Below are 144179 nucleotides of genomic sequence, written 5' to 3' on the forward strand. Positions count from 1 at the left end.
CCCTCGCCAAATAAGTTTGTACAATGTATTCTGTTCCATGCCTTGCATGTTTCTTTTCTTTCCCTTTTTTTCTGAGAAGGTTATTACACCATGTTTCTTTTTTCTTTTCTTTTCTTTTTTGTTTTTTTGAGATGGAGTCTTGCTGTGTTGCCCGGGCTGGAGTGCAGTGGCGCGATCTCAGCTCACTGCAAACTCCGCCTCCCGGGTTCACGCCATTCTCCTGCCTCAGCCTCCCGAGTAGCTGGGACTACAGGCGCCCACGACCACGCCCGGCTAATTTTTTGTATTTTTAGTAGAGGCGGGGTTTCACCATGTTAGCCAGGATGGTCTCAATCTCCTGACCTCATGATCTACCTGCCTCGGTCTCCCAAAGTGCTAGGATTATAGGCATGAGCCACCGCGCCCGGCCAACATGTTTCTTTTATTATGTGTACAAATTTATGGGGTACATAAGACATTTTGTTACATGTATATAATGAGTAGTGATCAAGTCAGGGTATTGAGGGTGTTCGCCTGAGTACCATAGATTTCTGTTGAGTACAGGCACCATACTCTACTATCCAACATTGAATTTATTCCTTCCATCTTAGTGTGTGTTTGTACCCTTTAACCCACTTCTCCTCTTTCTCCACACCCCCACAACTCACCCTTCCCAGTCTCTGTTCTCCATCTATCCACTCTGTACCTTCATGCGATCAAATTTTTTAGCTCCCACATACAAGGGAGAACATGTGATATTGATCTCTCTATGCCTGGCTTATTTCACTTAATAGAGTGGTCTCATGGGTTGTATATTTCATATACTAAAGAGATACATGACATTGGCACATTTCTTTTTAAGTGGCTATATAGTAACCTGTTATGGATATGAACCAAACCTTATTTCATCAGTCCACCATTGAAGGTCATTTAGATTGTTTTTGGTCTTTTGCATGAATATTTCATACACATCTTTGCTATGCTTTCTTATCTGTAGAATAAAATCTTAGAATAGAATTGCTGGCTAAAGATTATGCGCACTGAAGAGTCCAATAGCTGTTGCCAAGTGGTCCTCCACACTGACATAAAATGCTGGACCACTCTCAAAGACCAGCTGATCCATGAGGCTTACTTTCAAAAATAAAATTTTCACTCCAACTATATGAATATACCAGTGTGATTTTTCCGACATATTGGCTAACGCTAAATATTGTCAAACTGTTTCATTTCTGCCAACTTCAAAGATAAAAATATGGTGTTTTATTACATTTACATTTCTTTCATTTGATATCCTTGCAATTGTATATCCCATTTATTTAAAGCCATTTGCATAATTTTTTTCTGTGGTTTGCTTGTTTGTGGTCTCTATTTTTATTTTGAATTATTAGTATCTTCATTATTTCTTTGTAAAACACTTTATTTATAATAAAATCTAGGCCTCTGTGAAGTGCAACAATTATTTTTCCCCAGTGTGTTATCTTTTGTCTTTGTTTGTTTTGAGGGTATATATGTGAAGAAAGTATTAGCTCTGATGTATTCAAATATATCAATCTTTTATTTTTTGACTTGCTTAGAAAAACCATTTCTGCATAAGTTGCTTAAATCTTCTTGTATACGTGTTCCTCCAAGTTCTTTTAATGGCTTTTTTAATGCTTATATCTTTGATTCATTTGGAATTGATTTTGATATAGATTAAGGAAGGAAGCGTGTGTTAGGCTGTTCTTTCATGGCTATAAAGAAAGAACCTGAGGCTGGGTAATTTATAAGGAAAAGGGATTTTATTTTGTCATATGGTTCTGCAGGCTGTACAGGAAGCATGGTGCTGGCATCTCCTTCTGGAGGGCCTCAGGGAGCTTACAATTATGGTGGAAAGTAATGGAGAACCAGTATGTCACATGGCAAGAGCAGGAGCAAGAGAGGAAGTGCGGAGGTGCCACACATTTCTCAACAACCAGATAATGTGGGAAGGCAGAGCAAAAGCTCTCTTATCACCAAAGGGATGGCACCAAGCCATTTATGAGGGATCCACCCCCATGATTCAACACCTCCTGCCAGGCCCAACATCCAGTATTGAGAATTACATTTCAACAGGAAATAGGGAGGGGCAAACATCCAAACTATATCAAAGGGAGTCAGCTTAGTTTTTGTTATTCAGTCAATCCTAGACAGTTATTGGATAATGCACTTTTCCACTGTTGGTCTAAGATGCTACTTTTATTTAAAGCTAAATTCCCATGTAACATAGAATTAAAATTTTGGGCCGGGCGCGGTGGCTCAAGCCTGTAATCCCAGCACTTTGGGAGGCCGAGACAGGCGGATCACGAGGTCAGGAGATGGAGACCGTCCTGGCTAACACGGTGAAACCCCGTCTCTACTAAAAAATACAGAAAACTAGCCGGGCGAGGTGGCGGGCGCCTGTAGTCCCAGCTACTCGGGAGGCTGAGGCAGGAGAATGGCATAAACCCGGGAGGCGGAGCTTGCAGTGAGCTGAGATCCGGCCACTGCAGTCCAGCCTGGGCGACAGAGCGAAACTCCGTCTCAAAAAAAAAAAAAAAAAAAAAGAAATTAAAATTTTGTATAGGTTTATTAAATTCTGATTTTATATATTTATTATTTTGTTCTTTTAACTATTATCTGTTGAGTGCCGTGGAAGCACTAATTGTTGGAAAGAAAGACAGGATGGATATGGTTTTTCCCTTTCTAGAACTTGCAGTCAAGTTTCTGTACAAAAAACAAACAAATAAATAATTATAAATTGTCATATGGGCTATGGAGAAGATAAGCAGGATGCTAGAATAAAGACTAACCCATGTGTGTGTGCACACGTGTGTGTGTATGTGTGTACTTTGCTTTAAATGGAGATAGGGCTCTTCAAGGAGCTCACATTGAAGCTGTGAATTAAAAGAAGGAGTTCATCATTTAAAAAGAGAAAGTGCTCCAAATGGGATGTTCTTAACTTGTGCTAAGGCTCAAAATAGGAAAGAGCTTTGTGAATTGGAGAAAATAAAAGATGTCAATGAGACTGGAGACTACTGGGTACCACACAGGGTGACAGGTATGGAAATACAGTGGTGGGCAAAACAAACTCTCCTCCAGGAATTGACAGCAGAATGAGGGAGAAGACAAGAAGACATAGGTTAATGACCACTGCTTCGAACACTCACTATTTTTTCTTTAGTGTTGGGTTTTTGTTTTATTGTCCACTGTCTCCTTTTGCCAGCCCAGACTTCTCAGGGCTACTTCCTCTCTGCCCCACCTCTGTGTCTCTAACCACGTCCGACCTCTGATTAGTGATGTCTCAGAGGACACGAGGGGCAGGGAAATTTGATGTGCAATGCTCGTTTGTAGAGATAAGTGCTGTTCAAGGGTGCTGAGTTACTGAGCACAGGAAATGCCTAGTTAAGGAAGCGATGCAGTTTATGGCTCCAGGTGAAAGATAGACAGCTGAGAGGCAGAAGTGTCTTTTTACTTTTCGACATCACTACCAGCGTAGACACCTATTGATTATTTAGATTTGGCCATAGTCAGGTTTTGATTTGACATAGATGGCGCTATCCCTAGTGTCCCTCCTTTTCTCCTTCCTCAGGCGGATGGGTACTATCCGGCCTGAGGAATGGGATAATTACCAGCTGGGATAATTACTGGCTGGGATAATTACCAGCAACAGCAGCAGTGGGAAAGGAAGGAACATTCCTATGACCTCAGGCCATTTCTGGAAGGATGCGATGCTTGGAGGCCCAGAGGGGAGAAGGAAGGAAGCTATCTGGGAAGGAAGAGTGAGAAGACACGATCTGGGTGAAGAGAAGGCACAAGACAGGTGGCAGGGCTTTTTGTATTGTTGTAAATATTCAGTGATTATAAATTATAACAGGTGCTGTGTAATAGGTTCCTCTAGTCAGCTGGGCTACATCTACTTTTTACATCTCTTGGATTTTGGTTCTCAAAGTCACGATGTTGCCCACTGACAGGGCAGTTGGCAATGTGTGTGGGAGTATTTGGGTGGCCATAATGAGTGGTGGAGTGGGGATTGGAGCCCAGTCCAGGGATAATAAAAATCCTTCACTGCATGAGACAGTCCCACACAACAAAGAATTGTCCAGTCCTCAAGCCAATGGTGCCCCACTCCCCTTGAAAGGCGGGAGACCTTCTGCCTCTCCCTCCTTCCTTCTTTGATGGGCTCTATCGGCAGACCAAGAGTTTACGAACTTTTGTGGTGCTCCCAGCTCTTAAAGTCTGTAAAATCTGAAGTTACAATGCTACGAGCTTAATTGCAGCAACAGGAAAAGTATGAAAGATGGAGAATGTGTAAATGGACAAGTGGGACCGAAGAGACAAATCACTTGGACTAACTCCTTCATTCTATAGATTAGAAAATTCTGGTCCTGAAAAGTGACCATACCTCAACCAACATCAGCCTGCTAGTTAGTAGAAAGAATGGTGGGATAAGATTCTATACTGCAGGATGTTCCTCAACTTACAATATGATGGGGTTACATCTGATAAACTCATCACAAATTGAAAATATCATTAACTTGGAAATGCATTGAACACACCTAATTTACTGAACATCATCACTTAGCCTAGCCTACCTTAAACGTGCTCAGAACACTTATATTAGTGTATAGATGGGCAAAATCATCTAACACAAAGCTTATTTTATAATGAAGTGTTGAATATCTCATGCAATTTATTGAATACTGTACTGAAAGTGAAAAACAGAATGGTTGCATGGATGTTCTTAGAAGAAGGGGGAAATGTGTTATGAAGACACAGACACACAGGGAGAAGGCCATGTGGCAATGGAGGCAGAGATGGGCATGCTACAGCTGCAAGCCAGGGAATGCCAAGGACTGCCAGCAACCACAAGAAGCCAGGAAGAGGAGAGAAAGAATTTTCCCCTGCAGGTTTCAGAGGGAGCACAGTCCTGCCAACACTTTGATTTTGGACTCTTTTTTTTTTTTTGAGGCAGAGTCTCACGGTCATCCAGGCTGGAGTGCAGTGGTATAGTCATAGCTCACTGCAGCCTTGAACTCCTGGGCTCAGGTGATCCTCCACCCTCCGCCACACAAGTAGCTGGGACTATAGGCATGCATTACCATACCTGGCGAATTTTCCAAACCATTTTTTTGTAGAGACTGAACTCTTGGCTGGGCATGGTGGCTCACACCTGTAATCCCAGCACTTTGGGAGGCTGAGGCGGGCAGATCGTTGGAAGTCAGGAGTTCAAGACTGGGGTCTTGCTATGTTGCTCAGACTGGTCCTTGATTTTCAACTTCTCTCCTCCAGAAATGTAAGACAATAAATTTCTGTTGTCTTAAGCAACCAGTTTGTGACACTTTGTTATGACAGCCCTAGGAAACCAAAACACTTTAAACAGAAAGCAAAAAGCTCATTGATTGCTGTGAGAATCACAGCAACTGCATTATGCTGCATAACTTGCATTTAATAAAATTTCCATTTAGAAATACTTTGGGGAAAATAGTATATGATATTAAGACTACAAGTATTTCAGATTCCCTTATAGTCACACAATATTAATTAAAATAACAAAAGCACACAAATGTTTATTTTCTAAATGCTGAACACTTGCCTGATCTTTCTTTTTGCAGGCAGAATTCATAGTATTTTATTTATGTAGTGTAATTTAGCTACAACCCCAAAATTACAGTTGATTTTTGGACAGATACTTTCTTCCACATAGAAAAAGCAAAAATGTTAGGATTTCTGTCATGTTTGTGCATAGTCTCCCCCCACCCCATTAGTTAATACATTTCTAAGAGCAGAAACACGACTATTGCTTAACAAATTCCCACAGTGTCTTCATATAATGCCTGCTTTATAAAAGTTGTTGCTTGACTAAGATGAAAAGATTGAAATCTGCAGGAAATGATTAGAGTTGCTGAAAGTATGCTCCTATATTTTTCCAGTAGTAAAAACGCTGAAAGTCACACATTTCATCTTGCATGTATAAAAATAAAAATAACATAGAACAAAATGCCACCTGAAACTCATGGATGTGTTAGCAAATACTGATTGTATATTTCCCATGTACAAGATACTATGCGGAGTTACAGCGAATAGGAAAAAATACAGGACACAGCTCCCACCCCACCCTCTTAGATGCTACACTCTAGTTGGGGAAATGAAACATTCATATAAGCAAAACCACATCTTAATTTAATGTTGGTTTTGTGGCAGAAAAACCACAGCCCTGGGAGAGCAAAGCCCCCTGGGTTTAGGGTGGTCTCTGCTACAACTTACGTGTGTGATCACATCAGAGTCACTCGCTCTGTCCAGTTCTTGGCTTTCTACTATGTAAACAGAGCAGCTGGGCTTCATCTCTACATTTACTATGAACACTTTGGGTTTAGGAAGGTAGGTTGCAAGTGACTGAAATCTTGACTCACAACAACTTAAGCAAACAATTGAATTTCTGGCTAACATAACTGGAAAATGTGCTAGCTTCAGGCATAACTGGATCCAGCTACTCAAAATATATCCTAGAGACCCACTATCTCTCTCCATCTCTCAGTGCTGTTTCTCCCCTCTCAAAGAGATTCCACATTTCAAAGGCAAGATGTTGGCCAGCAGATCAATGTATTCATCCTTAAAAATTCCAAAACTAGTGAAAAGGAATGAGAGCTTCTTTTCCCCATAAGTTTGAATACATAACCTGGTGTGATTCTCTGGCTCACGTTGGGATTCATTCCCATCTCTGAACTTGTCACCACAGCTGGGGTGGGGGCAGGTTGTGAGGACCAGATTTCATGTCCTCCTCTAGAACTGTGTGAGAAGTCAATCATACCCAAATTATGTGGACTGAGAGTAGGGGAAGGATTGTCACCAGAGAAAATTGGGGTGCTTTTAATAAAAGAAGGGTGAATGTAATTATAGGCTGGCCAAAAAAGAGATGTCTACTACAGAAGGGCAAAAGAGAAAGAAAAGAGAGAGAGAAAGAGAGTTCATGAGGATGGGAGAAGGTGGAAATGGTACCCCAGAGGCTAGGACCTGACATTAGAGACACTAAAAGGTGAGTAAAGTGTCCTTCCCTTCGGAGCTTCCACGTCCAGGGCAGCCTTCTGTGAATCTTCTTGGGCTGACCTGCCAGTACCCAACATTCAACATCTGCTCACACACTCATGCAATGTCCACTTCTGACTTGCTCCACCTGTGGACTTTGTCATTGTGAGCTTTGCTGGTTTGTGGAGCGGGTGGGCTCCATTGTCAATGCCTCTGGGGAGATGAACCACTGCTTAGGGCCCACACTGCAGAATTTAAGAACCCAGCACTCATTCATTAATGCACAGGTATTGGTCGCTAAGTGTGGGATTATCTGGAGAACCCGCTCCCGATGGTTACGTGAGTTCTTTTCTATTTCCTAGGTGTCTCGGCTTGTTTGAGAAATAAAGGGAAAGAGTACAAGAGAGAGAAATTTAAAGCTGGGTGTCCAGGGGAGACATCACAGGTCGGCAGGATCCGTGATGTTCCCCAAGCCATAAAACCAGCAAGTTTTTATTAGCAATTTTCAAAAGGGGAGGAAGTGCACAAATAGGGTGTGGGTCACAGAGATCACATACTTCACAAGGTAATAAAATATCATAAAGCAAATGGAGGCAGGGCGAGATCACAGGATGGGGTGAAATTAAAATTACTAATGAAGTTTCGGCAGGCATTGTCATTGATAACATCTTATCGGGAAACAGGGTTTGAGAGCAGACAACCTGTCTCACCAAAATTTATTAGGCGGGAATTTCCTCGTCCTAATAAGCCTGGGAAGCGCTACAGGAGACCGGGGCTTATTTCATCCCTTCGGCTTCGACCATAAAAGACGGCAGGCCATGAGGGGGCGGTTCATAGGACTACCCTCAGGGCGCATTCTCTTTCTCAGGGATGTTCCTTGCTGAGAAAAAGAATTCAGCGATATTTCTCCTATTTGCTTTTGAAAGAGGAGAAATATAGCTCACCGGCAGCCAGTTCAAAGTTACCTCTCTTGTTCCCTGAACATTGCTGTTATCCTGTTCTTTTTTTAAGATGCCCAGATTTCATATTGTTCAAACACACACGCTCCACAAACAATTTGTGCAGTTGACACATTCATCACAGGGTCCTGAGGCAACATTCATCCTCCTCAGCTGAAGATGATGGGATTAAGAGATTAAGAGATTAAAGACAGGCATAGGAAATCACAAGGATATTGATTGGGGAAGTGATAAGTGTCCATGAAATCTTCACAATTTATGTTCAGAGATTGCAGTAAATACAGGTGTAAGAAATTATAAAAGTATTCATTTGGGGGACTAATAAATGTCCATGAAATCTTTACAATTTATGTTCTTCTGCCGCAGCTTCAGCCAGTCCCTCGTTCAGGATCCCTGACGTCCTGCCACATGGGGTGTTATAGCACTGTGCTAGACACCATGAGGCAGAAGACAGACAGGTAAAAAACAGAAAGCTTGCCCTCCAAGAACTTCAAGTTTATGTGTGAGGAGTAAGATATTAAAAAGTGCAATTGGAAGCCAAGATATAGTTGAGTACCAAATGACTGTTATAAACAAGGTAATTCATAGAAGTTGAAAAAGAAGAAATGGTGGCCAAAAGGAATAAGGAAGGCTTCATAGGGGCGTGGACTTTACCCTAGGATGTATGGAGTGGCAAGAATTGGAAAGGGAGGCAGGGAAGGCATCACGGAGACAGCACAGGAAGTGGTGAATGCCCTAGGGGAATGATGAGGAGGTGATCAGGAGTGTGGAGTGTTTAGGGGACAAGGGGAGTCGAAGAGACTTGGAAATGAGGTTGAGAGGTTAATATTGATGAGAACGCCTGGAATAGGATGGTGGCCAAGGGGGAGCTGTCAAAGAGTGACTGGGATTTTTGTGTAGGCATCTTCAGGGACAGGAAAATCAGAGAAGGAGCTGCTCTAGGTGGGATACATGGAAGCTGAGGTGCCCAGAGAGCCCCAAAGGAAGAGTTGAGAGGCAGGTGGAGGAAGAGGGATGAGCCTTGGCTGAGAAGTTTGGGACAAGAGCCTGATCGGGGTCATCACATGGTGGGTGTCAGAGTCTTAAAGGAGTGGATGTGGTGGCATGGAACATGTTGAAAAAGAACAGAAGGCTGGGAGTGGGGCGTAGGAACGCACATTTGGAGGTGATAAGGAGAAGGAGGCCTTCAAAGAAGTCAGAAAGTTCATCAGAGAAAGTGATGAAATAAACACAAGACGAAACAAAATCACCACCAAATACTAGCCTCGTGGGATACAAGCCGGCTCCCTCGCATCAGCCCTGACCTCTCTGTATTGTCTTTCTTGTTCGCCAGTTTACACATGTCCACACGGAGTGGATTCCCCAAGGGCAGTGACTATATCCTCCTCACCTTTCTCTCTCTGGAGACTTGTATAGCACTTGTCACATGGAAATAATGGCCCCAGATGTGCAATATGTCTTTGTTGAATGAGGGACTGGCAGGAACAAATTCTTTAAAAATCTGTCTGTTGTAGGCCAGATTTTGTTATGACAAACTCCAAGGGATATACAAGTTTCTCGGGCAGGAATTTGATTCATGCAAATATTCCATAAATGAATGGATAGTATGGCTGGAAGGCACATGCGTTTTTCTCATCAATGCAGAGCAGGAAGACTGAAATTGTCACACACACCCTCAAAGATGAATGAGTATGTATGAGAGTGATTCCGTTATTCTTCAATTGTTTCCCATTAGCATTCTTTTAAAGGAGATTCATAAACACATTCAAATCCACTACTTCATTAATAAAACAGTAATATCTTGAGGGCTACTATGTGTCAGGAGCTCTGCTAGGCATTGGGGATTTGGTGGTGTCAACGTCTAGGCCCTGGTGGAGCTTATATTCTGTAAGGGGAAATATAAAGGAGTACACGAAGGTACAAACAGCACAATTATAGGTTGTGGGACATGCAATGCTGTGACAGATATAAACAGGGTGACATGGCAGCAAGCAATTGGGGAGGCCAATAGCCAAGGCAGAAAAGAAAGGCCTGTGTGTGTGTGTGTGTGTGTGTGTGTGTGTGGAGCCAGACCTGAAGAACAAGAATGGCACAGTTATTTGAAGAACTAGGGGAATGATTTCAGGCAGGGAGAAATAGGTCCTGAGGCTGAAAGCCTTTGGAACATGTGATGAACAGAAAAGATGTCAATGTGGTCAGAAGGTGAAGGAGAGTGACAGGAAAAAGACCAAACCAGGCCTCATGTGTAGGTTATGGCGAGAGGGCTGGAGTTTATTTGTATAGAAAGAAGAACTCATCCAGGTGTTTTAGATAAGAGAGTGACATGATCTGAGTTAGTGTTTGAAAGGTTGCCCCAGCTATAAATAGGTGAGGATGTCAGTGGGGCATAGCAGAAGAGACAGGTCAAGAGGCGTTCACTGCAGACGAGGTGAGAGGTGCAGGGGGCTTGGACTGCTGAGGTGAGGTTTAGAGATGGGGACAGGTTTGGAAGTCGGACCAAGAAGACTTGCTGATGGGTTGGACATAGGGATGGAGTGGAAAGGGAAGTCAAGAACATTTCTTCCAGATTTTGGGCCCAAGCACTTGGGTGGGTGGGGCTACTAATGGAGGCAAGGAAGACTTGGTGGAGGGAAAAAATGGTGGAGCAGAGCTTTGATCATGTTAAGTTTGAGACTTATTAGACACCCAGGTGGAGATGTCAAGCTGACAGTTTGGGATGAATGATGTGTGCGTTAGAGACATATTTGGGAGTTATTAGAGTGTGTGCAAGTCATAAGCCAGGTGGACATTCCTGCTGGAAGGTGGGAGGAGACAGGAGGGGAGGGAAGGAGAGGGGAGGGAAGGGGGGGAAGGAGAGGGGAGGGAATAGGAGGGGAAGAGAGGGGAGAGGAGTGGAGGGGAGAGAAAGGGGTCCTGGAGTGAGCCTCAGGTGTGTCACACTTACTTGTTGCATAGAGGATGTGAAGAAGGCAGCAAAGGAGGCAGAGAAGGAGTGGTGAGTAACAGCAGAGGAAAATAAGAAGAATGTGGTTTCTAGAAAGGCAAGATGAGAGTTTTTCGAGAAGGAAAGTCGTTAGCTCTCTTGAATAGTCCCAACAGTAATAGGAAGACAGCAAAGTGTCCAAAATATATTTTATTTTAAAAAATTAACCTCACAGGTTTTCAGGAACATATGTATTACATGAACAGTACAATCTTTTCTCAGATAATTTTATTTATAATTAATATAAATACCAATTTAATTAACTTAAACTTTAATTAAATATGTGCAAAGGGCTGGGCGCCATGGCTCACGCCTGTAATCCCAGCACTTTGGGAGGTGGAGGTGGGTGGATCACCTGAGGTCAGGAATTCAAGACCAGCCTGGCCAACATGGCGAAACCCCGTCTCTACTAAAAATACAAAAAATTAGCCGGGCATGGTGACTGGCACGCGCCTGTAATCCCAGTTACTCGGGAGGCTCAGGCATGAGAATCACTTGAACCCGGGAGGCAGAGGTTGCAGTGAGTCGAGATCGTGCCACTGCACTCCAGACTGGGTGACAGAGTGAGACTCTGTCTCAAAAGAAAAAAAAATGTGTGCAAAGACATTCTATTAGAATAACAGTCGGCCTAATTGGGATGAGGAAGAGCAGATGGCTATCACTCAGGGACCTCTAGGCCTCCGTGGCCACCTCACCACATGACTCTGCTTCTCTGTAATTAGCTGGATGACTGTGGGCAAGCCCCTTCCTTTATACAGGCTTCCATTTTTATGACTCTAAAGCGGAGGGGTAGACCAGACAGCTTGTAAATTCCCTTCCATCTTAAGGCTACTCTGATTCTATGATCCCAGCTAGAAGCGTTTATCCAGTCTTTTCTTATTAAAATTTATTAACATTAATTTTAAAAAACTTGGTTTTGGTTCCAATACTTTGCTTAAGATCAGTGTTCCCTGCCTTAATGTGCAAAAAAAGAAAACAATTTCATTTCTGACTTTTCATGATTCCAGGCAAAGCAGTGTCAGTAGCAAGATGCAAGATCCCTATTTTCAGACTGCTATTTTTCCATGGCATCTTAAAGCCTGTTCTATGTTATAAATTAAGTTTTACTTTATGAGGGTACATTGTGACCAAGACGCCTAAGATAAGACTTCCTTGTCTTTTGAACTTCCCCATATTTTGGCTCTACGGTACTGGTGAACTCCAAGATCTGAACTTTCTATCAAGAAGTGATTTGTCACCAGGCCATGTGGGCCACACTCAGAAGTCTGACCAAACTTTGATGATCTACACATGGCAAAGGTAAAGACAGCGAAATGCAGTTCTAGAAAAATCTTTTTTTCAGTCTGCTTCAGCCCTCATGAATACTTCCACACTATCTTTTAAATAGATAGTAAAAATTGTAGAAAACTGTATTAATAGCTTAAGTCGTGTGTAGTCAGAAGAGAGAAACGATTAATAGTACAGGAAGCTAATGAACGACCAGCTGACTATGCCCTGGGGAAATGTAGTTGCTGAAGGCTGAAGCGATAAAGGTCACCATCACTATTTAACAGATAACTAAGACTTCCTAACCTTTCCTGGTAGTCAAGACTATTTTAGGGATGGAATTCTTAAAGTAACAAATGGAATCAAGCATTACTATAAAATGGAATTATTAGGTCGGTGGAAAAGTAATTGTGATTTTTGTCTTTGAAAATAATGGCAAAGACTGCAATTACTTTCGCACAAACCAAGTAATTTAGATCCAGTGACTTATTTTCTTTCCCTGAATTTATTTTTTGAAATTCTCCTTTTTTTCATTCCAGTCATAGGCTTGTCAGCCCCCTGAGAAAAGAAAGTTAAAGATTTTCCAGCTTACCTTTGAGGCGTGTGTTAAGTAGTTAGAAAACACGAAGCCTCTTAAACCATCAGTGAGTGAAGATACCTAACTGGTTGCCGTGTCCCAGTAAGTGTTGAGTAGGAAACAAATGCACACACAAAGAGGAATCATGTGCTCAGTGGATGTAAAAAATGAACAGGGATAAAAATTGAAAAGGCATGGTGTCTACAACTGGGTTAATAAAAAAAAAATTGAAAAGGTACCGTTTTCCTCATAGCAAATATAAAAATCCCCATATAAATGAGGACTCCTTTTCTTTTTCTTTTATTTGTGGGGGGCGGAAGGGCATGAAGTCTTCTCTGTTGCCTAGGTGGAGTACAGTCGCATGATCTTGGCTCACGGCAACCTCTGCCTCCCAAGTTCAAGTGATTCTCCTGCCTCAGCCTCCCAAGTAGCTGGGATTACAGGCATGCACCCCCACATCTGGCTAATTTTTGTATTTTTGTAGAGACAGAGTTTCACCATGTTAGCCAAGCTGGTTCCGAACTCCTGACCTCAAGTGATCCACCCACCTCTGCCTACCAAAATGCTGGGATTACAGTCGTGAGCCACCATGCCTGGCCTCCTTTTCTTTTTTTTAAAGTTTTTAAAAATTGTATATATGTAAGGTACACAACATTATGTTTTGAATTGCATATACCGGCAAAATGATTACTACAGTGATAATCATCTCATCTCACACAGTTACCTGTGTGTGTGTGTGCGTGTGTGTGTGTGTGTGTGTGTGTGTGGTAAGAACACCTAAAATCTACTTTCTTAGCAAATTTCCAGTACATAAAATAATATTATTAATTGTGGCCTTTCTGTTGTACATTAGATCTCCAGACTTATTCATCCTACATAGCTGCAACTTTGTACAATTTGACCTCTGTGGTGACCACGCTCTAATCTCTGTTTCTATGTATTTGACTTTTAAAAAGATTCTACACATAAGTGAGATCATACAGTATTTTTCTCTGTCTGGCTTATTTCCCTTTGTGATATCCGCACTCCCATGTTCACTGCAGCATTATGCCCAATAGCCAGGGTATGGAAACAACTGAAGCGCCCATTGATGGATGTGTGGATAAAGAAATCCTGGCATACATATACATATATAAAAAATAGGACATTATTTAGTCTTAAAAAAGAAGGAGATCCTGCTATTTGTGACAATGTAGATAAACCTCGGGGACTCCTTTTCTACATAAATACATTCATGATATTAATTTATTGTTGGTACAAAAACTCAAACAAATTTACAAGAAAAACCCCATCAAAAAGTGGGCAAAGGATATGAACAGACACTTCTCAAAAGAAGACATTTATGCAGCCAACAGACACATGGAAAAATGCTCATCATCACTGGCCATCAGAGAAATGCAAATCAAAACCACAATGAGATACCATCTTACACCAGTTAGAATGGCAATCATTAAAAAGTCAGGAAACAACAGGTGCTGGAGAGGATGTGGAGAAACAGGAACACTTTTACACTGTTGGTGGGACTGTAAACTAGTTCAACCATTGTGGATGACAGTGTGGTGATTCCTCAAGGATCTAGAACTACAAATACCATTTGACCCAGCCATCCCATTACTGGGGATATACTCAAAGGATTACAAATCATGCTGCTATAAAGACACATGCACACGTATGTTTGTTGTGGCACTATTCACAATAGCAAAGACTTGGAACCAACCCAAATGTCCATCAATGATAGACTGGATTAAGAAAATGTGGCACATACACACCATGGAATACTATGCAGCCATAAAAAAGGATGAGTTCATGTCCTTTGTAGGGACGTGGATGAAGCTGGAAACCATCATTCTCAGCAAACTATCGCAAGAACAGAAAACCAAACACCGCATGTTCTCACTCATAGGTGGGAACTGAACAATGAGAACACTTGGACACAGTAAGGGGAACATCACATACCGGGGCCTGTTGTGGGGTGGAGGGAGGGGAGAGGGATAGCATTAGGAGATATACCTAATGTAAATGACGAGTTAATAGGTGCAGCACACCAACATGGCACATGTATACATATGTAACAAACCTGCACCTTGTGCACATGTACCCTAGAACTTAAAGTATAATAAAAAAGAAAAAAAATCTATTGTTGATTCAATGTCATTAGGGGAATCCTGGGGCTGGAGGGAGTTCTATTAAGGCAAGGTTTGTTTAAAACTAATTAATATAATAAAGACCATTAAGTTAAAAGGAACATTTTTATTTGGTTGAAAAGATATGCAAAAGCCTTCTTGTACAAAATTCAACTGCATTGTATAGGCATGTGAACACTGCTCAACACTAACAATATTAAAACCCCAGGGGCCTAGTTATAGATAGCATATATACTGCTGGATTTTTAATTTGGTGAAATTGTGTCTAGGGCAATCACCCAAGGTGAGGGTGTCCTGTGGTCCATAATTAAGGTGCCTGAGGGTGGTTGGAGTAGAGGTGAAGGCCAGAAGTTGGTACACCTTGGGTTGGCAAGGTTCCCTATAGCTGCACTATTGAGTTGAAAGAAGGGTTTGGTATTTCAAGGTAATTATAACCCTCCTCTGCCTTTCATTCCAGTTGATAACCTCTAGGTGTTCTATAAATGTCTGTTTAAACCAAAGTCACCTGCCTACCTGCCTACTATGTTCTGGGCACTATGCAGATTCTAACAACGTATGTGATAAAGTCATTATTGGTATCACTGATTGTGTCATTGGTGAAAAAGACATACAAGCATCATTTCCTACAATGTGGAAGGTGTTGTGGTGTAGGCGAACCTGCTCTTAGGCCTGTGTGCACCAGGACACTTGTTCTGGTATGGGGGAGTTACCATACCATAGTTCAAATTTTGGCCAATGGGAGGTTGAAAACAAGAAGGATGCAATAAATCAATGCCTCACTCCTCCTTCTTTTAAGTAGCTCTTCTGAGGTGCAGGGATTTCATATTACCTCTTGAGATGAATCACACAGGACTGAGCAGCTGACTTTTCTGGAGAGGCTGTGGCCTACTCGGTAACATAATATTTGCTTGAGCTGTATTTGCTGTTTGTCCTTTCCTGCCTCATATTGTTTACTCTCTGTTTTGCTGTCCTGGGATTGTACCCCCTGTTAATGTGTTTGCATATACTTTATCTTTTTTTCTAGAGAACTGGGGCTAAGACACTGTTTTTTAAATGTTGGGAACATTATCACTGGGTGCTATGGGGTACATAACCTAACGTGAATGAGTTGAGGAGGGTTGGGGAGGGAGATGAAATTAGGAAAGGATTCCAGAAGGAGATGACCCTGGAATAGGGTTTATAAGGAAAAGTAAGACACAGTTGTGCAAAGTGGGGTTGATAAGAGAAGATGAAACATGAGCAAAAATACAGGGACATGGAGCTATGGGAATAAGATTTCTACTTGGAAAGCTAGTAGAAGAGGTGATGTCTTGAAGTCTTACTTACATTATTGCTGGGGCAGAGAAAAGGCTGCTTTAACCTCTCTCTCCATTAAGCCTTCCACTAAGGAGGAGATGAGAAGTGAGAAGATTTAGGAATACTCTGGAGTTTGTACCCCAGTGGACTGAGCATGGAAACTGGCTCACAGGCATAAACCCCTTAATGTTGGCTCATACAATGGGGGCTTTTTGTTTGCTTTAATTTATTGCCCATCACTTATGTAAAAATGAGAAACTTTGTTTGTCTTGAAAAATCTGACCTTCTATACAAAAACAAACAATAAGGGCTGAGCAGCACATGCCCACTTGGATGAAGCATGAGTACTCAATTCCATGCAGTCCCCACCACTCCCTGATCTGGCTCCTGTTACTCATTCACATTACATGACCTGCCTGGCCTCTCAAGCATCAGAGTTTGCAATTCTGGGAATTCACTCAATATTGGGTACTTTTGAAGAGCTACAGAAAACATGTCTACATATCCCAAAGACATACAATACAAAGATGAGGGTGGATACAATGACATCCCAAAGATAAACAATACAATACTGCATTCAGTTTACTTGGCCAATAAGACAATTTGTTCTCTACAATGAAAACTTATAAAACATTGATGAAAGAAATTGAAGAGGACACTAATAAATGGAAAGATATCCTGTGTTCATGAATTAATATGTAAATTAATTATGTTAATATGTTAAAATGTCTATACTACCCAAAGTGACCTACAGATTCAATGCAAATCCTATCAAACTACCAAGTGACATTTTTCACAGAAATAGAAAAAACAATCCTGAAATTCATAAGGAACCACAAAATATCCTGAATAGCCAAAGCAATCTTAAACAAAAAGAATAAAGTTGGGAGGCCTCAAACTATCTGGCTTTAAAATATACTACAAAGCAATAGTAACCAAAATAGCATGGCAGTGGTATTACAGGATCCGTAGGGTGCCACTTTTCCACCTGGAAACCTCTGTGACTGGTGGAACCTTTGCCTGAGTTTTGCTTGGGCCCACTGGGCTCATTTCACCCACTAGGCCAGGCAGGCTACACTCAGGAGTGCTACTGGGCCAGATCCCATGCTTGGAAAGAGTGGGCCAGGTATGGAGTGGTAAGGGGTGTCTGAGTGAGTGCAGGGTCTGGCCACTGCGTACAGCCAGGTGTGTTGTCTGCGGCAGAGCAGGCAGCTCCAGGTTCTGGCACAAGCACTGGCTTTGTGCTAGGCTGTGGCTGGACCAGGTGTACAGCAAAAGAGTTCCACTGTGGGCACCAGGAAATGTGGTGGTGCCCAGAAGGGAAGTTTGGAAATGCCAGGAACTGTAGAGCCCCAAGAGGGTTTCACAGCCCTGGCTTGGAAGCCTCTAGGCCTGGGCTCCCCAAAGGGCTGCAGCTCTTCTCTCCTTCTTGTTGCCCACAACGTGGCAAACCAGGGATCTGTTTCAGCCCTATTTGTGTTATAGCTCTTTCAGTCCCACCATTCAGGGCATCCCGAATTATTGTCCCATGTCCAGGAAGAATGAGGTATGCAAACAACTAGAGGGTGAGCAAGGCAGAGAGGAGCTTCATTGAGTGACAGAACAGCTCTCAGGAGACCCAACGTTGGTAGCTCCTTTCTGCAGGCAGGTTGTCCCCACGAGTGTCCAGCTATCAGTGGAGAGGAGACCTGCAGTGGGTAGCTCCTTTCTGCAGGCAGGTTATTCCAATGTCGGTGTGAGTCTGACTGGTTCTGGGGTTTTTATGGGCTCAGAAGGGAGGAAGTGCATGCTTATTGGGCCTTGGGTGGACATGGGCAGGCCTGGAAAAAGCACCATAAGTTCTCACTCCAGGCCATGGACTCCACCTGGAACTGACAGCCTGGCACCCAGGCTGCATGCTGGCCCTGGCTTGAAAGTGGAGCTTCACCAGGGACCCACTCCTTTCCACCTAGGAGCCTGTCTCCCTCCTGCTGCCATTGACAGGTTGTCCATGGTACCCAGCCTGTTCGTGCATAGGGGCGCCTGTAGCCCCATGCCAAGCTGCCCTCAGCCCCCCTCAGTCTCTGTCCTGTGCTGGTCAGTGCCCAAAGTCCAGAGGGGGCTGAGGCGGCAAGAGGCTGGCGTGTCAGCACCACCCTGAGTGCATGCACACTTGGCCAGGTTGTGACAGTGCCCAGGCTGGGCCACAACTTTGCTCTGAAATCAGAGTAGGTGCAGGAAGCCACGAGAGGCCAGGGAAAGGAAGCCGGCACTTCTAAGCCTGTGGGGGAAGTGGGGCTTACCAGGCCCCTGAGAGAGCAGGGATGCCAAGGTCCGAAGCTGCAGCTGGATGGCTTCAGTTGTAACAGGGAACATGGGATTTCCATCCCTTTAACCATTAGGGGGTGGGCTCCCACCTGTTTTGCCCTTACTGGCTCCACAGAGCTCTGTGTACAGCCCCTGCCATGCTTCCCCTGCTGCAGCTAGCATCCTCACAGCTGCTGCTCCACACAGGCCACTGCCACCATCACTGGCATAAAATCAGTCACATGGACCAATAGGACAGAATAGATAACCCAGAAGTAAATTCACACAAGAGAGGTTGGCTAATGGGTACAAAAATACAGTCAGATAATGGGAATAAGTTCACGTTAGGGTGACAATAGTTAACAATAATTCATTGTATACTTCAAATAGCTGGAAGAGAAGATTTGAAATGTTTCCAACACAAAGAAGCAATAAATGTTTGAGGCAATGGATATCCCTTATTACTCTGATTTAATCATGACACAATAAATGTACATATCAAAATATCACATGTACCTTATAAAGAGGTTCAGTTATTATCAATAAAAATTTAAAATTAAAATTAAACAGAAATAAATCCACATTTTTATAGCCAACACACACACTGCCAAGTGCACACATGGGGAAATAAACAGTGCTGGGAAAACTGAATTAGCCATATGCAGGAGAATGAAACTAGATTGCTATCTCTCACTGCTGAAAAATCAACTTCAAATGGATTAAAGACCTAAATGTAAGACCAGAAACTAATAAACTATTAGAAGAAAACAGGGGAAATGCTTTATGACATTGGTCTGGGGAAGAATTTTTTTGGGTAAGACCTCAAAAGCACAGGGAACAAAAGCGAAAATAGATGTATTAGATTACATCAAGCTAAGAAGCTTCTGCACAGCAAGGAAATAATCAACATAGTAAAGAGACAACTTACAGAATGGTTAATATCTAGAATACATAACAAGCTTAACTCAATAGCAAAACAAAAAACAAAAACAATCAGATTAAAAAATGGACTAAAGATCTGACTAGACATATCTCAAAGGAAGATACACAAATGGCCAACAGGTATATGAAAAATTGCTCAACATAATTTGCCATCGGGGAAATGCAAGTCAAAATCACAATGAGATATAACCTCACCCCAGTCAGAATACCTATTACCAAAAGACAAAAAATAAATGCTGGCAAGGATGTGGAGAAAGGAGAAGTCTTATACACTGTTGGTGGGAATGTCAATTAGTACAGCTACTATGGAAAACAGCATGGAGGTTCATCAAAAAGTTAAAAACAGAAGTACCATATAATCCAACAATCCCACTAGTGGATACATATCGAAAGGAAATAAAATCAGTTTGACAAAGAGATAACTGCACTCCCATGCTTATTACAGCACTATTCATAATAGCCAAGATGTAAAATCAACCTAAGTGTCCATCAATGGATGTATTAGTCTGTTCTCACACTGCTAATAAAGACATACCCAGGACTGGGTAATTTATAAAGAAAAAGAGGTTTAATGGACTCATAGTTCCACGTGGCTGGGGAGGACTCACAATCATGGCAGAAGGTGAAAGGCACATCTTACACGGTGGCAGGCAAGAGAGAGCCTGTGCAGGGGAGCTCCTCTCTATAAAACCATCTGATCTTGTGAGACTTATTCACTATCACAAGAACAGCATGGGAAAGACCTGCCCTCAGGATTCAATGACTTCCTACCAGGTCTCTCCCATAACACATGGGAATTATGGGAGCTACAATTTGAGATTTGGGTGGGGACATGGCCAAACCATATCAATGGAAAAATAAATTTTAAAAATATATACAATGGAACCCTATTCAGCCATAAAAAAAGAATGAGATCCTGTCATTTGCAATAACATGAATGGACCTAGAGGACATTATGTTAAGTGAAATAAGCTATGAACAGAAGGACAAATACTGGATGACCTCAGACATATCCACATATGAATCTAAAGAAGTTCATCCTGCAGAGGTAAAGAGTAGAACAGTGGTTATCTGAGGCTGCAGAGAGGAGAGGGAGATGGGAGAGGTTGGTCCAGGTAGATAGAAGGAATAAGTTCTGCTGTTCTATTGCACACTATGGTGATTATAGCAAACAATGATGCATATTTCAAAATAGCTAGAAGAGGATTTTGAATATTAACACAAAGAAATGACAAATGTTTGAGGTGATGGATATGCTAATTACCCTGATTTGATCATTACACAATATATACATGTATTGAAACATCACATTGTACCCTATAAATATGTACAATTATTATGTGTTAATTGAAAAAAATTTTTTGAAGAGCCAACTTTTTTTTTTCAGACTCAATTTTGTCAAGATTTGACCCAGCATAAACGAGCTAGAAATACAGTATGCTAAAGTCAAAAAGGCACTGGCCTGGGTTCTAATCCTGACCTAGCCATGGCTGTGTTGTGCAGAACACAACTTTTGTGGATCTCAGTTTCCTCATCTATAAAGTAAGAGTGTATCTGCCAGGGTTTTATTTGCAAACAATAGGAACTGGTGCTGGCTGAATTAAGGATTTTTGAAAAAAGATTTATTAAGGATCTCTCAACAAACATCTGAGATCTCTCAACAAACTTCTGAGAAGGCTATAGAACTAGGTCTGGAACTTCAGAGTCAGGAACACCACCAAAAACCATTGAATAAGTGAGAAAATCACTGCCACCTCAGCTGCTCAGGGCTGGATGTCCCTGCAGCCCCAGAAGCACATCTTATTGGGACTGAGAAGATTCACACAGTCCCTGCTTCTTTTCAGCACCAGCTTCAGATTCAGACTCCAGCACGAGCATGTCTGATCAATGCAGCTGAGGTCACATGCTTAGGTGTTAGGTGCAAAGGTAGCTGGGAGTGAGAATATTTGACATTTATAGGGCAGTGGGCTCAGCCAAATGAATGGCAAAAATCCAATAGAAAGGGGTTGGATATCTAGGTTCCTTTCTAAATCTGAGGCTGTGCATGCCACTGACTTTCAATAATTGCTGCATGTCTGCCAATGGATCACATGTGAGATGATTTTAGTTGGAACATACAAAAAACTTTACTTTGATAGCACTGCATTATTTCATGTATTTTAGGAAAATACAATTAAGATATCAAACTTGTGAATGACACAAAAGATTTGTACAAAGTGTGACAATTTAAAGAGTCTTAGGTAAATGACAGTTCAGATGATACTAAAAAAATCGTATTATTCTTCAAATGACTGAGGTTTTGGAAACTGGTCTAGGTAAACGTGAATCTCTAAATTCCTTTTTGTGCCAAGTAATAGTAATACTGATGATGATAACAGTGATAACAAAACTTTATACTTTTTAGTGTTGTGGGCCAGATTTTCTTCTAAGCAGTTTACATGACTTTTTTTTTTTTTTTTAACATCACACCAACCTTATGAGATAGTTACTATTATTATCCCCATTTTACAAATAAGGAACCTGAGGCACAAAACAATTAACCAGAAGTTGCTCAGTACACAGTCAAATGGGGAGGTGAATTCAGGCCACTACTTTCTACCTGACGACGACATGAATAGATTGGACATGGGTTCCTGCACAATTATTGCACCTAATATCTTCAGCACCAATTGGGATTAGGGGGCAGAAGCATAAAGTGAATGCTTTTACGGTACATTTTCATGCCAAGTGGTTTGTCATCTAGAGTAGGGCTCTCATCCTTAGCTCTATTGACATTTTGGGCCAGATGCTCTTGATTGTGGGGGACTGTCCTATGCACTGTAGCAGAGCATCCCTGACCCCTATCCATCAGATGCCAGTAGCACCTTCTCCAGTTGTAACAACCAAAAATGTCTCTGGACAGAGCCAAATGTCCCCTGGGGACAAAACTGCCCCAAGTTGAGAACTACTGGTTTAGGGAGTTCGGAAGTGTCTTAGTGAAGAGTCCACTAACAATCGTCAGTATGATGCAATGGTGTGACTAAGTTGCTCTGGTGTGTGTCCTTGTGTATTCTCTCACAGTATCATGTCATTATCTGTTAACAGCAGGTGTGCTTAGCTTCTCATATCAGAAATAAATATATGGTACTAGCTTGTACCAGCTATTGGTTTTCCATGCAATGTGTGGTGAATCTTTAACTTTATGGCTTGCTTATCAATGGAACAATAAGCTTCTTACTTCCCTTGAATACAGTGGCCACACACAGAGCAGGAAACTCTGAAAGTCCTCAATCTCTTTAAATATTTAAGCCAGTCCACATTTCTTTCCCTGACTTGGTGTTTTGTCATATTTGGAATTTTTTTTTTGGTTCTATGTAAACATAGGACAGATTATAAACTTGGTACACTCTCCATATTTAAATATGTTCATCAGGATTTTAAAGACAAAAATTAAAACAATGGTCATGTTATAATAATATATCATAAAACACTGAAGAGCTAAAAAATAAAAGGATAAATTATCACATAGGTGGAGCTTTCTGGTCATTAACACCAGAGTCTAGCAAGAACGTCACTTTATTCTTTTTATTTTAGTGTACATTTTTGTTCCCTTACACTGCCCATATAGTCTCTGGCACCCAAAACACCTTTTCCTCGAGTCCCTTCAGATCTATCCCGTGTTAAAAACCCAGCATAAAAGTCACCTCTTTCATAGTTGCTTCCAAAATCCTTAATGAGAAGCTCCCTTTCCTTCTACTAGCATCTTGTACCAATCATTACTTTCTACTTTATATTCCATTGGGTTATATACCTGGATTTTCAACCCTACTATACTGTACATTATTTAAGGGTAAAGATCATGCCTTGTTCATCTCTGTGTTCCCAAATGCTTAATGTAGCACCTTGAACATAGAAACCATTCAGTCCTGAAATAAGGTATCATTTTGTTAAATTAATCCTTCTCAGATTGATTTCAGATTTCTAGAATCAGAAATCAATATTTGGCAGCAAGGCATAATCAGCTGCAAACACTATTTCTGTTGTTGGACTCTGAGAATCAGGGTTATGGGGGAATTTCAGTGTCAACCTCTCCATCCTCTTCCCTTATTTATAGAGTAAGAGATTTTCCTCTGGGATTTTTCTTTAGCCCTAAATATTTATTTAACTGCTTTCTGTCTCCTTCACACTTGAGAATTAATCACAATCTTTGGTATTCATTTCAGTGCTGGAGTCCAGGAAGCAATCTTTATCCCTATACTCTTTTTAGCCTGGGTCAGAATTATCTGCCTCAAATAATCCCACCAAAACTTTGATCCTTTAAAAGATTCACAGTTCCCATCAGAGACAGGCTCTTCAGTAAGTCACAGTTTTGGTCCTCTTGGTTATTTATCTTTCTGAGTGATCCGTGAAATCCTGCTTTCCTTCACCTCATGACAGGCTCTGCTGTGTGACAGCCAGGGATGCTAATGTGTGGATACTGATGCTATCTTAGCAGGCAGAGAGCGAGGGATTATCACTCCAGTTCAGTCTTGCTCCTTATCTCCCATGTGCAGAAAATAGGTCTTGCTTCAGACTAAAGCTGGTAGTTGTTTTGGGTTGAAAATCTTTGTATGTGACTAATCGTATACACAAAGAACATGCACCTGCTTTATTTCCTGAGGTGGACCTAATCATTCTTATACTCTCACTACACTGGCTAGTGGTGGGAGTCGGGGGAAGCTTAAATCTATCAATTGAAAGACTCTTATTTGGCCTCTTTCTGTTTAAATATAGTCATCTCACTGGGACTATGGTTTCTACTGGGAGATGCTGTCTCGAAGATTTCAACTTCCTACCCTGTTTCTCCCCAAGATATGCCAATGGGAGCTAAAAGAATTCAGAAAACCCTTTCTCAACAAAGCCTGGTTTTTAAGACTACTGTCTTGCTCAGACTCAAAAATCCTAGGTTGTATTTCAAAAGCTGAACTTTGACTTTCTCTTGGGCTTTCTTTGTAATAACCCTTATTTTCTCAAAGGCAGATAGATGTCTCTGGCTTCTTGATTAATCTTTTTCTGACTTTTGTTTTCCTAGGCCTACTTTTACCAGGTACACAATTCAGCTAGCTTTCTATATCCCTAAAAAAAAAAGAAAAGAGAAAATATTGTCCATTAAGGCTATATCATTTCTAAAAACACGTGGTAATTAATAACTTTGTTAAATCTAAAAGAAAGAGAAGTCAACATTTCTGTTCTTCAGAGAGAACAAATGCTTACGTAGACCTGGCCAAGAAATAGCCAATTTATATTTTTCCAGGATTAGTTGTAGTTGTAGCCAAGAAAGTGTCCTATCTCTCACTCACATCTTGTTTATAGAGGCCATGAAACAATCCTACTCTACTTGAACTTAATCCCTAATCACAGTTTAAGCTAGTAGAGAAATTTGTATTTCTTGTTAGACAGTTAAGAGATTACGTGTTGCTAAAGGTATAAAGTTTGAATGGTGTAACGTAGAAGGAAACAAAAACAATTTCATTTTAGCCAAGTTCCAAGGCATTGTAACAATATACCCAAACAAGCTAAAAAGATCCAAGGTGGCCCAGTGCCATCTGTGTAACACATACTCAGATGATTTCCATATTGGTCCAATAGTGTGTAATTCTTTCTTTATCTCCCACTTTTCCTGATTGTTATCAAGGGGCAGAGAAATTATGTCCTTGGTCTACATAAATATTGAATAGATGGCTGCTTATTTCTTACACTAAAAGCTTAGACTGGGTAATTGTTTTGCATATGCAAAACTTATTATATGCGATCATGGAATTACTGAGTTGTAGAGTTAGCACTGGACATTAGAAGTTATCCTTGTTCAGTCTCCTCACTTTACAAATTCATTTTAGCAAATGCTTACTGAGTACCTGAGACCCAAAGAGGCCTGATAAATGGTGGTCAACTTTTGTTGTACATTGGAATTACCTGGGGATTTTTAAAAAAATGCAGCACCCAGCTCATCCCTTGGAAAGGTTTCGCTCTGTCACCCGAGCTGGAGTGCAGTGGCCCTTTGAGGCTCATTACAGTCTCAAACTCCTGAGCGCAAGTGAACCTCAGCCTCCCAGTGGTCTTTGTAGACAGCCTGATGGAGTTTCATGGCAGAGAAGATTAATTAAACAACGTCTTCCAATTTTAATAAATTTCTGCAATCCACCCCCCAAAAAAATGCAGCACCTAGACTTTAACCCCAGAAACTCTGACACAGTTGATCTTCTCTGAGACTTAGACATTTGTAGTTTAAACAACTTTTCAGGCAATTCTTATGCTCCTAGTACTACCTCCACTCTTTAAAAAAACTGGTATTCAAGTTATTCATTCTGCATCTTATCCCTTCAAGATTACCCATATACTTACGTTAACTAATTTGAGGAAGAAATGTAAAAAAATATGAGAACTCTCCAGAAGGTATTCACTTCCACTGGGCTTCATCATGCCTTTTGCCTCTGTTTTTCCAGCTAGTCCAACCTTTTCTAAAAAATAAAATTGACGGCCAGGTGTGGGGGCTCATGCCTGTAATTCCAGCACTTTGGGAGGCTGACATGGGCAGATCACCAGGTCAGCAGTTTGAAACCAGCCTGGCCAACATGGTGAAACCCTGTCTCTACTAAAAATACAAAATATTAGGTGCATGGTGGCAGGCGCCTGTGGCAGGCTGAGGCAGGAGACTCGCTTGAACCTGGGAGGCTGAGGTTGCAGTGAGCCAAGATCACGCCATTGCACTCCAGCGTGGGCTACAGGGTGAGACTCCGTTTCAAAAATAAATAACTGGATAATAAAAATAAAATAAAACTGAGTACCGATGTGGAATACCTCCCTATTCACTAAAAATGTGATTTTACTCCTTGTCATGGATACCGTGACAATATTTTCAATTAAGGATAAATCATGCTTTGTAGTTGACCAACTTATCCTGTCTACCTGAGCTATGAAGGGGCACAAATGGTGACCTTGGGATTGTACAAACCTCAATTGGATCACTTCACAGTGGGTGGGCCTATGTACAACAAGGATTATTAGATACTGTAGACAAATTAGAAAATGAATTTCACGGACTTTAAAGCCTGAGGCAATGGCTTGGGTTAAAGTCAACAGTTAGATACGGGAAAGTGGAATTTGCAGGTTTTAAATATAGAATTGTTGTGTGAGATCAGCCCCTGGTGGTCACCTTAACTATTACAATTGTTCGGCATTTGTGTAGAGGTGGTGGGGCTTGATATTGGAATGTTCATTTCCACCAACTCAGAGCACAAATGTCCTAAACACAAACTGATTTCAAATGGCAGAAATATAATGTTCTCTGTAGTATACATGGATACAGAATGTTAATCTTTCAAAAGGCTCTGTGGCAGGGCATCTCTCTGACTCTCTAAAACAAGCTTGTAGTTTTTCAGTTGTTTTCCATCAATTGCGAAATAAAGTCCTAGAAACTCTTTAGTGTAAAGAAAAATGTCCCTGCATTTTCTTGCCCCTTCCAATCTCTGCGTCCTCACATCTCCATTCTTCAGAATTCCACTCAGTGTCCAGATGAAAAGTTTTCCAGGTAAAGAAGGAGGCATAAGCATTCCAGAAACTGGTATTCTATATGCAGAGATTCAAAGGGATTAAACCGTAGGGCATGTTTAGGGGGACTGCAAATGTCTTAGTCTTTCTTAAGTGTGTGAGTCAAGAGACAATGGACACCTGAACTTTCCAGCCTAGCTAAAAAGCTTTCTTTACTTTCCACGAAGACAAGGCTACAAAATTATTTTTCACTCCAAAATAAAGCAAGCATAACTGACAGCTTCCATGAAAAGGAGGCAGTAGGGAGTAGTGGGGAATACGGCCCCTGGGAAAGCCTGGGTCCTAAGCGAGGCAGCCTCTTCTCAGCTTCACTGTCTGGTATGAAGGAGGGCGATGTTGCAGGACTTTCTAAAGTTTCAAGAGAATTCCCAAATTTGGACTTTTATGAAAATTCTGCTCCTATGCAACATTTATTGTTCATTCGATATTACTGAGTGCCTACTATATGCTGACCTAAGCCTGAGGAGACAGCAGAGAACAAAACAGGCAAAAGCCCCTATTGTTTGGAAGCTTCCTGTCTGATGGGAGAGACAATTTTAAAGATTAAGTCATTTACTGACTTTATTAGATGGTAATAAGTGCCATCTCCATTTTATGGAGAAAAATAATGCAGGGGAGGAGGATGCAGAGGGTTGGAGATATGTTACGATTTTGAATAAGGTGGTCAGGAAAGGCTTAACTGAGAAGTAGCACTTCAGAGCTCAGATATCACATAACTAGTTCATTCATTCAATACAATCAATGGTATTTATTGAGCACTTATTATATACGATGCATGATTCTAGGTCCTAGAGATATACTGATGAACAAGAAAGACAAAGTCCTTCCTTTCATGCAGAGACAGACAACAGGCAAGGAACCAAACAGGATAATGTTGTACAGTAATTCCTTGCAATGAAGGACATTAACAAGGTAATGACAGCGGTAAAGAGGTTGGAGGGAGGTTGGGGGGAGAAGTGGCTAGGGTGGACAAGGTAGTTGGAGAAGGCCACTCTAAGTGACAGCGGGTGGACTGAAAGGAACCTGCTGTGCAAAGGTCTGGGGAAAGGCATTCAAGGTGGAGGGGATTAGAAGGGTAAAAACTGGGAGGTGGGAACAAGTGAGGCTAAGGCGTCTGGCATGGAGATAAAATGGTTCATGGAACAGAGCAAAGCATATATGGTATGGAAACCCACGACTAAGGTCGGACTCAGGCAAAATTGTGAAACAGAAAAATGTTACAGTGACTCCCTTTCCTCTCTTTTTTCTGGACACCATTTCCTCCCCTACAGGTGCTTCCCCAGCCTCATTTCATCCCTGAGCTCTATCTTTCTTTTTTTTTTTTAATTATACTTTAAGTTCTTCTATCTCTTTCAAACTTGCTTTCAGAAAAGGATGTGACAGCTCTTGTATACTTAAAAAATAGTAAGGCTTAAAAGGAATTATTCCTCCTAAGGGCATTTACATTTGAATCACAATGACTTTAATTATAACATTTGATGCACCAGCTATTTGGGTGTTGGAATATTTTACTGTTGGGGAGTATATGAATTTCCTATTGCTGATGTAACAAATTACTACAAATTTAGTGCCTTAAAATCATACACAGTTATAATCTTACATTTCAGGAGATCAGAAGCTCAAAATGGCTCAGCAGGGCTGTGTTCCTTTTGGAGAACCCAATTCTTCTTCCAGCTCCTAGAAGCTGTTCACATTCCTTGGCCTGTGGCCCTGCATCACTCTGATTTCTGCTTCTGCTGTCACATCACCTTCTCTAACTCTGACCCCCTACCTCCCCCTAATAAGGACCTTGTGATTACTTTGAACCCATTTGGATAATTCAGGATTATCTTCCCATGTCACGATCCTTAATTGCATCTGCAAAGTCCTTTTTACCATATAAGGGGCAAATTCACAAGTTCTAGGAATTAGGATGTGAACATCTTTGGGGGCTATTATTATTCCTACCACAGGGCATGGCACTCTTGAGTCTACGAGTGGGGTCACTAGATGGCTCTCTATTTTCAGGTAGTTTCTGCTCATTATTTCTGTTGGAATTTTGGGAATGAAATAGTTTCGTAGTCTTTCTAAAGGGCCAATTGCCTAAGTTAGTTGGACAGTTTTCCTCAATCTGATCTGGTAAAGTCAGATAACACTGAATTTCATTGTACTTGTTTGTGCTTTTGAACACTTTTTTTTTCCTTTAACCCACAGTGTTAATTCGAATGGCAGCTTCCGGGATGGAGCTTCTAACACTCTGCAGTTTCTGAACTCTGTGGAATTTGAAAAGCCAAAGGTCTAGTAAAGTAAACATTAGTAGGAGCCTCAGCCAGGGACGTAAGGGAAGGACATTATTGCTAAATGAAAAGATGAGGTGCTGTAATGAGTGTTACACGTGGAGTCAGTCCAGTGAGCTCCTGTTTTCAGCTTTCTGGTGCTTGGGGAAGCAGTCTTGTTTTTGAACTTCCCAGCAGAGGGGGTCATGGAGCCCTGTGGATTAACTTACTGTCTTCGAACTGCTATCCTCTCAAAGACTGTTCCTTGGTGGGAAATGAGGCAGATCAGTATTTTAACAAGACTGTGTAGTAAGCCAAAGTCCATTACTGGTTCCTACTCATAAAGGCTTGTTATTTGAATTCTTCCCATCCACATAGTTTTGACTCATTCCCATTTCCTCCTTCATGTGTCTGCTTTTCTCAGCTACTTGCTAAGTGAGAAACTTTTTCTAGTTACAGGGTGGCATTTTCAAAGGCATGTTTGCCTTATTAATTTAATGGGTGTAGGTTCACCTCTACTTATCCCATGTCCACTTTTATAGTTTTTAATGCATCCATTAAACTCAATATAGTGAGTTTATCAGGCATTCATCTGCTGAACTGCTATCATTAGCTAAAATAATAGTTTACAGGGATTTTTAAAATTAAGTTGACTTTAATTTTCATTGTTACTTATATTGCATTAGATCTAAGTTAGACTTCGGAAGAATATGGGTTCTTCCACACTTAGAACTGTAAAGCATTATTTTAGAGGACGTTTATGTTGTTGACTTTGAATGAACATTGTCTAAATTGGAATAGGAGGTAGAAGAGTTCAGGGAGTGAGAGCCTGAGTTGGGGAACTGAAAGGATGGCTCTGGAGTAAGGATAGCCTTGGGCTCCAGTTTGGCTCCAGTTTGGCTCTGTCAGTACTACCTGTGTGATCTTGCAAGCAAGTCACAAAGCCCTGCCAAGCCTCAGTCTCCTCCTCTATCAAACTGGGATAGTAACAGTGGTTACTGTTGTAGGAATATCAGGGTTGTGAGGAATAACAATCCATTGCCAAGTCAAGGGCTTAATACATGGCGGGCAGCTAATCAGTATTTGTTGAATAAATGTCTCGCGGTTAGAGTTCAGTTAACTTTAGCTATGCTGATGAGGGTCTGTAAACATAAGATTCAAAGCACTTATCTTCGGGCTATTATAGTTGGATAACAGGAGACCAAAACATCTAAACAAGGGCAGTGTGTACTTGTTACCTTTGTTTCATCAGACATAATGGGGTTTCTGCTAAGCATCAGACTTGGTAGCTGTTGAGGTGTTGAGCTAAGTATCTTACAAAAAGTTCTAAGTATACATCTCCTAGTGCATAACAAAACATTATTTAAAACCATTGTTAAAAACTGAAAAACAGTTGCAGAAACACTGAACTTGTCTCTGGTTGCTACCAGGAATAATGTTCATGGGTTTGCTAAGGCAGTGTAACAACTTCTGGAAGAAATTACTCCCAAAGACCTTATCACTACATCTGAAATGAAGACATGCTGGATTTCTGCTTTTAAAAAGTGACTCTGGAGGCATTTGTGTGGAGCAGAAGAAAGCAGACACCGACAGGCTGCATGACAAAGGTTGGCAAGGGTCTCTGTCTCCTTGGTTGCCTGTGGGCTGCCTCCACCTGTCAGCACCACTGTTTAAAGTTTCAGCTCCCTGAATCTCTGCATTGTAAGAATTTGTATCTTCTTGGGAAGTGAAGCCCAGTGACGTGCAGCACACCCTGGAAGGGAAGAGGGCTTACCAGACCTTTGCTCTCCCACTGCCCATGCTTCTAGCTCAACCCGGTGCAAGATCTGACTTAGAGATTCTTTCTTTCCCCCAGGGCCCTGGACCGGTCCCCCGCACCTCCACGCCCCGTCTCACTGGCTCGGGTTCGGGGCTGGCCTGTGGAGAACCCCCGCGAGTTCACCGCACTCCAATGTAAAGCCAGCCATTGCCGGCCCGCTTCCCAGGTCGCTTTTCTCTGAAAACCGACCCCAGTGCCTCCGGCTTCACAATTTGAGGAAACTGGGTCATCAGCAACGGCAACGCAAACCCAAGCGACTATCGCCGTTCACTCTGAGACTGAAACCGGGAGACGAAGCGCGCCGGCGCGAGGCGAGGCGCTCACCCGCGCACCTCCGGATACCTCATCGTCGCCCCGCCCCGCCCCGCAGCCAGTAGAGGGCGTGGCTAGAGGGCGTGACTAGAGGCCAGTCCGCGACCCGCCCCTCCGGCCGCGCGCCAGCGGGCGGAAGTGACGTATGTCCAGAGCCATTTCCGGCGGACCGAAACTAGGAAGAAACTTGGAGCTGTTCAGGCGACCCAGCCTCCCCATCGCTGCTGCTGTTGTGTTCTGTTGGCCCGGGCCGCACAGAACGGTGGGGAGCCTAGGCCATGGGGCAGCCTGGGCCTTCTGCAGTGTGAGGCACGGGGCCTCCCGCGGCGCTCCGCTGACAGGCTGCGGGCGGGCAGGCGGGAGGCGTAGTGTGGGTCGCGGTCGCGGCCCCCGCCGCGGCCACGGCATCATGAACATAGACGTGGAGTTCCACATCCGGCACAACTACCCCTGGAACAAGTTGCCGGCCAACGTGAGACAGGTACGGCCGGAGCCTGGGACTGGGACCCTGACGGGTTCGGCCCGCCCAGCGGTCACCTGCTTGCCTTGCTCGTGGGGCCCGAGCGGGCTGCTCCCGGCTGACTCCCTTCCTTTACCCCTCCGTAGTCTTGGGGAGACAGACCCTCAGCTCAGGGCGTGGAGGGGACGGCTGTGGGACCACAGGGCCAGGACGGGGCCGTTGCTAAATGGGATAGCATGGTGTCCACAGGACTCGACTGGCGCCTTTGCCAGCAGCCTCCATTCAGCCGGGCACCTGCGATAGAGATTTTAAACACGGTCCTTGACCTCCAAAATTTCAGGATGGTGGAAAAGTGATGGGAAACAAACGAATACGATACAGGGTGATAGCAGCTCATACACACCTCCGTTGTAGTGTATGTGAGAGCAAAGGGAGGGAGAAATTATCCTGGGAGAGTTGGAAGAATTTGTAAGGCAGGCACTTAAATTGGGCCTTGGAGGACGAATACGAGTTAAATAAGAGGGAATAAAGATTTTTCCAGTGGGGAGGGAAAGTCATTTTACAAAGTTTGTATGAGTGAAAGAACATGTCTCATGAGTAGCAAGTGACTGTATCACCAGAGTTTGGATTGTTATGTTTGGAGTTGAAGTTTTTTGAGTGCGCGGGGCTGGTAGCAGATGAGCTTGGGAAAGTGGTCAGGGCCAGATTTTGAAGGGGCTCGTGTGCTTTGTTTTGTTGGACTTTATCCTCCAGACAAGATAGGTTTATCAGAGGTGTTTCAACAAGAATGACATGAGGTTTTTGAAAGTTAATGCTCGATTTTTTTAGTCTGTTTTACTCAGTTGTTTAATAGATATTTATTGAGCACCTACTAGGTGCTGTGTGTTGCTCTAGGTGCAGGCAATTTGCAACAGTCAACAAGACAAAGACTGCCTTCATGGAGCTTACATTTTACTAAAGAAAGATAGACGTAAACAAATAAATGAATAAATACGTAACACAGCAAGTGGTTTTAAGTCTTACAAAAGTAGTGATATGGGCTACAGATAAGGCACTGCTGCTCTGGTCGTAGATTGACCTTCACATTATACGTGGTCGAGAGTGAAATTCAGTTTTCTGTTGGCGCTCGGCAGTGGCATTTTTGGGAAGTTTGGAATGGTGGTGGTGATAGTATATAAGGATTATTTATTTATTTATATTTATTATTATTATTATTATTTTGAGACAGAGTCTCCTTCTGTTGCCCAGGCTGGAGTGCAGTGGTGTGATCTCCGCTCACTGCAAACCCTGCATCTCCGGTTCAAGCGATTCTCCTGCCTCAGCCTCCTGAGTAGCTGGTACTACAGGTGCGCGCCACCACGCCCAGCTAATTTTTGTATTTTTAGTGGAGACGGGGTTTCACCATGTTGGCCAGGCTGGTCTCAATATCTTGACCTCGTGATCCACGCGCCTCGGCCTTCGAAAGTGATGGGATTACAGGCGTGAGCCACAGTGCCAAGCTGGTGTAAGGATTATTATAGTTTAGTTTAGTTTGCTCGCTTCCTCTCTTGGGGGTTTAGTGCCAGGAAGTGAATATTAAGGTTCTGGTCATGCATCATGTGGCCAAGAAAATGCTTTCACTTTAATATAGCAAAAAGCAAGAAAGATAAATTTAAAGAACTGGAATTCTTGGGTGTCAGTGGCTGCCCGTGTGGCTTTTATCTTTAACTGAGAGAACAAAGCTCTAAACCTGAAGGAATAAATATCTTTTGTTAATCTTGAATAAAGGCTTTAAAGGACACTTTTGTACTTTAGGGTTTTGTGGCAAATCCAAAGACACAAGAAGAACAAACAATTCTTCTTTTCTTTGTTTCTGTTTTTTTCTGTACTGTTCATCAGAATAAATGTAGCATACTGGAAGAAAGGTGAGTGATGAGGTTGTATCCAACATGAATATTTGACTTTAATTAGTATTGGCAAAAGAGTTTCTAAAACGTAGTCATGACTATTTAAAAATAATCACAGGACAGTTAAATTAGGTCTAAATGTGAAATTAAGTATGTTTTTGTTTTTAAGGTCACTTGAAACAGTGGCTATTTTAGCTTAGGATAAGGTTGGCCATTTTGTAGATGTTGCAAAACCCGTCTGTACAAGTTTACTTCCAAGGACCTTTTGTAGTCTAATCACTGTTTCCCTAGGCTGAGCTCCATCTGAGATTACTATATCAGCCTTCTCTCTGGTCTCTTGCTCTTAGAATAGGACTTTCGCCTGCATTCTTCATGCTATTCTATGGTTGAGGCTTCTGAAATGCAAACCCAACCTTATTACTGCCTGTCTCCTTTATATTGCTTATATTAATAGCTTATTTTGATTCTCACTCAGATACTGCTCCTGGGAGGTTTCCCTGACCTAAATCTGTGGTGGTTGCCCCTAGGCTATCTTACCATTGCATTGTAGTCCTCACCCATTAGAGCTTACCCCACTGTGGTGCATTTTCTGGTTACAATGCTGGCTTTGCTTTTGTACCTTGAGCACCTCTCACATACTTGGCTTTTAGTATTTGTGGCTGAGCACCTAAAGCTCAGTCAGTTTAAACTTGGGCAATATTCCTTGTATGGAAAGAATTTGTCTTTTGGCATTATAGATTTTTAGATACTTTGATGTCATTTCCAGTAAGTTTTGATGGGTTTACTTTGGAAATGACTCATTTTCCAGTTCTGTAACCTGGGGACAGGTGATTTAGATTTTTAAAAAATGTATTTTAAGCTAATTCATTTTTATGTGGATGAGAGGACATTTTAAAAAACGTGGTATGGGTCATGATAGACTTTTAAAAAATATATTAAAAATTGTGGATGGGGCCATTATATCAGGATTTTTCTGTAGTTTACCAATGTCATGTATTCTTTATTCAAAATAATTAATAGTCCTTTTATTTTAAGGGAAATCTTGTAATAAGATTCTGTATCATCCAAGAAGGGTCAGTTTTAAAAATTTTTTGATGGGGCTCGGGGGTGTACTTGGGGCTGTATATGCTGGGATTGGAGTCTGTAGGAGCAAAGTTTTCAGAAAATCTTTGTGCTTTTAGCATAATCTGTGATGGGTGCTTTAGAGCTAGTGTCTTATTCTTACATCGCAGTTTCATCTGATGTAGTTCCTTTTATATGCAGCCCAGCTTCGTTTGTCAGACCTGGTCAGTATTTCTGCAGGGCTAGAGTTGTCTCAGGGTAAAATGCCTTTTTTTTTCTTCCTTTTAAAAAGTTACCTTCTCTAGTGGCAACAGTGTTTTAAAATTTGAATGGTGGGAGATGTGGGGTAGGAGTAGGAGGGGAGCCCAAGAATCTCAGAATAAAGCAATTTATATTACATACTTGGCTAGTGAAGAATAAAGCCACCTTTAATGTGGGTTTTAGAAATTTGTGTTCACTCGTGTATTAATTGATATGTTCAGGATCAGTCATTGCTTAATGCTGAAAGCCAAAGCTTACAAATTTGATAGGTAGTGTATTAAGAGACTTATTTTGAAACAGAAGAGCAAAACCTCAGGTTAGATTTTAGCAAAATTGTGTGCTTGTGTGAGTATGCATGTGTATTTGTGTTCCCTGAGAAAGAGACTTTCATTTAGTAGTAGAGACAGAGAAAACCTTTAAAAGTGTGCTATTTTGAATCCTCTAAATATTGTCAGTGCAACTATCCTGGCATTGATGCTACAAAGAGGATGGTAGAGTGGTTTCTCTACAATGAGATCTACTCTTAACCCCTTATAATGTTAAGACAGATGAAAATAAGATAAGCACATACATTCTGGTTCTACTGTGAGTTCTGGCTTAGCCTGTGATAAACTAAGCTAGATGCAGGAAGAAAGCTCACCCTTGAACAACATGGGGTTAGGGGTGCTGCACCCCTGTGCAGTTGAAAATCCATGTATAACTTTTGACTTTCCCAAAACTTAACTACTAATAGCCTATACTGTTGACTGGAAGCCTCAGCCATAACACAGTTGATGAACACATATTTTGTATGTTGTATATATTGTTAATATATGCTCTAATGTAATAAAATAAGCTAGAGAAAAGAAAAGGCTGTTATGAAAATCATAATATTTTCTAGTCATTAAGAGGAGATGGCTAATCATGGAGGTCTTCATCCTTGTCTTCACATCAAGTAGGCTGAGGAGGAGGAAATACAGGAAGTATTGGTCTTGCTGTTCAGGGTGGCAGAGGAGGAAGAAAATCCCAGTGTAAGTGGACCTATGCAGTTCAAACCCATGTTGTCCAAGGGCCACCCGCACATAATTGTACAGTTAAAATGTGACACATCATGTTCCATTTTCCTTAAAATTTACCTACAAATGGGTCCAGTTATGGGTCAGTTTACTTAGATGTGAGTTTCATCTGTCTTATTGTGAAGATTGCCTTAAGTGAAAGATGTAGGGACCTTCTTTGGTTTTGGCTTGCCTATGAGTAAGAAATATGATGAACTAAATCCTCTGATCTTTCTGTCATTGCTTTCCTAAGATGTCTAATTTCATTTTATAGCATGTTGGAAAGACCATACCTAGAAATTAGAAGGGGGATAGCAGTCATATATTAAATTAAGTTTATGGTCTCACAATGAATAGTACGTATACACGGTGAATAATACACAGTGAATAATAATGTTAACTATAATCAGGCAAACTTGTTTGCTTTCATGAACACTGCAAGAAAACACTAAGTGCATAACTAGAAAGACTTTAGCTTATTAAAAATAGATCAGAATTCTAAAATTGTCTGAATGCTTTCTAATGAGGCCAGAGGACATTGCATTTTTAAGAAACAATCTTATGTACATTTAAATGTAAATTCTCCAGAAATCCTAATCTTTAATAATTATAACCCTCAGTTACAAACAATTAGTAAAGAGGGATGTATCTGTCCTTAGTTGCCATTCTTAAATTTAAATAAATGTAGGGGCAGGAAACCATCTATCTGTCCACTTAACATAGCAGTCAGGAAGGAAATCTTTATAAGCAGAACTTAGCTCTGTATTAACTAAAGTGAAGTTATACTCACCTACTGGTTTTATTTGATATTAAATACTTAGGATAATTTTAGTAAACTCTTGAAGGCAGACTGAAAATACATTACATTTTTGCTCTGAATACTGTAGCAGGAAAGGTAGTATAATAATATTTAAGAAAATATTTTTTATTTAATTCTGGAAATTAGAGATGCCAGGATAAAACTGGGGGTCGTGGTTTTAAAATGCTATGGGAAAAATAGTACTATTGTTCAGTTTGGAAGTTGTTTAAAATCTTTCTGAAATTTCTTCTAGAGTCTTGGAAATTCACAGAGAGAATATGAAAAGCAGGTTGTCCTGTACAGTATCCGCAATCAGTTACGATATAGAAATAACTTAGGTAAGTAGAGGCATGTTTATATTGGGGTGGAACTGACCATTGCTTTATCACATTCGTGAATCTTTCTTTTCAATACATATTTTGTAATACTGAAATTATTCCATGTACGGACTTTAAGAAACTCTACACTGATCCATTCCACCTAACAACAATTTATATTAGCAAGTAGATTTTTCATTCTACTTCTGATAAAAATTATTTTTAGAGTACTGTTTAAAGACTCATTTTATCTATAAAGTAATCCTAATTCAAATGTCCTCTTTTTGCCTGAGGCAAGAAAATATGCCATAAAAGAAAAAGTATACTAGTTCTTAGTAATTTTTGACTTTGAGTTGTCTTCAGAAATTTTCCAAATAATGTGAAAAACTCTTTCCATAATAATTGGGACACATTTTAAACATAGTTCGTTCCATGGTTTTTTTTTTCTTCTTTCTAAAAAAAAATTGTTTATCAGATTATTTGGGTTAGTCTGTTCTGTTGCCCTGGTAGTCTTTCACTCCTGTTTGTTACTCTTATTTTAAGCATAATATTTCTGATATTGTTTTTTTTCCTGAACATTTTCCATGAAAGTCAGAGGGCTTTTTACATTTAAAAATGAAAAAAACAGCACATAATTTTAAAAAATAGATTTGACTTCATTGAAAACTAGCATTCAGTTTGGCTCTCTTGTAAAGTAATAGAATACAATTCAGTAAACCTCTGTTTTGTACCTTTTGGGGGAGCATGCTGGTAGTTCCCTGCTTGTTTTCTCATTTGGCAAGAATTATTCTCTACTAATCTGTCCTATTATACATTTTACTTCTATACTCTAAAATCTATTTCATGTGATATAATTGTTTCTTTGTTCCAACTTAGAATATTTTGTTTGTTCTCTTGTAACTTACATACTTTTCTTTTAAATTACTGTTGGTTTGTAAAGTATTTATAGTTAATATATAACTGTAAGAAACCTGAAAAAAAAACTGGACAATTTCCCTCTTTTCTGCAGTTAAACATGTCAAGAAAGATGAACGCAGATACTATGAGGAACTGCTAAAGTACAGCCGAGATCATCTCATGCTGTACCCTTACCATCTATCGGATATTATGGTGAAGGGCTTGAGGATAACACCATTTTCATATTATACTGGGATTATGGAGGTGAGTTTATAGTGTGGGTGAACCATTGGGAACGGGATGGGACTACATGTCTGAGACTTTTTCAGCTGTGCACCAACTCTTCAGCTGTCATCTACGGTGGACACTGTTTCTGAACTGTAAGTGTAAAAAGTACTATTGGTGGCAAGTTAACTGTGTGAGCCACACTGTACAAGTACTTATTCTTATTGATATTTTTACATTGGGAAGCTGTCTGTGTCTCTTCTGGTTCTTGAAGGTGCTGTTGACCCTTTGTGCTGTTGTAGCACTGATCAGTCATTTATATTAGCAGAATCTGTGTAAAATGTATTGCTTTTTAAAACATGATTAAGGCTGAAAATGTGGGTGACAGAATTGAACATTAGGCTCTGAGAAAATTAATGTACTTAGGCCAGGCGCAGTGGCTCAAGCCTGTAATCCGAGCACTTTGGGAGGCCAAGGTGGGTGGATCACAAGGTCAGAAGATCAAGACTACCTGGCCAACATAGTGAAACCTCATCTCTACTAAAAGTACAAAAATTAGCCAGCCGTGGTGGTGTGCACCTGTAATCCCAGCTACTTGGGAGGCTGAGGTGGGAGAATCGCTTGAACCTGGGAGATAGAGGTTGCAGTGAGCCGAGATAGTGCCACTGCACTCCATCCCAGGCGACAGTGCGAGACTCTGTCTCAAAAAAAAAAAAAAAGAAAATTAATATATTTACATATTCACTAACTGTCTAACAAATGAATGATGACATAGACCCAATATTATATAATACAGGTACCAGAAAAGAGAAATATGTTAGTAGTCTTGGTTGTTAATCTCTTTCTATAATTACTAACTTTTAGTTTTTAGCCTTTTTCCAAAGACAGCTTTTAGGCTTGTATTGGCTAACTTGAATACGAGTTGTATACTGTTTTCAAGTGAGCTTTATGAAAGATTGGCAGTATTTATTTAGTATTCATTTGCTCTTTATTTATGTTTGAGTGCTCCTGTTTGGGGCTCACTAGCCACTTGAAGAGCAGAGAGGAGCCTAGAACTAAAGGAGTTGGGAGCCTGTGGTAACAGGAGGTTAGCCCCGCTTAGGATGCGTCCTTTGCCGTCCGCTCCATTCGCTCATCTACACAAGCCCCTCCTTTGCGGGCTGCTTCTGCAGTTCCATGCATCCCTTGTTCCTCTTTGGGAGGAAATACTAGAGGAAAGCGAGAGGCCCGATAGCCCAGGTACCTTAGTGAAGAACCAGGGTAGCACAATGAAGGTGGCAGCTAATCAGGAATTAGAATAGTTACTGCTGTCTCTGTATTTTTCTAGTGTAGTCCACACATTTGGGAGCTAAAATAGGTGGAGTTTTTGTTTCATTTACCAGCTTTCATTTCAGTTACATCCACATGGTTGCTGCATTCTGGTTTCTGTTCTTATATCATTGGGTCTAGTTCCTGGGTTGAAAATGGGCCTTGTCCCCACAGGAAGCAGGGATTTGTTATTGGAGAAACAGATTGGAGTAGAAAAAGCTGGATACAAAGTTTAAGTCTTCTACGAATTGGGACTTACAGGATCAAAGGCCACTAAGTGGTTACGGTCTTTATTGGTAGTGCATGTTGATGGAGCTGTGGCACATTATTTGGCTCTCTCTCATGGTGTGGATCTAGGATCAGGTATGAAATGTGGAGAGGCTGGAACCCTGAGCTCTAATAGAGGCATTACTTACATAGCTTCCACAGGGCAGAGATTATGGGGCAGCTGTCTGGGATTCGTAGAGAGCCTCGTAAGAAACCCAGACCTGAAAATCTGCCCTTTAATTACCAGGTTGGGAACGTGTGGAAAGTGCCACAGGGTGGCATGTATGCTCTAGGTAGCCAAACTATGATCTCACTGCTTCCTGTAATAATCATTGTTATTGGCTATAATAATATTGTAGTTATACACATTTTTATTTAAGGACATTTTAGATTTCAAATTTAAATTTTTTTTCTTTTTAAAAGGATATTATGAACAGTGAGAAAAGTTATGATTCATTGCCCAATTTTACTGCTGCTGACTGTAAGTATTTAATTGTGCTGAAGAAGGTAATGTTTAGGTTGTGTCTTTGTGCATCCTGTCATCTGTTAATATTGTAATGTGTGTTTGTAACCTGAAATATGTGAAAAATGAAAACAGTAAGCAACATAATTAGTGGGAATTTTATCAGATGATACCAGACGCATGTGTAAGATTTACTCTAAATGTCTAAGAGAGGAATATTTGAGAGTGGTAGAATCAGAAAAATAGGACTAATCTATATATTTCCAGAGAATGAAGTTCTTTCTGATACTTGGGCTGTGTGTGTATTAAATGTGGGAGGAAAACTTGTACACAGTATTTTTGCAAGTCAGTTTTTAGTAACTTGCTGCTGTTTTATTATGCTTACATTGGCAAAGTGTGTATTTTGAATGTGTCATAATTCTGTTGTTTAAGAAGCTTTCGCTGAGAATTACATTTTGACTTCCTAAAATTGGCAGGACTTCTGCTTTTTAAAAATGTTTTTATTTGTTAGAAGTGTCAGCTTGATTTCATCTCTCCCAAAGTTTAGCTTTTATGTTTTGTTTGAAGTCTTCCTTTTAATTTGATATTGATATTTGATTAGTAATTGAAAGATGAACATAAGCTCAGGTTTTTCCTACAGTCACTTGTGAGCGTGTTGAGATTTCAAGATATATTAAATGTTTTTAAAGGAAAGACTTTTTTTCAGGTCTAAGGCTTCTTGGCATAGGAAGAAACCAGTATATTGATCTTATGAATCAATGTAGATCATCAAAAGTAAGTTAGTACTTTCCCTTTCTTTTTCATTGTTTTGGCCTCATCACACAGTTTGATTAGTTTTTGTAAGCGGTAGAAATAATGAATTGTTTGTCTTTGACCAAATAAAATGTACTTAACACAGAAACAATACAAAAAGAACTCCTCAGTATTCTCCAGGTTATAGCTTAAATGATTATTTAAAATTTTTAATGCATAAAACATTTATTTTTAAAAATTATTTTTATTCTCTTAGTCTTTTTATTTGCTCATTCTACTTGTAGAGTTCACTTAATGGGTGAAATAAGTGTTCGCATTTTCAAATGCAGTTTTCACTGCTTGAGTTTCGCTTGAGTTTCTGGAAGTAAATCGATTTAACAATTAGTGTTTTGAAATTATTTTGAAACAATTTAAGAATGACTTTCTTCATACAATATGTTAATATCTAGAATTATTAAGATTTTAAAACATGAAGGTTTAAGAAGGTATTTATTTAGTCCATTACAAACAATCTTATGATATGATTGATGAAAGAAGAAAGTGATACTTTCAGATTGCAAATTCTCAAGTGTTTGTACCATTGCAGAAATTCTTCAGAAGGAAAACAGCCCGTGATCTTCTACCAATAAAGCCGGTGGAAATTGCCATAGAGGCGTGGTGGGTGGTGCAGGCTGGATATATCACAGAAGATGACATCAAGGTAGAAATCTTTAAAAGTTAAAGAATTTTTAATTTTTAGTTTATTTCACAATTTTTAATTATAGCGTATACTTTTTAAAAAAGTAACATTATTTTGTTGTCCTGAAGAAAGTGAAACTTACATTTAAAATTTAAAATGATCTTAGTAGACTAGAATATTGGTGAGTTTCAGAGATACTCTTTAATGGTGAGGGAGACCTGATTTGGTTCAAGTACAGTTATCTGGGGATGTTAATTAGGTAGAAGCTTCATGTAAAGTAACATATGATGCCACTGCTACCACTATTGGCTAACACTTTTGAACACCTGCTGTGTGCTAGATGTGCCAGGCTCTATTGCAAGTGCTTTTTATATTGTCTTACTTAATATGTATTATTTGCGCCCCCATTTCACAGATGAGGAAAGTGAGCCCAGAACAATTAAGTAACACCTCAAATCTTAGCAGTAGTAAAGGTCCAGGATTTTTTGGCAGTTTGCCATGAAACTTGTACTCTTAATCACTGTGAACAACTGTTGTACTGAGGCAATAGGTGCTTTTATGGGGCGATAGTGTCAAGATCAAGAGAGTTGATATTCCTAGTGGTCAGACCACATCTTGGAAGGGATATTGATTTAGAGGAAAGGGGTGGAGTAATGAGGGCATCTAGAGACTAGGTTGTATTTATGTGTAGCTGAAGCAATGTAAATGAGTATGTAGGCTTCTTTTTAGTCTGCATTTAATTTTCTCCAGAGTACGTACTAAATCCAATGAGCGAAAGGCTTAGAAATTTTACTTCAGTCTAAAGTACCTCCTAATGGAGCTCTCAAATAAGCTAGTGAACTTTCCTTTTACTGACAATATTCATGTGCAGTTTAAACTTCTGATTAGAGAGATTCTGAATTGGCAGATGGATCTAATTCCAGTTCAATGACAAGGAACAAATATTACTCACCCGCAAATGTTGGTACTTACAGTAAGTTTGTCCTCTACATTCTGTTGGTATGTTGCATATTTTGGCACCTTAATTGATGGCTATGTGCATAGTTTTTTGTTTGAATTATAGAGTGATAAATATGTAGTTCATTGAGCTAATGACATGTAATCACTGGTTTCAACATAAATACATTTCAGGAGACTTGTAAATTAGTTAATTTGGACAGAACTTAATTAAAAATATTTTGCTTTTCTTAGATATGCACTTTGCCTGAGAAATGCGCTATTGATAAGATCATCGATTCAGGCCCTCAACTCTCTGGATCACTAGATTACAATGTAGTACATAGTAAGTGGTTAGTAGAAATGGTCTTTTGTCAACATAGAAACTTGTTTTAAACCATCAATAATTACTAGCAATTACTTATCAAGTAGGTACAAATAGTGCTATTTTCTAAGGCATGTTACTGTTTGAAATGTGACCTTAGTCTTTTGTTTTCCAGTGTGGCTATAATTAGTCACATACACTAGAAATTTATGCAACTGAATGTTAAGAAAAATTTTGTACTTCTGAGCATATGCAGGAAACCGAGATTTAAAAACTTTAATTCTTTTTCTCTTCTATTTTACTTCTTTCTTCGTCACATAGCATTCATTTGTTAGAATCTTTACAGAAAGCCAGGAATTAGTTTTAAAAAAAAAAAAATCACTGTTGTGTAGTGTTCCATCTAAAACAAGGTGCTTTTGTTTCTTTAGGTTTGTATAACAAAGGATTTATTTATCTGGATGTACCAATATCTGATGACAGTTGTATAGCAGGTAAGTCTGTGCTAACATTTTTCACTGTGTTTTGAATGGATATCAGGTACTAAGCACTGCATATCATCCATTCTAGGATCTTAGATGTTAGGATATTTCAAGAAAAATATGTCTTCTTTATTGCATTTTAACACAGTACGATGGTTTTACTTAAATTCCTTATTCTCATTTTTGTATTTGGTGTACACACTGTACTAACATAATAGAAACCCAAGGTAAATTTCTAACAATCCCCAATCAAATCAATATTTTTATAAATTTGTGTTGCCTTTTAATCCTTGTTCATTGTGTAGCTGTTTTTACATGTGTTCGGTAATCTCATAGAATTGTATGTTCTCATTTTCCCTTAATGTACTAGTGCATTATTTTTTCATGTTACTGTAGTCTTTTTGTCTATTTCCTTTTCCCTTCTTCCTTTACTTGCTTCTCCGAGTTAAACCAATATTAAGAGCCTTGTATATTTGTCATACACTTTATGGATGTATCCGTTTATTAAACCATTTTGTATTTCTGGTAATTTAGATTATTTCCAGTTTTTTGCCACTACAATACTGATATGTTCAATATCCTTGAACACAGAGTGGTGCTTTTTTTTCTATAGGTTAGATTTCTTACCAATTTATAGAAGCACTTACTGTGTTCAAGTTATATGTTACAAGTATGTCTTGTGGCATATCTTTTAACTATTTTTCTTGTGTTTTATCATACTTAGATATTGAATATTTGTGTAATCAAATATAGTGTCAAAAAATTTCAGAGAATGACCCTAATATTAACAAAGTAGTGGTGATAGGGTTTATTGCAGAAATACTTCTTTATATCAGTGTTGAATCTTGACAAGATATCATGCTCTAGCATGTCCAGACCTTTGGGTTGGCATATGTTTGTGATTCTTTAATAACACATTTTAAACCTTGTGCATATGTGAATTCTTTTTTCTTTTTCTTTTTTTTTTTTTTTTTGAGATGGAGTATAGCTCTATCACCCAGGCTGGAGTGCAGTGGTATGATTTTGGCTCACTGCAACCTCTGCCTCCTGGGTTCAAGCGATTCTCCTGCCTCAGTCTCCTGAGTCGCTGGGATTATAGGCACCTACCACCGCACCTGGCTAATTTACTCTACAGGTAAAACCCATAGAGACAGGGTTTCACCATTTTGGCCAGGCCAGTCTTGAACTCCTGACCTCCAGCGATCTGCCCACCTCGGCCTCCCAAAGTGCTGGGATTACAGGTGTGACCCACCATGCCCGGCCTGCGTCCTATTTTAAGCTTGGAAAGACTCCTTAAAAAGTAAAGGAAATACTAATTTGGGTTTGTATAGTTGATGCTATAACAAAATACTAGTTTTAAAATGAGAAAGATTTTGACAAGGAAATGATTTCTGAAGACAGAGGTGGTCGTGGTTTCCTGTCACAGTTGGACAATATGAAAGTATTACTCTATTGCCTACTCTGATCAGATAAGCTGACGTTGATTCATTTGAGATCCACCTTTTAATAAAAAGATTAGTCTTTGACTAGTTCGTTTCAGTCCAGTTTGACTGTCAGTTTGAACTGACTCACATTAGAGTAACTTTTAATATTACTTACAGATAAACTAAATTCATTTGAAGAAAGCAGTCAGAGAAGGGCCAGATGGATGGTGCCCCATTACGTTGATGTGTTCTGCCGTACTTCACTTAGTAGCTGCTGGCATTTGGTGGTACACACAGACCCATGGGATGCTAATTGCTGAACTTACCCTTGTCACCATGTTACCTCTTTGGCTGTTCCGCACTTTAGAATAAACACATAAAAGCAGTTTGACAATGTGGAAGGCATCAAATTCAGTACAAATAATACCTCAAGGTGATTTCAAAAGAGGCATTTCACATACGTTTCAACGACAAAAGAAACAAGCACTATGGTTGGTGATACAAATATAAATGGAGGTTAGAAATACTTTTAAGGGAGTAATCATGAAAGGCTCTTTTATTAAATAAATTTATTCCATTATTCATCAAATTTTCTAACTATTTTATGTGTCTTTTATAGCTTCCTGATTTCTGTTATGCTTGAATGGAATACCTGTAGAATATAGAAATAGTCTGAAAATCTTGAGAACTTTCGTTGTATATATTTAAATTTGTAGTTTGTTTGGAACTTATTTTCATATTTGATGTGGAGTAGGGGTTCAACTTATTTTTCTTCTCTTTGAATAACCAATAGCATTTGGACAAACGCTAGCACTGTTTTTTCGATAACTCTTTACTGCTGAATGGAGGCATAACTTTTGTTGTACACTAAATTCCACTGTATATTGGATCTAATTTTGATACCCCTTTTTCTTCTGCTGATACAATATTGTTTTTTGTTTGTTTGTTTTTTCCTCTGAGACTGTGTCCTGCTTTGTCACCCAGGCTGGAGTGCAGTGGTGCGATCTCGGCTCACTGCAACCTCCGCCTCCCGGGTTCAAGCGATTCTCCAGCCTCACCCTCCCGAGTAGCTGGGACTACAGGTGCCTGCCACTGCGCCAGGCTAATTTTTGTATTTTTTGTAGAGACAGGCTTTCTCCATGTTGGTTAGGTTGGTGTCGGACTCCTGACCTCAGGTGATCTGCCCACCTTGGCCTCCCAAAGTGCTGGGATTAACAGGTGTGAGCCACTGTGCCCAGCCTACAATATTGTTTTGATTATTGTAACTTGGAGTAACTTTTAATATTAGTTATGGCTAAACTTTCCTTGTAAGTCTTTTTTTAGTAACTTTCTTGGCTATTCCAAGGCATTTATATGTGTGTGTGTGTGTGTGTGTGTGTGTGTGTGTATATACATATATATATTATTTATATATATATATAATAGTGGTGTGCATTTATGGGGTACAATGTGATGTTTTGATGTATGTATATAATGTGACATGATTAAATCAAACTAATTGACATATTCATCACCTCACCTGTCATTTTTTTAGTGGTGAGACAACTGAAATTTACTCTTATTCTGAAATAATACATTTTTATTGACTGTAGTCACTGTGGTGTGCAATAAATCTCAAAACTGATTCCATCTGTCTGAAACTTAATATGCTTAACAGTTGCCCATTCCTCTGTCTGAAACTGTACCCTTTTATCAACAACTCCTCATTCCCTCCTTCTCTACTCCCCCAGCCTCTGGTAGCCATCTTCCTACTCTCTGCTTCTGTGAGTTCAGCTTTATCAGATTCCACATATAAGTGAGATCATGCAGTATTTGCCTTTCTGTGCCTGGCTTATTTCACTTAGCATAATTTCCTCCAGTATTATTCGTGTCGTTGCAAATGACAGGATTTCTCCTTTTTTATGGCTGAATAGTATTCCATTGTGTATATATACCACATTTTAATCTGTTTGTCTGTTGATGGTCACTTAGGTTGTTTCCATGTCTTGGCTGTTGTGACTTATGCTGCAGTGAATGTGGAAATGCAGATATCCCTTTGAGACACTGATTTCAGTTCCTTTGGATATATACCCAGAAGTGGGATTACTGGGTCATACGATAGTTCTATTTTTAGTTTTTTTAGGAACCTTCAAACCATTTTTTTATAATTAAAGAAAAATTTATTAATATATTTTTCAGTAGGCAATAATTATGATACATACAAAATTCTAAATTTACAAAGGGGTATAAAAAAGTCTGCCTTCCACTTCTGTGGTTAGCCACCCAATTCTCTTTCAGCAGCCACTGTTACATTTCTTCTGTTTCCTTCTAGAAGTATCATATATGTATATATTCTTTTTTGTGTGTGGTTGTATTTTTACACAGATCGTGTACTCTAGACTTTTAAAAGAAATTTAAGATGAATTAGAGACTATTTCAAATTTCTTCATGTAGAGTCACCTTACTCTTTTTGCTTAGATATAAATTTTGACCTAGGAAAATTTCTAATCGCGTAGTGCCTTGGTTTCTTTATCTCTCAAAATGGGGTAACTGGCCAAGCACAGTGGCTCACACCTGTAACCCCAGTACTTTGGGAAGCCAAGGCATGGGATCGCTTGAGCCCCAGAGTTGGAGACCAGCCTGGGCAATATAAAGGGACTCCTGCTCTACAAAAATAAAAATAAAAATCATTAGTCATGCGTGTTGGCTTGTGACTGTAGTCCCAGCTACTTGGGGGATTGGGGCAAAAGTTGAGCCTGGGAGGTTAAAGCTGCAGTAAGCCATGATCCCCCACTGCACTCCAGCCTGGGTGACAGAGTGAGACCCTGTCTCGATAAATAAGTAAATAAATAAGCCAATGAATGAATGAATAAATACATTTAAAAATAGGGGTAATTATACTACCGTATAACTCATGGAGTTAGGAGGATTAAATGAAAATGTGTATATAAAGTACTTGGTAATAGCCTAGCACTTAGTAAACATTCAATAAATGCCATTATTACTTACATAGCTGATAGTGTAGGGAAATAATTAATGTTGTCAAATATGGAATTTCTAAAATATTTCTAAAAAGAAACCATTGATCATTAAAAGTACCTAGATGACTAGAAATATAGGTAGTACTAAATTAGAAAATTACATGAGCCAGATCTGTCAAGTGAATAACCTATCCTCAAATGTATGTACATTGTAGTTTTTCAGTGTCTTAATTTTGACCATTTGAATTTTGTCTTTTTTTTTAAGTTTTCGGGTACAATTAGATGATATTAGGGCCAGGGGACATAAGGATATCCAAATGCTACTATGGCCAAGACATTCCTCCTCCTCAGGATATTTTCAGGGTAAATGTACACACGGGGGAGAATGGCAAAGGAAAGCATAGAGCTTGTTTTTTATTGGCTGGGCAGAGCACTTTGGTAAATCAGATTAGAACATTTGGACCAAAGAGATAGAAGTGAGTATGAATGAACATTCGGGTGGAGAGTGATGGTTGGGTTGCCCACTGTGCTCGAGGGGATCTTGACCCTGTTGCCACTGAGGCCCACTGGGGAGGATACCAGAATAGAAAGCCCCAAAGAACAAGTTAGCCCAGTGACTCCTGGTAAATGTGACGGTCATGCAAATGAATTTCCCTTTTTAGGATGGAGGAGGGATGATGGGCAGACAGAGCCAATACTTTGTATCCATCTGGTTTTCCTATAGCATAGCAACTCTTTCTTGCAATCATTTGCTTTTCAGCTTTGGCCCACTCACCCCTGCTGCCTACGCACCCGTGCTGCATCAAAAACAACGTATCAGAAACCCTTTGCAGGCTCCCCCTTTCTGAAGCAGCCCCTGTTCCCTCGCCCTTCTACCAAGTCCATGTCATCCAGCATTTCTGAGTTACCTGTCTCAGTAACTCTCAGAGTTTCGTGGTGAATTAAATGAACTCTGTGGATTTTGTGTCTACCTTCAGAGTCTTCTCTGTGTAGGTATTGTTGTAGAGTTTCAGAAAACTTGCTGTGGAGTGGATAAATAAATCAAAAGCTGCATTTAGTCCCTAAGTTAGAGGTTTCTTTTTTTAATTAGATATGTAAATTATACTTTCTTGTTTTATAAAATTGTATCACTGAGAAAAATCTCTTCTCTTTTAGTTCCACCTCTTGAAGGTTTTGTAATGAATCGAGTGCAAGGTGATTATTTTGAAACTCTACTCTATAAGATATTTGTTTCAATAGATGAGCACACAAATGTTGCAGAGGTAAGTTTGACAACGTCTCATGAAAATATAATCTCAAGATTGTAAATTTGTATAAAGCAAGTAATAAAATTATTTAATATGGTAATATGTTTTTAAAATATCCAGGTGGGGAGATTATACCATTATTACACTTAAATGTCATTATTCTTATGTTAATTCTTATAAATGTATATTAAAATTTAAGTTAATAATTTATAATTTGGTTAACTTTCTATATGACTTTTTATACTTAAGTATTGTAGACTATATTGATCTATCCAGGAATTTTATTTTAAATGAGACAAAATTAAAGTGTAAGGAATCTTAAATTGTTGTGGTCACTGCCTGGATTTGTACTATAAGGATCTTAGAGATAGGGAAAGAAGAAAGTTCTGAATTCAAAATTTATTCAGTCTTCTAATTATTCATAATTTAAAAATTTTGCTAATTATGATTATATTGGTCTATTACAACTGTGTAATGTGCTGTTGATTCTAATAATGTAAAAATAAATTTTAATTTTATTTTCCAGCTTGCAAATGTCCTTGAGATTGATTTATCCCTGGTTAAGGTATGTTGTTTTTGTGCTGATTTATTTGTAATGTGATAACTGAGTGGATTTTACTAGTATATTTTTATCTTGATAAGCTACTGAGAAACGAAGGCATTGAGATTGTTGTTAGCTGTCTGAGAGAGTGTGCACAGTAAAGGGGCACTTGTAAAGAGCAGGATAAGGGGCCCTGAATTGGGATTCAGACACATGGACTGAAAAGAGAGCACTCATGCAAGAAGCAGCCCAAACGGTATCTTGTAGTGAGGTCCATTAAAGCAACAACTCCTGCTTCATTAGGGGTAGATGTAGGGAGGGCAAGGCCAGAGAGTTGGAAACATTTCCTCCTATACGTTTATGAAGACCTTAAGGGAGGAGCAGGTCTACTGAAAATAGTTTCCAGTTATGGGCTGAAAATGTTTGAGAATCACTATTAGTCTATTACACTGTTTTTTTCTCTACAAATATTCTGATGTCTAGTTTATCTTAAATGCTAATTAGTTACCTTTATATTCCTTTCAGAATGCTGTTTCAATGTATTGCCGATTGGGCTTTGCCCATAAGAAGGGACAAGTAATAAATTTGGATCAACTTCATTCATCATGGAAGAATGTTCCATCCGTAAACAGATTAAAGTAACTTATTTGTTCAGTATGAGATATTAGAGTTTCCTTTTGAAAAGACATTTAATTTTACATATAGAAATTTATTTATTTGTTTATTTATTTATTGAGAGAGTCTCGCTCTGTCACCCACGCTGGAGTGCGGTGGCGCGATCTTGGCTTACTGCAACTTACACCTTCCCGTTTCAAGCAATTTTTTTTTATTTTTTATTTTTTTTATTTTTTTGAGACGGAGTCTCGCTCCGTCACCCAGGCTGGAGTGCAGTGGCCGGATCTCAGCTCGCTGCAAGCTCCATCTCCCAGGTTTACGCCATTCTCCTGCCTCAGCCTCCCGAGTAGCTGGGACTACAGGCGCCCGCCACCTCGCCCGGCTAGTTTTTTGTATTTTTTAGTAGAGACGGGGTTTCACCATGTTAGCCAGGATGGTCTCCATCTCCTGACCTCGTATTCCGCCCATCTCGACCTCCCAAAGGGCTGGGATTACAGACTTGAGCCACCGCGCCCGGCCTCAAGCGATTTTCATGCCTCAGCCTCCTGAGTAGTTGGGACTATAGGCGTGCACCACCATGCCCATCTGATTTTTGTATTTCTGGTAGAGGTGGGGTTTCACCATGTTGGCCAGGCTGGTCTCGAACTCCTGGCCCCAACAGATCCACCTGCCTTGGCCTCCCAAAGTGTTGGGATTACAGGTGTGAGCCACTGCTCCTGGCCCAGAAATTTTATTTATTCAACCTGTCAGTTGAGGTGAGCCCTATATATTAGTGATTTTTGATCTTGTGTGTGTTACGGATCTTTTTTGGAATCTTATGAAAACTAAGAAGCCTTTTCCCAGAGAAAAAACAAATACATATTTTACATAAAATCTTGAAGGGTTCTTGAATTTTTTGAAGCCTATCCATGGATCTTAGTTAGGAACACTTGTTGTATGTAGGCAGAGCATTTTTGGGCTGCGTCTTAGTTTTGGGCTTGAATATAAGACTGGATTTCAATGGATTGTTCATAATTTAAGTCTTAACTTCAGTAGATATTTTAATGTAAGGTCATTTATATGATTTTTAAAAAGCAAATGCATTCTCCATTAATAGGAGTACCTTAGATCCACAGAAGATGCTCTTGTCATGGGATGGAGGGGAAAGTAGGAGTCCTGTACAAGAAGCTTCATCGGCAACTGACACCGATACAAATAGTCAAGAAGATCCAGGTTAGTAGTAACTCAGTGTAACATAGAGCCTGTCTGTAGGTACAGCACATGTCCGGACATATACTCTTATAGTTGTCTTCTAGTTTTGTTTTAGATTTTATTCAATACGCAGTCTTCGAGTATTTCACTGTGTTTTGGGCACTGTGCTAAGTCCTAGGTGTCTACAATTGACAAGAATATGGTACCTTTCTTCTAAGCATTAAGTCTAAGGAGAGAGAATAGAGTATGAACAAACAAATTACAACAATACGGGCACCAATTAAGATGCTTGTAGGGTGCAAAGAGGAAGAGACCCTTAATTGGCTAGAGAGGTTTGGGAAGCCTTCACAGAGAAGATATTATTTGAGCTAAGAATGAAGAAGAGCCTGCCAGCTGGTCAGGGAAGGAAAGCCATTTCAGCCCGAGGGAATAGTGAGGCTAAGCCCAAAGGGAAACACAGCATAGTGGACAAGGCCTAGGGTTGAATGCTTTTTAATATTCTTTGCACTTCAAAATAGGTATGGCTGGAACCTCTTATGACTATACTAGTGCTTTTTTAAAATTATGTACTTTCTGGTTATCAAATAAAGCTGAAATTAAATACTTTCACTCCAGATGGTAAGCAAAGAGTAATTTCCTTTTACTTGACTTTAAATTACGGTGTTTTTCAGCTGACACAGCCAGTGTAAGCAGCCTGAGTCTGTCTACAGGACACACAAAGCGCATCGCATTCCTGTTTGACTCCACTCTTACTGCCTTCTTAATGATGGGAAATCTTTCACCAGTAAGCCCAATTCTTGTTTAAATATGAAGGTGTTTAAAGTAGATATTAGATATAAAATAATTTAATGCTTTTATATCTTTTTTAAAGTACTACATTTATTCCTAAGCACAACTGGCTTAAAGGAGTATGATAACTTTCGGGAGGGTCCTTTTGTAATTGGAAGAATTAGCCCCTCACCCCCCACCCCGATCGTTAAGTTTAAATGTATTTGAAAGGATAATATAAATATTAGATATTATGCTTAGCATAAAAAGGGAGAGGTAAAACTTTAATATTTTGTTTCTTTTTTTCAGAACTTGAAAAGTCATGCAGTCACAATGTTTGAAGTAGGCAAACTCTCAGATGAGTCTCTGGACAGCTTTCTCATAGAACTGGAAAAGGTAAATCTCGATTGCATATTAGGGGATGTTAGGGCATTTGAAATCTTTCCTTGCTTGACAGAATGCCAGTTATGCAGTCTGTTGATTTGGATGGGCTTTTGGTGTATTCTTGCTCGTTCCTACCTCATCCCCAACTTAGTACTCTGACAGTCATTTAGACTTAAATATATTGAGTGGGTGAATTGATTTTGTGATTTTTAAAGTGATATGTCTACCTCATCTAATTCTTAACATAATTTGATATAATAAAGAAATGGGGTATGGAAATTTTAGTCTGTAATTTTTTAAGTTGACTTTTTTCTAAAATAGCTTTTCAATTTTTTTTCTGGTATGACTCTCTAAGATCACCTCTTAAGCAGTTTGATTTGAAGTTTTTGTTCCATTTACCTTGAATCTGGAACAATGTCCCTGGGTATCATATTTATGTCCGCTCTCACTATCCCTTTTAGCATCTTGAAGACTTCAGCCATATTTGCTCTTAACCACCTTTTTCCCCGTGAGTACAGCCCTAGTTTTCCTTAGCTCTAAATAAATCTGATTGCCCTTTATTGGTGTTTTTCATTCTTTGGATATTTTATTCTGTCCTCTTTGTATTCAAATAGTTTGTGTGCCTAATCTGTTCCTTGACTAATAATTTTGGTGCCTTTTGTGCTTTAGTGATGAACTTTGTATATTAAATGTGCTGTTTAGAGAATTTGTGATGATTCTGTAACTCCTTTATATCTTAAAAAAAAAAAAAGACCGTAACATTTTTCACTGCTCCTCCTCTGTAGGATTTTTACTTTTATAAGTGCAGAAATATGTGTGAGATAATCCTTTCCTATTAATTGGTCTCTTTTACTTTTACCTTTATACTGCCATTTATTTCTTCATGCTTCTTTATTTGTTAATCCCATTTCTTATTGTATATTATCTTTTACTAATAAATTTCTTACTATGTTACTGCACATTTCAAGTCCTGGTTTCCTGATTTTTATCTTTTTTTCACCTTAGCTAGTCTTTTATCAAATGTAGCAAATTGTAAGATCACTTCTGCTCTTGTACTCACTCATAAATCTATGTTCTTTTTCATCACAAAGTCATTCTTCGGAAAGCCTTTCAGTGTGAGGCTTAGTTTTTAAAGTGGATTCTTAGCTATTTTTTAAGTAGTCTGATCTTGATTAAGATTGATTTTTTAAAATTTCTGCAAATCTAATTTAGTTATTTTCCTGTTGGTAGACCTATCATTCCATTTTCTGTGTTGTTTCTGGGATATATGTGTCTCTACATATTAAGAGGTGACTTACTCAGAAGAGCATGCATTGAACTATAAGGCCAACGAAGGCAGGGGTTTTGTCCATTACTCTATCCTTACTCCTAGGGAGGTCATCGTCCATAGGAGGCACTAAGTAAATCTTTGTTGAGTGAATTTAAGCTGTGTGTTCAGCAATGGTAAACAGCTTTGTTGAATCACAGACTCCAGTGTCCCTAGTAACTGGTAATGCAGAATTGTGAACAAAGTGATGAGAATTATAGGTAAAACTGGTGACCTTGGATTGGGGTACTTTCCTAGATGGAGCAGAATATGGGTTTTAGAGTTGTTCAAGCACTCTGTTTGAATCCTATATGGAACACGTAACATATAATGCTATAACTTAGCATTATTCAATTGCTAAAATTGTTAGTCTTAATTGAAGTAATTTCTATCTTCATAGATGCAGTAAAATTGAGAACTCAACCAAAACTGAGGTTAATAACTTGTTTCAGTATTGCCTGGGCAAATTTTTGATATACTACTTTTGAATGATGTCTTGTATCTCTATTATATGATTATTAGAGTGAATGGCATAAAAGTGGTATTTTTGTTGCAGAATCTGTTTTCTCTTGGTTTAGGTTCAGAGCACTGGTGAAGGAGAAGCACAGAGATATTTTGATCATGCACTTACTCTGAGAAACACAATACTGTTTCTGCGTCATAACAAAGACCTAGTTGCGCAAACTGCACAGCCAGACCAACCCAATTATGGTATGATAAATATATTTAATTTTGAAGGCATGATCATAAACCTTTTTCTAAGAAATTAAACAGATCATGCTCACATATATAATCATCACTTATATATCTTGTATAGATAACATACTGATTAAAACTAGAGACCTGTTTTGTGAATTTCTTGCTTGTTAACTATTTCTTAACCTTATTTTAGTTTTTCTCTTCTCATGTGCCACTAACATTTGTAGTATTTAAATCTGTTCAATACCTACAAAAGTGTTAGAATGTTAATTTATGTAAGTAGCTGGATGGAATTTAGAACAGGCATCAGCTCTGAGGGGTGAACAAGGGCACACAGTTAATGTAGGAAGCATAAAATTTCAAGAATGAAAGATTCCATCATAATGAAAAGAATAAAGAGGAGCCTTCTGTTCAAATGCTACTATAATACCAAAAGATTTTACTTTTAAAAAGGAAATTGATAATTCTTTTTAAAGAGTAGAAGAAGTATTGGCAATTTTAAGGTATTGATGAACTTTAATGGAGCTGTTGCCCTACTGGGCACTCTCGGTTTTGTGATAGTTGTGGGTTGCCAAACTTTACTTGAATTGATGTTGTCAGAATTTCTACCCAGATGGGGATTTGGATTCAGTCGGTTTTGAGGTGTGGCGTGGCCCCCAGGAATTTGTGTTTTTGAAAGATGATTCTAGTGCTCAGCTAGGCTTGGGCACCACCGCATGAGCACTTGGCCCAAGTTCTTAGACATTCACAAGAGTTGTTGTGTCTTGGGGCTTCATGGGTCCTCAATACCACTGTAACATTTAATTTTGCTTAGTTTCATTTACCTAAAGACTATTTTTCTAGCCAAGAACATCAGTTTCTTAATCATCTCCATTTTCATTTATTCTCTCACTAGCATCTGGCTATCTTTTCAGCTCAGTTTTTAATATTGAGGGAGGATTCAGCTGTTACTTCACAAGCTGACACACAGTTTTTGATTTACTACTTTTGAATAATGTCTTATATCTCTATTATATGATTATTAGAGTGAATGGCATAAAAGTGGTAGTTTTGTTGCAAAGTCTGTTTTCTCTTGGTTTAGGTTCAGAGCACTGGTGAAGGAGAAGCACATGCTGGGTAGTTTACTTGAGTGAGGCTAGACTCACTTGGTATCAAGTGATACACTTCTGCAGCCTTAATATGCCTTATCTGAAGAATTGCAAATTGTTGCATACTGGGGCTCTTTTTGAGATCATTCATAAATTGTTTAAACTGAGAATATTAAATCACCAAATGCCAAGAGTCTGAAGCACTTACGGGTAGACATTTGTTGGTGGATAACCATTTTTGGTTAATAAATACTAAATCATGTGATGAAGCAGTGGTGAGTGGCACAGTCTTGAAGATGTCTTTGGATATAAAATTCCTGAAATTTCTGGGACTTTTTAGTGCTTTATGGAGGTAATGCATTAGATGATTTGAAATATTCTGTTAAAGCTGTCTTGAAATACATTGTCCTTTCCTGCCTATCACAGAATCTGAGAATGTTAGAGAGTACTGGTGAGCCGTGAAGTGTAAATCCTATTATAGATAAAGAAATTGGAGTTTATATTAGCTAAATCTTCTGCTTGTTTTTAGTCATCAAAGCCCATATTATTAGTAAGTGGAAGAGCCAGGAATGGAAGACTTGAATCCGTGTCTGCTGAATTTTTTTCCATTGCCCTGTCCCTTGTATTACCTTCTCTTGAACGCTAAGCTTTGTATTGATTTACTCATAAACATTTATTGCTTAGTAATCTGGGCTAAACTTTTTCCTCATGAATAGTCAGTGTACCATGAAGTAAGTTAAATGGTAAATCTAAACCTATTCTCTATGAAAATAGTCCCGTGCAATCCTAACCTTTAAGGTGGGTTTAATGTTAGACTGTTCCTGACACTAGCTGGAGATTTAATTGCTTAGAATAATTGCTGGGTCTCCAAAGTTAAATCTGATGAATGCCTTCCCTTAAGACCAAACCTGCAATTATTTACGAAATTTCACTTTTGCTACCAGCACTTCTTAGCTGAGCTCCTCATCTGAATTGCAGAACATGGAAACTGATTGCCATGAATTATTTCTCAGTTTTTCTCATGATGGTGCACATTAGTACCATTCTCAAGGCATGAAAAAGGTCACTCGTTCCATATAGAGGTTATCTTAGGGCATTAAGGCTTCATGCTCACCCTGTTGAGAAATGTTGCTTTCTGCAGATACTGGGCTTGGTAACTGAACCTTACTCTTTTTTAGAAAAGAAATTCTCTGCCGGGCGTGGTGGCTCATGCCTGTAATACCAGCACTTTGGGAGCTCGAGGTGGGCAGATCACTTGAGGTCAGGAGTTTGAGACCAGACTGACCAACATGGTGAAACTCCTCTTTACTAAAGATATAAAAATTAGCCAAGTGTGGTGGCAGGCACCTGTAATCCCAGCTATTCGGGAGGCTGAGGCAGGAGAATTGCTTGAACCTGGGATGCTGAGGTTGCAGTGAGCTGAGATGGTGCCACTGCACTCCAGCCTGGGCAACAGACTGAGACTCCGTCTCAGAAGAAAAAAAAGAAATCCTCTAGTGTTGGTGTTTTAAGCATCTTGTTTGAGTAAAAGGAATTTTCTTTTTATGTTACTAATAATTTATACTTTGAGTATATCATGTAGTACTTGTTATCCACTATAAAACAAAAGCATTGTGATATTATACAAGCAAACTCTGTTATACATGAAACTAGTCTCTTAGTCCTAAGAGTCCTTAATCCCTTGATTTCAAATAGCATGGGGCACTAGTTATAAATAGAAGTGATGTTTGGTCTATTTTTTTCTCATTTTATAAGCATGATTTTCCCCCCAGGTATCTTTGTCTTTAAAAATACATTGTTTAACTGTGATTAGTGTAAGTCAGACATAAAAACCACTGTTTATAATTTGGCAGGCTACTACTGTGGAAATGTTTAGGAATTAAACCACATTTGTAGGAAAGCAATCACAGTTGTAAAGCTATCAGAAATGTGTTCTAACCACCATGAAATCTTTAGACTTCTTACTTTCCCTGTTTTAGTATACATTAAGTATTATCTATACTTGACATTGATAATGTTGAATTTTGCCTGAAGGTTAAGACATCCCCTCACCCTTCTGTGTTTTGGGAAGGGGCTTAGTGCAAGGACACACTTTTCCCCCATATGACTTAGATGAGATTCACAGGTGAATTCCCCGCTCCTTTCTGTTCACCTGTGACAAGGTCAGAAACAGATCCTCCAGATTCCCTTGCTTTGCCTCATAAGCAGTGGGCTCAACTGCCTGTTCTGAATTATCAGTCAGAACAAAATGCTTGTTAGCCAAAGCTTGTTTAAGCTTCTGTCCTTCTTCTAGCCCCGTGAACTTTGTCTCACCCTCAACCTGAGCAAGGTGTATCCCTTGCTTTAGGCCCCTGCCAGAAAATATGCTGACCTTGTGGTTAAACATTCTGTGATCTGCTATCCTGTACCTCACCCTGTCATCCCCCTTCCTCACACCCAATGCTTTCCATCTACCCTTCATTGGTAATGTTAATTTTGATCACCCAGTTAATGGATTATCTGATTTTTCCACTGTATAGTCAACTGTTTTTTTCCCTCACAACTGATAAGCAATCTGTGGGGAGATACTTTGAGGCCATGCAGATATCCCACTCCTCATCAGTGTTTCCTCCTAGATTTAGAATCCATTGGTGGTTCTTGCCTGAACCATTCTGTACTTCGATGGTTGGAGATTGGTAATTTTTCCCCCACTTTAGCACTTCTGCCGTATTTAACAGTTGTGAACAGGCATTCTCTCGTATTCTCTGTATGAATTTAGGAATTCTTATTTTTTCAGTAGTCTGTGATTAGTCATTATTGCCTCTCAATTATTTTTGTGCCCCAGTTTTCTCAGATTTTGCCGTGAGAATTTCCTTTAAGCTTGTTCCTGTCTCCTTTCTCCTTATGACATGCCTCCAGTTTTCTCCCCTAAGCAATTCTTTACTTTCTAGCCAAGCAATAAGATCTTATTGTGTGTTTATTCTGCCTCAGTCCTGGAATCAGCCATTTGTCCTAGGAGCCTAATTTCTTTTACTGGGGGATTGCTATTAGAGACCAAGATACTGGTGTTAGTTGTGCTTATTGCTTCTAGGCATTTTCAGGAGGCCGTTATATATGTATGTGTATCTGTATTTTTAGATGTATTCTTGCTTGAAGGAGGAGATAGCTACCTTGATCTTTGGAAGTTTCTTTTAACGTTAAATATCTCTTTTTAGAGAGCAATAGGATTTGGTATTTTTCAAAAGGATTAAGAATAAGAATGCTTAAAATCTGTTGTATGTTGAGTGAGTTCATGCTTTATGGACCGGAAATCTAGGGTACACATTTCCAAATGAGGAGCTCTTTCCCCTATACTAAAATGAGGACTTGGCCATGATTCTCTTTGTACAGATCGGAAACTGGAGGAGAGAAGCACATAGCTTCTCCTGGGACTTAGGCTTTCGTAATACAGTTGACAAGTGAACAACATGGCTATGAATTGCACACATCCACTTATGGGCTGATTTTTATGAGTAAATGTATTAGAACATTTTTTGGAAATTTATGATAATTTGAAAAAACTTGCGGGCAAACCAGATGTCGAAGAAGTTAAAGAAAAGTTAGATGTGTCATGTATGTATAAAATACATGTAGATACTAGTCTGTTTTGTCATTTATTACCATAAAATATATACAGATCCATTATAAGACATTCAAACATATCAGAACTTAATGCACACATTTACAGATTGCACAGCAACATTGCAGTTGAGAGAAATGTAAATAAATGGAAACATATAGTATTAAGCCATAACTGCATAAAATTAACTGTAGTAAATATTATACTACTGTAATAATTTTGTAGGTATCTCTTGTTGCTCTTGTGGTGAGCTCAAGTGTTGTATCTACTTGAGTGCCTGCTTAAAATACTCTGACACTGATCATCTCTGGGTGAGCAATGTGTCTTTACGTTAAATTGCCCATTACAGTTAAAAGTGATCTCTCGTGGTTCTCTCATATTTTTCATTGATTTAGTGCAGTACCATAAACCTCAAATAACACTAGGGGAGCCATACAGAGAGCCACTAGTGATGCTGGAAATTCTCCCAAGAAGCAGAGAAAAGTCAAGTCGTAACATTACAAGAAAAAGTTGAATTGCATGGTATGTACTGCAGATTGAGCTCTGCAGTCATTTCAGGATAGGTAAATCAGTGTAAAAGACGATTGTTAAGTAAGAGAAGGAAATTTATGAAGCTGTTTGCACATCTGTGCCAACAGGCATGAAAACATTGCACTTTTTGCAAAATACTTTTTCTCATATTGAAAATGCAGCTTTTATGTCAGTGCAGGATTGCTGTAAGAAAGGCATACCTATAGACTCTAATATGATTTGAGAAAAAGCAAAGTCATTATGACAAAGCAAATGAAAGATAATTAGTATTCTCTTAAGCTGGAGAATTTAATGCTAGCAGAGGATGGTTTAATAATTTTAAGAGGTTTGTCTTAAAAAATGTTAAGATAGCAGGAGAAGCAGTTTCTGTTGACCGAGAGGCAACAGATGAGTTCCCAGATGCTAGTATGTTTTGATCTGTGTCCCCACCCAAATCTCATGTCTAATTGTAATCCCCAGTGTTGGAGGTGGGGCTTGGTGGGAGGTTGTTGGATCATGGGGGCAGTTTCTCATGGTTTACTACCCTGCCTCCCCTCACCCACCAAAGCTGTCATCACGATAGTGAGTTCTCACAAGATCTGATTGTTCAAAAGTGTATGCACCTTCCCCATCTCTCTCTTCCTCCTGCTCCGGCCATGTTAAGATGTGCCTGCTTCCCTTTCACCTTCTGCCATGATTGTCAGCTTCCTAAGGCCTCCTCAGAAGCAGAGGCCATTCTGCTTCCTGTACAGCCTGCAAAACCATGAACCAATTAAACCTATTTTCTTCATAAATTACCTAGTCTGAGGTATTTCTTTATAGCAATGCAAGAACGGAGTAATACAGATACCATTAAGAAAATCATTGAGGAGAAGGGATATCTGCCTGAAGAGGTCTTTAATGCATGCAAAAGTGTCCTATTCTGGAAAAAAATGGCATAAAGGACATTTATTAGTAAGGAAGAGAAATGAGCACCAGGATTTAAGGCAGGAAGGGACAGGCTTGCTACTGTTTTGTGCAAATGTAGTCAGGTTTCTGGTCAGGACTGCCCTTATCTATAAAGCTGCTGAGCCTTGAAGGGAAAAGATAAATGCCAGCTGCCAGTCTTTTGGCTATACAGCAAAAGGGCCTGGGCAATAAGAACCCTTTTTCTGGACTAGTTCCTTTGATGTTTTGTCCCTGAAGTCAGGAAGTACCTTGCCAGTAAGGGACTGCCTTTTAAAGTTCTTTTGGTACTGGACAGTGGTCCTGGTTAACCCACGCAGAACCCGCATGAGTTCAACACTAAAGGCATTGAAGTGATCTACTTGTCCCAAACACAGTGTCTCTGATTCAGCCTCTAAATCAGGGGGTCATAGTGACCTTTAAGGCTATTCACACACAGTACTGTATAGAAAGGATTGTCTGCGCTATGGAAGAGAACTCTAACAGAACCTCACGAAAGTCTGGAAGAATTACACCACTGAAGATGCCATCATTGTTTTAGAAAAAGCTGTGAAAGCCATCAAGCCTAAAATAATAAATTTCTGCTGGAGAAAACTGTCTAGATGTTGTACCTGACTTCACAGGGTTTACAACAGAGCTAATCTAGGAAATAATGAAAGAGATTTTGGATATGGCTAAAAGTTGGGGAGTGAAGCGCTTTTTTTTGGAGATGGAGTCTCGCTCTGTTATCCAGGTTGGAGTGCAGTGGCACAACCTCGGCTCACTGTGACCTCTGCCTCCCAGGTCAACCGATTCCCCTGCCTCAGCCTCCCGAGTAGCTGGGACGACGGGTATGTGCTACCACACCTGGCTAATTTTTTGTATTTTAGTAGAGACGGGGTTTCACCATGTAGACCAGGATGGTCTGGATCTCCTGACCTCATGATGTGCCCACCTCGGCCTCCCAGAGTGCTGGGATTACAGGCATGAGTCACTGCGCCCAGCCTGAAGCGTTTTAAGATACCGGTCTTGGCCGGGCGCGGTGGCTCATGCCTGTAATCCCAACACTTTGGGAGGCCGAGGCGGGCAGATACTGAGGTCAGGAGATAGAGACCATCCTGGCCAACATAGTAAAACCCTGTCTTTCCTAAAAATACAAAAATTACCTGGGCGTGGTGGTGGCGCCTGTAGTCCCAGCTACTCGGGAGACTGAGGCAGGAGAATCACTTGAACCTGGGAGGCAGAGGTTGCAGTGAGCTGAAATGGTGCCACTGCACTCCAGTGTGGCGACGGAGAGACTCTGTCTCAAAAAAAAAAAAAAAAGATATGGGTCTTGAAATTCAAGAGCTAATAGATAGACACCTTGTTGGAGATGGGTGCTTCCAAATGAGTGCCAGACAATGAGGAAGACATAGAAAAAGCAGTGCCAGAAAACAAATCGACATTAGAGCATCTGGCAGGGTTCTGATTATTCAAGACTGCTTTTGACTTCTGTGCACTCTTCTATGATACAGACACTGAAACTAAAGCAGATGGCAGAAAAAGAATTGGTCCTGTATAGAGACATTTTTAGATACATTAAGAAACAAGAAAGTTAGAGGGAACTTTCAGTGTGTTTCCGTAAAGTTACGGCGAGCATGCCTGCCTCTCCTGCCTCCCCTTCCACCTCTTCTGCCTCTGTCACCTGGGAGACAACAAGCCCAGCCCTTCCTCTTCTTCCTCCTCTTCAGCCTATTTGCTGTGAAGACGAGGATAAAGACCTTTATGATGATCCACTTCCACTTAATAGTAATATATGTATGTTTTCTTCCTTATGATTTTTTTCTAGCTTTATTGTAAGAATATAGCATATAGTACATATAACATATAAAATATGTATTAATCAACTGTTCATGTTATTGGTAAGGCTTCCAGTCAGCAGTAGGCTATTAGTAGTTAAGTCATTGGGAAGTGTGAAGTTATATACAGATTTTTGACTGTGCTAGGGGTCAGCATCTGTAACTCCTCTGTTCGAGGGTCAGTGGTATGCCACTGTTGTAGAGTGGCTCTGGATGGAGAGAGGAAGTACGGTAAAACAAGTACATCTTGTTGCAGTAAAAAGTAACCTGAAGTAGATGATTGTCTGTCTAGACCAAAGAATAAAACATTTTAGCTTTGCATCTTAAAGTATCTTGGTGGTCTCCTAGGAAATTTGGTACTTCTTAATAGAGTTACTCTACCTTAAAAAGAAAATTTAAAATCTTAAGTCGGTTATCAATATTGCATCTTCAACATTTTTGTTTCACACTGTCAGTCTTTTATTCTCTGTGTGTGCTTGATCATAACTCAGGTTTTCCTCTGGATCTCTTACGCTGTGAAAGCCTTCTTGGTCTGGACCCTGCAACTTGCAGCAGAGTTCTAAACAAAAATTACACACTACTTGTTTCCATGGCTCCCCTCACCAATGAAATCCGGCCTGTCAGCAGCTGCACCCCTCAGGTAAAGACCTACTTGGAGGATCCACTTGGTAGTGTCATGAGTCCCGTCAGTTTTGTTTTCTTCTCTATCTGCAGATACCAACTATTAAAATCACTGAATCATAGAAAGCAATTTTGTATTTTATGCCTTTGTAAGATATGTTCAATTTGTGGAGTGTAATTGGTGTATTTTATATATGTATCACCTAGTGACTTGTGACACATTAGATTAAAATTTATTCATTTACAGAATATTTTAAAGAGAAGGTTTTAGGATGCTCCAAAAAGGAAGCTGGCATCATTTTGAGGGATCAGATAAATTTAATTAGGAAAAGTTAAATGTCTTCGAAGTGGGGCTATGATTCTGAATAAGCTGAAAAGAAAAGATGGTACTTGAAAGCTAGAACTCTGGCTGACTGTATAATTTATATGTGAAAATTCCTTCTGGACTTTTACTTAAGAAAAAAATATATATATATCAGTTGCATTCATTTGTATACTTAACAAGGAAGTTGTGGCCTGTGCCATTTTCAGAGTGGAGATTATGTTGCTGTTCTTCAGTGCTACATCTTACCTGGTTTCCTAGATAATGCAGGGTTTAATGGTGTAGCAGAAAGGAAGGGATTCTTGTACACAATTAATTTGCCTATGTTCTAGCTGCCTCAGTGAGGATCCTGTCTTCACACCAATTTTGTCTTTAATATTCAACAAGAGATTTGCATCTAACTAACCTTTTTAAAATAATTCTTTGTGCACACCCCCCAACCTCCTCCTGTTCTTTAACACAACCTCCAGACATGGTAGGAATCCATGAACTGCCGAATAAATGGTAAAATGGATGGAAGGGTAGGTGATTCCTTTTGTGAAAATTGTATGTGATTAATGATAATATAGCTAACACTTTAATATCAAGTTTATTATATTCCAGGTACTATTTTAAGCTTTTTCAACAACCTTACAACATCGTCTTGAGGTAGATTCTTTATTGCTATTTTATAGATTGAGCAAAATGAGGCACAGAGAGCTTAAGTAATCTTCTTAAGGTGATATGGCTGGATGGATAAAACCAAGATTCCAAACTAGGCAGTCTTCTCCAGAGTCCATTCTCTTAATTGAAGTGACAAGACGTAATTTCTTAATTCCAGTATAAAATTGAAACTATTTTAATGAAACATTTAAAATTTATTTTCATGAGGATGATTACAGTTAACCTTTATGTGAAGGGATTTGCTGTTTGTAAGACTGTTCTTGGTCACTTATGTAACACTTTATTATAACTTTATCTTAACTGTTCTATGATTGTAGCATATTGGACCAGCTATCCCGGAAGTCAGCTCTGTCTGGTTTAAACTGTACATTTATCATATCACTGGACAAGGACCACCATCCCTTTTATTGTCCAAAGGTACAAGACTTCGAAAACTGCCAGATATATTTCAGGTATGTGTGTGAGGTTTGGATGGTTTTTTTGTGTGTGTGAGCAGTACCCTAGATAACTTCTTAATATTTTCCTTATTCCTGAATGCCATTTTACCTGTTAATTTCTTTTCAATAGAGTTATGATCGATTGCTAATAACATCTTGGGGTCATGATCCTGGAGTAGTTCCTACCTCAAATGTGCTCACGATGTTGAATGATGCTTTAACACATTCTGCAGTTTTAATTCAGGTACATTTATCTTATTTGAAATAATCAGTTTTGACTTTTTATTATAAAGATAATTTTTCTAGCTTTCTATATTGAGGTGTAATAAAATATCAGTCATTTGAAATTTATAAAGTTGAATGTAAAAAATCAGAGATGTGAATTTTAGTCCTGGCCCTTTGGCAGTGTGGGAGTGGCAGAAATACTTTGAGGTTAGACCCAGGTTTGCATTGCAGCCTAACTTCTGCTAGCTGCGTGACAACGATTTTTTTTTTTTTTTAATAATAGCTTTACAGTAGTTTCCCCATCTGTGGGGTATATGTTCCAGGACCCCCAGGGGATGCCTGAAACCACCAATAGTAACCCTATATATAGTATGTGTTTTCCTATACATACATACCTATGGTAAAGTTTCATTTATGAATCAGACACAGTAAGAGATGAACAATTACTAATAAGAAAATAGCATACTGTAATACAAGTTATATGAATGTGGTCTCTCTCAAAATATCTTATTATACTATACTCAGCTATTTTCAGACCTTGGTTGACCACAGATAATAACTAAAACCATGGGAAGCAAAACCTCAGATAAAAGGGGACTACTGTATTGAGTATATAATTCACATACTGTACAACTCACCAGTTTAAATTGTGCAGTTCAGTGGGTTTTAGTGTGTTCACAGATACGTACAGCCATCACCACACTCAATTTTAGCACATTTCATTACCTTAGAAAGAAACCCTGCATCCTTTCGTGATCACTCTTCTATTTTCTCCCTGCTACTCCCCTCCTTCCCCCCAGTCTTAAACAACACTAATCTGCTTGTCTCTACAGATTTTCCTAATCTGGGCATTTATATGCATGGAATCATATATAACATGTGGTCTTTTGTGACTGGCTTCCTTCATTTAACATAATGTTTTCAAGGTTCATCGTGTTGTTGTATCAATACTTCATTCCTTTTTATGGCCAAATAATGTTCCATTGTATGGATATGCCACGTTTTGTTTATTCCTCCATCAGTTGGTGGACGTGTGGGTTGTTTTCACCTTTTGGCTGTTATGAAGAATGCTGTCATAAACATTTGTGTGCAAGTTTTTCTGTGGACATATGTTTTCATTTCTCTTGGCTATATATATATAGGGGTGGAATTACTTACTGGGTCATATGCTAATTCTATGTTTAAGCATTTAAGGAACTGCCAGACTGTCTTGCAAAGTGGCTGTGTCATTTTACATTCCCACAGACACTTGATATTATGTGGCTTTTTGATGATAACCACCCTGGGGGGTGTGGAGTGGTATCTCATTATAGTTTTGATTTACATTTTCCCTATGGCTAATGATGTTGAGCCTCTTTGCGTGTGCTTATTGGGCTGTGTGGCATTTTTGTGATAAACCTTACACTTTATTTCCCACCTATAACGTGGAGATACCAATATCTATTGTATAATAACAAACACTTACAATAATAGCCACTAATGGTCGGGTAGGCAGTTTATGCTCATAGAATTGAGAGAATGAAATGAAAATGTACGTATCAAATGTGTAGCACACTTTCTGGCACGTAATAGGTTCTCTTTTTTTTTTTTTTTTTTGAGACGGAGTCTCGCTCTGCCGCCCAGGCTGGAGTGCAGTGGCCGGATCTCAGCTCACTGCAAGCTCCGCCTCCCGGGTTCACGCCATTCTCCTGCCTCAGCCTCCCGAGTAGCTGGGACTACAGGCGCCCGCCACGTCGCCCGGCTAGTTTTTTTGTATTTTTAGTAGAGACGGGGTTTCACCATGTTAGCCAGGATGGTCTTGATCTTCTGACCTCGTGATCCGCCCGTCTCGGCCTCCCAAAGTGCTGGGATTACAGGCTTGAGCCACCGCGCCCGGCCGTAATAGGTTCTCTGTAAAGATTTCGTCAGTTCATTCATCTTAACAATTGAATGTGCTTATTTTGTGCTAATTAATGTGAATATGCAAATAAGACAGGGCCTACCATCTTCAAGGAATTTAAGGATGGTGGGAAAAGGCGCATAAGCACTCAGTTTCAGTTTATCGAATAGAATTACATATAGTGGAAGACTTAAAAAGAAGTATCCAGTCCAGCCTTGGGGCAAGGAGAAGGGCTTAGGGGAGGTTCCTTGGAGAAAGTGAGACCCAGGCTGAATACAAAAGGAGGGGTCAGGATGATTAAATCTCTGGGCAAGAATTTTTTTTTTTTTAATTTGCTGCTATTTTCCTAGTGCCCAGCACAGTGCTCAGGTCATAGTAGTTGTCCAGTTAGTGTTTGTGGAATAAGTAAATAAGAATATGAAGTGACATAGCATGCCAGGGCCAATAGCTGTTCATTGTTTTTGAGGGGTGAGTTGGAGTGTGAGGGAGTTGTGGTCAGAGATGAGTCTGAAGAAGTAGGCGGGCCCTGCAGTGCCACGTGCCTTGAGTGTTCTGCTGTGGAGCTGAGACGTTGACCTGTAGATTGATGGTAGCAATTACAGGGGGGTAACTGGGATTAACATGGTCAAATGTGTTCTAGGAATCAACCTTGGGATGATATTGAGAATGGAAGGGAGTGGGGAGACACCTGAAACAAGAAGACCAGTTAGAACTGTGTGTAGTAGTTTAGATAAGAGATAAAGATAGCCTGGATCAAGGACATGGTAATAAGAATTGAAAGGAAAAATGGATTTAAGAACTACTACAAATATAGAATTAGTAGAATTGATCAGGTATCTGAGAAAGAGATGGGAAGAGGGAAGAAAGATTCTGAGGTATTTGGCTTGTGACGGTAGAAGGGTGGTGATACCACTACTCTAGGGAACACGGGAGGAGGTGATATCACGGGAGGTGGTGATACCATTAGTCTAGCGAACACGGGAGGTGGTGATACCACTACTCTAGGGAACACGGGAGGAGGTGATATCACGGGAGGTGGTGATACCATTACTCTAGCGAACACGGGAGGTGGTGATACCACTACTCTAGGGAACACGGGAGGAGGTGATATCACGGGAGGTGGTGATACCATTACTCTAGCGAACACGGGAGGTGGTGATACCACTACTCTAGGGAACACGGGAGGAGGTGATATCACGGGAGGTGGTGATACCATTACTCTAGCGAACACGGGAGTGGTGATACCACTACTCTAGGGAACACGGGAGGAGGTGATATCACGGGAGGTGGTGATACCATTACTCTAGCGAACACGGGAGGTGGTGATACCATTACTCTAGGGAACACGGGAGGAGGTGATATCACGGGAGGTGGTGATACCATTAGTCTAGCGAACACGGGAGGTGGTGATACCATTACTCTAGGGAACACGGGAGGAGGTGATATCACGGGAGGTGGTGATACCATTAGTCTAGCGAACACGGGAGGTGGTGATACCACTACTCTAGCGAACACGGGAGGTGGTGATACCACTACTCTAGGGAACACGGGAGGAGGTGATATCACGGAAGGTGGTGATACCATTACTCTAGCGAACACGGGAGGTGGTGATACCATTACTCTAGGGAACACGGGAGGAGGTGATATCACGGGAGGTGGTGATACCATTAGTCTAGCGAACACGGGAGGTGGTGATACCACTACTCTAGCGAACACGGGAGGTGGTGATACCACTACTCTAGCGAACACGGGAGGTGGTGATACCACTACTCTAGGGAACACGGGAGGAGGTGATATCACGGGAGGTGGTGATACCACGATACCAGTACTCTAGGGAACATGGGAGGTAGTGATATCACAGGAGGTGGTGATACCACTACTGTGGGGAACACAGGAGGAGGAGCACATTTATGGGGCAGTTGATGCATTGTGTTTATGTGGTGCCTGTGGTAATTGGAAATATTCTGAAATTCAAATGAGAGATTAGACAAGAGCGATTAAGTGTGTCAGCATCAGCTGGTAGATGGTAGTTGAAACCATGAGAGGATGAAATTAGCCAGGGAAAATATGTAGTATGGGGTAGTCATGGGAGATAGCATCATAGAATGGGCTAGACATGGACTTAAGTCAGACTGCCTAAACTCAGATCTTGGTTCCATCATTTACTAGTAATCTTGGGCAAGTTAAATACCTTTTGTGTCTTTACCTATAAACTGGAGATAAAGTTCCTATCTTGTTAAGGTTTTTGAAAAGAATGACTTGAGCACTGTGTTTAGCACGTGGGAAGATCTCAGAAAATGTTACTGTGTTGGTAGTGGCAGTAGAAGTAGAGTGAAGGAACAATGGGTGATTCTATGAGCTTCAGTTGTCCTTACCTTTAAAATGAAGGGTGGCTGGGTGTAGTGGCTCACACCTGTAATTTCAGCACTTTGGAAGGCTGAGGTGAATTGCTTGAGTCCAAAAGTTGGAGACCAACATGGTTAACATTAGTGAAACCCTGTCTTAATTTATAGTAACAAATCTTTTTTTGAATAAAGTAAAATGAGAGTGGTGGTTGCCAAGGTCATTTCTGTAGGTGGTACTCTGTAGGTCAAGCTAAATTAGGTGTTTTTTTTTTTTTTTGGGTGGGGGCTAATGCAAAATATGGATAGAAAAACAACCAAATCAGCAGACAGTACCTGTTTTTATTTATTTTTTTGAGACAGGGTCTCACTTTGTCACCTAGGCTGAAGTCAGTGGCATGATCACAGCTCACTGCAGCCTTGACTTCCCCAGACTCAAGAGATCCTCTTGCCTTAGCCTCCGTGGTAGCTGGGACTGCAATCTCACGCCACCATGCCTGGCTAATTTTTTATAGAGACAGGGTTTCACCATGTTGCCCAGGCTGGTCTCAAGCTCCTGGGCTCAAGTGATCCACCTGCCTTGACCTCCAAAAGTGCTGAGCTTATAGGTGTGAGCCACCACACCAGGCTGACAGTACTGTTTTTAAAGTGTTTATTAAGGAGTTTTGCTTTTGCTAAAGAAAAATGCCTTTTTAATTAAATTTGATGGAAATAAATTTACCTTATTGGAATTTTAAACATGTTACAAATTTAAGATTTTTAGTTAAAACCATAATTTATTGCAGCCATCTGGTTTAGGGAATCAAAGAGAGCTCTGAGAAATATATTTAAATTGTTATATGAAACAACGGAAAGAGTATGCTTTCCTTCGGATATATCAGGGTTTCTTGAACTTGAATAATGTATGGGTCTCTCTTAAAGGGAAAAATTTACAGATCCTCAGTATTAAATTTCTATTATAACAGTTCTAAATAGATGTAGATGTTAAGTTAAATTCTTCATGCTTGTTGTTATTACACAACTACAAATTCAAGTCAAATTTTGGAATTAAATATAAGCAAAGCTTTAAAACAAAACTCAAATGAACAATATTAATTAAGTGTGATACATGAAACTGAATTACCATTTGCAACATAAGAGTGAAGTGGGTAGACTCAGATTTTTTAAATTTAATTTTTGAACTAATAGTACATTCACGATTCAAAAATAAAATATTATTAAAAGGTATAGAGCCCAGGTGCAGTGGCTCACACCTGTAATCCCAGTACTTTGGGAGGCTGAGGCAGGTGGATCACCTGAAGTCAGGAGTTTGAGATCAGCCTGGTCAACATGGACAAACCCAGTCTCTACTAAAAATACAAAAAAAAAGTTAGCCGGGTGTGGTGGCGGGTGCCTGTAATCTTAGCTACTCAGGAGGCTGAGGCAGGATAATTGCTTGAAGCTGGGAGGTGGAGGTTGCAGTGAGCCAAAATTGTGCCATTGCACTCCAGCCTGGGTAGCAGAGCAAGACTCTGTTTTAAAAAAACAAACAAACAAAGTATTACTCCCCTGCTAACCCTGTCTACCAAGTTTCCACTCCCCATCTCTCTTCCAAATCAGATAATTTCATCTGTTCATTTCTCCTGTATCCTTCCAGAGTGTCTTTATGCATATGCAAGTATCTGCACACAGATATGCTCCTTACCTTTTCCATTTAGCAGCTGGAGATCTTTCCATTGCAGGTCATAGCTTTCTTTCATTTATGCACCTCCACTGAAGTTATGTCTCCTAATTTAATAAACCAGTCCCCTGTTGGTGGACATTTTGGTTGTTTCCAATTATATGTAATTATAATATTGTAGCAAGTAATTCTGAATATATTTTATTTCAGGGCAGGTTTTTGAGTTTTGCACTCTTAACCTGTGGTACGCTATGTGATTATGGGGATTCTTCTGCCACTTTTCCTTCTCAGAACTCTAGCTAACCTTTGTGTGAATAAACTTGGTCTCATTCACTCTTCACTTGGCTAACACCTGATTTACCTGTTAAATTAGCCTCCTTTTTCTGCATTGGCCTATACATTCAATTTGAGAAACATTGCCTTATAGGTTATTACACATGTAAGATTATCACTGCTTGCTGTAGAAAAATAGAAAATTGTTGAAAGAATTTTGATGAGGTATTAATATGGAATATACTATTATGTGACACAATCTTATTTACTTTTGAGTATCAGTGATTGGAAGTGAAGGTTTCTTGTATACCTTTTAACTTTTGTTTATGTTTAGGGGCATGGTTTGCATGGGATAGGAGAAACTGTCCATGTCCCATTTCCATTTGATGAAACAGAACTACAAGGAGGTACCTTTTGAATTGTATCTATTGACTTTTTTTTTTTTTTTTTTTTAATTATTACTCATGTCAACAGTTTGGTGGAAAACATGGCAGGAAATCTTAAAATTTTTAGGTTCTAGGTTCTTTGCTATTAAAGAGTGTTGGCAAAAGGTAGTTTTTTGTCGTGTGCTTTGCCATCCACAAAGAACTGTTAGAATAAGACCCATTTAGGATTTTTGAAAGACTACTAGTCTGTCTTGGGAATAAAGAGAATAAGTAGGTATCTGCCTAGACGGAAGATTTTTCTCTATTTCTCCTTTTTTATCATTCACACAACTGTTCTTAATACTTCATAAAGTCTAAGGAAAAAAGATAATTGTTTACCTGGAGATGCAGATAGTGACAACAGGATCTGAAAATTTACAAAATCTCAAAAACTGCTTAGTAGATCCTTTGCCATGGGGGATTATTGTGTGAATTATAAAAAAGAGATTTCTTTATATTTGAATATAGAGCATTTTTCTTTTTTATAAGTTCACATATTTATGAGAACTTGAGTTAAGATACAATTAATTTAGGCATGTGATTTCAAGTACATTGTTAGCTTTAGTTTCAGTAAGAATAACTTTATATACTTCTTTATTGGAATCAATTATGATGTATTAAAGTATAAAAGTAGTTCTAAGAGTTGTTTAATAAAGTATGTTTAAGCTGTTTGCGTGTTATTAGAAACTGTTCACTAATGTGATGTCCATTCTGTTCGTAGAGTTCACTCATGTCAATATGGGTGTTCATAAAGCATTGCAGATACTAAGGAACAGAGTGGACTTACAGCATCTCTGTGGATATGTCACCATGTTGAATGCTTCCAGCCAACTTGCAAATAGAAAACTCAGTGATGCTTCTGATGAGAGAGGTTAGCCAATAGTTGGATTCTTTGAATTAAGATAATTGGTTTTGAGTTTAACCCAGTGTTATATGAAAAGCTGCAGACCTTTGTGGGGATGTTGAGTTATTGAATACTCAATATTCTTTCACTGAAGCATGAGGAAATATTTTAGAACATCATTTGGACAAATATCAGTTGTTCAAATGAAGAAAATAGGATTGGGGTACAGAATGGTTTGGGGTTTTTGGGCGCTTTACTGTCATATCTGTGTTTATAAGGCTTTGCATTAAGTTAGCTTTATAGGGTGATGGTTTCAAAACTCTAGTCTCTTTATACAAATGTTTCCAAAATTGACTTAATAGTTTTCCCTTGCAACTTTTTCTGTCAAAAGGCACCATTGTCTTAATTATCTAGGTCTAAAATCTTACCTTTGTCTCATTCTTTCCTTTTTTCCACTATGTTCAGTTAGTTTCCAAGTTCTGTGGATTAGGCTTTAGATAAGTCTCTCATGTCCATTTCATCCCCTTTCTCTTCATTTTAAATTCTCTATGACTGCTCTTCTTGTCTGGGTCTTGAAGTTTAAACCTTTAACATTTGCTGTTGCAACCGTTCCCTGCTTAGCCTTTCTGGCCTCTCCTTTCTATCTCCAATCTGTCCTACGTATTGACAATAGCTAATTTTTCTTAGATACCACTTACTTTTTTTTTTTTTTGAATTTGAAAATCCATTTCCAAATCACCTTCTCATGCTTACTAGTTGTTTCTGCTCTGGCATAATATTGGCATATATGTGGTTTGGGTTGCCATGGTGCCAGTTCTCGTCCATTGACTTTGGGAGATCTTTCATTATCTCCCATTGATTGACAGTATTTCATGAGCCTCTTAGTTTGAAATTCTGAGAAAATGTGATTGATCACTTGCCATCCAGTAGATTGGATTGGCTCCCGTCGAGGTAGGTACTTACCCCTATCTCATTTGTCTTTGGCCAAATAGTTGACTGCCAAATATTGTAAGGGCATTTTCTAGAGAAGAGGGCTATTAATTAAGCAGTCATTTCAAAGTATGTCTATTACAGCTGTCCTTTTTTATGTCATTCATTCCACAAACATTTATGGAATACTTGCTTAAGTGCTGGAGCAATTTAATAAGGCCAGGCCAGGTACAGGCTCACGCCTGTAATCCCAGTCCTCTGGGAGAGCCAAAGCAGGAGTATTGCTTGAGTCTAGGAGTTTGAGACCAGCCCAGGCAATATAGCAAGACCCTGTCTCTACAAACACACACAAAAAAGAAATAAAAAAGACAATGTTGTTCCAAGGATTAAAACCCTAGAGAGGAGATGCATGAGTCAGTATACAGTGTGGTGTTATTGACTATGATGGGGTCTGCATAAACCGCTAACACAGCACAGAGAAGGCCTCCTAGAGAAGGTGAAGTTTGAGTTTTGAAAATTGAAGAGTTAGGTAGACAAAAGATAATGTGTTTTTGGAGGATGGCAGCCTTTCAGGCAGAGGGAATTAGGAAACGGTAGTTCACTGTGGCCAAAAGAAAGAATTTGTTATATAGTAGTAGAAGATCAGAGTAGAGAAGTAGGTAAGGTCTGAGGGGTCTTGGAGGATCTTCTGTGCTAAAGATATGAGTCAGAAAAGAACTTTGAAGAGTAATAACATAAGCAGGCTATGTATTTCCACAGGGGTGCAAATGGCTTCAGTAACCTGTGTCCTTCTTTTTGAATTTTGGTTTCTTTAGGCTGGGGTTTCTCAACCTCAGCACTATGTGCAGTTTGAGCTGGATCATTCTTTTTTGTGGAGGATTGTCCTGTGTATGGTCAGATGTTTAGCATTCGTTGAATAGCATCCGTGTCTTCATTCATGTCCCTTGGGGATCAAAATTGCTCCCCTGTTTAAAACCACTTCTTTAAGCCAAGGATTATGCATTTTCTTTCTATCATCATCATTATTGTCTGAAGTCTTTTCCATGTTAAGACTGATTTATTGGCAGCTTCTGCTAACTGCTAGAATCCTAATATTGTGTGTGTACTTTAATTGTAAGGAGAACCTGATTTGGCTTCTGGCTCAGATGTAAATGGGAGTACAGAGTCATTTGAAATGGTCATTGAGGAAGCAGCTATAGAGTCAGCAACAAAGCAAACCTCTGGTATGGTGCTAAAACTTTTTGCAATTTTATTAGACTAATTTCTGAGGTTTAACTTTTATGTTAAGATATTTGCATGCCATTTGTCTGTTCTTATTATTCATAATAGACTTTTAAATAAGAGTTTTCTAGGAAGCCTTTTTACATACTTAGAAAAATAATTCAAGTATTATAAAATTATGACTTGAAAATAACTTATTAATAACCTTATTCCTGTGGTAAATGTTTTGATTCATTCTCTCATCTTACAGATGTCTTACAATACTCTTTTTTGGGCAAATGACTACTTTGAACATTGGATGAAAGCTGTGTACCTTCTCAGACACGTTTATACCCAAAATATGCCTGTCCTGTTTAGAGATTAACTGGCCCCCTCCAATTTCTTCCTCCCCTGCCAAGCCCACTGGTAGATATCAGTGGGGCAGGAGTAATCTATGAACCTCAGGTTAAGAAACCCTTGTCAGTTATATATAATATATATGATAAAAAAGTAAATTTATGTATCCTTTCTTAGGTGCCACAACAGAAGCAGATTGGGTTCCTCTTGAGCTGTGCTTTGGAATTCCACTGTTCAGTTCTGAATTAAACCGGAAAGTTTGTAGGAAAATTGCTACACATGGCCTTTGCAGAAAAGAGAGGTGAGGGCTTGCTTATATTCACTGTCATATTTTCATATCAGTTTTTAAGTTGTCAGCGAATAGTTACTATATCTTTACTTTCTTTTATTCCACACATGAACGCAGTAATTGTTCTGTATATATTTGTTGATTGAATAGAGATCACTAGTTTAAGGGTTTTGCTGTATTTTTCAAAATTAAATTTCACTAGATCAGAAATTAGTCACAGGCAAACATTTTGGGCACATGTTTTGATTATATTTATTTAGTAATCTACGTGAGGTGAGGGTGTGGTGGAATGGGCATGCCGATGTGGAGTATGAACCTAAGTTTTAAAAAATGTATGTCTGCAGAAAATGTCTCTGCATTTGTCTCACTCCTAACATACACACACTCATGTTATATTCTGTTAATAGTGATTGGTTTTTGAGGTGGAATTATGGTGACTTTACAAAATTTGCTTCACTTTCTACATTTTCTAAAATGAGTATGTATTCTTCCTTAAAGATGACATGTAGGTTTTATCTTACATGCCAGCACAGATCCATTGTGAGTAGCTGCTAAGAGGCAATGTTGTAAAGGTTCTGAGGCAAAGTGGGTTAGCAGGAAAGAATATAATGGAATCTAATTGTCACGATAGGTGGCTTGGAGAGGTGAAATCCACAAGTCAAGATCTTCTTGACTTATTTCAGAAAATGAAGTTGGACAATAATTCATTTAAGTGGCGTAATGTGGCTTTTATCAGAAAATGAAGAGTACTCAGTTGACAATTTCAGCGTCTCTTCTCTGAAAACAAAATAATATACATAAATAAAAAATGGAAATACTATAGAACTTTAAAGATTACCACTATAATTTTTACTGACTTACATATTTGAAAAATATTTAGGTGGGTTGGTGTGTGTTTAATCTGTTATCAGGCTGTCTTTTGCAATTACTTTGGTTGTTTGAAGGTTATGTCGTAGTTGTCATTCCTCAGAGTGCCTATATCTTCATTTGAAAAGTTTTCTTTCATTTCACATTTATGTTTACTAATAGTTGAATTTTTTTAAAACGATAACTTTGATTTTAGTTACATTATATGTTTTATTTCAAAATGGACCTTTTTTTTTTTGAATCGGAGTCTTGTCACCCAGGCTGGAGTGCAGTGGCGCAATCTCAGCTCACTGCAACCTCTGCCTCCCAGGTTCAAGTGATTCTGCTGCCTCAGCCTCCTGAGTAGCCGGGATTACAGGCGTGCACCACCACACCTGGCTAATTTTTGTATTTTTTTTAGTAGAGACGGGGTTTCACCATGTTGATCAGGTTGGTCTCGAACTCCTGACCTCGTGATTCTCCCACCTCGACCTCCCAGAGTGCTGGGATTAAGGGCGTGAGCCACCGTGCCCGGCTCAAAATGGACTTTTGATGTATGACTACTCCCTATTGTTAAAACTAGCAAAAATTTCATTGATAAGAAACATTTTTAAAAATGTTTTGTGAATGGTCAGGATGTATAGATGCATTTAAATTGCTAAAAATTAAACTCTTATGAGAAACTCATTCTTGCCTTTATGTTTAAACTTTTTCTTGCCTTTTTTTTTCCAGCCTTCAAAACCTCTTACATTCCAGTAGAAAACTCTCTCTGCAAGTCCTTAACTTTGTTCACTCATTCCAGGTAACAAAAACCAAAAAGTCCAAATGGTACTTGTACAGAGCTTTAAGTATGCACAACACTTCTGTTTTTGATCACCACAGCAGCAAGATATGAAATAAACATTAATTTTATTGTACAAATGAAGACATTGAGATTCAAGAAGTTAATTTACTTGCACATTTCACTGGCCAGGTCTTTGGAGACCAAAGCTTGATATCTTTGTTCTGTGATTTTGCTTTATTCAACAGAAATGTGTTAAGTGTCTGTTATGGGCTGTGTACCATGCTAGGTGCCAGTTTTTGGTTATAGTGCACTTCCCAATAACTAAAGCGATTCTCCGCTGCCAGGATGGGCTGTCTGTTGTGGCAGCAAAGGCCAGTGCTCTGGACTTTTTGTCTTCCCCCCGTCCCCAAGGAAAGAAAGAATATTCTAGATTTGATTTATAGGTAAACTTTTAGAATAGAATGTTTCTATTCAGAATATCTGATTCAACATTATGAAATCAATATTTTGGAGTTTTACTTCATTCATTCAGTTGGTAAATGCTTGACCCTGACCTATGCCAGACTCTTTGCTGAGTGCTGTGGAAACAGTGATGTGTAAAATACTAATGGACCTTAGAGTGTTGTGGGAGACGGTAATCAGATAAATATTAAGATACATAAGTTCTAAAATATTTTAATGAGTACTTTGAAGGAGCCAACTAAGATGAAATCTGCAGGTAGAACTAATTTCAGTAGGTACAGGATAACATATAAGCTGAATCCAAAAAGTTGGAAAAGAATATTCTGGCAGAACTTAGATCTGTACGTCCTGTGTCTGGGAAATGTCCAGTGAACAAAGAAACAAATGAAGGCCAGTGTGGCAGAAACCTCATGAAAGAGAGGTAGAAGCAAGAGGTGAGGCTGAAGAAGAGGGCCAGGGCACGGTGTGCAGGGCCTTCTGGCATATGTTAGAGAACTTGCATTTTACACTGAGTGCAAAGAGAAGTGATTGAAGACTTTTAAACGGGGGAGAGATGTTATTTCTGATGGACTATTTTATAAAAATAGGCAAAAATGGAAATTTTATAAGGATGCAATAAATTGAAAAATTTCAAAATTCTGTCAATACTGGGCTGTCTGTTGTGGCAGTGAAGGCCTTGGCCATAGTGAATTAATAAAGTAAACTAATTTGGATATATTTTGGAGATAGGTTGATAAAACTTGATGGTGATTAAATGTGAGGAAAAGATTAGGGCTGTGAAGGGAAGGAAGGGGAGGGATCATGAATGATTCTTGTGTTTCTTGATTAGCTGGATATGTGAACAGAGAAGACTGTGGAGGAAGAGGTGAAGGAAAAATTTGAGAGTTCAATGATGGGCATGCTAAGTATAGAGTGCATGGGGAAGCATCTGAAACGAAGTGTCAGATAGGTGGATGTTTGAGCCTGGAGTCCTGGGGAGAGATCTGTGCAGAGTATATGAATCTGAGAAGCGTGGAGTAGATGGATTATTCTGGTGCTTAGTGTTTTGTAAGGTTTTTTTGTTTGTTTGTTTTATTTTTTCCCCGAGATGGAGTCTGACAGTGTCGCCCAGGCTGGAGTGCAGTGGCACGATCTCAGCTCACTGCAACCTTTGCTTCCTGGGTTCAAGCCATTCTCCTGCCTCAGCCTCTCGAGTAACTGGTATCACAGGCATCTGCCACCATGCCCAGCTATTTTTTTTGTATTTTTAGTAGGAAGGGGTTTCACCGTGTTGGCCAGGCTGGTCTTGAACTCCTGACCTCAAGTGATTCACCCGCCTCAGCCTCCCAAAGTGCTGGGATTACAGGCGCACAAGCCACTGCACCTGGCCTTTGTTAAGTTTTTTTTTTTTTTTTTAAAGAGATTTTTCTCCTGTTAGGTAACACTTTGGGGTAGGTCAGGTCTTCTAAAAATGAACTTTCGCTTTTTCCACAGTCTCATAGCCTCTTATTTCTATTTAAAAGGACTTACTACAGTTTTACTTTGCTAGTCATTTTTGCACATATTCATACCTGTCATTGATTGCTTTGGGCTCACAGTGTCTATCTGTGCATCTCCTGGACTGCTTTGCAATCCATTAACACTTCTCAGGTAATCAAGGTCTCTCTTTCTCATGAGTTAAGTGGTTTTGGTAAAGTATTAAATATCATTTCTCTTGTTTCTTGATCTTTTAGGAAGGTGCTTCAACATTGGATATTCACACAGAGCCTGGTTTTTCAAGTTTGCTTTCACAGTCATCGTATGCTGACATGGGTGTTCCACTTCCTGCGAAAAACTTAATATTTAAAGATGGTGTCTTATCAGAATGGAGTGGACGATCACCTTCCTCACTTCTTATTGCTAATCTCCATTTGCAATAATTTGGTTACACCATTTGTTGCTCACACTTTCTGCCTTTTTTCTTTCTTAACGTTAGCTTTATAGTGTCAGCCACTAAAAAGCATCCTGCTGCTGCAGTGCAATTCTTGCTTAACTAATATTAAAAAGTTTGGGGAACATATTCATGTTTTCTGAAGTTTTGCTCATTATTGCACATCTTATTGCAACAAAGTGCTTTTAGCAGCCAGCACTATGTTTTTTACCTTGAGACAATCTGCATTTCTTTTATAAAACTAAGTATATACTTTATAGGCTTTATGATGACTGTTATGTTTATAAGCAGTCACTATGAAAATTGCAATGGTAATTTTATATGTTAGTTTATCAAACATAAATCTTGTTTAATTTTATATTTTGTTACCTATACTTTGGGGGATCAAGGGAAGAGATGGAACTCTTCCTCTGAAAAGGCTTCTTGGTACTTAAAGTAGTAAAACTATAAAACAATAAACATCCAGTATTGAGAGATGATATGATAGGGCATTATGAATTCCTGTGGGTGTCTGTAAATTATGTATGTCAGTTGGACATTGTAGAAGGTATGTAAATCAGCATAGTTATGTATAACTTAACCTTGATTTTTAAGGTCTTAACTCAGATTATGACTATTCATTGACATCTCATGAGACGCTTTAGAAAACTTTCTATTTTTAAACACCATTTATATGTGGGCTTCTGTTGTCACTGACTTTGGGCTTTATATTTTCATAGAGTCTTTATGGAAAAAATAGAGTTTATTTTCCACTCTTGTAGCTATAGCTGCTGCACATTTTCACCCTGATTTATTGTTTTGTTTCTTAGCTTTGATGTTTTCAAACCAAGGATTGTGATTTTAGGTTAGAATTACATATTGGAAGCATTAAGACTATGTCTTTGGATCAGAATGCTTTAGTGATAAACCTACTTTGAAAACATACTCTTAAACAATCTGGATCTTAAATTTGTGTGAGTACTTTTTTAGAAAATGATAAAGAAAAATGGAATTATTTCAAAGTGTTTCTTGAGTCATTGATTCTTTCAGCATCTCAAATGTTAATTAGAATAATTGGAATCACTTTTTAGACTTTTCAAGTTACCTTCCTTGGGAAGTTTGTGCAGTGTTATAGTTTAGTTTAGCTCCTCTTATAGGGTAATGGTTTGCTAGTTTAAAACTGTAACCACACGAACTGGTCAGACAACATATATCTAAAACACTTAAAATGTTAGGAAGTTTGGGAATGTTATAACCTAAACGTTTTTGCTGATAACTTTTTGTTATTTATAGATATTTGTGTATTTAACATACTTACTTCTGGAAATATATGCCTTTCCTAAAACTTAACCATGCATTCAATACCATGGCCTATCTATAGAATTGAATATTTTGGACCATGTTATCTGTGGCACAGTCAGTGCTGTGTTTGAGGTAAATGCAGTAACGTTTTTTCTACTTTGTCTTATAGAAGGTAGAAACCATGTGTATGTTATGTTTGTCTATAAAAGAAAAAATACTAATATTAAATAATTTCTTATGACTCTGAGTCACTCACTTATTTTTTCAATAATTGATATTGTACATTCCTAGTGCCATTAGGTATGTATGTATGTAACTTTCACAGTTTTTCAGCTGAAAGTTGTAAGTATTTTTTTTTTTTGATCAGGGCTCTTTAATCTCATTTTAATTTCCTTTGTTTGAATGTAGTTATTTTATTTATTACTATATTAACCATCTAAACCAACTGTAATGACATGTACACTAATAAACAATTGAACATTTGTAGTTGTTGGCAGTGAACCCAGTTGTTTATGAATTTAAAGCCTAAAATATGGGAGTGTTTTGCTGCTATATTTCCTTTGAGAGATAAAGGAAGAAGAAATAGAACCTAATAGTGATCATGAATTTTAGGGAAAGTACTGAAAAACCATGGGGTCCCCTCTGGTTTCTTGTGTTGAATGAGGCAAGAGCAGTCATCTGATTCCGAGCTGAAGACCTCTCGTACTCTTAAGGAGGGAGAGTGCATTTTTAGAGCTTTTAGCAAAATGTGAAAAACTGATATTTGCGCTTTGCTTTGTGAATTTGGCTTTGTTTTACTTATACATTAACTCATGTAATCTCTTAACTCCTACAAGTATTGATCCATTTCAACAAAAAGGTAAATTGAAAATGCAGATTTTGTTACTTGCCAAAGAAATTTCATGAAAAATTTATATCCAATTATTTTGCAAATAGTTAATTTCATTTGACTTTTTACCACGTTCCTTCCTTTCTTTCCCCACTTCTTTAATGTAATTTAAACCCTGGCAAACATTCTTTAGAAACCAAGAGAAAAAAAAGAACAAATATCAAAAAAGACATAGAATTTAATATGGTACAATTTCACGTCTAAAATGGGTTTGAAGAAATGCAACTTTATATCATTAAAAAATATCTGATTTCCTTTTATTTCTTTTTTAAATTGTGTAATCAGATGATTTTATATTTCTTGTGGGGGGACGGAATCTTGGTTTCTTTTACTTGATGTTTTCAGTTTTCTCTGCCATTCATGTTTCTTTTTTGTGTTCAGTGTTTCAAATACAATTTGTATTTAAGGATTTTAAAATACCAAACTGTAACTTGAGTACAGTGGATCGTTTTCTGTTAGGATGTTAATATTATACAATGAAATCTATAAAGTGTTGTCAATTTGATTATTGACACATATAACATGTTTACAAATAAACTGTGGTGTTGATCAAGTTACTATGAAAATGTGTTTAATTTTCTGAAAGTTCCTGTCTTAATTTTAAATACAACCATGGTTTGGTGCTGTGGCTTTCCTATACTTAAAAAAAACAAAACAAACAAAAACCCACAAAAAACTTAATTATTTTGTAGTAATTTCAGATTTATAGAAAGTGGCAAAGATAGATGTTCCCTGTACCCGTCACTGAGCTTCCCCTAATGTGGACACCTGTAAACTGTGGCAGGTCTGTGAAAACTCAGAAATTAACACTGGTACTAGTATTTTCTAAACTGTATACTTGATTTGGCTTTTACTAGTTTTCCCGCTGATGTCTTTTTGTTGTCAAGACCCAGTCCAGGATACCACATCGCATGAATTTAGTCATCAGTGCCTCATTAATCTCCTCCAATATATGTAACAGTTTCTCAGTCTTTCATGACCTTGACATTAGAAAGGGTACCGGTCAGTTTTTTTGTAAGACGTCCTTCAGTGTAGGTTTGTCTGATGTTTCTGTGTGATCAGATTGAGGCTATGTTTTATCAGAAAGGATACTACAAAGGTGATGTGCCGTTCCCACCAGTACAACATATCATAGGATACATGATGTCAATATCACTGGTGATGTTTCTTTATTGGGTAAGATGGTATTTGCTAGGTTTTTCCACTGTAAGATCCTCCCATTTCTATTGCTGAGCCTGTGTATTCCGGCTATGGAGAATACCTGGAGAGGCAGCACCATTTGCTGGTCACTGATGCAAAGCATATACCATATAATAGCTCTAAGATAGATCCCCAGATATACACATGTGTGAGACTCTCGGAGCTGAGAGAGCTATAAATTGTTATTGCTGGTGAGTTATAAGTTGGTTCAAGCTCTGTAGAAAACAGTTTGGCACAATCTTGTAAAGTTGAGCATTTGCATATCCTGAGGTCCAGCAGTTCTAATCCTAAGAAAGTCTTAAGAGGCAAGTAGCAGCATCATGTGTAATTGTAGCAAAACGTTGGAAACAATCCAAAAGTCAATAGAAAGGAGACCAGGTATGATGGCGTGCACCTGCAGTCCCAGCTACTCAGGAGGCTGAAGATAGAACTCGTTTGTGCCCAGGAGTTTGAGGCTACCCTGGGCAATATAGCAAGACCTCAGCTCTAAAAAATCAATTAAAAATTTAGAAGAATGAACAAATGATTGTGTTACATTTATATGTAGATATTTAGATACACTTCAGAAGTGAAAACATTGAAGCTATACCTGTGTTCTTTTTAAATTAAAACATCCATTTAATGGATGGTTACAATATTTTCTAGTTTCTGGTGCTCCCAGCTGTTATGATCTGCAGGTGTTACATGGGTCCAGGCAATGTCCGTAATAACGGTATAATGTGGGATATTTGTGCTCTTCCTAGGCTAAGGGAGACATCAAGGAGGGAGCCTTTGGCTTCCTTTTCCAGGCATTCTAAGTATAGCTACAAAATTCTGGGATCTGGGGAGGGAAATGAAGTCTCCGCAGTCTGTACCCAAGCCTACATGTCAGTAAGGAGCACTCCCAGCACAGCTGGGAGCACCAAAAACTAGAAAATACTGTAACCATCCATTAAATGGATGTTATAATTTAAATTTAACGTTATATTTTATATATATATTTTAAACATTCTCTATATATATACACATATATATATAAAACATGTTATAATTTAAAAAGAACACAGGTACAGCTTCAGTGTTTTCACTTTCCAGTCCTGTGCCTCACTCCATTTCAGCCTCTCTGGTTCAGCTTTCCCTTAGTATCCTAGCTGGATGGGGAAGAGGTGGGATTTAGGGAATTAAATTCTCTTAATAATGGACTCTTATTTTCTGCTAAATTCCTCTTCCTGTGCTCTGCAAAGCCATCTTCCAGTTGCAGGTATCTGCTTTCCGTCTTCATGTCCTGTGGTTTGGATTACAAACCCCTCGTAGTTTTATCAGTGATTGTTTCTGTTTATCATTCTCCTTGTGGTTTTAGTGGGTGGTTGCCAAGAGGAGAAGAGCAGAAAGTTCTTAAACATTTTCAAAGCAGAAATCCTCCCAGCCTCATGTTTTTATTTCTTTTTATTAAGGAACATCTACAAAAGAAGGGAGAATAGTATAGTGAAGCTTCATGCATCCACCACCCAGTTTCCACAGTGATTCATGTTTAGCCCCTCATTTCATATATACAAAACAGACTACTTATATGTGTATCTATGTTTGTGTATAAACATACACACAATACTATTTCCCCAACCACTAGATTATTTTAAGGCAGAATTTGGATACCACATAGTTTATTCTATAAACAATTCAGAATCATTTTTAACTCTGAATTTCTGGAATCAGTAGTCTCCCAGGACATAAAAGCACAAGTATCCCCACCAAACCATTACTAGGCATGTAACATTGTCATTAGTAGCTGATGAAATTAGGCAAAAGAATAAAATAAGAGGTAGTCACATTTAAAAGGTTGGGGAAAAACTACAATTTTTCAGATACTTGTATACTAGGAAGATGCAAAAGTTATCTGAAACATTAGAAACAGACACTTAAGTAGCCAGTTATATTGTTGATATGAAAGAAAAGAGCTACCTTAATAGCAAAAATTATATATATAATGAAAGAAAGACATCTTAATAGAACAAAAATCTCAATAAATATGTACCCATGCATAAATATAAAATAAAGTGAAATACTGGATGTCTTAGTTTGTTCAGTTTAGTTCAGGTAGACAAAAGTCCACAGTTGCTTAGAAGCAACAAACATTTTTCTCTCACAGTTCTGGAGGCTATGAAGTCCATGGTCAAGGCTCTGGCAGAGTCAGGGTCTGATGAGGGTCCTGTTTCCCAGTTCATAGATGGCCATCTCCTCAATGTGTCCTCATGCGGTGGAAAGGTCAAATGAGCTCCCTCAAGCCTCTTTCATAAGAGCACCAATCTCACTCATTAGATCTCTGCCCTCATGACCTAATCACCTTCCGAAGGCCCCACCTCGTAATACCATCAAGTTGAGGGTTATGATTTTTTTTTTTTTTTTTTTTTTTTTTTTTTTTTGAGACAGAGTCTCGCTCTGTCGCCCGGGCTGGAGTGCAGTGGCCGGATCTCAGCTCACTGCAAGCTCTGCTTCCCGGGTTTATGCCATTCTCCTGCCTCAGCCTCCCGAGTAGCTGGGACTACAGGCGCCCGCCACCTCGCCCGGCTAGTTTTTTGTATTTTTTAGTAGAGACGGGGGTTTCACTGTGTTAGCCAGGGTGGTCTCGATCTCCTGACCTCGTGATCCGCCCGTCTCGGCCTCCCAAAGTGCTGGGATTACAGGCTTGAGCCACCGCGCCCGGCCGGGTTATGATTTCAATGTATGAATTTTGGGGGGACACATTCAGATCACAGCACCTGACGAAGCTTAGTGAGAAATTTGCAAGATATCCTTGAGGAACACTTTCAAGCACTCCTGAAGGACAAAAAAGAAAACCTGAATGTGTAGAAAAGCAGAACTGTTCTTGGAGAGGCAGCCTCAATATTGTCAAGTTATCAATGCCCCCTAAATATATTATGAATTAAGCACAATTTCCTTCCGAATACCAGTGGGTGGTTTTTTGTTTGTTTGTTTTCGTCTTTCAACTTTGGAACTTGGCAAAATGATTCTAAAGCTCAACCTGGAAGAAGAAACAGTGGAGACTTAAAGGTAAAAGAAAAATCTAAAAATATCCCAGCAGGTGTAATTAAATGTATTATAAGCCTAAAGTGATTAAACGGTATGGTACTAATTCAGATACAGACAGATTATTCAGATACAGGCAGAAAACTAAAAACCAGAACTAAATACACGAGAATCCAAATGTGGCATTTCAGATTGGTATCCAGGAATGTCTGTGGATCATTTAGTAACTGGTTTGGGGATAACTGGCAGATATTTGGAGAAAATATAGGGGGAATTCTGCCTCAATCCTTACACCAAAAACTTAAGAGGGATCAAGGTTTAAATATTTTAAAATGTTAACATAAAAGTGGAAACAGGTGGTTTTTTTTCATACGTTTGGCATACAAAAAGACTTTTTAAAGGATGACACCAACCCCAGAAGATTTAAAAAGAAAACTGGTAATGACTACTAAATAAAAATGAAACCTCCTGCCAGAACTCTGTAAGTTGAGTCAGAAGAAAATCTTCAACCTGAGATAAAATATTTTCTGGATACGACATGGACTAATTTTCTTCCTGTCACAGGTCGAGTTCTCCAGGAAGCAGATGTTGGGACAGAGTTAAGAGCGCGGGAGGTTTGCTGGGGAGTAGTGCCTGGGAAGGAAGAGGGAAGGAGCAGAGTCTGCATGGAGAGCCGTGGGACCAGGATGTGGACCTCCCACACCAATAAACTTCCTACTAGGACGGCCTGTGAGGGCAGTCCTGTCCTGGACACTCAGGGCTCCCTAAGGAAAGCACAGGCTCGCCACCTTCCTTCCCTCCTCTTTCCTCGGGGGACAGCAGTTCCACTCTCAGAGGAAGCCACTGGCACTGGGGTGGTGGATGTGCTGGATGGAGCCTCGGGGATCAGAGGGTTGGCATGCCTGTGGGATGGCATGCCTGTCAGCTGTCTCTACCTTCCACTTGGCCATCTCTGCTTTCTGCTTGGACATAGAGTGCCCATCTCATTCCTACTCTCTTTGGATCCTCTTTCCTCTGGCTCAGTCATTGGCTGGGAACTACCCTGGGAAGAGGTTGCCAGATAACCACCCTTGCTGCTGGATGGTGAATCTGGTCTTGAATAGAGTAAGTACTGAGAGAGTTCATGGACTCAGTATGGACACTAGCGTTGTTATCTCTGGGGAGGGTGTTCGATTCAGTTGGGAGGGCAAAGGATGTGGCTTTAATTTTATCAGATCGCTTCGGTTTGGGTACCTTTTCCAACAATTAATTGTTATATATATATATATATACACATATATAATTATGAAAATTCGTTTGAAATACAGTTGTGATGGCCATTAGGACTAGTTACCAACTATTTCCAGTTGTTGCCCTTCCTGAGCCATGGTAGGAGGTCCAGTCTTGTGTAGTTAGATGTGGCCAAGTGACTCCTATGGTCATTGGTGAGTAGAAGTAATGGTGTCATTTCTGGACAAAAGATTTAATTACCAATATGAGATCCTCTAGAACTCTCCTTTCCCTCTAGGGAGGTGACTGGCAACATTTAAGATGATGGGTGCCTCATCAGCCTGGGTGCCCTGTGACTGCAGTGATTAGACTTCCCTTCCACCCCACCTTTGGCCTGGGACAGACATGAATGTGTAGTGCACCTACAGTGGTGTAGTAAAAAAAGAATATCCGGCTGGGCGTGGTGGCTCACGCCTGTAATCTCAACACTTTGGGAGGCCAAGATGGGTGGATCACCTGAGGCCATGAGTTCGAGACCACCCTGGCCAACGTGGTGAAACCCTGTCTCTACTAAAAATACAAAATTACTGAGAATGATGGTTTCCAGCTTCATCCATGTCCCTGCAAAGGACATGAACTCATCCTTTTTCATCACTGTATAGTATACCATGTTGTATACATGCCACATTTTCTTTATCCAGCAAACTAACACAAGAACAGAAAACCAAACACCACATCTTCAACTCATAAGCGGGAGTTGAACAATGAGGACACGTGGACACAGGGAGGGGAACATCACACACCAGGACCTGTTGGAGGGTGGGTGACTTGGGGAAGGAGAGCATTAGGAGAAATACCTAATGTAGGTGACAGGTTGATGGGTGCAGCAAACCACCGTGGCATGTGTATACCTATGTAACAAAACTGCATTTTCTGCACATGTACCCCAGAACTTAAAGTATAATTTTAAAAAATTCCAAAATTAGCTGGACGTGGTGGTGCATGCCCGTAATCCCAGCTACTTGGGAGGCTGAGGCAGGGGAATCGCTTTAACCCAGGAGGCAGAGGTTGCAGTGAGCCAGGATTGCACCATTGCACTGCAGCCTGGGCAATAGGAGCAAAACTCTGAAGAAAAAAAAAAAAGAGAGAGAGAGAGAGACAGAAAGGAAAGAAAGAAAAAGAAAAAGAGAGAGAGAGAAAGAAAGGAAAGAAAGAAAGAGAAAAAGAAAGAAAGAAAGAAGGAAGGAAGGAAGGAAGGAAGGAAAAAGAGAAAGAAAGGAAGAAAGAAAGAAAGAAAAGAAAGATCCAGAGTTATCTGAAAGGGTTACTAAATTATTCCTCCCTTTTCCAAATACGTATTTGTTATGAGGTCAGATATTCTTCACATATGTCAATCAAAATCACGTATCCCAACAGATGAAATGCAGAAGTGGATAAGAATCCCCGTCTTCTAGTCAACCAAACATTAAAGAAATTTGCAAAGATGTAGAACAACGCTGTTCTTCTCATGAAGTTACTTTTGCTTTGGAAAATATGGTTATTTTTCATAAAATATGTTGTTTAGGTAACGTGATGTAATGGGCTTATTGTAATTTTTAACTAAATTAAATATTTTAACACATTTTCTCAGTTTTAATTTCTATTGCAGTAAATAACAATGGTTATAACTCACTCTTTGGGATAATCAATAATTCGTAAGCTGGTAAAGGAATCCTGAGACCAAAATGTTTGAGAACTGTTCACCTTCAATTCTGGCTGTTTCAGCAATTAGGAATGTGCAAATATTTAAAAATTGCCATCAGCCATGGCCTATACAATTACTTTAAGTTTTTTATTTTTAGAAAGCTTAAGTTACAGAGTTCTTTTGACTGTGAAATAATTAGCATTCGATATAGACAAATTGCAAAATGAAAAAAAAAAAGGAAGAAAATATCAACCATAACTTTGCTACTCAGAGATAAACATTTTGGTGCATTTCCATGCAGCACTTTTCCCCCAGTGATCCCTACCCACACACAAAAACAGAAATGCACAGGCACACGTCAACACCTGAAACAATTTAGAATACTCTATGTGAAGCTTGATCTCTGGCTTTTTCCACTTTACAGAAATAAAGTTAGAATTTAGTCAGGAAAATTAAGTTAGTTTTTAAAAATATATCAAGTATTTTGTACTTTAAATGTTGGCAAAATTTTTCTTTATTAATATACCTTGTATTCTGTGAGCTCCAGCCAAGTAAATTGTCTTCAAAGATCTTGAAGATTAGTGGCATCCTAATCCCAACAGAATAAAATAAAAGTTGTTCTATTTTAAAATAAAGTCTATGAATGATTCGCTCATTTTCTTAATACAAAATTCTCCAGATTAAAGTATAATGAACTTTGGTCTGAATAAATCTTACGAGGCTCATTGTTTAGGCTTAAATCATCAAATGTGTGATTTTTCTTAGTGTCTGAGAAAAGGGACAAAGCTCTGTAAATTCTAAGTCTCTTTAAAGTGTTTTGTTGTTTTTGTCTGTTTTACCTAAGAGAGAAACCAATTCATAGTTTTAGTTTTCCAAGCTGGCATCCACTTAATTCTAGGCAGAAGTTTGAAATAGCAATGTATCTTTACATTATTGCTGCTCTCTGTTCTTCGAGCAACACCATTGATTTACAACGGTGTTGTTAATCAACTAAGAGAAGTACCAAGAGGGCACAATTACCCAATTAAACTTTTTTTAAAAATTCTATCTCTTATCGCTGGTTTAAAAAATGTCACCGTCCAACTCCCTGGCCTGTTGGGGGTGAGGACTCTGGCAAGGTGCCAATGTTTCTGTTGCCAGCTTAGGATCTGGGGATTATAGCAGCTTGGAAAGCCCTCATCTCTGTCCTTCCTTCCGTTTGCAGCCTTTTCTCTTCCGGTGGGTGGCAGTATTTCACTTTTTCTTTTCTTTCTTTCTTTCTTTTTTTTTTTTTTGCGACAGTCTCACTCTGTTTCCAGGCTGAAGTGCAGTGGCGTGATCTCAGCTCACTGCAACCTCCGCTTCCCGGATTCAAGCGATTCTCCTGCCTCAGCCTCCTGAGTAGCTAGGACTACAGGTGCCTGCCACCATGCCTGGCTAATTTTTTATATTTTTAATAGAGATGGGGTTTCACCATGTTAGCCAGGATGGTCTCGATCTCCTGACCTTGTGATCTGCCTGCCTCGGCCTCCCAAAGTGCTGGGATTTACAGGTATGAGCCACCGCGCCCAGCCAGTATTTCACTTTTTAACCGTCGTTTCTATCAGGGACTTCTCAATTTGCATGAGCCTAGCATAGATTTTTCTTAAGCAGAATTCATTTATATTCCCACTCCCTTCACCTCCCCACCACTCCTTCCCCCGTCTTGTTAACCCATTGGTGAGTTCACCCGGAAACTTGGAGAACATCAGGACTTAACAGGACAGGTTGATGGTGAACACACTTCCAGGGGAAAGTGCCCTATCCCGGGAGTGTCTGCATGTAGGATACCATGGGAACGTTCTCGGAAAGTGACTTGAATGAATTTGGGTGGCATGATTAAGGTGGGCCATTTTGTTGGTCTACTCAGCATCCTCTGCCTCTTCTTTCTACCTGATTTATTCTGAAAATTACTTCTAATTTCAGATGGAGAGGTGGCGATGATGGGGAAGGTGTAGCATCTTCCTTCTCCCTCGAATCCCCACAACTCTGCACAGCGTAACCCAGAGGAGTCTCTATTTTATTCACTTCCTTTCCAAAGGGATTGCCAGGCACCCACTCACTCAGAGTCTTGGCATTCCCTCTTTTCCCTGTCTGGAATACTCTCTCCCGGCTGATACCATGATTGTTTCCTCACTTTGGGTCTTTACAAAATAAAATGTTGCAGTATTGGGGTAGAGTCATGTAACCTCACCCCACCCCCAGCCTGCCTCCACTTCCAATTCATGTCCATCTGGAACCTCGGAATGTGACCTTATTTGGAAATAGGGTTTTTGCAGATGTCATTAGTTAAGACTGGAGTAGAGTGAGCTCTACATCCAATGACTGTGTTCTTGAAGGAAAAGGAGAGGACTCGCAGGGACACAGGGAAGAAGGCTGTGTATGACAGAGGCAGAGAATAGAGTTGTGCTGCCAATAGCAAAGGAACGCCAGGGATTTATGGGAACCTCAGAAGCTGCGAGAGAGGCTGATATGGTTAGGTGTTGCATCCCCAGCCAAATGTCATCTTGAATTATAATCCCCATTATCCCTACGTGTCAAGGGAGAGACCAGGTGGAGGTAATTGAATCATGGAGGCAGTTTCCCCCATGCTGCTCTCGTGATAGTGAGTTCTCATGAGATCTGATGGTCTCATAAGGGGCTCTTCTCCCTTCATTCAGCACTTCTCCTTCCTGCTGCCTTGTGAAGAAGGTGTCTTGCTTCCTATGCCATGTGCTTAAGTTTCCTGAGGCCTCCTCAGCCATGCAGAACTGTGAGTCGGTTAAATCTCTTTTGTTTATAAATTACCAAGTCTTGGGCAGTTCTTTTTAGCAGTATGAAAATGGACTAACACAGAGGCATAAAGCAAAGGGACTCTCCCCAGAGCCTCCAGAAGGAACCGACCCTGTTGACACCTTGATTTTAGTCTTTCGGCCTTCTGAACTCTTAGAGGACCAATTTCTGTTTGTGGCGCTTGGTTCCAGCAGCCCTAGGAAACTAGACAGCTAGCCGCTGACTGAAGCCTCCTCTTGCAACTGCCCTGCCACTCCTGCTTAGCACTTGTCCCCGCCTGGTATGGCATGTGTTTCACTTCTGTGTCTTGCTGATTGTTAGCCTCCCCGCGTAGAATGTAAGCTCCATAAGGCCAGCAGTTTTCATCGCTTTTCTCTCTGCTGCATCTTCACCATCTAGAACAGTATGTGGAAGTGGATGAATGAATGATTTCAGTTGCTGATTTATTCCCTTTCCTTGAGAATACATGGAGTCCCTTTTTATGGGATTATTGGAATCCGCAGAAACCATCTTAGCACTCTGTCACTCAAACAGTAGTGATTTAAACTAAAAAAGGCACTTGTTAAACCAGGGATATAATGTGCACCAGTAGAGATCTCCCTTTGCTTCCAGTGACGCTGGCTGACTGCCAAGCTTTTATCCCTTCTTGCCACCGCTGCACAGTGTTTGATGGTCTCAGTCTGCAAAATGCAGCCAGGAAAGAAAACTTAGGCTGGTTGTTTGGCGGTCAACCCATAGATCCTGACCCTTTGGGTCCTGCCAGCTTCTTTATTTAAGTTGCTCTTTCTTGTGACTTCTGCAGAACTGGATGGCAGTCACTAAAAATGGCCCTAGTCACTTATTATTTGGAGAAGCACACGATACACAATTGCTTTGCCAAATGCCAACAATCTAGAAAAGGGCAGTCATTGCAGCTATGGTCTGGGCTTCAGGGAGCCATAAGGGCTCGGCATTGAAACAATAACTGGCATCTCAAACAAGCCCAATAGGGAAGGCTGGTACCAGAGGAGGGAGGCCTGTGCCAGCCACCAATGAGAAAAACCAGGTCACCGCCAGCAGTAATGAGGACAGTCTCATTAACAAATGGCAGCGACCTACTCCAAAGACCAGCTATGTCCAGTAGGGCCGCCATGAAGGCTGCGTGTGACAGGTAGAAAGGGGACTGCGAGAGAACTCGGGCTGACACAGGACACGTCGAGTGTCTTAGGATCACTGGTTGGGGACCGTCCCTCAAAACTTGCAGGTGAGGAGCTGGAGGCCCAGAGAGTGAATGTGAAGCCAAGCAGAGCAGGGTCAGGAAAGGGAGAGAAGAGGAGGGGAGAGGGGAGAAGGAAGAGGAGGGGAGAGGGGAGAAGGAAGAGGAGGGGAGAGGGGAGAAGGAAGAGGAGGAGAGAGTGCATCCTGACATCCTGGCCATGATTTTTGTTACCAGTTCTTGTCCCTGAGGTCACTGGACTTGCCCTCCTTGTTCCTGCAGCTCTTCTCCAATTCTCTGAGATAATCCAGCATCCTTCTGATGAAGCCTCATTTTGACTCAAGCTTTTGAATTGAGTGGAAATCTCTGGGCACTGAGAGGGTCCTGGTGAATACTCTAGCAGTGTGGAGAGAAAAGGAAAAGAGAAAACACACTCTCCTAGGCTACCAGCATCCTACCCCTAGCACCACCCTAGTTCAGCAGACGTTCCTTGGAACCCAGATGCGTTTCATCAGAATCCTTCTTAATACAGTGCTCCAGACGTTGGAATCGGCAATAACTGAAACATGTTTGTCATCCCCGAGGTAGAGTCCATACCTAGGTTACCAAATTAATCCTTGAAACAACCCTATGAAGGTGACGCCCTCATTCCAATAAAGAGAAAACTGTTGCCAAACTGGGTCAGTGGCTTAGCTGGTACATGCTTAAAACTAGTCCATGTGATCACTAAACCCAAGCTGTTGCCACTACGCCCCATGAAGTCATGTGGAGCAGCCCGGAGCCAGGGCTTCAGAGCCACAACCAGAGTGGAACTCTACTTCCGCCTCAGTGAACGTGGTTATTCTGAAGAAATTATCTCTACAATCCAACTGTTACAAAATCCCAGTCTGATGATGGTTGAGAAAGACAATCTGAGAATGGTCCACAAAAAGCTGTACAGGGGGTATATCTGTCGTAGAAACCTTGGCCACAAATGCAATCTGCCTGTTTGCAATATCTTTGTAGAAAGAAGGTTACTAAAGAATTCTCAATTCCCTAGAGGTACATGGTGAGATACCTGTGAGGTGTGTATATCCCTGGCATTATTTATCTCATATATCTTTAACTACATTTGGTTACTTTTATTGTTAAAGTTACGGTGTTCTTTTTCATATTGCCTTGAAACAGAACTACCTTGTAAGATTTAAACAGATGATTGAATTTTGCTTGGAAAATGCAAGCATGTCAAATAAATGTATTCTGAGCAGCCAATGTTGCTTTTTAAAATAGTAGTGAAAATTCAATCAAATGAATAGCTACGAAGTATAAATGACCTAAAATGACTTTATATGACTTTGTATGGTTTAGTGGACGCGGGAGGAGTCAATTTTTTATAAAGACTTATGCAACATATCCCTAATGGGCTGCTTTTAGAAAATAAGATGCATTAAAATCAGAGTTTGAGTGATGGTTAGACATTTGCGGCAATATATTAATGATTGTCACATCAGTCTAAGAACAAATGTGCGAGTCATTTAGTTATGCCAATTTACATGTGGTGTGGCATGAAGGACCCAAATAATAGAATCTTATTTATTCTCTATTTCTTTTGTCTCTAGAGGGTTAATTGGCAATGAAAAGGAGAGAGCTGGGGAGAGAAGGAGAGAAAGGGAGAGTGGAGTCATGGGCAGTGGAGTAAAATTGTGGCTGGGTTCAAATTGTGTTTCCGTTCAAATTGTGGCTCCACCAAGTGGTAGTCATTAGGGCTGCCCACTAAGAGTTCTCCTCTTCTGGCACATGGTGGACTCTACTTCCCATCTCCTTGCAGTTAGACCTGGTCATGTGACTTGCTTTGGCCAATGAGATGTTAGTGAAAGTGATGATGTCATTTCCAGGGAGAAGTCTCTTAAAAGCCAGTGCACAATTTGCTCATTCCCTTCGTCTGTCACTCCCACAGATGAGGCTGCAATAGCAGAGGATCTATCAACTTGGGTCCCTGATGAGGATGCTGTGGAGCAGAACCCCCTGGCAACTTGTGATGAATGGAGGGTAGCATGAGTGAGAAAACTTTGTTGTTTTAATCACTGAGTGATATGGTTTGGCTGTGTCCCTTCCCAAATCTCATCTTGAATTCTCACATGTGGGAGGGATCTGGGGGGAGGTAATTGAATCATATTGACAGGTCTTTCCCTTGCTGTTCTCATGATAGTGATTAAGTCTCACAAGATCTGATGGCTTAGTAAAGTGGAATTTCCCTGCACCATCTCTCGTTTTTCTTTGCCTGCCACTATCCATGTAAGATGTGACTTGCTCCTCCTTGTCTTCCACCATGATCGTGAGGCCTTTCCAGCCATGTGGAACTGTAAGTCCATTAAACCACTTTTTCTTCCAAGTCTTGGGTATGTCTTTATCTGCAGTGTGAAACAGACTAATACATTGAGATTCTGGAAGTGTTTGTTACCAGTGCATACTCTAGGCTACCCTGAGCAACCCTCCCTGTGACCTTGGGCAAAGTGCTCAACCTCTCATTTCTCTGTTTCTTCTTTTGGCAAATGGAGATCCTGACTCCTCTAAATTATTTTTAGAATTAAATGGAAAAATACATGGAAAAAGTGTGCCTCGCATACAGCAAGTGCTCAATAAACATTAGCTGTTACTATTTTATATGTGGATATGTAGAAAGAATACTTCTCTATGTATTAAAAGCCTCCTTTCATATAATTGTGTAGGTATTTGTGTTGATGCATTAATATCTGTCTTTAGCCTGAGTCATGATGGAAGCGGAAAAGGATGTTGGGGGTGGGGGAAGACCTCTTCGTCGCTCGCTTGCTTTTTTGAGGTAGCTACTTGTTGAGGGTAGATGTGTCAACAGTGTGGCACAGAATAGAGGATGGCACAGTCAGTGCCCAACTTATAAGCCCCTGGCCCCACACCACTCATGCTTTTAAGTGGACAGATTTTCCCACCCTCACCTTCCACTTACTGGGGCTGTCTGCATCTGTTGCCATGGAAATGTATTGAAGTTGATGCTATGTATCCATTTGGATTTTTAATCTCCAAAAAACAGAAATAAGTTTGGCTAAATTAAACAGTAAGAGGACTTAGAAAAAGCAAAACAAAAGAAAAATCCAAACATTGCAAAACTCACTGAGACCCCAGAAGGGCAGAGCCAGGCTTGAAGGCTACACGGTCAAGGTCTCCATCCTAAATCATGCTTTAGACCTGGCCTGGAGAACTCATCAGTTCTAGGCATGGACACTTCAGATTGACCCACAAATGCCATGAATGCTGCTGGTAGAACCTCTGCCATGGTTGCTTCTGGAACTTAGTGCAGCTCCTGCCTGTCACTACCCTTACCAAATGGAGTACATGTGGTCTCTGCTTTTTCCTGTTACCAGTTCCTATAGAGAGAGGGACTCTGCCTCAGATAGTAGTGAGTTATCTCCTTTCCTTTCAAATTCCTTAACCAAATTTACAAGGTCCTTACCTTGCTGGGGGCCAGATCTAGCCCTTGGGATTCTACCACCTGCAAATTCCTTCAAATGTGTCCTGCAGACATTCTGAATGCACTGTGGTTTCCTGAGTGCATCATGATCCCTTGTTTCTGTCTCTTTTCACATATTGTTTGAACTCTCACCCTTCCTTCAGTTTCTGCATCTGTTGTCACACAGATGCAGTGTGTTTGTCACCTGGCTTACTCCTCCAGGCAGTCTTCCAGATTGTGCAAGTCCGAGGCAGGAGCTCTACCTCTGTGGTCTCATAATACTTATCATACTGTAATGCATTTGCCTTTTTCCTTGTCTATTCTTACCAGAACGAGTTCCTTCAAGGCAGGCTATGTGTTTTGTTCCCCTTTGTGCCCCAAGTCCTACCACAGTGCCTGGTGCAGGCTAAGACTCAAGAAATAGTTGAGGAATAAATGAACAATGTTGAGGAAATCAAAAGAGTGCAGGCTTCCTCTTTATTTCATGCTCCTGGGAAAAGCCATCTGCCTGCTTGACTGCTTCTGGCAGGAGCACAATGGGATAGTTTGGAGAGAGAAGCCTCATTTGTCCCCCTGATGTCCCTATCACAAGTCTGGGCCACCTTCGCACCTCAGAGCTTTTCTTTCATCACTGGGTTTGGTGCGTGATGACTCTTGTCACAATCAAAAGTCTTCCTAGAAACTATTATTTTAGCTCACATTGCCTCTTGGCAATATTAGTTTTGTGGGGCTGCTGTACCAAAGTAGCACAAACTGGTGACTAAAAACAACAGAAACTGATTCTCTCACAGCTCAGTGGGCTAGAAGTCTACGGTCAAGGTGGTGGCAAATTCGGTTTCGGATGAGGGCTCTCTTCCTGGCTTGAAGACGGCTACCTTCTTGCTGTGTCTTCACTTGACATTTCCTTTTGCAGTGGTGGGGGTGAGGGAGATGTCTCTAGTGTCCCCTCCTTTTCTTACAAGGACACTAATCCTGTCGAATTAATGCCCTACCCTTATCACATCATTTATCCTTAATTACCACTTGTGATGGTTAATATTGAGTGTCAACTTGATTGGATTGAAAGATGACAAGTATTGTTCCTGGGTGTATCTGTGAGGGTGTTGCCAATAGATGGGCACAGTCTAAACAGCTGCCAGTGCAGCCAGAATAAAAGCAGACAGATGAATGTGAAGAGACAAGACTGGCCTAGCCTCCCAGCCTACATCTTTCTCCTGTGCTGGGGTGTTTCCTGCCCTCAAACATCAGACTCTAAGTTCTTCAGTTTTGGAACTTGGACCAGCCTCCTTGCTCCTTGACTTGCAGACAGCCTATTGTGGGACCTCACCTTGTGATCACGTGAGTCAACACTCCTTAATAAACTCTGCGTTCTATATACATTTAGCCTATTAGTTCTGTCCCTCTAGAGAACTCTGACTAATACACCTCCCTAAGAATCCTTTTTCCAAATACAGTTGCACTGGGGTTTAGGACTTCAACATATAAATTTTGGGGTACCCAGAGCCTATAACTTGCTTTAACAAATATTTCTGCAAAATGGGGGGGAAAAGCCAGATCCATTATGTGAAAGTCAGACACTAAATAAAGATATTCTCATTACTGGGTGCATTTGCCATCACCCAATTTATTTTTTTCAGGAAAGCTATACCTATACCCAAGCAACAACCAACACTTAGTTCATTTCTTTTTCATTCCAAGAGTTAGTGAATAGCTGCCTGTATAATTCACATTTTGTTAACTATAAGATAAACTAAACCTGGTTTTATTATCGAGGTATTGAGGTGATATTCACATAACATAAAACTAACCATTTTCAGTGGCATTTTGTACATTCACAATGTTGTACAACGATCACTTTTGTCTAGTTCCAAAACATTTTAATCACCACTCCAAAAGACGCCATTCCCATTAAACTGTCACACCTTCTCTTCCCTCCCCTAACCTGTGGCCACCACTACTTTCTGTCTGTATGGGTTTTCCCATTTTGGATATTTTGTATAAATGGAGTAATATAATATGTGGCCTTTTGTGTCTGACTTGTTTCAGTTAATGTATTGTTTTCAAGGCTGATCCATGTTGCAGCATGTTTGAATACTTCACTGCTTTTTTGTGAAATTATATTCTATTATATGGATATAGCACATGTTGATTATCTATTCATCTGTTGATAGACGCATGGATTGTTTCTGCCATTTCGTTATTGTAAATACTGTCATAATTTTTAGCTTTCTCTCTTCAAGGCAAATTCCAGTTTAAACGTTGCTGCCACTGGGTAGTGGACATTTGGTTTTCTACTTGAGTGAATTTACTTTAGGGGATCCTTGGGCAGTACGGTTTATCCCTGACTAAGCATTCTCATCATTTCCTCACCGTAGAACTGGCACCACGTCTCCAGGCAGGGGCTTGTTCTGTTAAGTCAGGCCGACCCCCTTCCCTGCTCGCATCCCCCAAAGAAAATCCAATTTGCTAAAAGCCAACATTCCTTTACCATTCTGAATTGCCCAGGCTTTACCATAAAGAAAATAGAAAACGTAGCAATAAACAATCTTGTTCTTAGTAAATGCTTGTTGTTCATTGCTTTGGGTAGAGAGGCAATGATGTTTTATGAGGAAAGCAGATTTCTTTCTCGTTTTGGAAAGAGTCACTCCATGTTTTCTATTTTCAGATACCAGGAATATTAGCTTCCAGCTTTCATTAACTGGGTGCTTATGCCTCCACCTCTGGTAATTAGAAACCTCAGTAAAATGTACTAGTCCTATGTTGTATCCTAGTAAACGGAGCAAAGTGAGTATGGATACAAATTTAACCCAAATATCTGTAGGACTGTGAAAATAATTGCGGGTAACTTGGAATATACAGAGAAACATAAAGAAGATAAGAGAAATCACACAGAAGCCCACAACACAGGAATGAATGCTATGTGCTAATGAGGATGTGAATCTGCTATCGGTAGCAGATCCTGGGGGTCTGCCTCTGAACCCCTATCCATGCTACAGATTCCAGACACGGACAGTCTGCTGAGGCCAGCAATTTTCCCCTTTTGAAGAAAGCATTTTGGCTACTCTATGAGTCAGCTGGTTGTGTAGAACTTTACGAGAGCGACTAACAGCAACTAGACGGATAGATGCTTTGAAGTCTAAGCCAAAGGCAGTTCATACTTTGCAGCCTTTTAAAAATGTCTTCATCTTTACTTCTAAAACTGCCGTGAACACCAGAGCAGTGGGAAGGAGCCACGTTCAAGCTTCACAGTGCTGGAATGCATCAAATAACCCTGGGCAACAGGATTCTTTCTCACTTTCTTGGGAGTTCTTACTTAAATGGTAGTTTTTCACTTGATAATATAGCATCTTTCTCCTGCTTATAAAAATAAGACTTTAAGAAAACAAGAAAAAGGAGATTTTTTGATATGCAAATCAGAATGTTCTGAAACCTACAATTACAGCTATTCTCCAGCTTGAATGAACAACTTCAATCAATCAACCAGTCAATCATGTTGCCAATCATTTAGGTTCTCTTGAACAGAAGACATTTTGTGTCTGTGTGTAAAAGAAGGGTTAGTGATGATGGGTAAGGAATCATTAGGTCTCTACTTTTTGGCAGCCTCCCCTCGTTTCTTCACCTGCTTCCACTTCCCATCATTAATCCAAGGGTCAAGAAATTTGGCAGAGCTTCAAGAAGGCACATTTATCCCAGGTCCAACCAAGTAGCAGGGCTATCCATTTTCCATTACACATTTAGTAAGCACATGTGTGAAAAGATGTTCAACATTATTAGCCATTACTAAGATAGTGAAGTCCACAATGAGATAGCACTCCACACCTATTAGAATGACAAGAATAAAAAATAGTGACAACACCAAATGCTGGCAAGGGTGCAAGAAAATGATCATGCATACATTACTGATGGGAATTTATTTTTATTTTATTTTATTTTATATTTTAGTTTTGAGACAGAGTCTCACTCTGTTGCCCAGGCTGGAGTGAAGTGGCATGATCTCGGCTTATAGCAACCTCTGCTTCCCGGGTTCAAGTGATTCTTGTCCCTCAGCCTCCCGAGTAGCTGGGATTACAGATGGCTCATTTTTGTATTTTTAGTTGAGACAGGGTTTCGCCATGTTGGCTAGGCTGGTCTCAAACTCCTAGCCTCATGTGATCTGCCCGCCTTGGCCTCCCAAAATTCTGGGATTACAGGCATGAGCTACCATGTCCGGCCGCTGGTGGGAATTTAAAGTGGTACAGCTGCTCTGGAAAAGAGTATGGCAGTGTCTTCCAACACTAAAGACACACTTACCACATGATCCAGCAATTGCAATCTTGAGCATTTGTCCCAGAGAAATGAATGTCATTTATGGCCACATAAAACCTTGTACATTATTGTTTGTAGTAGCTTTATTCTTTATTCATCCAGAATGCCCCATTCTGGAAACAACTCAAATGTCCTTTAGTGGGTCAATGGTTAAACTGCCACATCCATATCGTGGAATACTACACTGTTCCGTTTATATATAATATTCTCGAGGTGACAAAATTTTAAAAATGGAGAACAGATTAGTGGTTTTAAGGGGTTACAAGGGGGAAGAAGGATAGAGGGAGATGGAGGTTGTAAAAGGGTAGGGTGAGTGGTGAAGGTTTGAACTAGAGTAGTGGCCATGGGAACGAAGAGGAGGATGTGGCTGGAGAGGAGTTGGTGGGTAATATTTCTTGGGTGCTCAGGATGAGAGAAAGGTGAATTGGCCATGTGCCCCGACCCTAATGTAGCATCTCACCCTATCACCCCTGTCCTGCCTTGCAAGGGGCCTCCTGTCTCCTAGTCAACCCCATCTGTCCTTGCTGTTCTCCTTGAGTATTGCTTCATGAGGAGACGCCTCAACCACAAGCCTGCCATCCGCTCTCCTCTCACTCACCTGATCCTGGACTCCTTGGAGCTTCCCATCTCCTCTACTCTGCATTGCTAAGGATGCTCTGCCTGTGGTCTCAGGAGGGAATGGTGACTACATAACTTCAGAAACCTCTTACACTTTGAGTCCCGAAGCTAAATTAGTAATAAAAGTGGTCTGTGGTAGCTGATATGGTTTGGCTCTGTGTCTCCACCCAAATCACCTTTAGTTGTAATCCATATAATCCCCACTTGTCAAGGGCAGGACCAGGTGGAGGCAATTGAATCCCGGGGTAGTTTCCCCATGGTGTTCTCGTGATAATGAGTGAATCTCACGAGACCTGATAGTGTTATAAGCGTCTGGCATTTTTTTCCCTGCTCGAACCTATTTCGTCTTGCTGCCCCGTGAAGAAGGTGCCTGCTTCTTTGTCTTCTGCCATGAGTGTAGGTTTCCCGATGGCTCCCCAGCAGTGTGGAACTGTGAGTCAGTTAAACCCCTTTCCTTTATAAATTACCCAGTTTCAGGTGTTTCTTCATAGCCGTGTAACTAATACAAGTTGCATGTGCTGTTTCTTCTGCTGGAATTCTCTTCCACCCTTCTCCACGTGTCTGTCTCAGTGTACAAAAATAATATGCGTATCACTAAAATTTCAAACAAAACAGGAAACTAGAAAGAGGTGAAAGCCACTTAAATACCCATCCCCACTCCCCAGAATTACATTGTAAACAATATTATGTGTCTCCCAAAATTTTGTTTGAGCACATAAAGTTGTTTTTTCCTTTGGTTGGTTTACTTTATAAATACTATTATGCTATATGCATTTGGCTTTTTTTTTTTTTCACTTAAAATCACATTATGAACATCTTCCTATGCGGTACACGTGGTTCAGCCTCATGCTACCATCTGCCTCTCGTCACTGGGCTCTCCACTCCTGCCCCATCAGGTCTTTGCTAAGATGAGAGTCCTCAGCATTTGTATTCATTAGAATTCTTGGTTGGTTGTAAGAGGAACCGGCTTGATTTCGCTCTTTAAAAAGAGAGGGCATTTATTGTGAGGACCCTGGGGTTCTGAGGGAACTGGAGAACGGAGATTGAATTAAGCCTCAGAGACAACTAGGATCAGGATTCTCCAATCTTCCTCCTCTCTGTATGCCTGTTCCATTCTCCCTCCAAACCTGTTTCCTCTGCTTCCCGAACCACTCCCAAGGCTTACATGTTACAGGCTCATCTACCCAGAGAGTCTGATTTGTGTCTATCCTAATTCCCATATTCCTAGGGAAGGAGATTATGGTTATGCCACCAATTGTGGCTGCCCATGCTAGAAAAATTGGCTGCTCCTGTAATAAACATGGAAGTGAGAGATGAAGAAAATCACCTTATGATGGGTGGGACGAGGTTGACAGGGCAAATGATGCTCAGGACACCTTCCTTAATCACTCCGATCTGAGTTGGGAGCCCTTCTCTGCAAGCTCAGAGCATTCTGTATATATACTATGAGAGCACTTATCACAATGAATTGCGAATGCTCATTTGCTTGTAGTTCTAGCTAAACGGTGAGCTCCATGAAGATAGGCACTGTTGTGTTTATCAATGCTTACCCAGTGCCCAGTATGTTGTAGGCACTCAAATGTTTCTGTAATGACTGAATGAGTCCCACTAACTGGGACTCTTCTCATTTATAGTTTTATCCAGAGAACCTGGAGGTATCCCTACATGAAGTGTCATCACTCTTGCCCATGAGTTCACTGTCTTATGTGGTTACATAAAAAGCTCCTCAAACCCTCTTTGGTAGAAGCTTGCTAAATGCTCCCTCAAACCCACTTCTTGCCGGGAAAATCACTAGATTTCCCAGCCTCTGTGCATCTGGATGAGGCCATGTTACCTATGAAATGTTAAGAAGAGATGAGTGAGCAGATCTAGCCAAGGCAGTTAAGGGCAAGAAAGCCACCTTGCTCCTTTTCCTGACTACCAACCAGGTCCAGCAAGGCCTCTGAGACTCTAAGGGATAGTCAAGCCACTAGGTGAAGGAGCCTGAGGCACCAAATGATTGTATCGAGCAGAGTCTTTTGATTATGTACACTGGGCTGTGACTGTGCTACTGAAGTTTTGGGATTGCTTATCACAGCATTTACTCACTTCTAACCAAATATATCCTCCCATGTGATGATCCTGTGTCCCTTCCCAAAAATGATCTGCTTTGAGCCACTCTCACCTTTGTTTATTGATATATTATTTACTGCTGGAGGAATATGCGTATCTATATTCACTTGACTTTGGGGACACAAGGGAACTGTGGATATATTTGGACCTCTGTTTCTTATGGTAAAATATTGGCCTTTTGCTGCTCCTATTCTGCAGGGCTCTGATTGCTTTAGGTCTAATCCTCATCCAGGTACTTATGCTGGGCTGCTTTTCACCCCAAACCATGTGGGCTCTCGGGGCAAGGAGTAGTAGTAGCTCGATGTACTTTTCTTAAGCTGCATTGATGGAAGGTGGGCCAGAGCTGGGCTGTCTCAGAAGAGCTTTCAAGGTGCATTTTAATTTCTCCACTCTTAAATTTCATGCCTTTGCTCAATACCTGTGATATTCTCTGCCCTCATAGTCAAAAATCAAGTTTTCCTTTATTCTTTCATTTCATCCTTCCCTGCTTCCTTCTCTTGTTTTTTTTTTCCTTCCACAAATATTTCCTGCTGAACTCTAAGTTCTGTAACAACACAAATCAAGGCTTTTATTCATCACTATGTCCCATTACCCAGGTTGGTACTTAGCACATAGTAGAGGCTTAATATATATAGGTTGAATAGAGTTGGATATGAGACTTGAACCATATTAGATGCTGAGGAGGCAGGAATGAGAAAAGATAATTTATGCCCTTATGCAACTCACAGGCAAACTCTAAAGATTCTTCAGGAAGCAGTGGTAATAATAAAAACCATAGCTATAGTTTATACGATGCTCACCATGCACCTGGCACTGTTTTAAGCTTGACTGATTTTTGAGAGCAGGAGTTGGGGGACACAGCACCAGCAGCCTCTGTTGTAGCTGATGTGGCCTCTGCAGGGGTTCAGAGACCTTATACAGCTGCCGTGACTGGTAGGTAGCTCAGCAGTGTGGGGGAAATGTTGGGTTCAAAGCACTCCAGAGAATCCCAAACTAGTTCACGCCCCACCAGAGCTGAAGTAAATGACATGAGATCCAGCCCTGCCAAGCTTTTCTGGTTCCCATGAAAGTCGTGCAATTCCTGACTTGAGTCCGAGACTCCAGAGCTATTCTGTCTGTCTCCAAGTGTTCATGGAACTGTCATGCGTCAAAGGAAAGGCCTGAGATAACGGGACGTTTTAGAACTGTTTTGAGCAAGAGATATTTTGACGTGGCCTGAAAAACAAAATAAACCTGTTTATAAACATGACTAATGCATAATGGAATCTGTCACTCTGTATTTCTGACATAAGAAGGACCATGTTGGCTGGGCGCAGTGGCTCACGCCTGTAATCTCAGCACTTTGGGAGGCTGAGTCAGGCGGATCATGAAGTTAGGAGATCGAGACCATCCTAGCTAACATGGTGAAACCCTGTCTCTACTAAAAATACAAAAAATTAGCCAGGCATGGTGGCAGGTGCCTGTAGTCCCAGCTACTCGGGAGACTGAGGCAGGAGAATGGCATGAACCTGGAAGGTGGAGCTTGCAGTGAGCCGAGATCGTGCCACTGCACTCCAGCCTGGGTGACAGAGCGAGACTCCATCTCAAAAAAAAAAAAAAGACCATGTGTTTGTGTTGGGACATGTTCCAAATTTCTAGAGAAAAAATGGCGCCCCAGCAGTTAGTGATGCCTTAGAGTTATGTATACTGGGACAAATGTCCTTTGAAAACCACTCTGTTTCAATCTGCATGGATCTGGAGTCTTCTCCATCCCTGAACTCTACTCATGTGGCCGAGACTGCTATTGCTCCATCAATTGCCACTCTTCCTGGCTTCTGTACTTATTTAGTTTTTAGCTGGGTATATTGCTTCCCAGAATAAAGACTACATTTTCTCCAGCCTCCTCTGTAGCCAGATGTGGCCAGGTGACTATATTCTGGCCAATGGAAGCAAGCAGAATTTACCTATGTATCTTGTGGGTTATGTCCTCAAAAGGAGGCCTGTGTTCCATTCATTCCCATTTCCTGTTAGCTGGAATAAGAATGTCAGAGTGAACTGTCCTGGGTGGAGCATGTGGCTGGCGGGTAATGGGGCAAGAAGGGGTAGGAATGAGGATCTCTGATATCCGTCTACTAGTCCAGGATTAGTCTCATCTGGATAGTTCTACAAATCAGAGAAAGAAAATACTTTTATCTAGTTTAAGCCACTATTACTTTGGGTTTCTGTTGTAACTACTGAACCCATGCTCTGATATACTTGCCCAGGTATGGTGTTTGGGAGAGAGGGGCTTGGAGATGGTGTAAAAGGTAGGATGGGTGAGGTCTGGACATGTTTGTTGCAAACTTGGGGGCAGAAAGCCATTTTCTCATTTTCGGTAGCAGGGTTATTATAGTTGCTTCTCTTTGAAACCGTCAGTTCCACTGCAAGATCTGATGGCAGCTAAGTTCATGAAGGTCATAGGAGAGAAAAGCTGTCTTACTGAAACATTCTCCACGTGAGTGATGCCAGCCTGCTGCTGGCCTAGATGGGAAACCCAAGGAATCAGGGACAGTCAAGTCAATCACCCCTTTGACATTTTTCTCTTTTCCAAATGAATCTTCTTTCACTTCTTGAGGCAAGGAAATAGAATAACATAAATACGCTAAATATATAGTATACCACATTAGATATTTTATGTATATTATCTATAATGTTAACAAATATATTGACTATGTAAAATAATATATAGTATTTAAATATATTAAATAGCCTAAATATATGTAAATAAATATAAATAATAAGATAACAGCAGAAATGTCAATAACCAGAACATTAAAAACAGCAATAAAAACAGCTACAATTTGTTGAGATATATAATGTGCAAAGTTCTGTATTTCACTGAATCTTTATCACAATTCTTTCTCCATTTCAATACATTCAGAGAGGTTAGGTGACTTGGCTAAAGTCACACTGTTACAAAGTTGGCAGGGCTGGAATTTGAACCCCACATGATGTGACTTCGAAGTTTAAACTATTTCCATAATATTCTGCTGCTTTGCTGATTGCTATATTGTTATTAATATAAAAGTTATTATAACATTTAATAATTAACTGAATGTTAGAGGCAGTAGGGATCTTACAGACCAAGTGGCTCAAAGTGCTGATGTCAAGGAGCAAGGACAACCAAATAAATGAGGTGACTTGCTCAAGATCACACAGTGGCCAAGTCAGGACTTCAACCCAGGACCCCTGGCCTTTCAGCCTGTGTTCCTTTCTCCTAAACGACATTCAGAATAAACTGGATACAAAATAAACTTTTGCTAGTAAGGAATGCTGCTGTCTACTTAAAGAGGGTTTGTTTAGTAAAGGCACATTCAGTAGAATCACCTGGAATAAGATAAAAATATCTATGGTCAGAGCTCACCCCAGGAGAATTGAATTAGAAGCTCTGATCTTAAGGCCCAGTCATCTGGGCCTTGAAAAGCTCCTCAGGTGATTCTAATGAACAGTCAGGATTGAAAACCACTGAGTTACGTTTTTGGCTAGGTCTAGTCAAATAATTTTCCTTGGGTTTCATTTGTCCAAGGCAAAGGGAAAAATGGAAAATTCATGTAGTGATATCTTCTAGTATTTTGTGGTACTTCCTCACTCTTTGTGGCACACAAACTGATTCCACAATTACATATATCAAAAACTAGGTTATGAATATTTAAATCATTACACTTCTCTGCATGTTAACATATGGACTATGGAGAGAACTTCTTCTCAATAAATGAAAAGCCAAGTTAATTGTGATGATCATTGTGCCTTCCATTTTTAAAACATCACTTCTTGAAGTCCCTGAGATGGTTAAATGTACCACATACAAATTCTGATGAGATGATTGTGAATTACAGCCTCTCTGCAGATCGTTTTGAGTGTAATGTGCAGAATTATAATCCTTTTATGCTTCTCATTAACTTCCTGTATTTCAACATTTGTGTTTCTCATTCTTGTAATAATCCACTGAGGCATAAATGAAGCAATATGTGGCTAAGAATAAAAACAATCTAAAGCTGTATTATGATCAAAGCCATATGGTGGCTAGCAGTGTTCAGTTGAATAATACACTGAGTCATGGGCACATTCATCTAATCTCTACTTATTGTGTTGCTTGCTCATTTGATTCACTTACATAAGCACTCCAATATATTCTGTATTAAAGGGAAAGGTTTTTGATAATTATTGTATTGATTAAAGTTAGAAACAAAAAACATGGTATTATTACCTTTAACAACCTCTTAGAGAAACTTTATACATTTTGGAGAATCTACAAACAAGCAGTTGGGAAACCCTGGTATAGTGGGCAGAATAAAAAGCTTAGACATTGGATTCTAACAGAACTACAATCGAATTCTGGCACTATTATTTTCTGGATATGTGAACTAAGTTACCTAACTTCTCCGAGCTTCAGTTTTTTTCATCTCAAAAATGGTTTGACAACTGTTGTAAGGGTGAGAGTTAAGTCATTACCTTGGGGCAAGGTACTGAATTTTATATATTTTGCAAGAGATAGGACGAGGGGCAGACTTCAAAGTCATAAAAACGTTATAAGCTTGGTTTGACTCCTCAACAAATAGAAGGATTAAGGAACAAGATTTACTTGGAAATTTTGCTTTAACAGACATGAATGTGTTTGCTAAGTTCCATGTTAGAATGAGGCACTTAATATTTCCACAGAAATAGAGCTTTCTGGTCTGTCTTTGCTGAGAACAATGATTGCTACATCATCTAAACTGGGATTATTTCTAAACAGGTGGACACTAGAATGATCTGTAAGGCATTTTTCAATAGCAGAACACCCTTTTTTTTTAGATCTTTTCTTCACTGGTCCACTTATGTGATCTTGGGAGTTAAAAAAAGCTCTTATTTGGCCGGGCGCAGTGGCTCAAGCCTGTAATCCCAGCACTTTGGGAGGCTGAGACGGGCGGATCACGAGGTCAGGAAATCGAGACCATCCTGGCTAACACGGTGAAACCCCGTCTCTACTAAAAAAATACAAAAAACTAGCCGGGCGAGGTGGCAGGCGCCTGTAGTCCCAGCTACTTGGGAGGCTGAGGCAGGAGAATGGCGGGAACCCGGGAGGCGGAGCTTGCAGTGAGCTGAGATCCGGCCACTGCACTCCAGCCTGGGCGACAGAGCGAAACTCCGTCTCAAAAAAAAAAAAAAAACTCTTATTTTACAGTCATTCTTTTTTTGTAAATACATGTTGTGTACCTACTCTGCTATAGGAATTGTGTCAGGTACTGGGGGATGTAGTAGTGAGAAAGGTATGTCGCTTCCCTCAATGGGCATGTGGTCTAATGGGGGAAAACATATGTCATCCAATGATTACACAAGGGTAAAATTCAAACTATGTGAAGAACTATGGAGAAGAGATATATTCTGTGATGTGAACTCATAATGTGGGTCAACTGACTTAAAGATAGGCAATCAGGGCCCAGAAAGGGGAATCTATTAGCAAAAGTCATCCAGTAACTTAGTATCATTCATTCAAATATTGGCTGAATTTATATTTACTACAAGATCATCTACACACAACAAAGCAAACAAAACACAAAAAGTGAACTCAGACTCTGACAGAAAAAAATAGTTTACCTGGGAATAAATATAATAAAATACATAGTTTGAAAACTACACAATATTTATTATTGGGTAAAATTAAAGAATTAATAAATGAAAAGATTAGAAGATTTAATATTGTAAGTTAAGTGCTCTAAAATTGTTCTGTAAGAGAAATTCTAATCACAGTCTCAGTATTGTTTGTTGTTTTTAGTGGGTGATAGTGGTAACTTCCCAGTTGATTCTAAAAATTTATATGGAAAAGTAAAGAACCATGAACAAAAGAGGTGATCTTGCACAAAAAGTCAAAGGACTTAACTTACCATAGAATAAGACCTGCAGAACTAGTCATTATGATAGTTTAGATAGTGTTGCAAGGTTAGACAAAAAAAGGAACAGAATAGAGTGCCAAAAAATCCACACATATACAACAGCATGATTTATGACAAAAAATACACAATGGTGCAACGGGGGGGAAGTACAATTTTTTTTCAGTAAATGGTACTGGGTCAATTAGATATCCATGCTGAAAAAATCTTGATCCTTTTCTCAGGCTATACCTGAAAATTAATTCTGGATAGATTGTAGATACAGATATGAAAGATAAAACAATAAAGCCTTTAGAATAAAACAGAATAGACTCCTCGTGAAGTAGGCAAATATTTTAAAACAGGTATAAAAACACTAAAGGGGAATTTTTGTATGAATTATAAATATGATTTTCTTAAACATTTCTGCTAATATAAAAGACACCATTAAGAGTAAAAATACAGGCTACATTTTAGGAAAATATATTTGTTATATACATATATGTATGTATCCTCATATTCATAAAGTTTCTATTTCTTTGAATACAACTTCTGCCTCCATTTTTCTCCTTCTGGAGCTCCCACAATGCCTATATTGGTTTGCTTGATAATGTTCATAAGTCCCATAGGCATTCTTCACTCTTTTTTTATTCGTTTTTCTTTTTGCTCTTCTGACTAGATAATTTTAAATGAAATGATCTGTCTTTGTGTTTACAGATTATTTCTTCTGCTTGATAAGGTTGGTTGTTGAAGTCCTCTAGTGAAGTTTTTCAGTTCAGTTATTATAGTCTTCAGATCCAAAATTTCTTTTTGAAAATAGTTTCTCTTTGTTGATATTCTCATTTTTTCCGTATCATTTTCCTGATGTTATTTAGTTGTCTATCCATGTTTACTTATAACTCACTGAGCTTGCTTAAGACAATTATCTTGAAATATTTGTCAGGCAGTTTATAGATCTCCATTTCTTTAGGATTAATTACTAGAAATTTATTTTGGTCATTTGATTGTGTCATGTTTCTGATTCTTTGTGTTCCTCATGGATTTGTGTTGGTATCCATATATTTGAATTAACAGCCACTTCTCCCAGTCTTGTTGACTGACTTCAATAGGAAAAGGCTTTTGTCAGTCAGCCCGGCTGGAGATTCTGGGAGTTTCTCAAACCTTTTTTATGGTTGTGTATTCTTTGGTCTTGTGTGTGTAAATTCTTCATTAGAGGGACTTACTGGTTGTTTATTTGGTGGGTGATCTCATAATCTCTTGCTCCCTCTGGTATCTAATTGCTGTACTGTGGGCCAGGACATTGAAGGCATGCTCCACTATCCTCCCTGTTTCCCTGTGTAGAAACCTTTAGTTGTGTACCTTCTCCTAATCTTGTAGAGCTGTGCTGAGTACAGAAAGCTGCCCTCCTCCTTTCCTTTGTTCTTAATCGCCTCCATAAAACTACACCAGTTCTGTCAATGCTCTGGGTGAGACAAGATAGGAACCAGCCCCTCATTATTTGAAAGTACAGGGCATTGGATGTACGCCCTATTTTTCACCCCCAGCCCCACTGCCCCTAGCACAGGGAGAAGTTGTGGACCAGGGCAACAGCTCTTAGTGCTGAGCTGCATCTTCTTGGGGCAGGGGCTGATGTGGATAAAGTAAAATTGCTCTTCTTATTCATTTCAGTGTGACTGTTCTTGATTTTGTTCTTTCCTTGGGTGCTGCAACTTCGCAACTGGATTCTGAACTTCTCGTAAAGTTATTTTGTTCTGTAGATCATTGTTAAATCAGTATTTCTGTGGGGGATCACGTGCTGGGACTTCCTTTTCCATCATTGTGCTGATGTTCTTGCTAATCTTCTCCTTTCTCAAAAAGGGAAAATATTAAATCAGAAATATGAATATCTTGTAGAAAGGATTCACCTTTAATTATAGGGAAATGAAGCAAATAACTTGGTTCTAAAAGTACTTTGTTTCCTGAGGTTCTATGTTGTATATTCTTTTCTGGCCTTTAACATAGCCGAAAGGGCATACAAAGTTAAAGAATCTACTTGATAATTAACTAGATTGGAACAAAGGTCTTGTAATTAAATTCAAGCAATCTGTTTTTCATCAGCTTTTCTTTTATGTTTCCTGACACTTTATATAAAGAGATAAGAACTTTCTTGACGTCAGATTGTTTTCCTTCAGAGATCATGTCCTATTTCTTGAAATGTAAAGTTCTATGCTTGATGGATGTCAAGGTTTGCGGCAAGTGATTTGGATGTTAAAAGTCACAAAACATGGCTAGTATAAGAGATAATTATACATTCTATACAATCATTTCAGCTGTATTTAATAAACTGATTTTAAACTTGTTTTTCTGTTTGGAGTTAAGTCTTATTTTCTATGCTTAATACAGCTTGTGGAGATATTTAAAATTGCTGTTTCTTGCTGCAGAGGTTTTCAGTCAGTTGAAATTATATAAAAGTGTTTCAGACAATTTCAATGTTTAAACGTATTGCCAAATGTTATTTATCTGTAGTACTCAAATAATTCTTGTTGTTTTTTTGGTGTAGAGTCTATCACATCTGTGAGAAAGAAAATAACCTAATGTTTGTAGATCAACCATAGAAGGAACTGACAAAAATGACATAAAGAAGCCCATGAAAAGGAAAGTCAGGCATTCAGTGTTTTCCTGACAGTCAGTTTTTCTCGTAGAGAACACAAGGAATACCAGTACTGACTCTGGTTGTCATGGTGAATAATCTTGACAACGTTTTCAAGTCTAAAACATATAGCAGCATAAGAACTGCTTCACAGACACATAATCCAAGCACTCAACATTCTCTGAAGCAATAAAATTTGGTGTCAGAAAAGTCTGGTTTCTGGTCCCAGCTCCATCATTGATGTTCATGATGCCTTGAGTATGTAACTTTACCTTAATGAGCCTCAGTGGTGAGTGTGTGTGTGTGTGTGTGTGTGTAATGGAGATAATATATACCTCATATAGGTATTTCAAATATTAGACAATAATAAGTCCTCCACTTTGTACAAGGCATATAGAAAATGCTAAAAAATATTATCTAGTATTAATTGGTTTTTGAAAATGACATTAAACTTGGAGGTAAGTGAGAATACATGACTCCCACACCAGAACATTTCAGGGTAGAAGTTATCTCTTTGAGCCTAAACTTGTATTCAAACATGTCAGGACATGTTTGCTGAGGTGGAAGAGCAAGTACAGGTGAGTTGATGTGCGTGGTGGGGATGAGCTCTTTAGTGGAAAGAGGAAGAAGCAGGTTTTTGAGTTTTCACTGGCAGGTAGAGATGTGAAGTGGAGACTATGAGCTTGGGTGTTTTGGTAGAATAATGCCTATGGCCTGGGCATTCTCAGAATAGGTGCAAGGGAAATGGTGATGTGTGAGATTCTTGGTTTGAGTTCATTGCTGAGGGGTGCTGGAAAGGAGAAGGAAAAAGGTAGTGGACATTGAGAGGTGAATATAACTGACAGACTAGTTCAAGAACATATGAAAGATGCCCCTCAGACATAACTTTTGTTTCAGAAAATTGTTCCTTTGACTACCTTTTAAGAATTATAACACATATTTTTATTTCTTCTGTCTTCTTCAGGCTTAATTTGTTCTTTCTCTAGTTTGCTAAGGTGGAAGCTTGAATTATCAATTGTATTTCTTTTTTCTTTTCTAATACAGCATTCAGTGCTATACATTCTTATTTTTCTGTAGCCAAATTTTGATAAGTTGTATGTTCATTTTCATTTAGTCCAAAAGTAGTTTAAAAATTGAGACTTATTCTTTCACCCCTGGGTTATTTAGAAGTATGTTAATTTTCAGATTTTGGGGATTTTCTAGTTATCTTTCTATTATTGATTTCTAGCTTAAGTCCACTGTGATCTGAGAACATATTTTGTATAATTTCTATTTTATTTTTTAATTTTTTTTTCTGAGATGGAGTCTCACTCTGTCTCTCAGACTGGAGTGATGTGGTGTGATCTCGGCTCACTGCAACCTCTGCCCCCTGGGTTCAAGCGATTCTCCTGCCTCAGCCTCCTAAGTAGCTGGGATTACAGGCATCTGCCAACATATCTGGGTAATTTTTTTGTATTTTTAGTAGAGATGGGGTTTCACCATGTTGACCAAGCTGGTTTCGAACTCCTGACCTCAAGTGATCTGCCCGCCTCAGCCTCCCAAAGTGTTTGGATTGTAGGTGTGAGCCATCATGCCTGGCCTATTTCTTAAATTTGTAAGTGTGTTTTATGACCCAGAATGTGGTCTATCTTACTGCTAGCACTGTTCAGGTCATTTATATCCTTACTGATTTTCTGCCTGTTTGATCTATCAATTATTAACAGAGTAGTGTTGAAACCTTCACTACTATTATGTGGTAGATTTGTAGATTTATTTTTTTAGCTCTATCAGTTTTTGCTTCATGAATTTTGATGTTTTTTTATGTGCATACATGTTGAAGGAGAATTGATCTTTTTATCATTATGTAATGTCACTTTTCTTTTCCTGATAATTTTAATTATTCTGATATTTACTTTGTCTGAAATTAATATATTTACTCCAGCTTTTTAAAATTAGTATTAGCATGCTATAATTTTTCTCCATCTCTTTACTTGTAACCTATTCAAGTCTTTACATTTAGTGAGTTGCTTGTAGACAATATACAGGTTAGGTCTTGCTTTTTTATCCACTTTGATAATCTCTGTCTTTTAATTGATATATTTAGAACTTTCACATTTAGAGTAATTATTGTTATAGTTGGATTAATATCTGCCATGTTTCAAACTGTTTTCTGTTCATTGCATTTGTTTTTTGTATCTCCTCCTCCCATTTTATTTGGCATTTTCTGGAGTATTTTATATGATTTTATTTATGCCTCCTCTCTTAGCATATCAATTATGATGCCTCAAAGTTTTTTAGCTGGGCACAGTGCCTCATGCCTGTAATCCCAGTACTTTGGGAGACTGAGGCACAGGTGGATCACTTGAGGCCAGCAGTTCGAGACCAGCTTGGCCATCATGGTGAAACCCCATCTTCTCTAAAAATACAGAAATTAACCAGATGTGATAGACAGGTACCTGTAATCCCAGCTATTTTGGAGGCTGAGGCACAAGACTTGGCTTGAACCTGGGAGGCGGAGGTTGCAGTGAGCCAAGATTGTGCCACTTCACTCCAGCCTGGGCAGCAGAGTGAGACTCTGTCTTTAAAAAAAAAAAAAAAAAAAAAAGTTTTTTAGTGACTGTGCTAGAGTTTACCATTTGCATTTTTAACTAATCTAAATGTATTTTCAAATAAATTATACCCCACTTCAAGTATAATTCAAGTAGCTTATAATAGTATATTCCCAATTCCTACCTCTCATTTTTTATGACTTTACTGTTATTTATTTTACTTATGTTTATGCCATAATCACCCAATAAATTACATCTATTACTTCTTTAAATAGTTATCTTTTGATCAATTAGGAATATGAAAAATAACAGATTTTCTTTTATACATACTTTGAAAAAATTGCAAGCTTGGATATTGTTCTTCAAAATGACTTGTTTCAAGTGCAATATCTAAATGTATTCCAAAGCAGAGCTACCGTAGTTGGCAAAAATAAAGAAGCTTTTCTTCTGACTGAGATCAGAAGTGAATAAAGAACGGAGATAACAGTCTATTACAAAACACCAGTTGTGCATCATTCTTACTGCCCCACACCATCACACGTTTGCTTTGTGTTTTTGTAAAAAAACCCTGCCATCCTTTTTCCTAAATTTAAATAAGAATGAGGGCTTCTGTTTTCAGAACATAAAATTTTACTTTCCATACATTTCTTTCCTCTTCAGTTACCTTGGTATCTCCAGAAGTAGACTTGCTAGATTTAGCAAATAAAAATACAAGGTGTGCAGCTAAATTTGAATTTCTGGTAAATAACAATAAATTTTTAAATTTGTTATTTATGTGTTTTTTTTTGAGATGGAGTCTTGCTGTGGAGTGCAGTGGCATGATCTCGGCTCACTGTAACCTCTGCCTCCTGGGTTCAAGTGACTCTCCTGCCTCAGTCTCCCAAGTGCTGTGATTACAGGCACATACCACCATGCCCAGCTACTTTTTGTGTATTTTTAACAGAGATGGGATTTTACCATGTTGGCCAGGCTGGTCTCAAACTTCTGACCTCAGGTGATCTGCTTGCCTCGGCTTCCCAAAGTGCTAGAATTACAGGTGTGAGCCACCGCATCTGGCCTAAATAACCAATTTTTTTACTATAAGTATGTTCTACTTCTCTGAAATTGGTCTGAAACTCAAATGTAATTGAATGTCTTGTATTTTACCAGGCAACTTGTCTAGAAGACCCTCATGTTTGTCTACCCAGTAGGCTTCTTCCTTGCTGGGACTAAAAAACCTGATTTTGTTTGGGAATCTACCCCTCCCTGTGTGGATTTATTTCAGAAGTAATTCTTATTAGTCTAAATTAACCGGAGTTTCCCATTCTCTTTGTCCATGATGGGTCTGGACATGAGTGTGTGACTCAATTCTTGACAATGGGATTTGAGAACCAAACTACGGACACTGAGCTTCTGGGAAAGGCTTTTCCTTGTTGATTGAAAGAGACATGTGAGAAGTTGGCCTCTCTCATTCCTTTGGATATTATCCTGTCTGAATGTAATACCTGGAACTGTGGCAGCCATCTTGCAACTGTGTGGGCAGGCAGGCTGCCGGAGGATGGCACAGCAGAGAATTGGGAATAACCTGGATCTCTGGTGATATCACAGATTCACTCAGTTCAGCTTTGAAGATACCTGACCTTGGAACTTCTTACTTTGTGAGATAGTAACATTTCCTTATTTAAGCCATTTTCATTTGAGTTTTCAATTACAAGTAACCAAAAGCATCCTAAATGATAAAGTATTATTAGACCAGAAAACTGAAGCTGAAATAGGCAAGTTATTCTATGTTAGTAAAAAAGGAATTATTGGAGTTGAATTTAAACTCAGGCCCATCTGCTTCAATGCTCTCTCCATTATACTAATTCAAGCATTTCCACATAGTGTGGCTTTGGGCAAATTATATCACTTCTCTGAACTTTGACTTCCTCAGCTGCAAAGAGGCGCTGTAACTATTCCCTCACCATAATGTATTAAAGATTTAAAGATACAGTGCTACTAAAAAGAGCAGCATAAGAATGCCTAGTAAGCTTCCTTTAGCATAAAACTGCTTAGTAAATTTCCTTTTTGCCTCTGTGCTTTTATTCTTAGGAATCTTCACTTACTCCTTATTGTCGGAAGTAATGAATCCTTCTCTCATTTTAAAACAGGCTGGCATAGTTTAAGAATTTATCTTATAAGAGCTAAGTTTCCAGTTTCTTGGAGCTACTTAGACCCTTGAATGCCTCAGTATTCATCTAAGAACACGGTCCATCAATTCAGTGCGTTCTTTAGACTATGGGGATCACCCACAATTATATCTACATGCTGGAGCTTTTCCTTTAATCCTTTTAGGGTTCCTCAGTTCAGCCCAAATTATCCATCTCTAGTTTTCATGCTGTGAATGTCAATCACAGCAGGGCAGCAGACCCTATCAGCAGCCTAGGCATAACAGTTCCCAGAGCCATGCTTTTTAATCATGGGGGGAGCAACATCAGTTTTGAGGATACTGGCTGAGTGACCTTGGACAGGTTGCCTAAGAATTCTGAGCTTCACTTTCCTTATCAGGAAAATGGGGATAGTAAGAAGTCCCTCGCAGACTGACACAAGGATTGAATAAGGTAAAGTGAGAGCATCCAGTGCAGAGAAAGTCAACAGAACAGCATCACCTTCAGGAAGTCCTGCCACATATGCACTGCTCAGCATCCTGTTATTATCACCTCTGCAGGTGCAGTGTCATCTACCAAAATGTTCCCTTATATAAAAAAAAAATCCGTGAAGAAGAGTTTTAACCTTTCAGTCACATATCATTTCTCTCTAAAGACTGAGCTGTAGTCAAATGTCCAGACTTGTTGTGTCCTGCAGGGGACATGAATTGGTCACAGCTCAGATTCTCCATTCTTGCTGCCACCTCTCCAGCATCTCTGAATATGAATGAGAAGACTGGTGGGACCCTAAGAGGCCCATGTGTGGGATCTGAGTAACTTCAGATCTGAGGGATTTGAGTAACTTGAAATCTGAGAAGTTAATTATGTTCCATCTGATACAGCCCTCTAAATTAACTTGTGCCTCTTGAGATTTCTCAATCTATTTCAAACACTAAGAAAAATGATGAAGTAAACTGAAATTTATTCTGAGATAAAATGTGTTTTTAATGAGAAATTACAGAGAGAATAGTCTAAAACGATCCTGGCTAGTTAGAGTCTATATTCCCCCTCCCCGCAAAATCATTGCTCCCGCTGGGCTGTATTTATGAAATAGCCCCTCAACCCTTCCCTTTCTCAGATATCCCCATGAATTGAAAGAATCTCTCAATGGGGGTGTGTGTATGTGTGTGTTTACACATATCTGAAATGAACATTTCCAGTAGCCCCAGGAAATTCCCTTGGGCTTCTTCCTAATTAATGTCCCTCTCCAGAGGTAACCATTCTTCTTTTTCTTCTTTTTTTTTTTTTTTTTTTTGAGACAGAGTCTTGCTCTGTCACCCGGGCTAGAGTGCAGTGGCACGATCTCGGCTCACTGCAACCTCTGCCTCCCAGATTCAAGCAACTCTCTGTCTCAGCCTCCAGAGTAGCTGGGATTACAGGCGCCTGCCACCATGCCTGGCTAATTTTTGTATTTTTAGTAGAGACAGGGTTTTACCATCTTGGCCAGGCTGGTCTTGAACTCCTGACCTTGTGATCCATCCGCCTGGGCCTCCCAAAGTGCTGGGATTACAGGGGTGAGCCAGCACACCCAGCTGAGGTAACCATTATTTTGACTTTTATCACCTTTTGTGTATCTTTGAGCTTCATATACGTGGAATGACACAGTTTGTACTCTCGTGTCTGGCTTCCTTCGTCAGTTTGTGAGACTGATTCATGTTGCTCGTGGTCATAGTTTGTTTTCATTTCTATGCAATATTCCATTGTGTAAATATACTGAAATTTAGTTATCCTTTTTATGGCTGACGGATATTTAGGTTGTTTTCAACTTTTGTGTGTTATGAATATAGCTGCTGTGAACAAACTTGTGCTATCTGCTGGCCCTGGAATTCATCTCTGTTTGCTAAAGTACCCCAGGAAGTGTGTGCTAGAAGAAAAGACTTGGGGAACTTGTTTTTTGCATAACAATTCTTAATAAGAAAGTGCAAGAAATGTGGAGTCATTTCCCCCAGGGAGCAGGAGGGGAGAGGGAATGGTGATGTGCTGTAGGTCTGCTGGGCAGTGGAACCTCCACCAAATCTCCAGGGAATTTCTAGAATCACAAAATGTTCATGACAAAATAAATAAGAAACTTATGACATTTACAGTCCTCATTTCTGTAACTGGGCACATGGTTGTACCTGATATTTAGAACTACCTTCTGCTACCCATTCTCAATTTCTTTTGTATTCGGCAAGCCTTTTGGCTGGTTGAGGTTCTTTACCTGGTGGGATGACCCAAAGCATCATTCCTGAAGGGTCTGGGCCATTAGTGGTCCTGTGTGAATTGGATTGTTGTAGTTTTCCATGAATTTTTTAATCACAGGGTATGGTACTACTAAGAGATGCCCTAAGGGATCTGGAAAGAATATTTCAAACATATTCTTTCTTGCCTCCATTGTGGAATAGTAGCACATTTCCTCCTTGGTAGGCAGGACCAATCGCCCCAGCCAACATGGAAGCTCTCTTCTTTGCCTGATGATTCAGAGGTATGAGGAGACCAAAGTGGCTGGCTGTGGCCTTAACTTTCAGTTCCGTGGAATCACTGTTGTATCTGCTAGTGGAAGCATTCTTTATTGGAACTCAGATCTCTAGGCTAACAGGATAATAAAGGAACAAGAGACAAACAAATGGCTAGTGAGTCATTAGGGGTAATAGCAAGTGGTGCCATCCCACTTTTACCCCTTGATCCCTGGACCTGTGAGTCCTGGCTAGCACCATACACTGGATGCTGATTCAAAGAATACACAGCTTTCTGTAGAACCTTGCCCCACTTCTGTAAAGTACTGTCACTTAGTTGGTGAGGCTGCCTGTAACTCTGACTTCAAAAGGTCATTCTACCATTCCATCAAGCCAGCTGCTTTAGAACAACTGGGAACACAGTGAGACCAGTGAATTCCTTGAGCACGAACCTACTGCTGTGCTTCATTTGCTGTGAAGTGAGTCCCTTGATCAGAGCTGTGTGGACCACCGTGAAGGTGGACAAGGCATTTTGTAAGTCCACAGATAACAGATTTTACAGAAGCATTGTGTGTAGGGAAGGCAAGTTCACAGCCAGAGCAACTGTGTATTCCAGTAAGGACAAAATGCTGCCCCTTCCACAATGGAAGCAGTCCAGTGCAATCAACCTGCCTCCAGGTAGCTGGCTGGTCACCCCAGGGAACAGTGCCATATACTGGGGACTCAGCATTGGTCTCTGCTGTTGGCAGATTGGGTACTCAGTGGTCGCCGTAGACAGGTTGGCCTTGGTGCTTGAACTCCATGTTGTGAGCGTGCATGTGTGTGTGTGCGTGTGTGTGAGACAGACGGAGGAGAGAGAAGAGAGACTGGTAAAATTTTGGGGGGTTATGGAGGCAAAAAGCATGAGGAAGTTGCCTCAGGAACTCATAGAAAATGTGGGGCCTCTCAAAAGATTGTTAGACTTTTAAAACACAAATTTTACTTTACAGAAAAGTTACAAAGATAATTGAGTTCTCTTGAATTTCTCACCCAGTTTTCCCTAATGGTAACATCTTACATTACCACGGTACATTTATCAAACTGAAGAAACTGAAAATGGAGCATGACTATTAACTAAGCTCCATGCTTTATTTGGGTTTCACAAGTTTTTCCATTAATGTCGTTTTCTGTTCTAGGAGCCAGTATGGAATCCCACGTTGTATTTTTTGGAACTGGATTTTGAGGCAAAAGTAATCATCCCTAAGGTTACATATCATATATGAAATATGTATTAGATATAAATGTATTGTATGTGTCTATTTAGCTACCTATCAGATTGATTTTATTTTTAGTTTTGTAGAGACGGGGCCTCACTATGTTGCTCAGGTTGGTCTCAAACTCCTGAGCTCAAGTGATCCTCCTGCCTCAGCCTTCCAAAGTGCTGAGATTACATGTGCGAGCCACTGTGCCCACCCTCAGACTTTAAAATATAAGAAATCTTTTTTTTTTTTTTTTTTTGTGACAGTCTCACTCTATAGCCCAGGCTAGAGTACACTGGCACAATCTTGGCTCACTGCGACCTCCACCTCCCAGGTTCAAGCAAGTCTTGTGCTCAGGCTCCAGAATAGCTGGGGTTACAGGTGCTTGTCATCACATCCAGCTAATTTCTGTATTTTTAGAGAAGATGGGGTTTCACCATATGGCCAGGATGTTCTCGAACTCCTGACCTCAAATGATCCACCCACCTCAGCCTCCCAAGGTGTCGAGATTACAGGTGTGAGCCACCACACCTGGCCTAAAATAGAATAAATCATTTTTATTCAACAGTTCTTAGAAAGGTCTTAATGAGGAAATGATACAGATGACGATTTGGACACGAGGCAGTTGAATAATTGTTACTTTTTTCGTGGGGCATTTTATTAATCAGGGAAGATTTTACAAGGGTGGATGAGTAGAGAAAAAGGGGCAGATACGCTTCACCACGGGCAAGTGTGGGGTAACGTATTGCGAGAGAACCTATCTAAGTTACACGTATACAGGTGACAGGTTCGTGGCTATTATGAAGACCTGGAGGAGGAAAAGGCCGGAAAGCTGCAGACAGCCCAGCAGCGTCAAGCCCAGAGGCTGGTTTGGATCATTCACTGAGAAAGGTATAGGAAGGAACGACATCGTGGCCTTGATGAAGCCACAGTGATGCTACCTGGGGACTCTGCGGAGCTGCCAGTCTCCTGCAACTCCACAGAGCCCGGACAGGGCAGCAGAAGGTACACCTCTGATGAGCAAAGGATGTGGGGCTTCTGTGGGCGTGGCTCTCATGGAAGCATCAGGGACCTGGATTAGGAAGTTTGCATCTGAGTGCTGACCCTTCACTAAAGGCCTGTGTGACTTCCAGCAGGCTCCTGTCAGTCCTGTGTCTCCTCATCTATAAAATGAAAAGACATCTGGTGAGATGGTTTCTCAGGACAGTTATGGCTCCTACATGATACCGCAGCAATTATAACATGAGCAATGCCTTACGTTTGTAAAATGCTCTAGGCTTTTCTGAGCTGTTTTGAGGAAGTTATTGCATTTTATCCTTATGACAACACTGAGAGGAGGAGAAAAAACTATTACCTGCATTTTATTACTCCTTTCCCAGTAGGGTGTTGATACCCTCTAGATCATTCCAAGCTCTGGGGAAATCCAAGGCTCCTCCCACAGCGCCCACCCAGATGTCTGCGTGTTCTGGGAGATTTTGTGGTTACAGTCGCAGTCACTTTCTTTCTGGGCTGTCACAGCTTCATCTCGGATCTCTGCTCTGTAGCATGTCAACTCAAATGTGAAACTTCGATTCATTGCCACAAAAGAGTCTACTCACACAGTGTTTCTGAGTGTGTTGGTCTATGATGGGGATTGGGACAGAGGACCAATGGAGGAGGTATTTCCATTTCAGGAATGTGAATAGAACAGGGGGCTGAAGGTATCTTCTGTCACTTTATTACCAAGGGTGCCTTCACAGGCCCTTCTCATTTTGTCTAAGCCTTGGGGATGGGCTCTCAGCAGAACAAAGAAAGAAGCCCATTCTGGGAGGAGGAAGCAGCTTGAACAGAGGTGGCTGTGGGACTGCCAGACATGGTGGGGCATAGTGGGAGACTGGGAGTGAAAGTCAGTCTCTCCAGGCTTCCTGGCACTGCATTTATTCTTTTGCTATACACTTACCATAATCTGCCTTGTATCCTAGTTTGTTAAAATAAAATTATTTGAAGTGAAACTCATGTAACATAAAATTAACTATTTCAAATGCAGTTCCACAGCATTCAGTATATTCATGATGGCTTACAATTATCACCTCTATCTGGATTAGCTCCAAAGAAATCCCTGTTACTCCCAGCTTTTCTTCTTCAATCAGCCCCAGCTTTCCCTCTTCAGTCAGCCCCAGGTCACTATGAATCTGCCTTCTGTCCTTATGGATTTACCTGTTTTGGAGATTTCATATAAATGGAATCAAAGGTTGCCCATGGGACAGATGCAAAGGCTGGAATTTAGCTCAAACAGTTCAGGATCCAGGACAGTTCCAGGCATCATGGAAGAGGGATGCTGTGATGCGTGCTTTCTCTTATTTTTGTGTTTGGGGAGCCTGACTGGAATGGATAACCATTGGCCACAAAACCACAAATGGGCATTTCATTTAAAACTGCGAGCTCCTGGCGGTCAGGGAGTTGGTTTGATTTTTTTGCTGTGTCTTCTGCTCTGGGCCTTGAGTAGCCTTGGTAAGTTCTGGTTCTAACTTAAACAGTAAGTAGAGGTTGGTGCCATGGAGGGCAGGCGTGGAGCAGAGGGTGGTTAGAGCCCACTGAGTTCTCATCCAGGGCATTAGCATGGAATGGGAAAAAGGAAGTGGGTAATAGTTAGATGTGTGGGTTTATGTCCTGACTCTGCCATGGACCAAAAACATGATCTTGGGCCGGCTGTCTTCCCTCTGGACCCCACAAAGCTGTAAACAATGGAGCAAGACAACGATGTGAAGGAGGCTTTTAAAGTGAAAACCATGTACATATATATATATGTATATATATTGGCACATGTGTATATACATCAGCACGGTGGGGCTGGTCATATGGGCCAGCCCCATATGACCCTAATATAATATGTATTACTGTAATATATATAACTAATATATATTATTACTACTGTATATTAGTATATGACTAATGTATATTACTAATACGTAACGTGTGTGTGTGTGTCCGTGTGCAATCTTCAAATCTGCAGCGCTTTCAGCAAGCATATCTTTCTGTGAGAGAAGGGAGAACTTGGGTCCAATTCCAAGCTCTTCCACGTCTTAGCAGCCGTGTCCTTGCGTAAGTTATTTAGTCACACTGAGCTTCGATTTCCTCATCTACAAAATGAAGTTAATGACATTGTTTACTTGGTGTGGTGGTGTTTTATTGTCACTATTCTCAGCATTCCTGTTGAATGCTTTTGAGAAGAGATTTCAGAAACATTTTCTCACTGTGTCCCCGACTGTCCGGCACCTCTGTATAAGAGGGCACATCTACATCTGCTTCCGTCTGCTTGGATAAAGAGTAGCAAGTTAGCACCACACATTAACGATGTGCAGTGCCAATCGATTATTTTCACAGAGTTTCGTGTTAAGTTATACCCCATTCCCGTTTATTTGCTTTTACGCCAGGGGAGTAGAACCATTGTTAGAAACCAGGGTCCCGCTATTGCAGTGTGATGCATCACTGAGCAGGCTGGGTGTGTCCAATGGAAATGGGCAGACCAGCCCCACTGTGCTGATGTTGGTAACTGCTCAGATGAGATGCCTTGACAAGCCTGGGAAAGACAGTAGGTTCCATTCATCTCCTGGGTATCCTCATTGACACAGCGCCTGATCCTCATTGACACAGCGCCAGACTTTCACACTTCAGGAAAGTCTGAACTCCACAGAGGGTACAAGTAGGGAATGTGTTTACTTTTTTCCAACCACTGCCTTCTCTTATGGATTTTTCTTCCCAGCCCTGTGAGAAATCAGAAAAATCTCATTGCTCTCTGTGGTTTTAGTTATAAGAATATGGTTCGTTTTGGTGATCATGATTTATATTTAATTATTAAAAAGTAGTCCAGGCCTTGGCACGATGGCTCATGCTTGTAATCTCAGCACTTTGGGAGGCCAAGGCAGGAGGATCACTTGAGGCCAGGAATTCAAGACCAGCCTGTGTGACAGAGACTCCATATCTACAAAAATTTTTTAAAAATTAGCCAGACATGGTGGCATGCACCTGTCATCCTAGCTACTCAGGAGGCTGAGGTAGAGGGATCACCAGAGCCCAGGAGTGTTCAAAGTTACAGTGAGATATGATCACAGCACTGCACTCCAGCCTGGGCAACAGAGTGAGACACTGTCTCAGAAAAAAAGTCCAGGCTAGTGTAAATAAAAATTTTAACGTATGCAGTTACAGCTTTTCCCTTCTCTCCCAGTTCAGGACTAACCTGTTAAGAATGCTCTACTATTTCTCCCTCCCCACACCCCTCCTATTCCTGGCTATCCAGGGTATCAGATGGATGGTCTCGTCCTAGCGGCTGGCCTCTGAAGTGTGGGTACCAGCAGCAGTGGCACAATGGCTGTCCTCCATGAGGCCCCTCAGACGGCAGGTTCTTGGAGGCCACTGCCCTCCCACTGCCCTCTCTCCTCTTCCTGAGGTTCTAATCTCCTACTGCCAAAATTTTCTGGACAAAAAGCAGAAACTGATTTCTGTGTTCACGTCTGTTCTCAAGCTCCTGGGGCCTGATAAACTCTCCAAAAGCTGACCACATTTCACTCCAGAGAGGCCCTGACACTTAACATCTCACCTGTGAATGAGGTGTCAGCTTCCCCTTCCTGCAGGCATCCCCACATTTTTTGAAGCCGTCCTCACTTGGCCAGGGACTGGGAGTCATCTCTTCCCCTCCTTCGTGGGAAACAGGAGAGGAAATGCTCCCCACTCTTTTCTGGCGATTCCCTCCTCTGATGGATTCTCCTGCTTTAACCAGGTTCCTTTAAACGACACTTTTGACAAAAAGTTACATAGGCTGATAAGGATGGTGAGGTGAGGGTCTCAAGGCCAGTTTGGCACCTACTAGACAGTTCTGGAGATGGCGTCTGTCAGGTTCTTGGTGCTCATTTTAGAATATGGGAGTATGTATTATCTATCCTCTTAAGCTTTGGGGCCTTAGCTAAAATTTTTAGACACAAAAAAAGTCAATATGCTAAGAGGCTGTGAGTGTTTGGAAGATGTATTAGTTAGGGCAGTGCTAGCTGCTGTAACAGATGTACCTGAAATCCCACTGGCTTAAAGTGCCAGATGCTTATTTGGCGGTCTAGTCAGCAGTGGAACGAGACTGGGTCCTGGATTGATGGGGACTGTGCCATCTTTAACACCTGCTGGCAGATGAGGAAAGAAAGGAAGTGGAAGATCAGATGTGAGGGTTTAGCAGTGCAGACATGGGCATGGCATTTGTCATTTCTTTTCGTATACTTTGGCCACAACTCAGTGACCCAATCACAGCTAACTGCAAGGGAGACTGGGAAACACGACTCACTAGACGTCCTGGAAGGTGGTGAGATGGCTTGAGAAGTGGATCAGTCTCTGGCACCAAAGCTTTCAATGATCAACCTTCAGAGTTAGAATAGTGGAAAGCCAGCTATGGAAGGGATGGTAGAGGTCATTTAGCCCAGAGGTTTTCCGCCAGGGCAGTATTGCCCCTGTAGGTACCACTCATTTGGAAGTAGGTGGTGCTGTTTTAAAAAATGTTTTTAAAAAACTTTAATTGACAAATAATAATTGTGTGCATAAATGTAGAGGACAATGTGATGTTATTTATTTATTTATTCCTTTTTCTTTTTTTTTCATTTTTTTTTCTTTTTTTTGAGATGGGGGGTCTCATTCTGTCACCCAGGCTCACTGCAACCTCTGCCTCCTGGGCTCAAGCAATCCTCCCTTCTCAGCCTCCTGAGTAGCTGGGACCACAGGTGTGCACCTCCACGCCCAGCTAAGTTTCCTATTTTTGGTAGAGATGGAGTTTTCCCACATTGTACAGACTGGTCTCAAACTCCTGAGCTTAAGCAGTCGGCCTGTCTTGGCTTCCCAAAGTGCTGGGATTACAGGCATGAGCCACCATGCCCGGCCCATTTATTTATTTTCAATGTGATGTTTTGATCTATATGTGCATTATGGAAAGAATCAAGCTAATTAACATATCCATCACCTCACCAATTTATCGCTTTTTTGTGTGTGGTGAGAATGTTAAAAATCTATCTTAGCAACTTTGAATTCCAATTCCAGTCTAATTGAAACTTTCTTTTTTTTTTTTTTTTTTTTTTTTTTTTTTTTTTTTTTTTTTTTTTTTTTTTGAGGCGGAGTCTCGCTCTGTCGCCCAGGCTGGAGTGCAGTGGCCGGATCTCAGCTCACTGCAAGCTCCGCCTCCCAGGTTTACGCCATTCTCCTGCCTCAGCCTCCCTAGTAGCTGGGACTACAGGCGCCCGCCACCTCGCCCGGCTAGTTTTTTTTTTTTTGTATTTTTAGTAGAGACGGGGTTTCACTGTATTAGCCAGGAGGGTCTCGATCTCCTGACCTCGTGATCCGCCCGTCTCGGCCTCCCAAAGTGCTGGGATTACAGGCTTGAGCCACCGCGCCCGGCCGAAACTTTCTACACTATGATCACATCTTCCTTTTCCCCATCCATCATCCTCCTACAAATCTCAGCCTCTGGTAACCACCTTTCTACTCTGTTTCTATGAGGTCGACTTTTTTAGATTCCACATATAGGTGAGATTATACGGTGTTTGTCTCTGTTCCTGGCTTATTTTACTTAGCACGGTGTCCTTCCTCTCCATCCATGTTGGCACAAATGTCAGGATTTCCTTATTTTTTTAAGATTGTATAGTATTCCATTGTGTGTACATATATATATAAATTATACTGCATATATAAAAATGTATATATATATATACACACTACATTTTCTTTACCCATTCATCCTTTGATGGGCATTGAGGTTGCTTTTATAACTTAGCTATTGTGAGTAATGATGAAATAAACATGGGAGTGCAGATATATCCTTGGCATGCCGATTTTAATTTCTTTGGATATATACCTAGAAATGGGATTGCTGAATCATACAGTAATTCTATTTTTAGTGTTTTAAGTAAACATCATGCTACTTTCTGAAATGTCTGTGCTAATTTATGTTCTCACCAACAACATAGCAAGATTTCCTTGTTTCCACATCCTTGCCAACACTGGTCATCATTAGGCTGGAGTGCAGTGGTGCCATCTAGCTCACTGCAGCCTCAAACTCTTAAGCTCATGAAATCCTCCTGCCTCAGCCTCCCGAGTAGCGAGGACCACAGGTGCATGCCACCACACCTGGCTAATTTTTGAATTTTTCTGTAGATATGGGGTCTCTCTATATTCCCCAGGCTGATCTCCAACTCCTGGCCTCGAGCAATCCTCCAGCTTCAGCCTCCCAAAGTGCTGGTATTACAGGCATGAGCCACCATGCCTGACCAGGTTATTTGTTTTTATGCTGTTGAATTGAGTTCGTCATATATTTTGAATATTACCCCCTGATCAGATGTATAGTTTGCAAATATTTTCTTCAGATTTGTGAGTTGTCTCTTTATTGTTTCTTTTGCAGTGCAGAGGCTGTTTATTTTGATGCAATCTCATTTGTCTATTTTTGCTTTTGTTGCCTGTGCTCTTGGGACTGAGCACAAGAGCTCTTGGGACTGTCTGAGAACCTGTTGTCAAGACTGGTGTTGTGGAGATCATCTCCTCTGTTTTCTTATAGTAGCTTTGCAATGTCAGGTCTTATGTTTAAGCCTTTTCTTCATTTTGAATTGATCTTTGTATATGGTGTGACCTTTTCATTTAGGACAATTTCTGGGTTATCACTGGCCTTCCCTGGTTAGGGACAGTGCAGTTCCACACAAAAAATAACTAGCTCAACCTGTTGGTTTTATAGGGATGTCAAAGTCCATGGTGGGAAAGATGTTTTTCTATGGCCACACAGTGTAACCTGGGACGGTAATTCCAGTGCCTGACCCTGACCCCAGTGTTCTCACTTTTCTGATACAAGATGTAGTACTGAGTAAGAATGCCGGCTCTGGGGGGTTGAAATTCTGACCCAATACATTATATCTGTGTGATGCTGGGCAAATTACTTATCTAAGATTCAGTTTCTTTATTTACAAAATGAGAACAATCTCTTAGTACCTACCTCCTATCGTTGTTTTGAGAATAAAAATGAGTTGATTTATCTGCAAAATGCTCAGAATAGTGGCTGGTATATGGGGAACTCTCCTTAAATGTTGGATGTTACTATTGCCCTTAATATTTGTGTGTAGCTGTTTTCATGAAGATGGATGGCATTTTTTTCTTATTCAAGTGGTTTTATTGAAGCATAATGAACTTCTAGAAAAGTTCAACACGTCATAAATGTGCAACTTAATAAATGCCCACCAGTGGGGTCCACCCACATTACCAGCATCCAGATCAAGATGCAGAACATCACCATCACCCAGAAAGTCCTGTTCTGCTCTCTACCAGTCCGTTTCCCTCAGAGAGTAAACCATTATTCTAAATTGCAGAAGCATAGATTATTCTTTGCCCATTTTTATACTTTGCCTCCATGGAATCATAGAACATGTACTTTTTTGTGTCTCTGGCTTTTTGCCCTCAACATTGTATTTGTGAGATTTCTCCTTATTCCTTTCTTCCTTCCCCACTCCCTCTCCCCTCCTTGATTGGAAGGGAATAAATTGCCGGTACAGAGGGAACATATCTGGGTGGGTGACTTCATCAGAGTTTTCAAACAGGCAAATAGGCTACTTAGATTAATGAAAGGAACTTGGTAAAGGCTTGCTGGCTTATTAAAATCATGACACTTAAAAATCCAAGGATGGTAAGAAGTTTGGAATTAGTGATTTGGACCTTGAGGAAGGAGTCGAAGAAAGAGTGATGGTAAGTGAAAGCCTAAAAGCAGCATCATTTCTAGGGCAATGACTCAAAGCAGGCCTCTTGCTAGATGGAGTCAGTTCAAGAGAGCTCTTTCATTTCCCACTAGCATTTTCCCTGATCATTTTATTTATGATAACTAAGACTCATTTCTTTATATAACGAAAATGCATTCTAAAGTACAAGTTGTTTTCCATGAAAAATGATTCCCAGAAAAATGATTTTCTGCTGCCTGCTCACACTTTGCAAGGTGCCCTCAAGTGACCCCACTGCTTCCTTCCCCAAGCAGCCCTCCCTGCAGACCTGTTGGTACGTTTGTGCAAAAAGTAAATAAAAGGCTGTTGACTTGAACTGATATTCATCTTCATTTTTATACTCCAGTGGGAGCCGTTGTCTGCTTAACTTCAGGACATCAAGGTAGTTCATTCTTTCTTTCACTACAGAGGCAAAACAAATTCTGACCTAATGGTTTCACCAGGCAGGAAGTCACCAAAGAGTTGCCAGACATTTTAAGAGAGGTATCGCATAGAGAAGTAAAGCGCACAGCGCTGCAAAGAGATTCACAAATGATTTAATCAGTAGTTCAGACAGGTAGGGAGAGTTGTGAGCTGTCATCTATCAGGTTAGTCTGAGTTATGCATCTGGATCTAATTTGGGGCTGAATTTAGAATTGCTACTAGATGAGACTATGTGCTTGTTTAAGGTGACTAAGATAAAGTAATAGGAAGGGATATTTTTCCTAAAGACATAATGAAATAAATTGCTTCTGGGCCAGGTCTAAAAGTAGAAAAAGCAAAGGATTAGACTGGTTTCTTTTTTACCTTTGCAGGAGTTAATATTTTAGTGTTATATCTCATTGTAGAGTTGGACATTATCAGTATTCTTATTATTGCCCAGACATGATCTCCCTTGTTTTCCTGGACACACCCATGGCTTCAACCATTACCTCGTATAGGTGACTTCCAAATCTGTATCCCCAGCACATCTCTTCCCCTGTGCTCTGTATCTGTATATCCAAGTGCTGGCTGGGCTTCTTCATCTGGAGATCCTTCCATTTCCTCATACATAGGAAATACATCCAAAGCTGAGCTCATAATTTCTACTTTTTTTGCTGTTAAATACATTTCATCCTGTATTATCTGACTGGATGAGTGGTGCTATCCACTCGCTAAAGCTCAAGCTAAAGATATGAAAGAATCTGAAATTTAAATAAAGGAAGAGTTATTTTATGAACTGGACAACTCAACATTAAGATGTCAGTTCTTCCCAAGGTAATTTATATTTAATTTATATTTATATTTAATGAAATCTCAGTTTAAATGTCAGCAAGTCACTTTGTAGATATTGACAAGTGATTCTAAAGTTGATATAGAAAGGCAAAATAATTAGACTAATGAAAACAATACTGAAGAGAAACAAAGTTAGAAAGCTCATTCTACCTGATTTCGAGACTTAATATAGAGTGATAGTAATGAAGATAGTATGGTACTGGTGAAAGAATAGACGTGTGGATCAATAGAATAGCATGCAGAACCCGGAAATACACCTACACAAGTATACAGAAAGAGTCAATTGCTCTTTTACAAAGGTGCAAAGGCAATTGGATAGAGAAAGAAGACTTTTCAACAAAAAATACTGACACAATGCTGGGCAAAACATCTACACAGACATTATACAGAAGAAAATACTTGGGTGGCAAGTAAGCATATGAAAAGGTGCTCAAAGTCATTTGTCATTAGTGAATTTTAAAGTATAACAAAAATGAGATTCTGGTACACATCTATTAGAATAGTTAAATCTAAAAAACTAACAAAGCCAATTGCTGATAGAGATGTGAAGCAGCAGAAACTCAAACACTGCTGGTGAGTGTAATTGGTATAGCTACTTTGGAAGACAATCTGACAATTTCTCACAAAGCTAAGTATAGTCCTAACATATATTTCAGCAATCATGCTTCTAGGTATTTTCACAACTGATTTGAAAACTGGGGTCCACAGAAAACCCAGCACGTGAATGTTTATAGCAGCTTTATTCATTGTTACCTCAAACAGTAAATAACCAATATATCTTTCAATAGGTGAGTGGATAAAAAGTTGTAGTACATTCATGCAGTGGAATATTATTCAGCAGTAAAGAAAGAATGAGCTATTAAGCTGTGAGATATATGAGATATAATAGGTCACAGTTGCCAAGGGTTTGGGAGGCAGTATGGTTAAATAGGTGAAACAAAGGAGATGTTTTAGGGTGATGAAACTATCCTATTTGGTTCTGTAATGTGAATACATGACACCACATAATTGTCAAAACCCATAGAACCTTACAGCAGTAACAGTGGACCTTGATATACACCAATTTAAATAATCATGTAAGAGGTTGAAGGATCCCAAGATGGGACACAGAACATGACAAAATAATCTGCCTATATTAAAAATGTATGAAACAACCTCACTGAAAGTGTTGGGAAGAAAATGTTGACTAAAGGCAAAAGTACATAAACAGTGTACTTTGGCTGGTAAAGTTGTTTCCCATGGGGATATGTGTTAATTATAAAGCCACTATATATGTATACAGGAATTGAATACTTCAGTAAATGAATGGCAGATGGTAGGAGCCATTTTCTCACTTTTGCAATGGTTGGTTATAGACAAGCAAAAGGAGAAGTCTATGATAATCCATTTGGTAATGGATTAGAGTTGGTGACATCAGTATGAACTCGTGTTATACAGATGGTTACATACAGAAATATTTATGTATTCATAGGTTAGTATGCATAAATATATTTCCTTGTGCTGCCAGCTGACAGGGCCCTGAAACAATAACATCCCAGTAGTAACAAACACACCTGGCACTCAGATCTTGGTTTCTAACACCATTTTTCAATAAAAGAAACCAGAGCTCTTCAGGAAAAAATGGTTGATTCCAGGACCGGTGCAGAAACTATATAAGAGGAACCCGGAGTACTTTGTATTGCCAAAAAGGAAGTGCTAAACATCAACCCCCTGCCCACTCCCCTCCCCCACACATAATGTTGGAGAGTTTGTAAACAGGATGAAAGATCCAGTTGAAAGAGGTTTGCATGACCAAGGTTGGGATAAAGTAGTATTTTATTATAATCCAAAGTATAAAATAAATATCCAAGAGTCTATCCTGATGTATAAATAAATAGAATGGATAAATCTCCCATGCAAAAAATTCCAAATTATTTGTGTAGATACCTCAAGGAGGTAAAGCATAGCTTCCCACCCCTTAAGGGTGAAGTGTGCATAGTGACTTTCATTTAATGAGTACAGTATGGTAAGGGGAGCTAAAAGAGTCACTTTACAGTGGAGAACCCTTATAAACCGTACCTCATTCAGGCGATCACTGTTAATATCAGCAGAGATAAGTCATGTTGATAGTATATCTTTGCTATGATGTGATAAGAATGGGACTTTACCTCTGTGATCTACCCCCTAAAACCCATTCGTATTAGGCTGTCCTGGCATTGCTATAAAGAAATACCTGAGACTGGGTAACTTATAAAGAAAAGAGGTTTAATTGGCTGTACGGGAAGCATAACGCAGGTATTTGCTTCTGGGGAGGCTCAGGAAGCTTCCAAACATGGCGGAAGGTGAAGTGGGAGTAGGCATCTCACATGGCAGGAGAGAGAGAGAGGGAGAGAGAGAGAGAGAGATAGGTGCCACATACTTTTAAACAACCAGATCTTGTGAGAATTTACTCACTATCATGAGGACAGTACCAAGGGGATGGTGCTAAATCATTCGTGAGAGATCCGCCCCATAATCCAATCACCTCCCACCAGGCCCCACCTCCACCATTGAGAATTACATTTCAACATGAGATTTGGGTGAGGACAAGTATCCAAACTTTATCACCATCATTCTAGTTTCATCGTGAGAAAAATATCAGACAAGTCACAATTGAGGGACCTTCTACAATATACTTGATCAGTCCTACTTAAAACTACGAAGGTCAGGGCCCGGCGCGGTGGCTCAAGCCTGTAATCCCAGCACTTTGGGAGGCCAAGACGGGTGGATCACGAGGTCAGGAGATCGAGATCATCCTGGCTAACACGGTGAAACCCCGTCTCTACTAAAAAATACAAAAAAACTAGTCGAGTGAGGTGGCGGGCGCCTGTAGTCCCAGTTACTCGGGAGGCTGAGGCAGGAGAATGGTGTAAACCCAGGAAGCGGAACTTGCAGTGAGCTGAGATCCGGCCACTGCACTCCAGCAGCCTGGGCAACAGAGTGAGACTCCGTCTCAAAAAAAAAAAAAAAAAAAAAAAAAAGCTACGAAAGTCATCAAAAACGAAGTCTGAGAAACGGCCCAAAGGAGACATGGTAGTTTAATGGAGTATCCTAGATGGGATGCTGGAGCAGAAGTAATACATTATGAAAAACGAAGACAAGCTGAATAAATTTTATAATCCAATTTTATAATATACCAATATTGGTTCATTAATTATGACAAATGTAACATACTAATAATGTAAGATGATAGGATTCTGGGCATGGGGAATATAGAAACTCTGTACTATCTTTGCAATTTTTCTGTAAGTCTAAGAGCATTCTAAGAAAAAAAGCTCATATTTTAAAAAAGCATACCTGATAGAGAATTCCCATTTAGTATTTTCTCATGTTTCCCTACATCTACTGGGTATTGCCAACTCCTTGACATGTATATGAGGTCATCTGTAATCTGACCACTCAAAACCTCCTAAACTTTGTCATCCAGTGCTCTTCATGTAACTTCTGTCCTCCAACTACATCAACATATGCAAGGTTCACTATAAATGTTGGTCTCATTAATGCTGCTGTATGTTGGACATGATGCTCCCTCTGTGAATTCATTTCCCCCCATTGTCTCCCAGAGAGTCACAAAATCCTGCTAAGAGTTCTTCTTGCCTGGCTTCCAAGCCGTATTCAGCAGGAGTGAAGACAGGACTTCAGAGCTTTATGTGATCCTGGGAAGCATGACATTGCCTTTCTTCCCTCCCTCTAACACTCACAATTTTAGAACCATGTTCCATTTTGGGGATTATCAAGATCCACCATGTACCTGACCCCTGTTGATGTCAGTCACCTCAGGCAGACTAGGACACCCAGATCATTCCTTCTTGCCTGGACTCTCATCTCCATGTGGCTCCACGCTTCCACTAATTTCACATCACCTCTCACTCCTCCCCCACCCCTCAAATCCATCCACTGTGCTCCCTGGAACTCATCCCAGTTCCCTGTACCTTCATCCTCTTTTCTGAATGTTGCCTTTCCCTCCTTGCTCTAATGAAAGTCTGTTTCACCATGGAGGAGACTGTTTCTCCTGTAGCCTCATCAGTGATAGCCTTTTATTCCCCTTAACATCTCTTGTGTTATTGAAATTTGAAGTGGAAAGGTTTTACTTTCTTCTCACTGATGGCTTCAAGCCATTCTTTCTCTCTCCTACCTCTGAAGTACATGTCATCAGATTAAAGCATCTGCTAGCCCTCTTTGGTGCAACCCTTTACAGGTGACACCCCCCAACCCCAGGACCCTTCTTCACTCTTTGAAGATGTGGGTCCTGGATCACCATTATCCTCTCCAGCAATGCCTGGTGGCTTCCCTGTCTACATAGATGATCATGTCATCTTCTGCTCTACCACAGCATTCCATTCCCACAATCACACCCTGATCTTGTCATTATCAATAATTGTATCCTGTCTGTATCACATTCCTTTCTGATCACAGTCTCTGACCTTTCTGCTTCTGTCTTCTAATGCTCTGAATCCAACAATTACTTACCACACTGAGACCTATAATACCTCGGTCTGATCATCTTCTCACTACCCCCTCATGCCAATCATATTGTTACTTTCCTTCTTATCAGTTTAGATTCTGTAGAACATGTTATAATTACCACCTTGCCTCTTTTGCTCTTATCTCCCTGTAGTGTATTCACCTGGCCAAATTCCAACCATAGTTAATTACAACTTTCTAACTGTTCTTTGCCTATTCCCAGATAGCTAAATGAGGCCACAGAAAAACATGCCACCACGTTGACTGGTTTTACTTCCATGACCACTCATCTCAAGTGAGCTCTTACTGATATATTTCCCTAATCCATTCTCTCTTCTTTCCCAGATGACGATTTCATACTTTCTTTTCTCAAGTCTTAGAATATAGGGTCAGATTACCTAGGATGGCATCCAGGCTTTGCCACATACTAGTTGCATCATGTTACCTATCCCTCAGTCTTCATGCCTTAGACTCATCCTCTGTAAAGTGGGAGTAATAATATTAACTACCTCATAGAATTATGAGTAAATGAATGATGCGTGTGCCCTACTAAGATAGGTCCCTGCTCATAGTAAGTGCTAAAGAAATGGTAGCTGGCTTCCTATTGTACATAGAAAATAGTAATACTCAGAAAAGAACTTTCACATGCTTCAACTCCACTACCAATACATCTACTGACACAACTACCAATACCAATGCATCTGTAATGTATCATACTTCTTCTTTCTGTACTTTGTCTGTAAATGAATTAAATGACTGGTACATCTTATTATCTAAGTTAATCCCCTCCTCTGTATTCCAGTTGTTTTTCTCCATCAGCATCTCAAGGCCATTTCTCTGTCAGGTTTACCTTCTCTCTCCTCCCTAGTGGATTGAACATATAAACCTGCCATAATATTTTCCACCTTGGAAGATTCTTTTTTTTTTTTTTTGATACTATACGTTCTTCCAGCTACCATCCCATTTCACTGCTTTCCTCAAAAGCAAACCTCAGGCGTGTTGTGGCGGCTCACACCTATAATCCTGGGACTTTGGGAGGCCGAGGGGGGCGGATCATGAGGGCAAGAGATCGAGACCATCCTGGCCAACATGGTAAAATCCCATCTCTACTAAAAATACAAAAATTAGCTGGGCATGGTGGTGCGCACCTGTAGTCACAGCTACTTGGGAGGCTGAGGCAGGAGAATCGCTTGAACCCAGGAGGTGGAGGTTGCAGTGAGCCGAGATCACACTACTGCACTCTAGCCTGGTGACAGAACGAGACTCCGTCTAAAAAACAAACACCCCATAAACCTCAAATATCTTCTGTACTCACTGTCATCACTTTCTATTTTCCAATTCTCTCTTGAATCAACTCTGCTGAAAGAGGTCACCAGTGACTTCCATGCTGCTGAATCCTAACAATTCTTATTTCACTCGTCAGTTTTTCTGGGACGTCATGGAATCTATTCTCCTTTGATCTCAGCACTACTTTTTCTCAGTCTCCTTTTCAACTTTAAAAAGTTGGGACATTCTTGAGCCTTGCTCCTCCCCCTGTCTGCCTTCTTCTAAATCAGTATTTATCCTTTAAGGGGGCTTATCTGATTTCATGATTTTAAATACTATCTTCCAATTTTATATCTGCAGCCTGGGCCTCTCACCTGAATTCCATATGTGTATATACAACTGCCTATACCAGATCTCCTTGTACATCTCTAATAGGCATCTCAAACATCAAGATCTTCATAGCAGGCTCTGGCTTCCCACCTGTGCCACCCGTATATGCTCTCCTAAATGTCTTCCCCGTATTAATAAATGACCACTCCATTTCTCAAGTTTCTCAGGCAAAAAGCTTTGAAGTCATCCTTGACTCCACTCTTTCATGCATACCATTTCCAACTTAGGAGCAAATCCTGCAGGTTCTCCCTTCCGAATCTGTCCAGAAGTTAACCACGTCCACCATCTGTCACTACCATTCTGCCCCAAGCCACTGTTGGCTCTGGTCTGTTAACTCACTCCTGTTTCTTTTTTTTTTTTTTTTTTGAGATGGAGTCTCGCTCTGTCGCCCAGGCTGGAGTGCAGTGGCCGGATCTCAGCTCACTGCAAGCTCCGCCTCCCGGGTTCACGCCATTCTCCTGCCTCAGCCTCCCGAGTAGCTGGGACTACAGGCGCCCGCCACCTCGCCCGGCTAGCTTTTTTTATCTTTTAGTAGAGACGGGGTTTCACCATGTTAGCCAGGATGGTCTCGATCTCCTGACCTCGTGATCCACCCGTCTCGGCCTCCCAAAGTGCTGGGATTACAGGCTTGAGCCACCGCGCCCTGCCTAACTCACTCCTGTTTCATACCTTCTGCTCTACAGTATTCTTCTGTCAGAATTCAGAGTGATCTTTGAAAAACTTCAATCAAATCATGTCACTCTATTTCTCAAAGACCCCCAGTTCCTCCTTATTTCACTCAGCGTACAACTCGAGATCTGTTCACACTCTGCAAGGCCCTCCGCAGTCTGGCCCTTGTCTATTCTCTGACCTCATGTCATGCTACCCTTCCCTCTCTCTGTACATCTCAGTCCCACTTACCTGTCTGCTCTTTCTTGGACACACCCAGCAGGCTCCTTTCTCAGGGCCTTGCACTGGCTCATTCCTTTTTCTGGGATATGGATATTTTCATCCTTTCCTGGATACTCTTTGTGGCTTGCTTTTTCCCTCACTCAGATCTATTTAAATGTTACGTTTTTTTTTTTTTTTTTTTTTTTAAGATGACTCTTGCTCTGTGACTCAGACTGGAGTGCAGTGGCATGATCATGGCTCACCGCAGCCTCGATCTGGGCTTAAGGGATCCTCCTACCACAGCCTCCCAAGTAGCTGGGACTATAGGCATGTGCCACCACACTTGGCTACATTGTTTGTTTGTTTGTTTTTTTGTTTTGTAGAGATGGGGTCTCACTACATTGCTCAGGTTGGTCTCAAATTTCTGGCTTCAAGCAATCCTCTCACTTCGGCCTCCCAAAGTGCTGGGATTATAGGCATGAACCACTGTGCCCAGCTTACTTTTTCAAATAGTCCTTCCTTAACCACCTTATAGAAAAAAGCAATTCCTTCTACACTTTCACCCCATCATTCTCTCTTCCCTTTACTCTGATTATTTTTCCCATAGTGCTTATGGGGCTGAGATATCATAAGTGTATGTTTATGATCTCTCTTTCTCTCTCTCATCTAGAATATGTGCTGCATGAGGGCAGGGACTCGTTCACTGATATAGCCTTAGAACTGAGAATGGTCCCTGTCAACATTTGTGTGGGTGAAAGATGTGCATATTCTTTAAAACTCAGAATACATGTTACTTCGTAAGGGAACCTTACCTAACCCCATGCCCCCGAGGCCCCCAGGCTGGCTTGGCCATTCCCTCCTCCCTGCTCCCCTGCATCCTGCACTCAGAGCTTCGTAACTGCCTATTTGCTGTCCAGTTCCCTCCTCACCCACACTGGTCTGCAACTTCCCTAGGTATGGACTGGGTCTTCCTCCTCCTCCTGGTATCTCTGGTGCCCACCACAACACCATACAAATGTTTACTCATGGGTCAAAATGATGAAATTCACATGAAAGCATTTGGCAAACGTCACTCAAGAGTCATCCTTTCATTTATTTTTCAATTATTGCTGATTCACCAGATTTGTCTGGAAGTGTGAGCTTCTTTTTGTTCACCACCACAGTGTTATCCAACCCTCCTCTGTTAATCATATTTTTCTATGTCCTATTTCCTCTGTGCTTCCAAAATAGCAAAATAATTTTCTCTGGTTGATGGTATTTTTCCGTATAAAATAGTAAAGGTCCTGGACTCTTATGCCTGGGTTCTCTGGGCCCAGGTGGGGCTCAGAAGGAACTGTGGGGGCTTTGGGAGCTTGCAGCTGGCAACACTGGCATCGAATGAGATGAGGTGGGGGGGCATGGCAAACACCTTCCAGCGGTGGGCATGAGAAAGCCGTCATCCCCTCTGCTGCTGTGAGAGGCAGTCTGGGGAACTGTTCTGTGAGAACTCTCACTGGTGGTCTCATCTTGCTTGACTCTACGTCTTTCAGACTCAGATTAGCATTTTTACAAGATTCCTCCATAACATATCGTTCAAAAAATCCATTGGAATATGCAGGTGAAATAAGCTTCCTTTAACTTCAGCTTCTCCACCAGTCCCTCCAAAAAACAAAAAACAAAAGAAATTATTAACTCCAGTGAGATTGATTTTTTTTCCTTCCCTAGAAAAGCTTTTATCACTATGAAAAAGAATCACTAGTCATAGTAGAAGCTGATAAATTGTTGTGGTTCTTTACTTAAGTCGATTTATCGTTCTAAATACAATGAAAAAAGGGGGATGGGGGAGAGAGCTCTATAGAAATCTTTTTGGCATTGTGAACAATCGCATGCTCTGATTGCTTTAATGTTTTATTCTAATAAAATGGAGGGTCTCCTTTAAGAAGTCAGGCTTAAAATTGTTAAGTCACCGTGTCACTCTCCCGGAGAGGGCAAGTCTTACAATTAAAAACAGCTGGAAGAAGGGAAGGGCCGTACAGTAATGTGATATGTCCCAGTTCCAAAGCCTCCCAGAATGGACGCAGGCCGGAGGAGAGGCAGGAAGACGCGTGCTATGCTGGCTGACTACTGAGAATTAGGGGAGGGAAAATTGGGGGACTCATTTGAGACATTTTTTTGCTCCCAAATATGCTTTTTAATTCTTTCATGGCCAAGTGTAAGCAGGAGTTCACTGAGTCAGAGTCATGAGAGGCTGGAGCCATCTCTGGGTAGGAGTAAGTTAAATATTGGGCAATTGATTAACACCCATTCATCATTGTGGCCCAAGCCTCTGATGTACCCGTCACCTCTCAGAGAGCCACCACTGTCCCTACTTCAATAATTTCTGACTTCTGTCGCTTCTACTGTGAGAGGCTGGGGGTAGAAGTCGTATCTCAGGAGAAGGACGACCGTTAGTGCTCCCTCCAGGCCCTGCGCTGCACTAGCTGTGTCACCTTGAGTAAGTTTCCTTATCCTTGAGCCTTATCCTGAGCATAAACGAGTTACTATCTACGACGCATGTGGAATCGTGCTTGGCACATAACAAGAACTGTGTGTACGTTAATAAAATACTTTTTTTTTTTTTGCCTTGTCCAAATACTATTTTTCCTATTTCTTTTTATAAACATTTATATTTAACTGTATTTATTTTAAAAGAAAACGTTGTCACTGCTAAAAATAGAAAACCAATATTTTAGTTACAAAACTAAAAGTGAAAACATTGAGAACAAACAATGTTAATAGATTCCAGCTCTATTCCATGGCCTGGGCTAGGCTCTTTGCCTGAGGCTGCTTTCTCTCTGTTAAAAGGTGAGATTAGCCGGGCACGGTGGCTCAAGCCTGTAATCCCAGCACTTTGGGAGGCCGAGACGGGCGGATCACGAGGTCAGGAGATCGAGACCATCCTGGCTAACATGGTGAAAACCCGTCTCTGCTAAAAAATACAAAAAACTAGCCGGGTGAGGTGGTGGGCGCCTGTAGTCCCAGCTACTCGGGAGGCTGAGGCAGGAGAATGGCGTAAACCCGGGAGGCGGAGCTTGCAGTGAGCTGAGATCTGGCCACTGCACTCCAGCCTGGGCGACAGAGCGAGACTGTCTAAAAAAAAAAAAAAAAAAGGTGAGACTAGCAAATGTTTAAACACTAAGGATACAATAGCACCAAAATGAAACTTTCCCTTTGATGTAACCACAAGGATCAAGGGAGAAAGAGAGTGCTTAATAATTTTCTTATCATAAGATTCAATAGGCCAAACCAGGCAGGGCAACACAGCAAGACCCCATTTCTACACAAATTTAAAAATAATAAATTAGCTGGGTGTGATGGCTTGCTCCCGTAGTCCTAGCTATCCAGAGGCTGAAGTGGGAAGATCAGTTGAGGCCAGTGGTTTAAAGCTGCAGTGAGCTCTAATTGTGCCACTGCCCTCCAGCCTGGGCAGCAAAGTAAAACCCTTTCTTAAAAAAAGATTCAATATTCTTTATTTATTTACTTTGAGATGGAGTCTCACTCTGTTGCTCAGGCTGGACTGCAGTGGCACGATCTCAGCTCACTGCAAGCTCTGCCTCCCAGATTCAAGCGATTCTCCTGCCTCAGCCTCCCGAGTAGCTGGGACTACAGGAGGCCACCACCACGCTTGGCTAATTTTTTATATTTTTAGTAGAGATGGAATTTCACTGTGTTAGTCAGGATGGTCTCGATCTCCTGACCTCGTGATCCACCCGTCTTGGCCTCCCAAAGTGCTGGGATTACAGGCATGAACCACCGTGCCTGGCCAGAGTCAATATTATTTGACGTCACTTAAAAATAATCCCAGTGCCACTAATATCTTATGTGTATTTGTCCGCTACTATGGGAAACACTCACCTGGGCATGCACACACACACACACACACACACACACACACACACACACACACATTCACTCACTGAAGTATACGTTGGGAAAATGGAGGTTTAACCTCACATCTCTCAGGGTCGTGTGCTCTCCCTCCACTCCCAGCTCTGCCAGGGAGCACATGTTGCTGGGCATCTCTTGGATCTCAGAAGCTGTTTGTCCATTGGGTGCTGCCTTACTGCCATGGGTTAAGGTTGCTGGGGGGCAGGCAGCACTTCTGATCATGCTGTCCCCTGTTCACCATCACATTGCTTCCAAGATTCAAACTCTACTGAAGGATTGGAGGTAAATTAAGAGAGTTACAACACAGCTTTAGATCACGTCACTTTAAAGCTATTTGAAAATTATAATTATCCCTAAGGTGCTCAGAGAAAGTGTCCCCCAAATTAATTTTCTTGGTAAATTTCTCATGGACATCCCCTCTTCCCTGACCCACTCCCAGTTCCCAACTTCCCTCCACTCTTCCCAGATGCTCTCCTTCATCAAATCAACCAACCAACTGATCAACTGGTTGACGAGCTGATCGACCAACTGACAGACCAACTGAACCTTCTTCTAACTCCCACCGTATTTAACTGCCCTCCTTTTCATGACATTTAACTGGCAATCCACAGGAATTGGCTTCATCTCAGCACCTTGTTTATGTCCTCTGTCTACAGCAGCCATTTCTTCAAGTTCAGTTTATTCAGTTGAGGTTAATATCTTGAGGGACTTTAGTGGGACAAGCAGTGATGGAAGTTGATCTCCCAGTTTTGCAGAAAAGAGAACTTATTGGCTCCAGTTCCCACTGAGTGGTCCCACTACCCAGTACCCACTGAGCTTTGGGGCAGGAAAAAAATCAAGGAAGCTGACCCAGGATATTTTATGGCCAGACAGCCTTAAAGTGGTTTCTATCACTTCAGCCCATGTCCCCAGTTTTGCGGCACTCAGCCGCAAAGGCCCAACTCAACCACAAGGGAGTCTGGGAAAGCCGCCCTCTTGGGTACCCAGGGAAAGGAAATGGAATGGTGAATACACAGCATTGTCTCTGATTCCTTGCACTGGTTTGTTTAAAAGCAAGATGATGGCTGTGCTCCTATCATGTAAATAGAGACCCTGGATTTCCTGCCTGACATCTGATGATCAATTAATTATGATGCAATTCTGGGAGCTTTGCCTAACATACATAACTGGATCCAGTTGAGGTCTAGAACCTCCCCTGGCCTGTTACTTGATGCTGTGCAAGCTGAGCTTCATTGCATGTCACCTGCAGCTTAACCCCAAACCCTTCCCCTTGGTGAAAGATCTCTTATAAGTAATCATGTCTGTTGCAATGACAAGTCATGTGCAATGGTGACTGTTTACCGTGGGAGTAATTTGAGAGTTATCTTTTGCTTATTTATTTAATTAGATTGTTTTGTTAGACTTCAATGCTAAGAGATGTAAATAATATCTTTTCCCCACTTAGGGATATTAATGTTTTTTCATAAAATACACTGACATTTCAAAAAAGTGAATGAAAGAAGGAACTAAAAAAAGTCCTCTCCCTCTGTGGAGAAAAATTGTTTTTTCTCTATGTAGTTGTCTTCCTGATGAATCTTCATGAGGGTAGGGTGGAATGGCGGGATGCTAGGGAGTTGGGATGAAAGGCAAGAAGGCAGAATGTACCCAATTCACCTATGGCAAATAATGGGCACATGTTCTCTCTGTTTTGATGTTCTAAGTTTGACTTTCCTTTAAGACTCTTGAGTATTAACTTACATGATATTTAGTTCAAATGAAGAGTGAATTCCTATTTCCAAAAGTGAAACTGAGAGAATATTCTTTTTTCTTTAAATAAGTGGGCTTTTTGCCCAGAGAATGTAGACTTTCCAAGGATGAGTTTTTAAAAAGCAAACTTTAGTGCCACCTCCCAGCCATAGGAAGGAAAGTGAAAGGGTAAAGCTTCAACACTCCAAACCCTGTGTGGCCCATTTTAATAAAGGCCTTGACCTGGCAGCCTGAAGGTCCCTGAGGAGCTGAGTCTGCCTCATCTTATTGGGGAGAAGAGACAATTTCTTCCTCAGGTCCCAACAGGTTCTGTTTTCTCCAGTTGTGTCAGAGCAAAGGGAGTCACAGGTCCCCTTCTTGGTGGGGCCTTAGCCTTCACGTGTGTGTGATTGAACATATTCATGGAGCTCATCTAAAGCTGCTAAGAATTTAGGGACTAAGCTGCTTGTAATCCACCATTTCTTTCACATCCTGGTGCTAAAAGCTAATCACTGTTTCACAGCCTTTCTATCATCACTTTTGTACCTCCATTTGAACTATCCCATTATAATCAAATGGCATCATCCTTCTTTTAATTTAAGGCTTACAGATTTCAACTAATTTAGGGGATTCTTTGAGGGAACCAAAGAAAGAAAATCTGATGTGAATGTGATATTTGCCTAAAGAACATTGGAACCCAAAGGGATTGCCCTGGAACTCTGACCCACAAAACCACATACTTTTTTTTTTTAAATAAAGTCCCTGGTGCCCAAAGATATTTTGAGATAGATTCACTATCTCGTAGGTTTGTTTATTTTCATTTAGAGCAAAGGAGCGAGCCAAAAGAGCAAACCTACATGAAGCCCCTCAGCTGCCTGGCTCCCTGATGTCCATCTGTCTTAGAGGCCCCTGAATGAATGAAATTGGAGTGATTAGTGAAGAGTAGAGTTAGGGTTAGAACTAGATGGAGATGTGCTTACTTGGTTGGGTGCAGAGGTTTCGATTTCTCTTTGGGAACAGGGCCCACATCTATCTGGTTTATTCATTCATATATATTTACTGAGCACTGACCATATGCTAGGCATTGAGAACACAGCTGTTGATCAGGATAGACAAGATGTCTTCACAGAGCTGATAGAGTGTGGGAGTATCATATAATAAGCACAATACAAAAATAAGAAACATTGAGATAGTGCCAAGTATTCTAAAGGAAATAAAATAGATATGAAACAAATGACAGGGAAATGAGAAGAGGGCCCTTTTAGATAGGGTGATCGAAGGCCTTTCTAAAATAATGTTTATGAATAGTCAGAGCACAGAAGATTTCTAGGGCAGTGAATCAACTCCGCGTGATACTATTGTGGTGGACAGATGTCATTATACATCAATCCATACCCATAGAATGTACAACACCAAGAGTGGATCATAATAAAAACTATGGACTCTGGGTGATAATGACTTGTCATTGTAGGTTCATTGATTTTTAACAAGTGAGCCATTCTGGTGCAGGGATATTGATGATGGGGAAGGCTGTACCATGTGTGGGGGTTGGGGGTGTGTAGGAACGCTCTACCTTTTCTCAGGTTTGCTGTGAACCTAAAACTGTTCTAAAAAATAAAGTTGATTAAAGAATTCACCACCACCACCACTACCACAACAAAAAAAACCCTTAAAAGCCAGAGGTAAATTTGAGCTAAGATATGAATAATGAGAAGGCATGAGCAATGGTAAGAAGCCAGGAAAGAGACTTCTGGTCAAAAGGATGGGCAAGTGCAGGAGCACAGAGGTGGGGCCGTGCTGTGA

The 144179-nt window shown here is 40.2% G+C and overlaps 1 protein-coding gene across 2 annotated transcripts; it reads left to right on the forward strand.

Annotated features, from left to right (window-relative positions):
• The first annotated feature begins 31543 nt into the window (after positions 1 to 31543).
• FAM91A1 (family with sequence similarity 91 member A1) lies at positions 31544 to 81844 on the forward strand. 2 transcript variants are annotated; one of them, XM_033203741.1, is made up of 24 exons: positions 31545 to 31885; positions 37160 to 37244; positions 38233 to 38384; positions 40344 to 40401; positions 41090 to 41157; positions 41723 to 41836; positions 43007 to 43097; positions 43505 to 43567; positions 49095 to 49201; positions 49713 to 49751; positions 50253 to 50365; positions 51439 to 51554; positions 52205 to 52317; positions 52611 to 52697; positions 54570 to 54702; positions 63140 to 63288; positions 64572 to 64706; positions 64822 to 64935; positions 71405 to 71477; positions 72217 to 72366; positions 74388 to 74492; positions 75004 to 75127; positions 76694 to 76763; positions 78920 to 81844. In XM_033203741.1, exons 1-24 carry the CDS (start codon positions 31550 to 31552, stop codon positions 79103 to 79105), a joined length of 2781 nt encoding a protein of 926 aa, XP_033059632.1. In that variant the 5' UTR covers positions 31545 to 31549; the 3' UTR covers positions 79106 to 81844. The 2 variants fall into 2 exon arrangements, with proteins under 2 accessions (XP_033059634.1, XP_033059632.1); XM_033203743.1 differs by lacking the exon at positions 74388 to 74492 and having other exon boundaries at positions 31544 to 31885; positions 78920 to 81843.
• The last annotated feature ends 62335 nt before the right edge of the window (positions 81845 to 144179 follow it).

The sequence above is a fragment of the Trachypithecus francoisi genome, unplaced genomic scaffold, assembly GCF_009764315.1.
Source record: "Trachypithecus francoisi isolate TF-2019V2 unplaced genomic scaffold, Tfra_2.0 Lachesis_group7, whole genome shotgun sequence".
NCBI lineage: Eukaryota > Metazoa > Chordata > Mammalia > Primates > Cercopithecidae > Trachypithecus > Trachypithecus francoisi.

Coding starts and splice junctions, on each gene's coding strand:
- FAM91A1 (XM_033203741.1), top strand. CDS start 31,550: ATGTCCAGAGCCATTTCCGGCGGACCGAAACTAGGAAGAAACTTGGAG. Junction 40,402..41,089: donor CAATTTTACTGCTGCTGACT/GTAAGTATTTAA, acceptor ACTTTTTTTCAG/GTCTAAGGCTTCTTGGCATA. Junction 43,568..49,094: donor TGATGACAGTTGTATAGCAG/GTAAGTCTGTGC, acceptor CTTCTCTTTTAG/TTCCACCTCTTGAAGGTTTT.